The following is a 144,179-nucleotide window of genomic DNA, read 5'->3' on the forward strand; positions in this document are numbered from 1 at the left end:
TAAAGCAGCAAATGCCTTTTGCCACCCAAGCCTTAGCAGAACACCCCTACGTAAGTGCAAGGGGATTTGAAGAGTGCAAGAGGTTCCACCAAATGGATCTACCTCCATGGACTAGCTCATTATTGTTGACTCTAGTGTTGCTGATGAAAGGCCTAATACTCTCCCAAGCCTTCCAGATAGACTTGAAGACATTTGAGACTTGTACTGTGACTGCAAAGTCTCCAGCCACAAGGTCACAAAAAGGTAGGAATTTCCAAGATTTGGTCTTTTTTGGTACAACCCTTAGGATATTATTCCTAATTAGAACCTTCTAGGGTTCATTGCCATCAAATGCCTGGAAGATCTATTTTGCCGCAAGAGCAATCCCTTGGATTCTCAAATCCTTTAGTCATATCCCCCCCAGGCTCTTATCCTTGTAACACCATTCCCATCTCATAAAATGCATCCTTTTATTACATTTACCGTCAGACCAAAGGAAGTTCCTAATGGTTTTTTGAATTTCTAAGATCTGGTAGCTGGGGAACATCCAAACTGAGGAATAGTAAATGTTGTAGGAAGATAGAATTTTTTGACACACCTAGACTCTCCCAGCGAGCGAGAGATACCTATTATCCCATTTCTTAAGCTTTTTGTCTATCTTGCTTTTGACCCAAAGCCACATTTCTTTGAGGGATGGAGAGATGGAAAAAGGAATTCTCAGGTATCTGACTATTTTGTTGCTCCCCCCATTGGACCCTAAACTGTTGTAACCACTCAGGAGGCCGATCCTCCCATCCAAGCATGATAGATTTGCTCTGAGATATTTTAGCCCCTGATATTTCTCCTAGGACTTTGATTTTTCCTTCCAGGGCCTCCATATTCGGTTTGCTGAGTTCTATGAAGAGTGTCGTGTCATCAACAAATTGAGCATTAATCAGTTCTTCACCATTCAGAAGTTTGATCCCCTGTACATTAGCAGAAATGGTAAAGTCTCTTAGAATGTAATACAAAGCATCAGAGGCAATAACGAAGAGAGCAGGGGCTAGGGGGCAACCCTGTCTAATGGATATGCTCAGAGTTATCTTCTGTGACAGGGAACTATTAACTTCCACTTGGGTCAAAGCATCCTTGAGAAGAACCATCACCCATTTGTAGAATTTTGTTGGAAAACCAAATGTTTCTAACATCATCAGAATGAATCCCCATTCCACCCTATCATATGCCTTCTCGAAGTCTAGGAGAAACATGTCCGCATTTTGTCCTGAACTCTTCACCCATTCCATGGCCACCCAGCTGGTAATTAGATTTTCAAGGATATATCTTCCTTTAATAAATCTTGTTTGCATGGAGCAAATAAAATTAGGTAGTAAATTCTCCAGTTTGATCGCAAGAGATTTAGCCACTATTTTGTAAGATACATTAAGAAGTGTTATCGGTCTCCATTTTTTGATAAGAGACTTGTCTCCTTCTTTGGGAAGTAGTTTAATAATCCCACTGTTAATTTGTTCTCCTAAGAAACTAGTATCAAATGCCTCTAAGTAGATTTCATGCAGGTCTTGAGAAACCCAATCCTCATTAGCTTTGTAGAATTCTACAGGCAGACCATCCGGGCCCAAGGTTTTATCATTATTTAGACTTTTGATGACACCTTTCAGCTCTGTCACCATGATGGGACCCCTCAATGCCTACACATCCTCAATGGTAATCTTAGAGGGGATGATCCTTCTGCATTTTTCTCTAGCATCCCGGGAGTTAGTGGAATCTTCAGAGGTGAAGAGACCTTTGTAGAATTGAAAGAACGTCTCCTTGATATCCTCTAGATCCATTACTTCTTTGTTCTCTACCCAAATCGTATCAATTTTCTCTCTACACTATTTTTGTTTCAGCATATTTAAGAAGAACTTAGATCCTTTATCCCCGAATTGCATCCAGTGAGGCCAAGCCCTGATCATGGCCCCTCGGACCTTAGTTTGTTGGTGATTCCTGAGATTATCCCTAGCTAGGGCTACTTTATGAGATAGTTCAACATTGCAGGGATTGTCTTGGATCTCTGCCTCGCATAGGTGAAGGTTGTCGGATAGTGCTCTCTCCTTCCACCTATAATCCTTAGCTTTCTTTTGTCCTATGGTTTGCAGAAGCACCTGCCAACTACTCACATTCTGATTCCATCTGTTGGTACTAGAATTCAACTTTTTATTACTCTTCTTAAACAACCTAACAATCTTTATTGCACTCAACACATCCAGGTCTTTTAAAAGATTGGAGTTTAGGAAGAATTTGTCTTTAGCAGTTCCTTGTCTCTCAGAGGAGTCCCTAAGCCTAATCTGTGAAATGATAGGATGATGGTCTGATAAAGAGGTCGGGTAAATTGTCACTGAATTGCCATTCTTGTCTAGGTCAAAGGACAATTGCTCACTGCCAACATAGAATCTATCCAACCTACAATAGATCCTATGTTTGCCTCTCTGATAGTTGTACCAAGTGTACCAAATTTTAGTGTTTGCCTTCTTATTGCAAAATAGGGGGTCAAAGAGTTTCGTCCACCTTTTCATTCTCTCCCAATGTAATTTCTTCGTTCCTTTCCATTCCATAGGGACACCTCCACTTTTATCTTCCCGAGCTTCAATCATGTTGAAGTCACCCCCAACAATCCATGATATATCTGGTAAGGCGGCAATCCAATCCCACAACTCAGTTATCTCCCTGTAATCATTGGAGGCATAGACTGAACAAATGTCGAATATGGTACCATTGTAGTCTAAGGAGGCCCACATCGCTCTGTTACATCGCAAACATCCTTGGTTCACTATGTGCTCCTTCCATTTGGGGTTGATAAATATCCCAACACCTCCTCTACCTCTATCATGCTTTGAGCAAACCTTGATGGAGTATTTCTATATAAACTCTAGGTTGACTTCCATGGTAAACTTGACAGCCTTGAGTTCTTGAAATATAACAAAGTCCGTGTTCTTATGCTAATTGACAAACTTCTTGACAATCTGCTTCCCGTCTGGAGACTCCAGACCCCTAATGTTCCAAGAGATGCACTTCATCTTTAACAAGATGTATTATTTTTATTTTTTGGATGCCTTAAACTTGTTAAAGCATCTAGGGAGATCTCTCTTCTCCTCATTATTCCTTCTATTATTAGAACCCCTATTTTTAGATCCCAGAGTTCTACCTCTTCTTCTTTTAGGAAGTGCCTCAGGGTTCTCATTATCCGTTGTACATTCTCCTTCTTCCCCTGTGCACTCCTCAATATGATCCTCATCCTCAACCTCAGACACCTTCCTATTGTCACCCTGATTGGGGATTTCCCGGGTCTCAAAACAAGGATTGAAAGCCTTCAAATCTATATGGAGGGTCTAAGTTAGTTGTATCACTAGCTAAGATTTTAGCTTCACCAGCCCTAGGGTCAGCAACAATGACCTTGATCACATAGGTGTCCTCAAGTTCAACAAAATTCTTTGGGGAAAGGACAACAATCGTGTCAGGGGTGGGTTCAGCAAGGGAGGAAGGATCTGGCACAGAGTTCAATACATTTGACGAGTCAACCTCAAAGGAGACATCCATGTCTACTGAGCTTATATGGGGAGCTTCATTCTTCATCCCAGACTAACTCCCTCCCTTACTCAACTCACCATTCACACCATCTCTTTCTACAGGATTCAAGTTCCCAGGCTTGCTCAAACTAGAGGCTAAATTCGAGAATCTCACCTATGGGGGAATCTCTTGCACATCGTCATCCATAGGCGATATCAAATTGTTATCCACAAATATTTATTTAAAGCAAAAATCGAGGTATTGGGTATATTCGACTTGATTTTTTCCAAGGCTAACTGTTGAGCATTTTTCCTCCTTCTTTTCTTAGAGTTTTTCCCCACAACCTGAAACCCATCTTGCGAAATTTCATTCAACTGTTTCAGAGCATCAAAAATTGCAGAGTGAGGCGTGGGGATGCCTCCGAAATTACCCGAGTTGAATTTTTTATCAGGCTCCTGGGGTTTAGAGTTTTCCCCGGTTAAAATATTATTGATTTTTTTACTAATGGCATTAAGACTTTCCATGTTTGAGATATGCTTCGCGTGAACAAGGGGCAGGTTGTTAGATTGACTTCAGGGTTTTTCCGCTCCCTTGAGTTTATTAATAATTGGGCAATTCTTATAAATGTGTCCCTCTTTTCTACAGAGAAAGAACACATTCACTCCGCCGAGGACTTCAATAGGGCATATAACAGTTTCAGATTCTAGGTTAATGTTAACCGTTTTGAGGAAATCACATCCCAGGTGGATAGAAATCAAAACCCTAGCATCCAAATGAGGAATTAGAGAGGTCGAGTTATCCACTCAGATAGCCTTTCCTATCGGTTCAACAATTTGAGGTATAAATCTCCACAACAATGGAGGCACATTTCGAATTAAAACCCATCTAGGGCATGGAAGTGAAAGTATTTCCTCATTAATCACTTCTGGCGACCATTCGAGGGCACGAAATGTGCATTTTCTGACAGTCCAGTATTGTTTTTTAAGCACCTCTCTTTGCATTTTAGGATCTTTAAAAAAGATTACAAACAAACCTTTTTGAATGAGTCTACAAAATGAAACCAGATAACCTAGTTTAATATTCCAAACATTTCTAATCCAATCATCAATAAATTTACGCGCAAGACATTTATCTACATCTAGAGTCACAAAGAAAATTGTTGTATCTTCAAATCTATTCTTTTCCATGTTAATTTCTTTGCACATTAACTCGTTAGGGGAAATGGAGATGGAATCCTGAGCATAGTGAGGGCCTTTGCCTTCTCCACAGGGGCTGCCATTAAAATTATTAACAAACCTCGCACCTTCAGCGACTAGGAGAGAGGAAAGATTAACCACATCTTTGAAGGATTTTGGTTTTAAAGACGCTCCTTTGTTAGATTTTTTGGTGCCTCCAGAAGTGCTCTCCATTAGTTCACATTAACTGCTTGCATGGAGAGGGGAAAGGCGACGGCAGAGGAGGACGTGAGGAGTTAACCTGCACGCGAACCAAATCATCCACTGGGCACTTACCTATGTGGAGGAGGACCAACGTACTCCCCCACGTCAGAGCTTACAAACCTGCAACCCATAGTTCAAACCCTAGGTGCAGTCGGTGTTGCAGAGCGCTTCCAAAAAAACATAATTTTTAAAATTAGAAGCTTCTTTTAAATATATATTTAAAAATATAATTTTTAGAATATGAAATGATTTGCATGCAAAAATATATAAATAAATAGATTTTTTTTTTTTAAATTAGAAGTTTTCTAAAATCTAAATGTAAAAATATATTTTAAAAAAAAAATTTAATAAATAATAATAAGAAGTTGCTTTTTCATTTAAATTTGTTTCTTTTAAATCTAGATTGAAAAATATATTTTTTGTATTTAATAATAATAATTGAAAGGTTCTTTTTAATTTAGATTAAAAACTTTCTATTATTATTATTATTTATTTTGACTAGACAACTTTTTATTATTATCATTTATTATGACTAGAAAACAAATAATTTAAAGACTAAAATCTAAATTAAAAAGCAACTTTCTATTATTATTATTATTATTTTTAATTTTTAATCATTAAAATTACATAGATTAAAAAGATGGGTGAGTGCCACTGTTTTTGTTATGCCTCTCGGCGTAATGAAATGTTTTTGCTTCCCTTAAAATATTTATAATTTTCCATATTGGAATGTATTTAAGACATAGTCATCAAGGCAATAGCTATTTCCTTAGAGTTGTTTAGTATATAATACTCTTAGATTGTTAAATTTAATATGGACAAGAATACAGTTAGGGCTTTTAGTTCAAGAAAATATTATATATTAAAAAAATCCAAACTAGAAACAACAATTGGAAGACCAAGGATCACAACTTAGAAATCCACTTTAAACAACCAATGGAAGACCAAGAGTCACAACTTAGAATTCTAGACAAAGGTGTCCTTCATGGGAGTTGAACTTGGGTCTCCACATCGAGAACTCAATGCTTTAACCAACTAAGCTCAACCCCTTGGACTAGAACATGAGACTTGAATATATATATATATATATATATATATATATATATATATATATATATATATATATATATATATATATATATATATATATATATATATATATATATATATATTATATTCTATCAATAGTAATTTTATTTAATGAACTGATAGGTTGGAGAGAGAGCGCTAACCATTAAATTATTTTTTAATATAGACATTTGAAAGGGATATGCAAATGAAACAATATGAAATTGTTAGAAAACATGAAATTTAGCTAGTATGTATTTGCATTAAATATTGTAGGAAACCTTATTTTAGAATTTGAAATGCATAAAATATCATATAGATGTTTACCATTATGGCATGGAAAGAATAATAGTTATTTTTATGATTTGGCACATGGATTTTATGCTTTGATTCATCTTTGATAAAAAAAAAGTAGTTCTTACTTGGATGTTTGTTAGGGTTTACCTTCGAGGATGGGCGCTAAAAATGGGCGAACAAAGAGATTAGATCTTCTTTTTAGGATCTACCTATCAATATACAATTTGAAGTGCTTTGGACAAAGCTATACATACCATTGAAATAATCGGGTATTTGTTATTTACTATTTATTCTATGACATTTCTTGATAGGACATAACATGTTCATGTATGTTCATGTATGTAGATATATTAAGTTGCACTAGATTCCATCATGCCTATCATTTTCAGGTTAATAGGCTTCTATTCTTTGAGTAGGAAGAATTCCGGGGAAGTGTATAACATACATAGTTATATAATACAATATGTAATATAAATATAAATATAATAAATGATTTAACAATATACATTATATATTATACTTTATGGACAATGTATATTCTAAGTTACTTATGATAAACCTTTTTCCTACTTTCTTAAGGAGACCATAGTAGCAAAATAGTTGATGTGGCAAGATCTTGTCATGACGCACCCACATATAGGTGTTTTCTACAATAAAATCGTTGAAGTAGTGTGCTAGTTCCTTTTTTCGAATGGTTTGTCTTTGCTTACACATTTTACAAACATGCTTGACACAACTATAAGAATCACACCCATTTCAAGTGGCATATCTTAGATAGAGCTTGAAGGAAGGTGGTTAATCAATTACACAATGATAGTATAATATATAGTGAGATGAATTAAATATTGGTGGGTTGTTGTATATAAACCATGATGCATTCTATTTTCAATAGGATTATAACCAACAACCATAATTATAGTCATTGCCAACCTTAAATTCGTTAAAGTGGAATTGTTTGAGAATGAAGTCCAATCATTATAGTATATGCACAAAATGGTTTTTTTTAATAAATCTTTACAAACTTTCATGTGAATACAATTAGTAAGTGTAAAACCAAATTATATAGTTTTTGCAAAAATCACGAGTGCTTGTGCCCAAATTGTATGGAAGTTAAGTAGCGAAACAACTTCCTACACTAACTTGGAGAGGAGGGTAATGCAATTTTTTTACAGAACTTTACAAGTTACATTATAAACTTAATAGAAATAAACATGGATAGAGCACATACCACAACACAATGATTTACATGGGGAAAACCCTTTCGAGAGAAAAGGCCCACACTACAAAAGTCACCCAATAAATTATTTAGAAATCAATAGATTACAATATACTTGCAGAGCAAGCTTCTTGTAGGAGTATCAACCATAGAGATCTAGAGGCATTTGAATCAACATCTATCAAAATCTTACATACAACCTTCATCTCATGCACTTAATATATAGGAGACACAATACATGACAATACATGAAACCATCAAATGGTAACAAAACCATGGGCTAAAACCACTCAAGAGCAGCGTCCATCTTATCTCTAATACAAGATGACCTATGATGTGTCAATACACACACCAACACGTGTAACTCCCTTTTAAAACTCATTTATATGTCCCACACATTTTTAATATTTCCTATTTTAGGAGACCCAACATTTGGAGGCCATAACTTTTGAACTAGGTGCTTGATTGATGAACCGTTTGAAGTGCTAAAAAGCTCGCAATGTGCTCTATCAATCTATAACTTGCTATGTTGATTACAAACACTTTTGAGCTATTTTGGAGCCTCTAAGGCCCTCAAAATTGGCTCCAAAATTTTCGTTTACAACTTTAAAAAACAAAAAAATCAATATCTTCAAATCTAGACATGATCTTGGAACAAAAAATTATTGGCATGCTTATCTTGAAACTTTAAGGAAAATTTTAGACCAATTTTTGCTCAAATGAAAAGTTACTAAAAATTGTAACCTTATGTATATATAAGGTTGAGATACCATTTTATTAACATTCTTCCAATTGTCGAACACCATACAAGAGCAAAGAGAGTGTCTACACAATAATTTAATTGCTAGGGGCCATGAGGCCCATAGATTTGAACATTGTTTGAGTTTAATTGTGCTCACAACCTTAGTTAAAAAATCTACAACATTCATCAAAGTTTATACTTTAGCCAAGTTCACCTTGTCATCCTTTACCATATCTCTAACAAAATGATATTGAAAATCGATGTGTTTGGTTTAGACATGAAATATTTTGTTCTTAGCTAGGTAGATCACACATTGATTGTCACAATGAATTGTCACCTTAGTTTATTCCAATCTTTGAAAATTATCTCTTAAGCTAAATGGCTTCTTTATAAGAACAAGTAGCTACCATATACTCTGCTTCGATAGTGGTTAAAGCAACCACAACTTGTTGCTTACTCATCAAGCTGATTGCACCATTGAATAAAGTGAACACATAAGCATTGGTGGATCTTCTGCTATCAATATCACCTAGCTAGTTTGAATCCATATAACCATGAATGTTAAGGGAAATCTCATCTCCTATCAAATTACCATGATAACACAGAGAATATTTTGAGGTACCCTTCAAATATCTAAAGACCCTTTTAACTGCATCCCAATGAACTCTACTAAGATTAGACAATATTGTATATGATTAATAAGTTAATCTATCACTAAATCCAATTGCAAGACAATAAAAGTGCTAACAAATTCAACAAAGGAATAATCAAACAATCAAAACAATGACAAACTCCATGCCAAATGCATTCACAAGACGTCTATTGCTTTTGTCCTCTTGGTTGCATATGGTAGTAGTGGCTCTTAGAGTTGCACGATACTTGTAGAGTAATGACACAAGAATTCAAAGAATATGGTTTAATATATCGAGAATGAGTGTTGATTTTATATATTTTCTGGATTTGAATGAATGGTTGAGATTGATTTGGTAGCAAAGTCAATCAACAATTGAGAATTGATGAGACAAGTTGGTTGGAGATAATCACTCAACATGACTGGATTTGATTGATTTGATAATATAATTAATTGAATAGTTAAGAGAAGTGATTAATTAGTTAGAAAAAAAGTGTTTTTGAAAAGAGTGGGCTAACTGGTTAGTTAGAAAAAGGGATTGCTGGCTCACTACATGGAACTGAGAGTTAGTGGTAGTTACTCATTTTCAACATGTGATGTAGTCAAATGAGAGGGAAATAAAATAAATTTGAAATGTAAGAGAAATGAAATTAATTTGAAATGTGAGGGAAATGAAATTAATTATATTGGAAAAATTATCTAATTGAGAGGACATTGTTAGTTAATTAAATAATTAGACATAATTATTGAATTATGGAAACATAATAGAAATTGATTTAATTAAACAATGAAAAATATTTAATCAAAGTGAAAAATTGAGATTAATTATATAATAATTAATATAAGGAGGGAAATGATTAAAGATTAATCGATTATGAAATTAGAAGAAATTCGAATTATGAATTATGAAATGAAAGAATAATATTAATTTAGAAGAACAAGGTGTTTATATACAACTAATTTTTTTAAAAAAAGTTAAACATAAATATAATTCTCACACATATTAATAATTCTCACACATATTACACAACTCATCGCATCTAACCACCCTTCATATACTTAATATAAAATATAACCTCCACTTATTAAAATTTGTAGTTTGTATAGAAATGTGTTTACCAAATGAGCTTCGTCCACACACTATTGTTAAAATAAAAGCAACAACATATATACTTATCTCTATCTCTCTATCCCTTTATCATAGTGCCACATATATTTGTATTTCTCCCCCTCCCTCTCCTTCTATACCTATCTATCTCCATCTCTCTCTCCCCCCTCCCTTGCGCCCCCCCCCCCCCACCCCACCCCCGCCCCCCACACACACATCCCTATATATTTATCTATCTCTTCACCTCTTTCTCTATATCTCTTTTTACTTTTATCTCTCCCTCTACCTCTTCCTTTCTATTTGTCAATCTCCTTATCTTTATCTCTCTATTTTTATCTCCCCCTACCTCTCTTTATCTCTCCCACTCCCTCTCGCTATCTCTCTATCTATTTCTCTCCCCCTCTATCTTCATCTCTACTTTTATCTACTCTAAACTAACCACACTCATGGCAAGAACTTGATACTTTGCATCTCTTATTTGTTAATCGATATAGCTACTTAAATGATTTATAATTTTCAATCCATAATCAATGCTAGTAAATTAATTGATTAAAATAATAAAATTTTGACTTCTTAAAGTTATATCATTTTAAAATTTAATTTAATATTTAATATTGTATCAATCTTTAATAAAATAGTTATAAAATCAATTATAAACTCGTGCCAAATTTATTAAATATTTAATATAAATAAATTACAATAGAAATAACCATGACACCTTCGTTTGATACAAGTCCAATTTAAGATTTTTTTTTCATTTTTTAATGAATATAACTTAAACGACTTGCTAGAAATAAATAATCTGTTCTAATAAATAAATTGATTGAAATAAGGAAATTTCCCGAATAGCTTGAAGAACCCGACCGCCTTCCAACGCTCACCTGTTTCGTATGAAGCGTACTTCAAATTTGAAATAATAGTTTTCTCTCTCCAGATAATCTCTTTCTTATTTTTCACATTTGCTTACGTCATTTGCTTTTTATTTGAAGCTTCAGAGGTGTTCATCTCTGCGGGAAACGTTTCAGAAAACAGAGAGAAGGGTTTAAGCATTTTTCTCTAACAATGTCGCTACGTGTGTTGAATCCAAATGCGGAGATCCTGAATAAATCTGCAGCACTGTACATGAACATCAATGCTGCCAAGGGTTTGCAAGATGTTCTTAAGACCAATCTCGGCCCCAAGGGCACCATTAAAATGTATGATTTATTTCCTTACATTTCTGTTTTACCAAATAAAGTTTCTTAAACGACATACGCATACATATGAAACTTTCTTAAGCCTTTTAAATATTTTTTCCAAAACATTTTCAAAACATTTCCTGATTTGCGTGCTTCGATAAGAATAATTTTAATCTATATTTGTATAATTTTAGCTATTATTTTCTTCTGATGACAATCATTCGTTATCTCGTTTGATTCCCATGAACCCACTGAAAGTGCTTTCCAGGATTGGCACTAGATTAGAAGTGCTGGCATGATGACATGTGACATATGTAATTAACTCAAATTTCCGTGAATCTCAATATTTATTCAATCTTATCGCAACACAGATAATGTTTGCTTTTGGCATAAACTAAAACTGCCATGCTTTACTCATTCTACATATTCACAGATGATTGCAATTATAGTCCTATGCACATATACCGTTATTCTCACAGTTCGCAGAGCATTCCAGTATTAACCTTAATTCCCAGTGAATTTTGTTGATATCCATGAATAGGAAACACAAATTGTTATCCTGCTCCACTCTTAGCATTCTTTCACATTGTTCATTAAGAATTCTCAGGTTCTCCACAAACCACAAATTCTGCTAATATCTACGTAAAGGAAATGCAGTATTTTTTATTTTGGCCAATTCCACATCAATGCAATCAAAGTAGTGTTGATTCATGCAACTGGTTAATTTAATTAATTTACTGAAAACTTAATTTGTTTGGCTGTATAAGTTTTGTTCCTTCATTTCCATGTGTTCTTGGTGTAGACACTTATTTTTAACCATCTCTTAACATCTCCTAACATTACAACACCATGTTTCATTCTAGTCATAGCCTAGTCCCATTTCTTAGTCCCCCATCTAGTTAACCTTTTTGTTTTTCCATTACATATAAATTTAATAATGCATCTTCGTCCATTTTCAAAACAAATAATTAAAAAATCCATTTTATTATCCATTATCGATTTCCAACTATGTTATGGCTATGCCCCTTGGGGGTCCTAATCCCATACTGAATTGGTGTAGGCATGGGTCTTGCTATGGGAGTGGCCTTGGTATGTCCAGGGTCTAGGGTCTCGCTCAGGCACCCTAGGTATACCCGAGCTGCTCTTGGTTGAACCAAAGGGTTGCCCAAATAAGACATTAAATAAAAATAATTTTTTTAAAAACTTTTTTATAAACAAAAATGTGCCAAACACCTGATCTTGTCATTGAATGATAAAATTGTGAAAATGGTATTGCCCCCAAACTCCCACAAGGGGCGCTGCCCCTTGACTCCACTTAGTGCATTTCCCCTAGATCCACATGAGGGGTGCTACCCCTCAGGCCCATTGGACCTCCACTAGTTATTGGGATTTCATGTCACATAAGAAACTTGATTACAATGAAAGGGTTTGGGGATGGAGACTAAAACTAACAACTTAGACAATTATCTTTATGACTATTGTAATATCATTGATCAATGATGAATTATCTACTATTAAAGATCAAATGTCATTATTGTTTTTTTTGCTTGTTAAATAATTGCTAAGGGGCAGCATCCTTGTATTATATCAAAAGCTTTTACATATTCTTTGTAGGTACATACATCAGCAGTCCAAAATGTCCTTTTGACAAAAAATCTTCTACTTTCTATTGCCTAACATCTGGCTATAACATCTACCCCTATCTCCTAAATGGCACTTGGCCCAAAAGAGGAGAAAACACAGATTTCTACCAATCACCGTCATAGCAATCGATCATATACATATCAAAATAAAATAAACTAACATAGCTTAATCAGATGCCCTTCTTCCCCTTGTTGCGTGCATCCTCGACAGCCTTGGCCTTGACTGGACAATATGAGCTGCAATCCGTGTGGGCAGCCACCTCAGCCTCCCTTAATAGGTCCAATCTAGACATAATTTCTTTGTTTGAGTCCTCATCCCCAGTCGCTTCATCGTCCTCTCCATCACTTACTAGGCCCCGTGTCACCAAATACTTCTGCAGCCACCCAACAGCTCCTTCGTTCGACAAATTCAATAGTTTCTTCAAGATCAACGCATTTCTTTTCACCTATTCACGCCTTTGCTCAATGGATGAAGCATCCACCAGACTGAGAAGGGGATACTTTGCCACTTCCTTTCCACATCTACGAATTACATAACAGTCTTTCGGCATGGGGATCAAATTCTTTTCATCCGCATTCTCTATTACAGTGTCCAATTCCCCCATATAACAATTCTTCATCAGTTTCTTGCATAAGGCACCCACCTTTTCCGTTGTTTCCCCAAAATCTAGAAGCACTGCAACAAACATACCAATTTACCCTATAACTATGCTCCGCCTTTAAGAACTCATCTCCCAAAATTCTCTGGACTGCTTGTATAACCATCTCATGGTCAGATTTCAGCATCTGCCGTAGCCTCTTTTCTGAAATATTACCCATGAAAGACATCTGTCTTTCCCAGCAAATTAATCTCATAGGTGTACCCATATTGGGGAGGAAAAAGCTTGAAATGAAAGCACTTGAATGGCTTTTCCATTGGTCTATTACCTAAATAGCAATCCTCACAATGTTACATGATTTCATGATCCCATTCCCAAGGTACACCATTTCATAATCACACTTGGTACCACCTAACTCGTTTGCCACCCAGAGTTACAAATTTTGATGCTGCGGGGAAACTGAATTGTTCTTTCACATGAGAAACTCCAAAACCAATATATCGACTAGTCGTGATGGCCAGTGCAGTGGCCAGCATGTCATCGTCCTTCCCCACTTCCGATTCCTTCGCTTGCAACCATAAATGCCGTTGATTTGTTTCCTTACTTTTAAAATGCCCGGTGGGTACATGCATTCCATCAATCCCACGGGGCTTGTGACGAAATGATTAACCATTTGTATCTTCATCACTACCTTGGACAACAAGAGTATTCACCACCCTGCCCACTGTTGACTTGTCATCCACACCGTCCCTTGCTGCCCTTTTTGCCAGCTCATCTGCCATTTGATTGCTCTCACGATATGTGAGTAACCTTGAACTCTTCAAATTTCCTTATTAGGGCCTGAATGGGCCTTAGCCATTTTCCTAACTTCCAGTTTGATACTGCATTTGTCAAATAACATTCATTGTTATTGACGAGCCACCCTTTTAGGTGGATCCATGTAGCATTGATTGCTATACCACACTTCAGCTCCATCAAAGCGGCCCTAAATTCTGCCATATGATTTGTGGTATCGCCTAAAAATTTTGCTTTCTCATAAAGGATTTTGCCCAAGGTCTCTTATCACACACCCTGCTCCACTCAGCCTTGGGTTCTCTCTAGAGGCTTTGCCAAAATTGATCTTAACCTACCCTTCTTCTGGTTCCTTCAACACCACATTCTCTTTGGGATTGCAAGGAAGATCATCCTTCCTACACCCATTAATGGGGGGGACCTTCAATCTAGGGAAAGGCTTAGTCATATCATCATCCCAATTTGTGAAGACATTCTTTTCCAATTTTTGATTGTGAGCTGCATTGTTAACCAGCTCAATTACCAACATTTCTATCTTGGAAGTAACATCTTCCTTCTTCATTTCTTTACCTTGAAAGATTCTCCTATTTCTTTCTTTCTTTCTTGATTTCCCACATTATACTTGATGGCAAGCAACCAAACAAGGCTGTCTTCTTGAATTTTGGCCATATGACAAGCCAATCACGTATATCCACTGGAACAAGCACTGCCAATTTAACTTCTTCATAAAATATTTCCATCAGAACTTAGTGAATAGGCAATTTAAGAGTACATGATTAGCATCCTCTTCGTGTTGAATTTATAGTTCTCAATTAACCACAGGCACTGATTTGCCCTCCTAGCTATAGACAATACACGATTGTCTCCCCCGAGCACTGCTTATTCTTAATATAGCAGATTGTGTGTTATATCTACATCTCATTCAAGAGAGAAATTAATCTTCCTTTATACCTTTTGTGGTGCCCCTTCCAAGGGGCGCCACTCGGTATAATATTATTAATATAATATAATAATTATACAATATAATTATATTATCACATAATAATATAATTATATTATCTCATAATAATAATATTAATCACAATAAATAAATATCACAATATAATATAATTATATTATCACAATACAATAATATATAATAATTATATTATCAATTTAATTACTATATTATCAATATCATTATTATATCACAATTATATTATCACAACCTTTATGTTGTCTATGTCGGCCTGAAGGAATCCGACCATAGCATCAACACTCCCTCTAAGCTGATTAGGTGGATTAGACCACTTACATATTTGTCTTCCTTAGGCTGGAAGTGATGACCGTCGTTGCCAATCTTCAACATTCCCTCTCAGCTAGGGAGGATACTTCCAGCTGCACAAGACATATCACCTCATTGAGATGTCAACCACAATGGCTACTCTCATAGGGTAGATCCAACTTGGACAAGAGAGGCATATATTAAATATGCAAAGTTGAATGACTACTTGCATATTTATGAGCTGGCCCTTTTGAAGGATCCGACCTTAGTTATAACATCATCAACACTCCCTCTTAGCTAGGGAGGAATCCTTCTTGATATTTACAAGTCATATCACCTCATCGTGATGACTAACACAATGACTACACTCATGTGCATGAAAGAAGCTCATCACCTCATCGTGATGTTTGACCATCATGGCTACTCCCATAGATGGTGAAAGAAGAGATATCATCTCATCGTGATATTAACCATTATGGCTTATCCATAGATATCACCTCACGTGATATCCACCATTATGGCTTATATATAGATATCTCCTAACGTAATATCCACCATTATGGCTTATCCATAGATATCGCCTCACGAGATATCAACCATTATTGTGAGATCGTCACCACACAATGATGGTAAGATGCACAAGTGTTCATCATTGTGAGATCGTTACCTCACAATGATATTCACCATGGCTCATCTAGAGGGTAAACACACAAGTACAAGAAAAACCACCACGGACTCTCTCATGTGGTGTTGTCATGGTGTCGCACACATGACATCAACCATGAACCATATCGGAGGGTGGAGATAAGGGCTCACACCTCAAGTCTCTCTCAAAGAGAAATGCATTAACATGAGTTTACACTTTAAACTTCTCTCTCAGAGAGAAGAATGCATTAGTATATAAATAGAGGGCTCACACCTCAAGTCTCTCTCAAAGAGAAATGCATTAACAAGAGTTTACACTTTAAACTTCTCTCTCAAAGAGAAGAATGCATTAGTATATAAATAGATCAATGATGCTGAGACTCAATCTCAGCTAGGGCTTCATTCTCCACCATACCAAGCTTATAAAAAAAATTGACGTGACTCCCTCTGAACCTGATATCAACCTTCTGACCTCCTTGTCCAAGGTTGCTTCTGAAGCTGAAATGTCAGGCTCCCTCTGACTGTTGATTCTTCCTCTTCAAAGAGACGTCTCCAGCCACCAACTCAATTTTATTGCAGCAGCCTGTGATGCTTCCTCACAGGATGTATCGAGCTCATCCACCCTTGAATGCAATCTCTGTCCTGAAATCATTTAGAGAGATTAATAATGGTCCAAGACTATCTCAAAGAGAAATATCAATGCTGGAATCATACATGGTTTGCTATAGCATGAATTAATAACTATATGAAAAATTCATGAACATTATTCAACCATGGAAATTTATCTCTTAATTGGTTAGTCTTCCTCACAATCTACCAACGTTCTTTCCTAAACTCGCTCAGCATTGAAATTTCCATCCATTTGAATTGATCACACTGAAGCATCTAACGATGATCTGATGGCATCATTGGAGGTGGTGGCAGAGATTATCACATCTTGCAAGTCACAACCTAAGCATTTTATCCAACACTCGAATGTTCATGACACCAATGATTCTATAGAGGCATTTTGACAAACACTTTGCACACAAGCTATTCTGCCATTTTGAGTGTGTTTGTCCATTCATGGCAAAAGCTCAGACTGCTGATTCAAATCTCTGAAGTCGTGTAATATTCGACACCCACGATATATGAGGACCAGTCTGGCACAACATAACCGATTTTCTGTATCTACGTTTCGCAGACTCAAGTGCTATACTTCCTTCAACACCATGCTTTAAATATATCTCCTGTGTTTTTAAATTGGACAAACAAAAAACCATTGCTTTTGTAGTTATTCCTTTGTGGTAGTTTTGTTTGAAGGATGTGATGTCCCCTTGTTGCCTAACTTGGTAAGTTGGGACAAATACCTAGATTCCCCTTCTCACTTTATCAAATGATTGTAATTAAACCAAGTGAAAGATATTACACAAATTATCAACTGTTATTTCCTACAACGTATGCAAGATTGATATGGAATTGATAGCAACGTCTGATATACAATTATGAGATATACTAGAAATGAGATCACTTAATCACTAATCGTGATAAAGGAGTGATGCTGGTCTGATGTATGATATGCCTCACAATTGATATATATTGCTTTGGCAATGTTTACTCTGCCTGATATATTAATCTGCTTATGCCAATGTACAGGTATTGCTAACAACGATATGTTTCTGTTCTGGATTCCTTTTTTCTTCTCCCGTACTAGTCTGCCTTCGCCCCCGATATATATATCCAATAATATCCTAATACCCCCCGAGATGTGCTTCGAAACTTGTTCTTATACCTCCTAAATAGGAACGGTGGCAACCTTTGAGGGTTGACTAGTCACCTCCGTTCGATATCAGACTCTCCATAACAACAATTAGACATTATTAATCACCATCCTTATAATTCGTATATGATCATCAATATACTGATCGCATAATCGGTTCATATCGTTCCTTCATAATCATTCCTTAGCGGCGCTGTATGTTTGTTTGGAGGTTATCAATATTTGCGGCAGTAATCTGGAAATTGATTCCTACCCAGGAGTCTCGAAACTTCCATTTGTGTCTGCATACTCAGGACGAACTATTTATACAGCAACGGAAGGTTAATTTGGCTCAAAGTCTAGTATTTGACTCTTGTTACCACGGTGCCCAATATTGTATGTATTTCGACTCTTCACAAGGTAGTTGGTGTCTTCCTTCAGCGCTGTCATATATGGTTCTGAGCGCTATTCTCCGTCAATAGCGATAATATGATGCTTCTTTATTTTAGGAATCCATCTTAGGAAAATAGTCTCATTTCATGGTTTCATCATTAACTTCTTCCTTTTTATGAATTTGCCATCAATCAATCATCGCCTTTGCAAACATGAATCGCTGTCACAGTGATTTCGAAGGTCACCTTTGTAAATGAAGGCAGGCTGGAAGTCGTTGCATATAGTCTTCTGAATTGCAGAGGCCCAAAGTTGTTGCCTCCAATACAACCAAATGGTGAAATTGCCGCCTTAATGAAGATCAATTGGAGGATTAAGTTGCCGTCCAAACATGAACACAGAGATCGCATTATTAAAATCACGCAATTTCAATGATCAGCCGCTGTTGTTGAATACGAACCTTCAGCTACAACAGAAGATGAGTTCGTTGAGGCTTAAGTCAAACACAAAGAAAATCGCCTTCCTTTAATGATCGATTCCCTGTTCTCTTCTGTCAGATGTTGCTACTGTATCAGGGCCTTTTCCCAGGTTTCGTACCTGCTCTGAGACCATGTTGAATTTATGGTGCTCAATTATCCACGGGCACTGATTTGCCCTCCCAGCCATAGACAATACACAATTGTCTCCCCCGAGCACTGCTTATTCTTAATATAGCAGACTGTGTGTTATATCTATATCTCATTCAAGAGAGAAGATTAATCTTCCTTTATACTTTTTGTGGTGCCCCTTCACCAAGGGATGCCACTCTTCCAAGTGGCACCAATTATAATATTATTAATATAATATAATAATCATACAATATAATTATAAGATAATTATATTATCACATAATAATATAATTATATTATCTCATAATAATAATATTATCACAATAAATATAATATCACAATATAATATAATTATATTATCACAATACAATAATAATATAATAATTATATTATCAATTAAATTACTATATTATCAATAATTATCAATATAATTATTATATCACAATTATATTATCACAACCTTTATGTTGTCTATGTTGGCCTTAAGGAATCCGACCATAGCATCAACAGTCCCTCTAAGCCGATTAGGTCGATTAGACCACTTACATATTTGTCTACCTCAGGCTGGAAGTGATGACCGACGTTGCCAATCTTCAACACTTCAGACTCTTTGCATGGCACACACCATCTTGGTCCTTGAATCCCAATCTTTCTCAATCTATCTACCATCAAAATCTTCTTCTGAGCCGCCATCCAAGAAAAAACACTAGCTTTTAGTAAGCGTTGTTTTTCCCAAAATAACTGAACAGGCCAATCTTGTTTTGCTAAAGCTGCTTCCTGAACCTTGTATCCTATTTTAACCTTATAGTTTCCAGACTTTGAGTAGCACCATCGAACAGTGTCCCCCTCCATAGATGGAGTTATGACCTTGTTCAATAATATCTTTAGCTGCGCCCCATTCTGATATTCAGGAGCTTGAATGTCCTGGAGCGATTTCCATCTCCATTCTTGCTATCCATTTACCTCCACTACCTCCCCATAGTTGCTGACTTTTCTTACCCAAGTATTTAGGGTGGCACCCTTGACAGCTTCCAAATCTTGATTGCTGGCTAAAGTCTCAAAGCCTTCCCATGAATTGTTCCAAAAAGAAGCACTCCTTCCATCCCCTATCGCCCAAGTAATGTGCTCAGTAATACTATCTCTGCATTTTAAATATTGATCCACAAGGTGGGTCTCTGACTGAAAATTCTAGTAGTTTGATCTACTTCCTACAGAGTATTTTGATCCACTTTTGTTCTCCTTGAGCATATATGTTCCAAGTGAGCTTTGCCCCCATTGTCATGTTCATCAAGTAAATTGGAACTGCAGACAAAATTGCCTTTAGCATTAGAATTCTACCAGCAGAGGTAAGCCATTTCCCTTTCCACGATTCTATTCCATTCTTGTAGTCGTTGATCAAAGTCTCCCAATAACATTTTTTGTTAACCCCTGCAAACAATTGCATTCCCAAAAATCTTTCTGGGAAGTTTGCCACTTGCAACGTAAGGATCCTGGCAATATCCCTTTGTAGACTTAGTTGGGTTTTGAGAAAAAAGACCTCCAATTTCCTCCAATTGATGCTTTGCGTTGATGCTTTGTAGTAATAGTCCAGAAAGGAGCGTATCTCCCTAGCCTCCCTTCAATAGGTTAGTCCAAAAAGCATAGTGTCTTTTGTGAAGTGCTGATGCGGTACTGGCTCCAGTGTAGGGGCCACCTCCATGCCCATATACTTTCCTTCCATTCTGAGTTTGTTGATGCTCCTTCCCAAAGCTTTTGCCATAATGATACAAAGAAAAGGAGAGAGGGGATCTTCCTGTCGCAGTCCCCTGGATGAAGAAAGGAATCCTTGAGGGGCACCATTGACTAGCACAAAGAATTTGGGGCACCATTGACTAGCACAAAGAATTTGGGATTGGATGTACAAGCCTTCACCCCCTGAATCCAATTCTCCCCGAATCCAAATTTCTTCAAGACTTCTGAGAGGAATGGATGGTCCACCATGTCATACACTTTTAAAATGTCTGATTTTAAAATCATAGTGGTATTCCTGGCTTTCCTGGCAATATATATGGCTTCATGGGTAACTATGATTCCTTCCACAATCAATTGTCTTGACGAGAATCTACTCTGCTCCACATAAATTATCCTCGATAATACCTCTTTCAATCTATTCTTCATGATTTTTGTTACCACCTTATACACTGTATTACATAGAGATATCAATCTATAATCACCCATAGCCTGCACATCTTTTTTCTTGGGGATAAAAGCCAAGAAGGTATGGTTCAGTGCCCCCAACATTGTAGTTTTCTTCCTCGATTCTTCAATCATCCAGTAAATGTCTTGCCCCAATGATGTCCCAATTTTTTTGAAAGAAACCAGCAAGGAAGCCATTCAAACTAGGAGGTTTGTTTGGGTTAAGCTGAAAGGTGGCTGCTTTGACTTCTTATAGAGAAACTTGCTTGAATAATTTCTTTTTCTGTTTTTGAGAAATGATTGCCAGAATACTACTTAGAATCATCTCTCTGCCCTCTCTATTGTTGTCGTTCTCTTGGTTCAACATAGGTTAAAAAAAATTGACTGCTTCCTTATTTACTTCCTCAGCTGTTTGAGCCACTTCCCCGTCCTCTTTTTTGATCTCCAAAATTCTGCTTTTACTTTTGTTTGTGATGGATGTTTTGTGAAAATATTTTGTTTCAAATTCATCCCCACTCACCCCTTTCTCTATAACCAATTCATTTAATTCTGTCAAGCCCCTTCTCAAACCTGTCCTTTTTCTCAAATATATTCTTAAAATGTGTTTATTCCACTCCTTCAACTTGTTCTTTACATCATTCAATTTTTTCTTCATTTGAAACAAATGCGAACAGTTGCCCACTGAAACTTCATTCCACCATCCCTTGATTAACTCCTTCAGGCTTTCGTCTATGAAGCACACATTTTCAAATCTTAAGGGGCACCTTTCAGGGGGGCTCTCTAGGGGAATCAACAGCTGCACTGAATAGTGATCTAAACTTGTAAAGGGAAGAATAATGGCTTCATGCATCATAGAGAGATTCTCCCATTCTCCGGCAATCGAAAGATGGTCAAGTCTTTTGGCAAGCCTACCAGAGTATTTTCCCCTACCAGTACCACTCTTTTCCCTTCCAATTTTAGAATGGCCTTCAATAGTTGAGTCCACACCATTCTCTTAGTTGCTGCGGGAGAAGGGCCATATACAATGAATATGAAGAAAAACTCACTGTCTTGCAGTATTTTCATTTTAATTAGCTGCCAATATTTTTTTTAATCCACTAGTTCTCCTGCCACATTAATAGGGTTTCACAGAATTCCAAGGCACCCTGAAGCACAATTTGCCCCAGCAAACACACCTCTCCATTGCCTCCAATTCCTCATTCTTTTCTCACTCTCCTCTCGACTCCATTTGGTTTTTTGCAACATTATATCTGCTTTCGCTTGGTCAATTTTGCGCTTGACCATGCACCATATGTTAATGCCTCTAACATTCCATGTTAGCGTCTCTTCGCTCCTCGAGAAGGATAATCTCCTTCCTAGATCTTAGTTTCTTTTGGCCTTTTGCGTTTGCTACAATTTCCAGTTTCTTCTTGTTAGATTTTGGACCCCTCTTTCCCTTTGGTTTGGTATTAGGCTTTTTCAATTTGGACTTTGTTTTCACTAGGGTTCTTTCTTCCATGATCTCACCCTCTTCTTCCTCAAACTCTTTCTCTTTTTCTGTCTCCACCTCTTGCCTTGCCTCTTCCTCAACTCCCTCCTGCCAAGTTGAATTTCTTTCTAGCAAATCAGCAAGCTCTCTATCTCTCTCCTCACCTAAGCCCATTTGCTTGAGCCATTCCTAAGTCATCATTGAGGTTCCTTCCACAATGAAGATTTTGATCATTCTCCTCCAAAATTACTTGAAAGGGATTTGCGTTAGCTCAATTTGAGGTTGGCATGCCAAGAGAGCATTTGCTTCCATTGTCTTTGCTTGGTATTCTCTACCTTGATTATTCTCTGGGGTTGCTTGCTCATTGTTGCTCCCTAGGATTGCCACACCCTCCAAATTATGTGTAAGGCTTACCTTTCCTACACCACAATTTGGCCCAGGGGCGAGATCAATACTTTTGGATGAATCCCCAATTTTGTATCCTCTTCTTTTCCTATCCTACATGTTGAGATCCATCATCCCATCCTCGTCCTCTCCATGGTGGGACTGCTGCACTATGCATTTGGACTTTTCATGCCCTTTGAAGCTGCATTTAGAACACACAACTAAGCCATCCTTTCTTTCAATTTTCTGTCTCCAAACACCAAAATCTAAGAGTAATTCAACTTCATTGGGAAGAGGAGGAAAGGGAAAGATTTTAACACAAATCCTTGCATAAGTTCCAAATCTCTTATCCTCTAATCTTTCATCCATTTTGACGAAGGACCCCAATTTGCTTCCTATGTCATTCTGAATCTCCTCTCTCCAATATTTTGTGGGTAAATTGTATAAGCTTACCCATGTTGGTACAACCTCAACTTCATGTTTCCTGGGGTCTGTTGACGTGTATTTTGTACACTGCCTAACACAGAATAAAATACCCAAGGGTACCTTATCCTCTCTTGAATAAAGCCTCTGATTGCTGAAGATATCGCGAAAAAGGATCAATCAGGATGACTCCAAGGTTCTTTGATGTAGGGTCTCTACGTGTGGACAAGCTTGCCGTGGTATGATGTGATTTGCTGGAATCACAAGGGGACTTACATTTGGTGATTGAATTTCCGATCTACTTTGCTAGAACACAAGCTCTCACTAACTTAGATTAAAAAAAGGGAAAAAGGAAGGGGTTGAAGAGAGGATCTAATCCTAATACTAAGAATGTAGGAGCAATGATTTGATTTTTGATGAAACTCCAACTAGGTCTTGTTTTGACATCAATGGAACATCTACACAAGGCTAGTGCGATCTTCTAAGGGAAGCTTTATGATGTTCAAATCATCACCACAGGCATAGACACCATCAAGTTGATGCATATCAATGAAGAAGCGACAAATTGAAATTGAGCTTAGGCTGAATGATTCCAGTTGACTACGCAAGGCAAGTCTGCAATCAACAAACTGCTAGTAGTATGGATGTACGAATTCCACCATTAATCAATCGCATTTCCTCCATTCATCTAATCATCTACCATCTAGGATTGAAGACTCAACAAGAAACCATGCAAATTGCAAGAAACGACACACTTCACCATTACTTCAATGAAAATGGAGTTTGTTTACAATCAATGGCAACAATTTCTTGCCTTGTCCTCCTATTCTACTCTAATTACTATTCTATCAACTATATTCTAACTCTTCCAACTATTTACATGCTATCTCTAACTTATTGCTAATTAGCCTTTACAAATGAAATGTCTGGGCTTATATAGTGCCCACAATACAATTTGATGGCTTAGATCAATTCAAGATCAATGGCCAAGATTTTACAATGAAAACCCTAATTAGGGTTTGTTACAACCATTACATAACATTTAATGCTTGACCAATGACAAAATTGTATTGCTTGGACACATGTCCCTTCTAGAAAAATCGACCAATGGATAGCCGGGGTAGGTACATCGGAGTTTGCGCCACCTTTCATGAGTTAGGTACATTGAATCTGGACATGCTGAGGTGGACCACACTGACTGGAGGAGTGATGATTGGGATGCCACCTCATCTGACACTTGTAGCTTACTAGATATTCAATTTGATGTCGTTGAGAGGCTATCTTTAATTAACTCTTGTTCTAACTCCTTGTGTCCTTCATGTGCAGGATGATGATGTACCTTGCCTTGGAACGCTGGATTGAAAGAAGTCACTCCTGTCCTGGCTTGATCGTCCTGGCGGAGACCGTCCTTGATCCGGCTTGATTTTCCTTGATGAGATCTCCATTTGATGCCTACACAACATTTCAAAATTAGAAACATGATTTTGCAATGAATAGCATAGATTAAATTAATTTTTTAGGAAACCTCATAATAAATCCTTGAGTTATTATTTCCTAAAAAACGATTGAGCTAAGGGAAAACAAATTTTCAAAATTCAAAATTAAGGCAATGGCGAACAAAATTCGAAATTAAAACAAGAGATCTTGCCATACCTTATTTGAGAGCTAACACTAGAATGCAAAATAAAGAATTTGCCTAGGCAAAATTAACGTTAGATGGCCTTGACGCGATCTTCAAGCAAATGTCCTTCCTATCAACTTCGCCACCCTTGGAGTCTTTGATGTGTTCTTCAATGTCCTTGGCAAGTTCGCCTAACTTGAAACTCGAACTCCTTTGATAACGCTTGCACCTTCCCTTTGAAATTCGCTCCTCCTCTTGAATGATACTTTCGCACTTCCTTTGTATACTCCAAATTGCATATGAAAGAGGATGCTTGAATAATGATTTAAAAATGAAATAAACACCTCCTTTTATAAGCATTTTCCTCATGCATTACCTTAGGCCGACTTGGTGAAAACAAAGATAATTAAAAGCCATTTTTAATAAAAAAAAACCAAGGCCGACTTTCATAAAACAATGAAATACCAAGCGCTCCCTTTGATTTTTTATTAAATTAATAATTAATTATTAAATGCCTTCATTTTTAAATTGTCAAATTCGATTTTTACAAAGGCAAAAATAATTAATAAATATCAAACGTAATATTTAAATGCTAATTAATTGAATCTTTTAATTTATCGAATTTTAGCATTTAAAATAGATTCAAAAATATTTGTTTGAGCGCCAAATTTTGAAGATGAAAGAAACGTACCTCATCGCCCTGGTCCCTGACTGAGGGACAGGAGCGATCCATCAACTTTGTCTTGATCCTTGCATTTTTTACGTCCAAAAATCTTCATCTCCACGTTGAATTTGCCATTTTCGCTAGGATTTTCGAACTTGAGTGTCCTGCTTGTGTGAATGAGTGCTCTTTGATGTGACATTGCCCTGGTCCCTTGGAGAGGGACAGGAGCGATCCTAGTGTTTTCTCCTTGATCTTGCATCCTCGAACCCTAATTTCCATCATAAGGCGAACAATAACCTTGTTTCATCCTTCCATGCTTGTTTCACTTAACTTCCACAAGGCGTTTTGATGTTTGGAGGATCATCGCCCTGGTCCCTTGGAGAGGGACAGGAGCGATCCTTGTCTTCTAGCTTGCAACTCTTCATTCTTGATTTTAACTTCTTCGTTCATCACCCTTCAACCTTTCAAAAGACATCTCAAACCCTTTGCAACTTTGTTTTAACATAATTTTCGAAGGATTATAAGTGTTTTGGCAAATATTGCCCTGGTCCCTTCCTAAGGGACAGGAGCGATCTTAGTGTCCTGGCTCAAATTTGCAAACTTTTGATCTTCGTTCTTCGTTCATTGCCTTCCAAAGGACGACCTTGACCTTGCCTATCCTTGCATTGTCTTGATTTTGAAGGAGCATGAGTGTTTTAATGAAAATCGCTTTGGTCCTTGTCCAAAGGACAGGAGCGATATAATCTCTTTAGCTCAAATAATAACCTTTTGACGTTCAAAACCCTTGTATATCATCTTCAAAAGACACCTTAGACCTTGTATGACCTTGCAAAACATCGACTTAACGTGATTTTTGCATGAATTGGCCAATATATTCAATATCGCTCTGGTCCCTTCCTGAGGGACAGGAGCGAACTTCAACATTTTGAGCTTGTCCTTGTTTCGGCCAACTTGCAATTACTTTCATCGTGCAAAATAAAGTCCCTTGATCCTTCTTAGTCGCTTGATGCGTGATAAACTTTCAAAACTTATGCCTTTATGCAAATTTTGCTCTAGTCCCTTCCTGAGGGACAGGAGCGAACTGGGATATTTTAGTGTAAATCTTTCAATATTGGCGACCTTTGATGCTTTGTGCTTGATTGGAACACTTCGAAACGTCCTTCCCACCTTGTTCTCCGTCTTAGAGTATCTTGAATTTGAAGAAGAGGCAATATTATCATTATATCGCCCTGGTCCCTTGGAGAGGGACAGGAGCGAACTTGGTCCTGTAGGCATCATTTCAATTTATCACCTTCAAAACTTATCTTCAACGGATTCGTAATGTACCTTTTCACTCATCCATGCCTTGGAAATCTTTCAAACTTGGCAAAAAAATTTGTCTAAGACAAAAATCGCTCTGGTCCCTGCCTGAGGGACAGGAGCGAACTTGGGCATTTGGGTCCCTTGTTGACGTTTAATAATCTTCAATTTGTCTTCAATGGGTTCAATTGACCTCCTTTCTTACCTTCAAACATAAAACTTGCTTGATCTTTGCCCAGATCGTACCTTATGAAGAATTTTGCTCTGGTCCTTCAGTGAGGGACAGGAGCGAATTTGACCCTCTAGGTAAAAACTTCATCATTTCATTGTTTTTGATCAAGTCTGGATGCTCTATCATGCTCATTTCGTCCTTCACCATGCCTTTGATGTCTCAATTCGTCCAAACACGGTCAGGAATGGCTCAAATAAGTATTTTCGCTCTGGTCCCTTGGTGAGGGACACGAGCGCTTCGCCTTGGTCCTCCTGAGAGGGACAGGAGCGAAATTCGCTCTGGATCCTCAGTGAAGGACGGGAGCGAAATTTGACTTTTCGAACTCTCTATCAGGATGTTTGAGAGTGGTTTCAGACCTCCAGGAGTTATATTGCAAAATCTAGTTTTTGGAGGTTTTTTCAGTTTCCAGACTTAGTCAAATTCAGGATCAGGACATTCCAGACTTAGCCAAATTTCAGGGTCAGGACTTCACTCAAGCCGGACTTGCTACCCTATTGATCTCCCCGACAGCACTCAAAATGCAAAGGCCAACTAACAAAACCCTAAAAGACCTAAAAAGACAAACCCTAAAAAGCAAAAAAAAAACATGGGTCCCCATTTGCAATGGGGCGATGTGTGAAAACGTCACAACAGGGTCAAAGTTGGGCAACCAATCCTTCATGAAGATCCCAGTCCCATCCATCATGTATGGCCCATAGTTCATTGTCTTCCATTTCTCCCAATTTGAAGGGCATTCAACTAAGAAAAATCCATTAGGCAAAGCCGTTAGCTTTATCATAGACCCCTGGTTTATGTGTCACTAGGACTCCAAGTTGTCCAAAGCTGGCCATCCCCCTCCCCATTTAATGAAAAAGCCTACTTCCCTTAACTTGGACATTGCATTTCTGACCATTTTATCATCCAAGAACAAAGATATACATTTTTCTAGGGTTTTAGATTTACCTTTATTTGTAGTACCATTTACGTCTTTGACTGGATCGTGATCCATTTCCTGCTTACCCTTCTCCAAAGGATCTTCCGATCTTTCATTTGTGTGAAAACCTCCCTTTTGAAAGCTCTTCCCACAGAGCCACCTATTGCTCTTTTGCCAGTGTTGACCATTCCAGGGCTTTCGAAAGAAAATTGTGGGTTTAGGATAACGATTTCCCATTCTTTTTTGCCGCCAATGCCAAGATCGAACAGGGGGTATCGCAGTTTCATGTTGGAACCCTTGATTTCTGTATAGATTGTTCTTCCTCAGTCGGTTCTGATTCTCCGATCTCCTACATTCTTGATTTTGGTTTGGAGGATGAAATCCACATTGCCACATCATTTGATCTATATCCTGCTGTGTGATGTCCCATTTTTTTGTTTGCCATTGGGGTGCTCCCGATCGCATTCCATGATTCCTTGGATCAGCCAGCCCTCCAAGATCTGAATTGTGCCATAGTCTTCCATCATCTCTGTGCTGCTTCTGTGCAAATATTGCCTGTAGTTCCTCAATCAGAAACTCCTGATCTATGTCTTCCGCCCATTTTCTTGCGCCCTGAAACCATTCCTTTGCTCCTCCCTTTGATCCTCTTGTCACTCTACTCTGTAGTCCTCCCTTTGCACTTCCCTTCATTCCTCTCATGCCATCTATTTTCTAATTTGTACCTAAAGATCAAATGTCATTATTATTATAAAATATAATATTATATGATATATCAAATGTATTTGCAATTTTGTATATTTTAAATGTTTTTTGCATACGTATATATGTATACATGTATACATATATATACATATATATATGTATACACAAACACACGCACACACAGCTGTACCTAAATGTATAGTACCCAAGAATTTTATTGCCCAGGACTCCGTACCCATACCCATACCCAACTCCATACCAGAACCAGCAACTTAGATTTCCAGTAAATAAATAAAATCCAAATATCCATATTGTATTCCCCTCCATATTATTCCTCCTCTATTTTTTTATCCTGTATATATATACTTATCCAAAATAAATGATATATAAAGATAATCATTCTCACACAATAGTAAATCCCTTGACTATTCTTAGTTAGTGTGGATTCCTCACTTGTCTCATTTGACCCCAGCTGTCTGTTAGATTGAATCTCCACTGTTCATTTTGTTTCAATTTGCATTATCTTTTCGTCTCCATTTACTCTAGCTAAGGTATTTTTCGATATGGAATACGATTTTTAAATGCCATTATTTTCTGTTTTTGATTCTAATCTAGGAATAAACTGTATATGTAAAAATCTTATTCTAATCTTGTATAATTAGTTATTGTTAATTTATCCATTTTTGTAGGCTTGTTGGAGGGTCTGGGGACATTAAGCTTACGAAAGATGGAAACACCCTTTTGAAAGAAATGGTAAGTGTTTACATTTCTTAATCAAGTTGTATTAAATAACAGAAAAAATTAGTTAGTTCTGGTTAATATGGCAGATGCAAACTTTGTTAGCATGATAAAATTCTTGGAAACATATCTTTTGCTATACACGATGTACATTCCTTGTGTAAGGGGTGATCAGAAGAGCACTAACAAACACTCGTGCAAGTGTGAAAAACTGGTGATTGTGAGTTTGTGTCATCTGAGAGATTAGCTTTTATGCATCTTTAATGCTGATTTAAGTTAATACATATTTTATTTTCTAGAGCTTGGAATACTAATAGTGATCACTAGCTGTTAGTTTTTTTATTTTGTATTATTTTTCCAAAAATTCCATGTATTCTCGTGTTTAGTTGCTTGTGAGAAAGTTTGAAATTCTGAGATGGCTTTTGGTTCCTCTTTTGATTGTTCAAAAATTATCTAAACAGAAACATAATTCTCAATGAGATGTCATCAAAACCTGAATCTACAATGGTATTGTCTAACTCCTGTCCGCTGATACTACATATGGTCCAGGAAACTTTGCATGAGAATATAGACTTGCTTAACAATTTTTTTGTATGATTGATAGCTCTAGGGAATTTCATTTATGTGGATTTAGTGAGAAAGCAATTATTATTACTTACCAACTAAAAGATTACAAATGTTTTTAAGAGGCCCCAGATCTGGGTCCAGTTCTAACTGGGTTTGGTGTTCCAGGGATTCACATAGGGGGCTGACAGTTGTTGTGTGGATTTCTCCTGAGTGAACGTGAATGAATCTGCAATTTTTTTTCGGTGACTTTGGTATATATATATATATAGTGACAAACCGTTTGTCTGTGACTATTTACTCATAGCTGTTAGTCTGCTGTTGCTTGGTAGGGCATTTTTGCTTGGCTGAGCATAGTAGAGATCCTTCCATTGTCATTGTCGATCCATGTCCACTATCAAAGTTTCTCAAGAAGACTATCATCAATGTCAAAGGTGATGGTTAAGGAATTGGATAGCTGTGATTTATATGAAGACATCTCCATAATCAGATTAGTGATCAGTTTTGAAGATGAACTCCATATACAAGTTGTGGTTATACAGTGATCAATGCAGCAATCTGTTTACAAAGACAATGAACCACTAAGCAACAAACTGATATATATATATTGTCTCAGTAAATGGCTACAGAACACAGTGACTGAGAATATATACGGTATATTCTGATATATAATACTGTACATACACAGCAAGACATGACTACAGCAACAAATGACGAGACCATAGAAGAAATATAGAGATTAACTTAATTTATGTGTGCAGACCTCCTTGAAACAATTATATGTTACTTTATGCCTCAAAAGATTTACAAATAAATTATTTGTGGGGCCCATTTCCTCATGCTAGAAGCACACTAAAAGACAATATTTATGGGGCCCACCTCTTAATGTTAGAGCCCCACTAAAGATATAATAATCCTACGTAAAGGGATAATAAGGAAGTGATTTAAAGACAGCATTATTGATGAACCAAGACAAGACCGATTCCACACTAATATGCAAAGGTGGCATCTCTTTAACATGCAAGTTGAGGTGTCAGCATCTATAGAAGCTAACCATAGTATCGAATAATGTGGGAGTCTACATGTTGCTGTTGATAAAGAGAATACGTGTCTTAAGTGAGCAACTCTTAGAAGACTTAAAAAAAAAACCAAAAAAACCGATACTTGGTATATATTGAAGGTGCTACGGAAGCTCTTAAGTTTGAAGATGTATCAAGGCAATGATAATAGGCAGCACTGAAGACTACTGCACAGGTAGTGATTGAAATAATGCAGCGATCTGTTAAGAGTAATCTCCAATGTTCAGTATTAAAGTGAATATCTATAATTCAGCAATAGAAGACAGAGTTCTGAAAGTATTCCTAAGCATTCGAGAACCAATGATAAAAAGGAAGCAACCAGTGATTCATTAAATTAGCGACTTCATATAAAAATTGAGGCTATGATATATGAAACAATCCTTTGGCAAAGAATGGCGAATTTCCCTTCAGGTTTTCCCAAGCTGACTTTATGAACAGTCATAACATCAGTGCTGGTGAACATGGGAATTGAATACAGATTTGGAACTCATGATATGGCTGACTTTAATTTATATATAAATGGATAATGAAGAAGTTTAAATTAAAGATTTTAATTTGTTTTGACCGACTCTCATATCTACAGCCATAACAATGAGCAAACATGGTCAACACATGGACAGCATGGAGAGCAATGCTATGACAGTGATCATGCACATAAATATAGATAAGTTTCAGCAGCAATAAGATTTTGGAACAATGAATGTATTATCGAAGGCAGCAATTTGTAACACCATAAGACAGCGATCTTTAGAGATTTTAAATCGATTGATTAATTGATGATATGAATAGCCATACTTACAGTTACAGCGATCTACTATTATTCCAGTAATATTATCATTATTCTAGCAAATCGCTATTATTAATATTGATATTATTAATGGTGATATATTTGTAAATGAATCGAACATGTTAAAAGAAAACGATTCTTTGACAAGATGAATCGGTTTAGTTAAACAACGATTAAGAGCAGCCATATGAAACGGTGCATATATGTCTTACACAACCGACTCACTAAGAGTCATTGACGTGGCCAAGGAATGCATTGACTTTTCAACGGAAGATAAGGAGGGGATTAGTAGTTAAAGATTACTATAAAGAAGTTTCGATAACATTGATAATAATGAAATCAAAGACTTACTTTGTAAAAGCTCGGGTTACTATTACTTTCATTATATAAGAAGGTGTCGATTTGAATAAAGAAAGTTGTAACGGCAGTTTTTACTATATTTACTGATTGGTATCTAAGAATAAGTATTCACGGGGAGGTATAGTGAATGGTTGTGTTCTTTAGTTTGGAGATAAGATATAATATATTGTAATTCAGTTTGAGAATGTGTGCGCGTGAATAACCCTGAGAATATCACTCAGAAAAAGGAGTTCTCAGACGTGTAGTGTGTATGTGAAAGATAATACTAAGAATGCTAAGAATATAAATCAGAGAAGAGAAGGAATGTTCATTGTTTGTGGTGTAAAGAAGGTGTAGACGTGATGGATATAATGAGAAAGAAAAGTGTTTGAGATTACCAAAGGCAGCACTCAGATTAGAACAGCAAAGGGTGCTGAGTGGAAAGCGTATAAAGGCATATCATATACTTCCAGACTTGTGGAGAATGAAAAGGATATTGTCAAAGGCAGATTTCTGAGTGTATGGCAGCAGATATATAAATTTATATATATACAGAGTTGATGATAGTTATAGCAGATTTAAAGGGGTAATTTATAGCAGATGTAAGAAAGAGTCTATAGCAGATTTGTGAAGGAAAACTGAGACAGCTGTAAGTGACTATAATATATCAGACTTGTTGAAATAAATAATTGCAGATTTGTAAAGGAATTTACAACAGATTTGTATCACAGATTTATGAAGAAAGTGTGTGTAAAGATCAATCATTTACACAAGAAGATATATGAATTTGTATATGAAGATTATTTCAGACTTGATGAAGAGAATATGATGCAGATTTAAAAAGGGACAAAGCAGTATCATGAAGTAATAATTTTATAAGGAGGTTGTTATCATATGTGTGGCAGATTTATAGTCACCATATCAGCAGGTTGAAGAAAGAGTTTGTGGAGAAAAATAAAATCCATCATCAGTTGGTACAGCAACATTAGCAGGGTGGAAATCAAATTTATGTGAAGTCGGTTGGTGCTCACTATTTCTGGATTGGGGAGTTGGTGCTTCCAGTGGGTTGGTGCTCACAAAATCAGATTTGGGGAGTTGGTGCTTCCTGTGGGTTGGTGCTCACAAAACAGTTTGGGGAGTTGGTGCTTCCAGTGGGTTGGTGCTCACAAATAGGCTTAGGGGTTGGTGCCTCTAGTAGGCTGGTGCCTACGAAATATTGTAAAAGAAGAAATATATAAAAGCATTGATTTACCGTGGTTTTCTCCCGTAGCGGTTTCCACGTATATATCTTGTGTTCTACTTGTGTTCATACTATTTAGATCACAAAGGAATGTTGGTGTGCAATGAATATGTTAATGAGATAAGTTATATACTTGTGGTTGAAGTTGAAAAAAGTATAAATTGGTAAAAGATCATTGTTATACTGATTCACCCCCCCCCTCTCAGTATAACCGTGTGCTCATCTCTGCACAGTGCAATGTTTTTTCTGTAATCTTTGTGATTTAAAAAATTGAATTAATAAAGGATCTTATTAGTAAATTGTGAAAGGTTTATTTTCTATGGCTATTATTAAATTGATGATAATTCTTTATTTATTAAGGAAAAGCCTTTAATGTTTTACCATTTAAATGTAGATGTGTTGAGGATATATATATATATATATATTTTGTCTTTGTATTTATATGCATGTATAGGTATATGTATATCCACAAATTTTCATCTAAGTACATCCATGGTGCTACCTAATGTTAAGTTGCTGGTTTGGCTTATAGATTTGGCAAAATGAAATTTGGGTTTAGGTTTGTTTTGGGTTTGTCCATATATATATGGGTCGCCAGTTTGGATTTGGATTTGTCTCATAGATCCAGCAAAACGAATTTAGAGGTTAGGTTTGTTTTGGGTTTACCCATATATATATAAAAGTTACCGATTCGGGTATGGGTACGGATACGGAATCGGGTATGGAATTGTGGAATCAGCTAATTTTTTTTTCCTTGGGTACAAGTATGGGTACGTCTGTACACACACACACACACATATACATATACATATATTATATATATGTTCAAACATCAAAATTAAAAAATATAAATTGTATCAGTGTAGAAATATAAGAAGAGTGATACTCATAAATCCATAATTGCCAATAAATAGAATATTTTGATAGCTCATTCATAATTTGCAAAAATGAAAATACTCAAGTCTCAAAATGTCATTACACATTGCAAATTCAAATTATAATTGATTTTAATATTCATTTTCTTCAGCAGAAGCATCAAGATCAATCACAATCAATTGGATTGCCATTACTACTAGCTGTGCCAAGTGTAGAAGCTAGTTCAATTTCATTTTTCAAACATTTGACACAATGCCAAATCATTAAAAACATAAGGAAGGTGATTTCACAAAGCATAATCAAACAACTGCTACTTTTGGATAATGTAAATCAACGGAAATCAATCTCAGTAATGCTGATATAAAGTTTACTAACCTTGTGTTCATAGGTATACAAGTGCAACTGAAATGATATTTAATTGCTTGCTTGCTAGCATATTCTGATAAAAAATGCTGTCACAAAGTTATGAGAGTGAAACTGAGGTTTTAATTAATGAAATTAAGCTTGGGTACGACCCTTGGTACTTCCTAGGTGCTTGGGTTCTTTGTGGGTCCTTCATAGAAGAACCCACAGAGAACCTAGGCACCTAGGAAGAACCCAAGCCGTACCCAAGGTCGTACCCAAACGCGAATCACACCCATACTAGGACTCGGGCTAAAACAAAAGAATCCGGTATCTTATATATATATAATCTAGGTTTGGCTCATAGATTTATTAAAAAAGAATTTTGGGGTTACGTTTATTTTGGGTTTGCTCATATATATATATATATATATTTGCACCAAACCCCAAAATTCTTTTTGCCGGATCTATTAGCCAAACTCTAATCCAAACTGACAACTTACCATTAGGTAATACCATGGATGCACTTAAATGAAATTTTGTTGGTGTAAACATTATGTGGCAACACTATTGTAAACAAATAAATGGCTATTGTATTTATACAAGGTTGTAGGGTTCGACATTGTAGGCGCATGGTACTGGTCTAGTTTGGTCTGAGTTCGTATCTTGGTCTAGTTCGCCTACAGGCTTAGCTAGGGTTCATGCTTGGGTAGGCCGGTTCGGCCTGAGCAAACCTAGGTGCATTCAAGGCGAACCCAGGGCAAACTTGGGCGTTCAACTGGCCAAAAAGTTCATTTTTTTGGATTCCACCACTTGGAGAAGGCAAATAGAATCCTAAAAGGGATATCTAAAACACAAACTAAGTTCATTTTCCCTCATTTGTTTTGCAAACATAAGTTTTTTCATTGCAGGTTGAGCAAAGTTTGGCTTCCAAAATCAAATAGGAGTTGAAGATCGTTTTTTGAAACTTGAACTAGTGTTGTAGCATCATTTCTACACATTTGCAAGCTTCCATTGGCTGAAAGAGGTAGGTTTCCGTACATTTTTTTCAACCTTTTTTGTTTCACAAACTTTCAAACATGAAACATTATTTGTTTAGTTTACCTTTTTTTTTCATTATTTTGTTTTTGTTTTTGAATGTGTTCATATAATTTCTTGCCATAGGAACTACAATGGCATCTACCTCTTCCTTCATAGGCACAAATGAACAAACAAAATAGATATCAGATCCAAATTCTCCCCTATGGAAGTATGTTGACATTATATAACCACTTCTAGGAGGTGAGGGATACCGTTGGAAATGCCAAGGATGCGATAAAGAGCGTGATAGTTCATATTATCTGGTGGTAGGCCATTTGTGTTGGTTACCAGGATGAGGCATAAAAAAATGCCTTGGAAAAAATGGTGTGCCTATACCACAAGAGATGGTGTTGAAATATATTAGGGAGCATGAAGGAGCAAAAGAGAGAGAAGCCCGTAGATTAAATCAAACCGTTCAAAAAAAAAAGGGAATGCAGCCCCCATCTAATCCCAATATTGTAGTAGAAAACAACCCCTTCTTTTCCACAATTGAGCCTGAAAGTGAAGCACCCATTGCTCGCAAAAGATCAAAGGGGCCTTTAGAAATTGCACTTCAAAATGAGATTCGAGACATTGCTGACCAAGATGTAGCAAGATGCATATATGCAAATGGGTTGGCTTTCAATGTTCTTTGCTCCCCTTATTGGAAAAAGATGTTGAAAAGTGTTAATGAAGCTCTAAGAGGGTATAAGGGCCCAGGTTATGAGAAGGTATGTGGAACCTTGTTGGAAAGAGAGGTGAAGGGGGTTGAAGATGCATTGAAACCCATAAGGGATTCATGGGTTGAGACATGTGTATCCATTGTTTTAGATGGATGCAAAGATTCCAAAAATTGTCCCTTGATCAGTGTCATAGCGGTGTCCCCTAAAGGGGCAATGTTTTTGAAAGCTGTGGATTGTGAGGGCTAGGTAAAAGATGGGCAATTTATGGCAAATTTTCTTATCTCTACCATTGAGACAGTGGGACCTCGTTGTAAAGTTATATTCAATTGCAATAAAAGAACTTATTATATATGTGATAATATTGTCTAATATTTTATTGTTTCGTTTGCAGGCTGAAGGAGAGAGATCATTTATGTTTTCTATGTCTTCTCCAAATGATTCATATCGGGCTTTATATGTTTAGAGGACCGGTCAATAGATGTCTTGACCGGTCATGTCATTTAGACATGATCGATCAAGGCACCTATTGATCGGTGCCTCTTCATATTGCACATCCTGATCTATGTTATGTTTGGTAACTAACATTAATACTTAAACACTTGTTCGAAGCGGTGTTTAGTTATGATGCTTTGTTAATGGCCCGAAAATGTTTATGAACTAAACTCGATAACAATAGCATTAGATCGACGCTTAACTATGTTAAGCAAGTCGTCAATCTAATCCATCTTTGTCAATGTCAATATCATAATCATGATCAAAGTTATAATCTGAAAAACATATTCAGTTCGGAAAGCATAAATCAGATAGCATAATCAAAACAGAACAAGGGAGATTAATAGGTTAGGAGAGTCTTATCTTGCAGAAGCTACTAATGCATTAACACTCCCTCTTAGCTTTGGAAGATAGATAAAGTAACCTGCATCACATTTCTTTTTCATAATATCAGTCTCCAAAATATATATCATCAATACATCTGATATGAAGTACCATCAAAACATCACTCTAACCATGTGATATAAAAGATTCATTATTTCATTATGACAAGATATCACCTGAACACGTGATATCAGTATTGCCTAAATACGCAATACTAAGGATAAACATATGAGGATGATTAAATTCTCATCTTATTCAGGTTGTGATATGTGCACAAGCATTTTATACAAATGTTTTATCACAACACCATCATGGCACATCCATGACATACTAGAGATCCAACATGATAACTGGTTAGAGAATCATAAGATCGTCACCTTATGATGTCTGCATACAAGTGTTCATAATCTAAGAGATCGTCACCTCTTAGATATGAACACAGGGGGTGAAACCCAGAGTTTCCCAACATGACAAAAGAAGTTTACACATTAAACATCTTATTTACAAAGCATATTACCTTTCTATCATACCTAAACCTTTTCTGAAGTGATCAACCTTCACTCTGGAAAGTGGTTTGGTCAGAATATCTGCAGTCTGATCTCCTGTGCTAACATATTCCAATTTGATCACTTTTTTGTCTACCATGTCTCGCACATAATGGTATGGGATCTCAATATGCTTGGATCTGTCATGAAATACTGGATTTATAGAAAGCTTTATGCAACTTTGGTTGTCACAATGGATGACAGTGGGTTTCATAGGCTCACCAAATAGTCCCACAAGCAACTTCCTAAGCCATACTGCCTCTTGAGCAGCCATGGAAGCTGCAATGTACTCGGCCTCGGTGGAACTCTGAGCTACAGAAGACTATTTTCTACTGATCCAAGATATCATGGCTGATCCTAAACTGAAGCAACACCCTGAGGTGCTTTTCCTGTCAGTCACACTCCCAGCCCAATCTGAGTCTGTAAATCCGTGTAGCTCTAGATTGACTTTCTCATATTTGAGACCAAGGTTTAGAGTACCTTGTAAGTATCTTATAATGTGTTTCACTGCAATCAAGTGAATTTCCTTAGGCTCACACATAAACTGACTTAAGGCATTGACAGCATAACAGATATCTGGCCTTGTATTCACCAGATACATCAGGGACCCAATCATCTGTCTGTAGAGTGTATGATCAGTGGATTGTGACTCTGCTACTGCTTCCCTAAGTTTATGTAAATTTGTTTCCATGGGAGAGGTCATAGGTCTGCAGTTATGCATTCCGAATCTCTTCAAAATCTCCAAGGTATACTTTCCTTGGTTTAGTATAATATAGTCAGAATTCTGCCATACTTCCAATCCTAGGAAGTAATGAAGGAGTCCTAAGTCCTTCATATCAAATTCTTTGGATAGATCATTCTTGCATTGATCTATAAGATGATCATTTCCTGTGATTAATAAGTCATCAACATATAAAATCAACATTAGCATATCACCTTTGTTTCTTTTGTAGTAGAGATTAGGATTTGGATCATTTTTATAGAAGCCTAGTCCTGAGAGATAGGTGTCAATTCTTTCATACCAGGCCCTGGGGGCCTGTTTAAGCCCATAGAGAGCTTTCATGAGTCTGCACACATGAGACTCTGCATCATAAATTTCAAACCCTTCAGGTTGCTCTAGGTAGACTTCTTCTGAGATCTCACCATTTAGAAATGCTGTCTTAACATCCATTTGGTGTACCTTCCATCCTTTTGCTGCTGCAATGCCTAATACAGCTCTCACTGATGTATACCTGGCAACAGGTGCAAAGGTTTCTTCATAGTCTATTCCCTCCCTTTGTGAGAAGCCTCTGGCTACAAATATGGCCTTGTGTTTCTCAATACTGCCGTCTGCATCGTGTTTGATTTTGAATAACCATTTAGATGAAACCACATATTTCTTGGTTGGCCTAGGAACAATCTCCCAAACATCATTTTTCATAATGGATTGATACTCTTCAGACATGGCATCCTTCCATACTTGATGTTTAAGTGCATTTGATACATTGTTTGGTTCAGTTTTAGAGAGATCATTCATAAGAGCAACATAGCTAGTGAATTTATTAGGTCTTTTGCTTTCCCTAAAGGTTCCTGAAGGAGCAGCAAACTTCTGAGCTTCTACTACAGTCTTGGTGGCCCATAGAGGTCTTTTCTTGAGGTTTTCTCTAGGTGGGATTGGAGTTTCACCTATAGTTTCTTCAAGATTCTCCCTCAGAAGCTTAGGAGTAGGGTCTTCTTCTATGTTAGGAGTGGGGATATAGATTTCAGGCTCTATTGTACTTAAGGCTCTTTTGAAGGCTAAGTCTTCTTCGAAGATTACATCCCTACTAAGTTCAATATTTTTTTGATCATGTACATATATTTCAGAGGCCTTGGATGTTTCACTATATCCTACAAGTATTCCCCTTTTTCCAGAAGGTTCTTGTTTTAGTCTTTCTCTTTAGGTACATGTATATAGACAGGACACCCAAATATCCTAAGGTGGCTGATATTTGGTTTTAGTTTGGTAAATACTTCCTCAAGAGTTTTATCTTCAAGATGTGAGTGAGGACATCTGTTTTGTATATACACAACAGTGTTAGTTGCTTCTGCCCAAAGATTGTTATTTAGATTCTGATCAAGAATCATGGCTTTGGCAGCTTCTACAATTGTCCTATTTTTCCTCTCAACTACCCCATTTTGTTGAGGATTATAAGGTATTGTTAGCTCCCTCTTAATCCTTGAGTTTTTACAAAAATCTCTAAATAATTCTGATGTGTATTCCCCCCCATTATCAGTCCTTAGGGTTTTGATTTTATTACCTGAGTAGTTCTCTGTCAGTGATTTAAACTCTTTAAACCTACTAAGGATCTCTTCTGATTCTTTACACTTTAGAAAGTAGATCCAAGTTTTCCTAGAGTAGTCATCAACAAATATTACATAATACAAACACCCTCCTAGAGAGGGAGTGGACATGGGTCCACATACTTCAGAATGAACTAACTCTAATACTTTGCTTGTTTTTCTAGTACTATTATGGAAGACACCCTTGATATTTTTACCTAGGGCACATCCCTTGCGTGCCTCTGAATGATATTGCTGCAACTTAGGTAAACCTGTGACAAGGTTTCCCATAGACGACAAAGCTCTATAATTCAGGTGGCCTAGTCTTCTATGCCAGACCTCATTTGCATTTGTTGCTTCGTGAATTAGGGCTAGGTTGGGCTCTGTGCACAGCTCATACAAATAGCCTCGTCTTTGACCAATGACTTTAGCTTTCTTGATGGAAGAATTTCTCGGCCAAGCCAACATCTTGTTCTCCATGAAGGTTACTATGTATCCGTTATCTTCTAGGGCTGATATGGAGACTAGATTTCTCTTGATGCTGGGGACATACAGTACTCCTTCGAGTTTCAATGATATGCCTGTCCTCAGTTTGATGGTGCAGGAACCAATTCCTCTAACTGGATGTGAGGAATCATCTCCGATGGTTACCTCCTCTTCATTATCCTCTGTCATGGAGTCTAGCACTTCTCTAAACCGTGTAATGTGTCTGGATGAACCATTGTCGATCACGTAGGAGTTAGACTTATTTGATGCATGGCTTGTAAGTGCTGAGTAGAGGACATAGTTCTGGGAGTCATCTTCTCTTTTAGATTTTCCTTTTCTGGCAAATGTGGCTTGTTTGGCTCTCTCTGGACATTTTGCAACAAAGTGCCCGAACTTATCGCACCTATAGCATAGAATATGTGATAGGTCTCTCTTTGAAGTGTTCTTGCCTTGATGACCCTTCCTCTTCCTAAATTGCTTCTTCTTGGTTGTCTTATTTGTGTTAGTATTTAGGGCTTGAAGGTCTTCATCTATGTTCTTTTGTTTTATTCCCATCTTGTTCAATCTTGATTCTTCTTGGAGACAATCGTCCCTTAATCTTTCAAACTTAGGATACTTGGACCTTGCACTGATGCCTTGGACAAATGTACTCCATCCACTAGGCAACCCATCTAGAGCAATGAGTGTTAACTCTTTGCTTTGGATCTCGTAATCCAGAGTTGCTAGTTCATCTCTCAGAATTGATATCCGCATCAAGTAGGCGTTGATTGTCTCCCCCTTGTTCATGGTGATATGATTTATTTCTCGTTTTAACGCCAGAGTTCGACTTGCATTTGATATCTCAAATGTGCTTTCAAGTGCTTTGACATTTTATAGGCTGTCTGATGTTTTCTTATGATGGGCATTATGTTGTTTCTCACCCCATCAACTATTATTTTGATGGCTTTTTCATTTCCTTCAATCCATGCGGTTTTGTCAGGTTCATTTTCAGGTTGATCATTTTTAGTTTGAACAAATGAATCCACTTTGTTCTCCTTTAAGATCATCTGGATTCTGAACTTCCAGGCTGAAAAATCATCGCCACCTCTGAGTCTGTCTTCGAATCTGATAGCGTTGGCCATTGGAGAAATGTGATGTAGTATATAACCTTGTTCTTAAATTATTCACAAAATTGAATAGCCTCAAGTTCGATCAACGTTGCTCTGATACCATGTAAAGTTATATTCAATTGCAATAAAAGAACTTATTATATTTGTGATAATATTGTCTAATATTTTATTGTTTCGTTTGTAGGCTGAAGGAGAGAGATCATTTATGTTTTCTATGTCTTCTCCAAATGATTCATATCGGGCTTTATATGTTTAGAGGACCGGTCAATAGATGTCTTGACCGGTCATGTCATTTAGACATGACCGATCAAGGCACCTATTGATCGGTGCCTCTTCATATTGCACATCCCGATCTATGTTATGTTTGGTAACTAACATTAATACTTAAACACTTGTTCGAAGCGGTGTTTAGTTATGATGCTTTGTTACTAGCCCGATAGCATTAGATCGATGCTTAACTATGTTAAGCAAGTCGTCGATCTAATCCATCTTTATCAATGTCAATATCATAATCATGATCAATGTTATAATCTGAAAAACATATTCAGTTCGGAAAGCATAAATCACATAGCATAATCAAAACAGAACAAGGGAGATTAATAGGTTAGGAGAGTCTTATCTTGCAGAAGCTACTAATGCGTTAACACTCGTGATGTTGTCCAAGTCATAATAGACAATGCAAAAAATTGTAGAGCTGGTGGTTTGTTGGTTGAGGAATGCTATCACCACATCTTTTGGACACCTTGTGTGGTCCATTCACTCAGTCTTATGCTACAAAAGAGTAAGAATAAAATTGATTGGATCGAACAGGCGTGTGCAGAGGCTGAGGACATCCAAATGTTCATCACAAACCACCACGTGTCAAGGGATTTTTTAGATCTTTTTCAAGTTTGGAGCTATTGAAGGTAAGTGAAATTGTAATTTAAATGTTCATAATTTGATTGTGTGAGCTATAATTTGTATTCTTATTTAAATTGTCTTTGTTTTTAAATTCCCTCATCATACGCTCCATGTCCCTCTGCAGGGCGGTCACTTTCTTTTCCGACTCCTTGTTACCACTCTCATCAGAGGAAGAGTCATTTTCCTCGGAGGAGGGCATCCCCTTTTTCTTGGACATTTTGTATTCACTTTCTATGTCCATAGCCCTATTGTATGCCTCATCGTATGACTAAGGAGGGACTATCTTCATTTTCTTCTTCAAACTGGGTTTTAGGCCTTCTACAAACCACCTCTTCTTGAGTTTGTCAGCCGATTGACTCTCCATTTTCCCAATCAGCTCCTTCAAGTGCCTTCCGTAGGCACAAACGGATTCCTTTTGTCCTTGTTTCGTACTGTATATCTTTGCCACTATTTCATTATTATCCCGGAGTAGGCGGAACTCCTTATTGAAGGCTTTTCGCAACGTGTCCCATGTGGCCATTGCAGTTTTATCAATATCCGAGTACCAGTCGATGGCAACTCTCTGTAATGTCGCTGGAAATTGCGTCATCCATTCGTCCTTGTTCGTGACACCATTGGCCGTCCATATGGTCTCACAGGTTCTGCAGTGCCTCACGGGATCCTCCTTCCCGTTGCCGGTGAATTTGGGCAACTTCTGCCTATTGGCCATTGATGGGGGTCGTGTCCCCAGAGGTGGCTGTTTCTGTTGTGCACCCGCGCCACTCCCTCTCGCGTCGGTGGTGTTTCCTATTTGAGTGAATGGGGGTACGGTGTTTTGTACCCGCATGCTTGGTGTGATGGGTCCCAAGAGGGGGTCCTGTCTGCTGTGTGCCTGTGCCTTCTCCGCACCTACGGTCGTACAGTTGCCCTATCCTCCGTTCTCACCCTCGTCCTCTGTTCGCTCCCTTCGGTGGTCCTTTGTGCGCGACGTATGGGATAAGTTCCTGAACTGATAAAAGGGTCTCTTTGACCAGATTTCTTCATAGCCTAGTTTCCTCCAAAAACTCTTCGTGGCTTCTCACCCTACGGTGTTCTGGCAACGTGCAGAAATCTCCTTCGGCTTCTGCACCCCCCGTGACACATCCTTGGTTCCCTTCGGGCAACCCTTCGGCAGGTCGTCCTTCGGCAAGTTGCCTCAGCCTCCATTTATGTTCTACTTGTTCCAGAATCAAGGCCCTCTATGCGGCCTCCCACTCCTCACTTTGTGCCTTCTTATTTCTGTCCTTATTTAATAAGCTGGGCATTAATTCCTGTGCATCTTCATAAATAGCGACAACACATAAAAATAGAACACTTCTTTATTAATTCATCCCGTCGGATACAATTTGTGTCAATAGTACGACACCATTATTATAATATAGAATGTTCTTTATTCCTCCTGGAGGTTTAGGGTTCAATTTCCCCTTGGCCTCTTGCCATCAGGCTCCACTTCCCAGTGACGACTGTTTTCTTTGTACTGTTGGAGGACCTGTTGGTGTCGCTCCTCACGAGCAATCTCCTCTAGGCAAGTTCGTTGTGCCAGTGATGCCTGTGCAAGCAACCGAGGTAGGTGGTTCATGAACCGATTCGCTGCGGGGCTAACTTCCAGTGCGGTCCACACGGCACTTGTTGGGACATCAGCCTCCGTGGCCTTTCTTCAGACGTAGGTCTCGATGGCCACCTGAAGCAGGATTGAGAATTCCCTCGTTGCAGTGTCTTCTCTGTCGTAGAGCTCCGTTTGCGCGTTGTCGACCTCTGGGTTAATCTCACCAACGGGTAGGCCCATCATGTCCATACGCCATCCGCTCCTTCCTTTCCCGAGTATGTCTAGGCAACGATGCCAGATGTTTGCCACATACGGGTAAACGATTAAATGCAGAAAGTAAATGCACAGAACATAATGAGAATATATTAAAGAACCAGTCCCTCTATTAATTCAACAATCCATGTACATCAAGTGCTTATAACATTACACCCAGATACGACTATGATGATCCTACTTCGAAGGAATGGTATGCAATATGTAATACCCGAAGGGGTGCGACCAACCGTCGCGTCCAACTGCCCTTTGGGAAGACTAACTGACTGCCGTAACCCATAATTACCGACGACAACATAACATAATGATTATTCCCGACAACACAGATTATGTTAAGTAACGAGTGGATGGCAATTGGACAATTACCACAACCACACATGTAGAAATATAATAACAGCTGAGAAAAAGAAGTGAGTGTGTGCCAGGTTTTAAATTATCATTTTATTTGGTTTGTTTTAGGCATCGCCTTACTTAAGGCATGTTAACTGGTTGTAATTCAAAGTTCCATTAACCAGCTTACAGGATCAGGATAGTTTCTCTCTTTTTTGTTTATTTCTACCAGCAAATGAAAGAACGGAACATTAAATTTAAATTATAAATAATCTTAGTATAAGAAATGTGCGTATAATCTACTATTTTTGATATCAACATGGATCTACATAGTTTTAAATTTCATGGTTGATTTATTGTTGTTATATTTTCGCAGGTGCTTTGCAGTCAAAAACCCGAGGAATCAATTGATCTATTTATGGTGGAAATTATGCATATGAGGCATAAGTTCGATGTAGATACCCGTCTGGTATATTTTCAGCATTACATTTGTGTGTTGGATGCATTTATATGTTTGTTTTAGTTTTATTATATTTCTGGTCAACTGTTAGATTACATGGAGGCCTGGGAAAGAAAGTAGTTCAATTTGAAAGCATTTTGTTTGCTATTTTTACTTTGCAGATTTATGTAAGAAATGTTTTTAGAGGGCACAGTAAACAAATATTGAAGAGGCATCAAATTACAAATGAGTCTCTCAGCCTTCTAACCATTGATTGAGTATCATCTAGCCACAAAACGAATCAGTTAGCTGGTGACTGGACATTCCCATGAACCAAATTAATAATTATTTTCAAGATAACAGCAGAATTCAATCCAGTCAAAGATTATCTGTACAACAGTCTAATTTAAATATTAAGTAGTAGGAAATTTGAAATTTTGCAAATCAGTTTAAATTGTATGCACATGTCAGTGGCCACAGTAAAAACATAATAACAGCAATTTAGTAGAATTCTATGCTGCCAGGGGCACAGCTACAAACATCCAACATTTAATTACCTTTACTATCAGCAGTAGTTGGAGCAACTCCATTTTGGAATCTTCTTGTCAATAACTCAGCAGACCCAAAACTTTAAAAAACTCAGAACCCAAAACTTGGCAAATTTATCAAATCTTTTAAAATACATATTCTTTAAAAATATTCTTAAAAAACACACATATATACTGAATCTGTAGAACATATTCAACAGAAATTGTAAATCTCAAATCTCATCTACAACTAAAACTCAAAAAAGGTTATTGCTGCTGTGTGGGTGTTGCTGAAGTAGATGGTATAGCTGCAACATCCTCAGTAGTTGCCTCATCCATATTGATAGAATCAAGCTATGTAAGTGAGCCCCAAGCTGTGTAAGTGAGCAAACTGCTTTTGTTGGTTCACCAACCTTGCCTTCTACCTCCTCATATGCTGCCACTTTCTCTTCCCACTCAGCTGTTTCCCTCTCTAAATCAGTAAACTCATCTTTAGTTAACAATGGACTCAGCAATCCAATTTGATTATGGTTCATGTCATCATGGTCAAGTGCTTCATGTGAACCGTACCCTTGTACTGTCTTTTCATGCAATCGAAGGTTGTGCCACACATAGAAAAGGTCATTCAAGTGCTTTTGAGTTAACATATTGCACTTTTTTGTGTGAATGGCTTCAAAATGTAATGTCCCCTTTTGGGGTATACCTGATTTTTGCTCAGAAATAACAATTTGAACAATACAATTTATTTACAAATTGTATTCTATAACTAAATCACATAATAGGTATTGACTTTAAAGGAAATAATCAATTAACATCAATGAAATGACCATGATGAGTCCTATCGATAAACAACATCACCTAAGTGCATTTGGTTCCATACTATAGTTTCACTTCCAACAATCAACCATCCCAGGGATTGGAGGGGAGTGCATGATAGGGCATTTAAAAACTATCTGCCACAACTAAGTGCAAGAGTGTAGAACATCCAATCAAGACAATTCGACCCCTTGGCCCACAAGTGGTAGAACCTCCGGTCCATCCAACATGGGGTGCGTAATGTACCCTTCCTAATTTGACCTAGAATCACAATTGCAACAAATTAGGGTTAGGGTTACCTCTTACCAAGTAAATATTTCTTTAAATAATGTGATCCTGGATTTGAATCTTGCAATCATAACATAAGCAAGTTATATATATATATATATAAGCATATTAGGGTTTAGAGGAAGAGACATGATGGGTCTGCTTGAAGCCATTTCTACACTAAGCCCAAGAGCGGAGTGAATGCCAGAGCCCTCTTGGCCTTGGTAGGCAATCAATAAGGACGTCCACCGATGTGGCCTACTTAGTGGGTTGCTTCAGCTTGTACCTGCTTTCCCATCAATGTCTCATCTCCCTAAAGACAAGTGCCATCTTCCAGTGTTGGGTGGAGATCGTAAGTGGGTTCCTTGGCTCTTCTATGTAAGTGCCCTTTGGTCCTAGCCATTATGGTCAACTCTAGGACGGCCTACTTACTTAGCCCTCTTAAACCCCTTTTGCTTACACCCTAGGCCCTTCCTACAAGATGGGATTCAGACAATCAAGCATATCTTATATTCTATAGGAACATACACTTAAGCGTTAACTATTATGCATAAGCAACAAGTGATTGTAAGAAGGATAGTGCTGAGGAAGGTAGATTTGATATAGCATCAGTCTGTCGTATTATGCCTGATCTGAAAATGAATTCACTTTGGTTTATATGCTGTTCAACCTCTATGAGTCGATCTTGGACTGAAGTGCTGTTATGCTGAATGCTTCAATCTTCCTTGGCAAATGTCATTATTTACTGACTGTGCTTGTAATCTGATTCTGCTTGAGAGATTCGCTAATGATCCTCTTCCATTAATTGCTTACTCTTTTTATAACTTCATATCTAATTGAGGAGACACATCTCTTTGGAAAGAGATATCCATTCAAATGGGTCATTCTCCTCATTGCTGTCTTATTATTCAAAGCAGATCTGCACTTCTGATTATTCATTACAATGCTTATTTTTGATCTCCCTTGGATGTATTCCTCAAATGAAATTTTCTCCCCATTATATCTTACCATGTGAGGGAGAGTCACACCTCTTCATCATATCTGCCCCTCTGCAAGGGTCACAACCTTTAATAATTATGGCCCTTTGAAAGAGTTACAACCCTTCATCATTTCTGCCCATTCCTTTCTACTTCTATTGATGCCTCCTTGTTTCACATGCTCCCTTCTTTCTTCTTCCTCTCCCCATCCTCCTTTGAAATAAGGTTCTCTTCTCCCTTTTATATCTCATGTTTGAGGGAGTTACAACTTTTCATTTCATGCCTTTCGACCATTCATTAAACTTAATTAAATTTTAATTTTATTCTTTAATATTTTAATTTTAATCTTTTTTTTTTCTTTTTTCTTTTAATTTTTTTATTGTTATTTATAATTAAATCTCTGTCATGTACCCGCCATGAAAGAAGGTGTCAATGATCAGAAAATCGTCTTATTCATAGGACTTCACGATTTTCTGTAGGCATTAATATGTTAAACTAGTAATTATATTCATAAGAAAAAATGAGAAGGCAACAATGACTCCTAAATCTGCACTGATGCATAAGTATACAGTGATTCATATACAAGTTAACTTGGCAGCGAATAAGTTAAGGATATGTTAAGGAAAGAATTAATCAGCAAGAGTCTATTATAGAAGACTTGTGTTTATTATAACGGGGGAGCAATTATCATTAGTCACAGAAGATCATAAGTTAAAGCAGAAAACACCGTAATGGCAGTAACCGTTGAATAGTCATGAATCAAGAGGCATCAGGCTCCAGGAAGGGGAGTGGATCAATCAAGAGACATGACATTTCAAAGGGGTGGATCCCAAAGGAAAGGTGACTCCCCCGTTGCTCCTTAAGTATATAAAAGGCAGTCCATTATTGGGAAAATAGGCATCGAAGAAGAGAGATCCTGATTATAAGCAGCTGATCAGTTTGTTATAAGGCAAATATCAAAACTGTGTATTAACAAGTATTTGGTATGCAATAGGGGCAATATCATTATGCATCTATAATCTTTAATGTATATTGTTTACCAAGTTATTTATAAACTTTGTAAATTTAGTATATTTCTTTAAGTTTGTCTATTCTTTATTCATATAAGCAATCAATATGGGAGTGGAGGGAAATATGTTAGGGGAGAGGTATTAGACAGGTTCCCTCGAATTAAGTAGCCTACCCCAATGGATGGAATTGTCTTAGTTGGATGTTCCTACCATTTGTGGGCCAAGGGCGAGTTGTCTTAGTTGGATGTTCTATGCTCTTGGGCTTAATTGGGCTAAACAATCTTCCTCAATGACCTGGGTTCCCTCGAACTAAGTAGGCCACCTCAAGTGATGGAATTGTCATAGTGGGATATTCCTGCCACTTGTGGGCTAAGGGCCGGGCTATTAAAGTGGGATGTGCTGCGCTCTTAGGCTTAGTTGGGCTGAACAATCACTAGGCTTCCTTTGTGGTTTTCCCTTTCCAAACCCTAATATAGTTGGTTATGGGGAATGGAACTATTGATGATTGATTTCTAAAGTTCAACAAGCTATTGCATGGTTTATCTAAATAGGTTAAGATGATTATTCATAATATGCATTCATATTGGTTGTTGGATCCCTAACTCTAATAGAAATAAATGGTCTTATGAATTATATTTCAAATACTGTCTAGCATGGTTGTAGGAACTAAACAAGGATTTATTTTGAGAATGACACTCTATTGTTAATGATATAATTCTAACTATATTACATTCCTTATTTTAATTGAATTTGTGATTTTAGAGCAAAATCTAGGATCATTCCAGGAGGGGACATTATAGTGTGCTTACATTATGGGAACCAGCTTGCTGCCTCTCCCTAACATGTTTCCTTACCAACCTCATGTATGATTGCTCATTGGTTAGTTTATTATCTCTAAGAATTTAGATGGATTTGATAAGGCAAATTAATAAATAAATCCAATACTCATAAGAGATATAATAGATAATAGATATGACTACACTTTCATACCAAAATACTTGCTCAAATTAAAGGCCGCTTTCCTTGTATGCAGTTATGTATATATCTGAAATCTGATCTCATTTGATGCCTTCCTTAAAGTGTGGATCTGCCTTATATATCGCCCAAGAGGGGATGAAGTCATATCCTTTGCCATTATGACCACCATTTCTAAAGTGGTGTCTCTTCTAATATGTCCGCTTCCTCTTCATTAACGAATTGGTGCTGTTTATGTTGAAGACAACCATCTTATGCATTGATTTATTTAAGACAACTATCCTTAACAAATTGCTGTTTCTAACGTGGATGCTTCTTGTTCAAAACTAGGCAAAGAATATCCCGTCGATCTTCAATAACGGAGAAAATTGTGAAGTGTTATTAATAAGAAAATTTTATGAGCATTGGCGTATATCTGAACTCATTTATTATTTTTACTTTCCTTTTAAGGACAGGGGGTGAGAGTGTTTTATGGCGGGGGCATCATAGTTCGCGCTTCCGAGATTGCTTGTCCTCAAGCAATTTTAAATTTGGGTGATCAAAGATCTTGACTTCTTTCCAAGTGGCATCTTTTGTAGATAGACCCTTCCATTTAACCAAATACTCAGGATTAGTCTTATTACTTAATCTCTTTTCTCATATATCAAGAATGGCTTCGGGCTCCTAAATTAACTTGCCTTCATCATTGAGTAGAGGTAATTCTAAACATGGAGTAACATGCTGTCCCAACACCTTTTTGAGTCAAGACACATGAAAGACATTATGAATCTTGCTATTTGCTAATACTTGTAACTCGTAGAAAATATCTCCTATCCTTCTTAAAATCTTGTATGGTCCATAGAATCTAGGTTTAAGCTTTTCAGCTCCTCTTACCTTGATTGATGATTGCTTATAGGGTTGGAACCTTAGAAAAACCAAGTCCCCAACTTCTAATGTCCTTTCAGTCCTTCTTCGATCAACATATAGCTTCTGTTAGTTTTGTGCTTGGTGTATATTAGATTTGTGTATTTATAATATCTGTATTTGTTGCACAAAGTCTTTGTCTGTTGCCTCATACCCATACAAGGCCTTGAAGAGATGCATCCCTATTGACATGTGATGGGTGGTGTTATAACAATATTCTCTGAGGTGTAACCACTTTATCCATGCATTTTGCTGCCCCATAACATAGTTTTTTAGGTATCATTCCAACTATTTGTTGACAATCTCCTTTTGCCCATCAGTTTGGGGATGGTAACTTGTACTTGGTGTGAATTCTGTTCCTGCTAATAAAAAAAGTTCTTGCCAAATCAAGCTAAGGAATCGGCTGTCTCTGTTGTTGATGATGTTTCTAGGTAGGTCATCTAATCTGAAAATTTACTTGAAGAAAATATTGGCTACATGAGGGGATCTGTAGTTTGTGGATATTGCAATGAAATGTGCATACTTGGTTAGGCAGTCCACCACAACGTATTTACAATCTTTGCCTTGTACTTTGGGAAGTCTTGTCATGAAATCCATGGAAATACTTTCCCATTTTTTATTTGGTATGGGTAGGGGTTGGAGGAGCCCCGCCGGATGAGCCTGTTTTGCCTTGTCCTTTTGGCATGTCATGCATTCTTGAGACCTTTCCAAGAATATTTCTCTCTTACTTGCTTTTAGGTTTTATAATATCCATGGCTTTCGGCTAAGGGGTTGTCATGGCATTCCCTAATGAACTTCTCCTTTATCTTGTAGCTTGGTACAAGATATATCTTATCTTTGTATAGATTGAGTTGTTCCACTACTTTATATTCTTCATTTTGTAGATTTACTTCTAGGATGTCATATTCTCGTGGATCTTTGGCATATTTAGCAATAATCAAGTTCTTCCAATCTGTGGAAATGTTTGTTATGGAGCATAAGTAGGGTATGTGGGATAGTGAATCATATACAATATTATTCTTTCCTTTCTTGTATTCTATGTCAAAATTATAAGCTTGTAACTTTCTGACCCATTTTTTTTGATGGTCTTTGAAATCCTTCTGATTTAGGAAAAACCCTAGGCTATTGTGGTTGGTTTTTACTATGAACTTTCCATAGACTAAATATAGTCTAAATTTGGCTAGTGCATGCATAATGGTTAGCATGTCTTAATCATAAACGGAGTAATGTTTTTTAGATTCTGTGAGTTTGCAACTTTCAAATGGAATCGGGTGTTTGTTTTGCATGAGTACTGCACCTATGCGTCATTCGGAGGCATTGCATTTGAACTCGAAGGGTAATGTAAAGTAAGGAACGACTAGAATGAGACAAGAACTCATTATCTCCTTAAGTCTTTCAAAAGGTTGCTGGGCTACTTCATTCCATACAAAGGCTCCCTTTTTAGTTAAATCAATAAGTGGAGCAACAATTTTTAAAAATCTTTTGACAAACTGTTGGTATTAGTTGCATAAGTCCAAGAATCCCCTTAGATGTGTTAGGGTTCTTGGTTTTGCCCATTCCCTTATAGGTTTTATCTTTTCCCCTTGGTTATTGGTGCATTGATTTTATGTCCTAGATATAGGATTTCGTCTAACCCAAATTCACATTTGGAAACCTGTCATATAGTGATTCTTGTTCAAGAATTTTTAGGACTTCATCAATATGTTTAAGGTGTCCTTCCCATGTTTTACTATAAATCAAAATGTCATAAAAGAACACTAATAGGAACTTCCTTAGTTGTTTCCTAAACAAGTGATTCATGCATGATTGGAATGTTGTGGGATGTTGGTTAAACCAAAGGGTAGGACCAAGAATTGAAAATGTCCATATTGACATCTAAAGGTGGTTTTGGGGATATCTTCTTCCCTCATTCTAATTTGGTGGTAAATAGAAGTCTAGATCATAAGTCAATCTTAGAAAAGTATTTTGCTCCATGAAGTTCATCAAATCAGTTCGTCAACTCTAGGGATAGGATAACAGTTTTTAATAGTCTTTTTGTTCAAAGCTCTATAATATATGCACATCCTCATAGTACCATCCTTATTTTTATCTAATACCACGGAGGAGGCAAAACCTAGAACTAGGTTGAATGTGGCCCATTTTGAGAAGCTCTTTAATGGTTTCTTCTATTTCTTCTTTAAATTTTTGGAGGTGTCTATAGGGTGTAGTGATTATGGGTTTAGCCCCTTCTTCAAGTTCTACGGTGTGCTCAAAACCTCTTTTGGGAGGAAGTCCCGACAGGATGTTGCCAAATACGTTTCTGTGTTTCTTTAAGATGGGTTGGATGTCAATGTGCATGGCTTTGCCTTGGGAGGAAGATTTGTCAAGGATAATCCATAGAGCGGTCCATTCCACTTGTACATGCCTAAAGAGCCTTGAATATTCTTATCGACAAATGATATGATGTGCTATGGGAATGTGCTGCAATTGGTACTTTCTTTTAATAAAAATCCAACAATTGATATGTACAATTTTTTTGTTGGGGGTTGGTGTGATGTGAGTTGTTGTTCTTCTGATATGGTTATTCTTGTAACAAAGTCCTTAGGTTTTTCTTCCCATTCTTTGTATTTCCAGGCTTGTTCCTTCAACTAGCATCATAATGAGATACAAACTATGATTTGGTTTTCATTCTTATTCTTCCGCTTCCAATTTTCAATCAATATTTCGATAAATTTTCTGATGTTGACATGCCCTATGGAGGGCACATAATTTTCTTAATTTGGAGTCTTTCAATGATGGCTAAATTCTTGGACAGGAATATTTGGGCTATATGTTTATAGATTTAACTTTAATTGCTTTTTGGCTGTTGTATTAAATTCCTATTGAACTTCCTTGATCCATATTGGTTTTGTTGTTTTATTAGCACTTGATGTTGGGGATTCATCCTTAAAAAGAGCTTACCACATTTTAATATCACTGATGTAAGTATTTCATTTCTTAAAGATGCTGAAACAAAATGCTTCAAGCTTTTTGGTGCACTTCCTTTTTCCTTTAGTTCTGTTTTTAAATTTTTTATATGACCAGCTCTGATTTGTTGCTATTTTATATTAACTATTACCTCTGTTTTGGTTTGTTTGGGGAATGGTCAGCATGTCTTTGTATTTGGTGCACATTTCCTTTTCATTGCTTTTCACATTTATGATTTTCCAGTCATCGTTTGTCAATCTTGCTTTGATACCACACAATTTTTTCACCCAGGGCATTGAATTTAATCATAAAAATTTAGAAGTAGGCTGGTTTGGCCTTGCTACAAAGTCAGGAATTTGATTATGGGTTCATAATGTCCTTAATGTTGGTGGAATGCTTTCTTATCATGATCTTGTTGCTGAATTGGTATTTGGAATATTGATTGTGTGGCATTGGGAAATTGATTGTGATTGTAATTTTGTTCAGTACCTTGCAGTTGATTTATAGCCTGGAATGCTATCTTAGGAAACACACAAGTTTCATTGTTTGCCTTTATCTCCTTTTATCCCTTGTGTAGCCCTTAAATTAATTTACTCTTTTGATTGGATCTGCACTGATATGATTTCATATATGTGATCCCTTTGCTTGGTTCTTTTTCTGTGATATGCTTAATTTCTTTCTGTGACAGAGGTCAACGTGGTAGATGTTTGCATATGGCAGTCTTCCAAAATACCTTTACAGATGTTAGCTGAAACTGGTTGACCTACAACAATAATAAGTTAAGATAGTTTGTATGTTGCATTTGGCCCTAGAAAGACTATTTTTAGAAAATTTATTAGCAGCATTGTTGCACCGCAATGGATATGGCAAATTATCAAGCTGCTCAATATGGATATTATTGCATAAAACATTAATTAAGAAAACACACATACACCATATGTATTTTTTTTCTAGAATAAAAATATTTTTTCATGTGATTTTTGAATTTTATAATCCTAAACCAGAAATGGCTCCGAGCTCTGATATGGACTCATATTCAGATACGTTCCAACATAGTATGCACAGTCCTTTTTGGCCAATTGATATATGATAGGCAGATTGGCAGTAACGAGTTTAGATGATAGGACCAAAGTAATTAAAGTAGCTCTTTTGACAACTCTGAATAGCAGTAGCAAATTTAGATAATAGAAGCAGATTTATGGTTCAGTATTCCACGACTGCTAGATAACATGTCTATCTTGAAGATGACTTTCTATATGGTCCATAAGACAATTATGAATTATGGCATACCACAATCTTTTCACAGAAACTCTTTTAGACTGGTTATGAGATTTTTCTTTTGATGGGGTAGACTAGGGCTTGCGTTCCTTATGGAAGAAATTTTGTTTGAACAGATGGTGGGTCTGCCCTCTTAGGTGTAGATCATAGAAACATTTGGTTTTAAGAACTCAATCCTACTTGTTTAACTTTAACATCCAGGTAAGACAAAAACTACGATGCCAATAAACTGTATAAACTGACAGCTTAAAGTGCATTAAAGTGGAGCAAGTTGAGCATCTCTGAAGTGAAAACAGATGACTGAATGAGTAAATAGCAAACAAATAGAGACAAAAAGGTCCAGGCTGTTGAAAATAACAAAATTTGTACTTCTCTATCTCAAAGATCAATTATTTCCGGGTTATATTGTTGTGCTTGTACTTATTTTTTCTCATAAATGGTATTATTATTTGTTCATTGTTGTAGTAATTTTTAGCACTTCATGAACTTGTAGAGTAGTGAAGGATATTTTTCTTCATTGCATTTGATTCTAATAAGTCGCCTTTCTGTTCATGATGATTTGGTTTGAAATGCTGAAAATAAATGGACTATCATTTACTAGGTTGAAGGGTTGGTCCTTGATCATGGAGCTCGTCATCCAGACATGAAGAAGCGCGTTGAGAATTGTTATATACTAACTTGCAATGTATCTTTGGAATATGAAAAGAGGTAGGTGAATTTAATACTTTGCAGATGAGATACTACATGTTTTTCCAATAAATATTTTTTAAAATATATAGTAATCGAACTCAATCGGATGGTGAGCTTGCTTTTGGGAAACTTTATTTATTGATAAAGATTGCTTGAACACTGGATAAACAGAATTGTTATATATTATTTTTTTATTATGTTTTAATGTCATTATGATCCGTAATGTATTGTAATATCAGAATTCATCTGAGGAAGGGGGTATTATTTTTGGTTATATTTTAATCTCATTAATCTCATGATCATCCATAATGGATCGTAAAAATAAAAAGTCAGAATTCATCCAGGAAATCACTTTCAGGATAAAAAAAGACAGCCTGGGATTTTCCAGGGTTGTTTTCAAGTGGCAGGATGAATCTGTGCCCACTAAAATGACTCAGGTCAGTGTGCACCTGAGGAAATGATCCCTGACTACGAACAATAGGATATGAAGTAAAATGCAACTTTATGGCATTCAAGAGGATTCTTACAGAAAGAAAGAAAAATGAAAGAAATTATATTAATGCCTATGGATGATGTAAACTTGGTCAATGTGACTGCAGTTTACAGCAGTTAACAAGAGAAAGTTCTAGGAAAAGATAACCCTAGAATGAAAATACTAAAAGTGCATAAAACAGAATAAAGTGCTGTGCCACGAACATATAGCTAAGTTACTGGTTAGGGTTCGGCTTTTGTTTGGGGGTTTGGTTAAATTTTTTTTCGGTGTAGGGTTCATTCATACAGAAACATATAAAAATCAGAAATATATGCATATTTGCAGCAGTAAATTAAGTTTAAAATACACCACCATATTAAAAATTTAAAAGTCAAATAACATAGCAAAATGCACTGCCATATTAATAGTCAAATATTAGTTGAACTTGAATGTCATGATATATATTAAGTTAAAAATAATAGTGTCAATTGTCAACAATCAGTCATCATTGATCAAATATGACATGGGTCATAAAAAATATCATCATCACCATCCATGTTAGATAATGAATGTAGGGGCAAATTAGAAGAACCAAAAATAGTGCCACTGACACTGGCATTGGCACTACCACTAACACCCTCATGCTCACTAGTTAGCTTATAGTCATTCTCAACATGAAGTGCAGCAAAGTGGGTAGTGGAAGCAGCCAAGTCAATATGCTCTGGCTTGATAACTCACTTCCTTGTGTCCTCTTCTTTGTAGCTACTCTGCTTGTGTGTAAGGAGCTGCAAGTTTGAATTCACAAACACCAAGTCCTCTGCCTTTTTTGAGCGTAGTCTATTGCACTTTATTGAGTGGATGGAGGAATATGTGCTCCAATTCCTCTTAGATGCAGATAAATTAGCAACTTATTAAGACAAAATTAGAGAGTTACAAAATTTTAAAATTTAAATTATAAAATTGAAATATAAATAAAAGTTAAAAGATCTTTTTTAAAATAAAACTTGCAATAAAATTTTGATCGCAAGAGGTTGTAGGTGTGTGTATGATCTATACTCATAGATCCATAATGAAGAGGTGTGACCTCTTCCTCACATTGAGATATATAAAGGAATCAAAAGTATCCAGTGACATGACCATCGATCAGATCAGATCAGAACTGTTATTAAGTTACAGGAATTGGCAGCCTCCTAGTAGGTGACATTACACTAGCAATACTGATAGATCATAATATTAATGCCACACAGAAACATACACATCATAGAGGATATTCATGATTCCACTAAGCAAGGGGACTATATGCATCGATCATATATGAAGGCAATCCCACGAATCCTATATGGGCTTTAAGGAGTCTTCTACAAAGTTCACCTCATTATCCAATAAGGTGATACACGCCACCTCAAAAGGACCTCCTCAAAAGGCAGGTCTTGTGGCCTTTTGGAGCCTCACTAATTGATTTCGCAATTTTGCCAATATGCTTAGTAAACAACATTGAATGCCAATCCATTCACATAGTTGCTATGTATTGAGGGGCAGTCTCTCTATACTCGTTCTAAAATACCATTTCCAGCAGTCCCTTTGATCTCTTGTGTAGAGGCTACAACTTGTTCTTTAGGTATGGACAAAAATGAATGGCTCTTTGTAAGTTGAAAATGAGAAGGTGGTCAAGTGGGCTTCATTCCTGGAGACCTTTTAACAAAAGATGATTTGATTTATGGCCTGTTACTTGGTCTGCTTCTTCTTGTTCTTCAAGAATCAATGCGTGCCATGACTTGTGCATCAAAAATGCCATTACCATATGCACCTAGACAAAATTTGATGCCTTGTTGAGAGATCTTGCACAAATGGCTTTTCACTTGATTGAGCTCAAATATCTAACTTTACAATGACCATAAGTACAAACATAACCTTCACCACTTGGCAGCTACTTCATCATGTAATGTTCCCTTCCTAACTAGTCGATTGGGTGAACCATTAGCCTATTCAGTCGAGTTCTTGTAGGCTAATGGGTAAGAAAATAGGGAACTCTGGAGGCAATCTACTTAGTTTTGGGCGCGATTCTATATTTTATGTGGTCCACAATTTCATTTTTAAATAACATAAGGTCTTAAGTTAAATTAAAATATTTAACTTATGTTATTTAATATTTTAAAGTTAAGTAAAATTAAAATATTTAACTTATGTTATTTAAGATTCTAAATTTAAGTTTTCGAGGGTCCCAATGAACATTGAGTTGTTTTTAAAAGGGAGACTCCTAGAAGTTGGCGTCCAACCTAGGGAGGTATAAGGAGTTTTAGTAAATTAAAAATAAAATGTTTTCTTCATTATTGGGTGTAGGGACCCAGGGTTTGAAGGGTGGGGCCCTTTTTGAAGGGAATTGGAGCCTTTGATCATTCATTTTGGTTTGCATGATTGGAGTTTGATCGCAGCCTCTTTGGAGGCTTTCTTCTTGTTTGGTGAGGACTCAATCTCTCACTGATGACATCTTCTACGTTGTTGAAAGATACAGTTTGGTATGTAAGGTGTTTTTTGTTGGTGTTGGAAATAAGCCACACCTGGACCGATGATGGACTGGTCCAAGAGGGGCCAGTAGCTCAGTGGTAGAGCACTCCAGCAGCGTATGGAAGGTCGTAGGTTTGAGTCCTAGCTGGTACATGGTATTAGAGCCAGGTCCAGGCTAGGAGCCCCAAGCACACGAGAGGTGTGGCTTAAGGGGGGGTGTTGGTGTTGGAAATAAGCCACACCTGGACCGACAATGGACTGGTCCAAGAGGGGCCAGTACCTCAGTGGTAGAGCACTCCAGCAATGTATGGAAGGTCCTAGGTTCAAGTCCTAGCTGGTCCATGTCTCAACATTTTTCATATAGGAAACACGTGGGCTTATCAAAATATTTGAATCTTTCAATTCTAGGGCTTGTTATAAATTTGTTGAAGTGGTTTGGGTAGATTTAGGAGGGTTTGATCAGGCCTATTTGTGGCAGTAAGGGGCAGTAGACATTCCTCCATCGTTTCCTTAACATATGGCACTCAAAGTTAGAGGTGTGGCACCCAGATCTGGGAATTTGCAGAGTTGATATCATTACAGCAGTGGGTTCAGGCCATCAACTTTTTTTTGGGTATGTTTGATTTGCATTGGTGAAAAAACCAGTGTTCCACGGGTGTTGGGGACAGGGGGATGGGGGGACGCGTTTCCGGGACGGGGGGACCAAGGGCCTAAATTTGGGGACGGCGAGGGGACGGCGGCGGGGGGGGGTGGCGGGGTGGTGGTGCTCATATATATACATATAGTACTTGAAAAACTAGTTTTGAAAAGATGTATAACAGTATAACAATATAAGAATTAGATTTCAAATGAAACTATAGGAAATACCAAGATTACTTAGATTAGTAATACTAATTGCTAAATGCTAAATAAAATTTGACAAATGAAATTGTCAAATTGGAGATTTCTCATTTCTATCATATGAATATCGAAAAAGGAAAACGAAAATACGAATATCTGATGCCATTGCAAAGTCTATAATAATAAAGATGATTACATAATTCATCATTACAATGAGTAGCCAAATACAAATACGTGTAGCAATAGCATTACAAAAGAGACTAGAGTCAAAGACAAAATGACAAAACTCAAAATATAGCTAATGGAGGCCTCTAATCATCTGCGAACTCCTCCTCACTGGAACTGCTGGACTCTTGAAGATCAAGGTCCCTCAAGCTCACACCAACTAGCCCTGTATCTGAAGTGGTAGGATCATCCTCATCAATCTGTGAAGGCTCCTCTGGCTCTACATCCCATTGTGCCGCTGGACTCTCCTTGTACACGAGTGTCTTGCAGTCTATGAGACGCAAAGCACTGTGTACACCCACAAGCTTCTCTGCTCTCTTAGAGGTAAGTTTGTTCCTCTTAAGAGAGTGGATGAAGCTATATGTAGACCAGTTCCTCTCTGCAGCTGAAGAACTGGAAACCTGGGATAGCAGACGGATGGCTAGAGTGGTGGTCAAAGATTTCGGGCCATGACAAGTCCACCACAAAAGTGGGTCCTCCTGTGCCATAGTGTCTATATCCATCTTTGCTGCATCTGAATAACCTCTAAGAGTGGCAAATCTTCCCCACTTAGTGCGCATTGTGCCGGCATCTTTGGAATCAAACATCTTCTCTATGCACCTAAAGAAACCCGCCTTCACCTCATCATCCTCAATCGGTGTCATTCTACTCGGTCTAGCCTTGTACCACTTAGGATTCAAGGCAAAGGCAGCCATATGCAAAGGAGTGTTCAACTTGTCCCATCTACTCTGAATGATAGGCCGGATTTGCTCATTGTAGAATGCTAGAGAGGGGTCCTTCACTCGCACAACAGCCCTCATCTGGTCAAGCATAGAGTCAATGCACTCATACACCTCTCCAAGGTTAGGTGCATCCCCATCCCCATATTTGATCACTTGGAATATTGGAGAAATGATGGAGACAATGTATTTCGCATCAGTCCAAAACACATCACTCTTCACTATCTCCTTCACCCTTCTCCCCTGCTCTCTCTTGGCCTCAACCCACCTATTCCACTCATTAGTCATAACCATGAGTTGCAATGCCTCTTGCAACTCAATCATTCTCTCCAAGAGAATGAAATAGGATGCATATCTAGTCTCAACTGGTTTCAAGAACTCCTTCTTCGCGAAGGTCCTGAAGAGTGCATGTGAAGTGTGGTGGTTGCAGATAAACATCTGCACATCTCTCGCATCGGTGACCACTCCTCTAATCCAGTCAATCTTCCCCATGTCCTTGAGTGCATTGTTCATGGCATGCACACAACATGGGGTCCACCAAATGTGTCTATAGGCTGCCTCAATGAGTCTCCTTGCTGCTCTACACACATAGGCTGCATCTGTCACTACTTGGACCACATTTTGTGGCCCAACCTCCTCAATAGCCTCCCCAAGGACCTGAAACTGGAAATCAGCATCTTTATGATGCCCTGTACAATCAACTGCTCTAAGGAAGTATGGGCCCTCTGCACATGTGACCATGACGTTGATGAGTGGATGATGGCTAATGTTCGTCCACCCATCCATAACTATGCTGCACCCCGATGCCACCCAACATGCCTTCATCTTCTCCATCAAAATATTGATCTTGGAGTAGCATTTATCCAAGATCGAGGTCCTCATTTTCGTCTCCCCTGGTGGCACATAAGATGGTCCTCCCTTGGCCACCATAGCCATCATCTCCCTATAATAAGGAGACCATGTAACATGAAATGGAATGCCATTGGCAAAGAAGAACTTGCCAATGGATTCATCTATCTCATCTCTCAGCTGCACATTAAACATATCAGCAATGGGGTTGCTCTGTGGTGTATGCAACCTACGTTTCCCAGCCCTGGCAACAGTAGAAGTGGAAGTAGATGGAGATCCAAACATCATTCCTCCCACCTGCGAAGCATGAGAAGTATGTGGCACTGGCACATTTTGGTTGTTGTGAAGTGATGCCCTAGCAAACAAAGTAGTAGGCATTGAAATATTTGTGTCATCTGGAACCCCCCAAAGCCTGTTAAACTCAATTCTGTACTGTATATTTTTGGGTTCCTCCAAAAACTTACAATGTTTCACGCCTTTTCCTCTCCAAAACAGAAAGTGTGCATTCACCCTGCTAATGCTACCGAACCATTCTCTGTCACAAATATTGCACTTCCACTTCCTTGTTCCCCCACTTGAATGTGATGCAGTGCCTTGTACCGATATTCGTGAAGCAAACTGTTTTAGAGGAGACTTAGGATCAAAATGACCCCTAGCATATGGTGCCAACAACTTTGAAGGGCAACCTGTACTAGCTGGTGCACTTGCCATAGAACTAGATTGGGCTCCAGGATCAGCCCCATGGTCACCCCCCTCATTTCAGGTTCATTTTTTGAATCATTCTCACTATGAGAATGGATTTCCATGTCATCTTCACTCATGCCTTGGGAACTCATTGTGAAATTGACACTGCATTTCACAAAATAAAAATAAAAATAAAATCAGCCTTGTTTAACAATATATTTTTAAATTTTTTTCCTATTCATCTCAAAATGAGATTTGATGTTGAATCTTGAGGGCAAAATGATGAATCATTTTACCCTCAAGATTCAACATCAAATCTCATTTTGAGTCTTGAGATGAATAGGGAAAAAAAAAACCAAAAATGACATAGAACAATGAAAATCAGAAAGTAAAACAAAAAAAAAACAAGAAGTTGAAAAACCCTACCTTGTGCTTGAAAAATCTCTCCAAAATGTAGAAGAATCTTCTTCTTCCTCTTCTTCTTGCTTCTTCTAGCTCCTATCACACTTGCAATCACTTTTCTCACCCCTTCAATCAATCTTCTTCAAGTATTTCCTCCTCTTTGTTGTCGGGAATAATCATTATGTTATGTTGTTATTTTCCGCTTCCGTACGGAATGATGTACTCGCCACCTCGTTGTCCCGTCGTTCGGTCGTCATCTCACGTTCAATATTGGCCTTTGCCTCCCGTAATCGCTCCTTCTCCATACGGGGGTCGGGATAAGTGGCTTTTTTCGTCTGGGCGCGGGTGATCGCCAGTACTTCTTTCTCACCAGTCTTCTCAGCCTTCTCAATGTTGAGGAAATTAACCCCTGCCTGCGGGCAATTTGCGTCCTCATGGTCGCCTGGCCCACACCAACGGCAGAGGTGCTGAGGGGTGGCTTCCTTCGTGCAATCACGGGCAAATTGCCCCCACTGATTACAAGCCCTACATTGGATAATTGGCCGGCCCTTGGCATCATACTGGATACGGCTTCTGTTATTGTTATTGTTGCCTCTTCCTCGCCTGTTGTTTCGGTAGCCGCCAGACGAGGCGTTGTTGCTTGCAGGCTGGGACGTGCCGGCTGACGCAGATGGTTCTGTAAAGAGAACCTGTTGGTTACGGGTCCTCATATTGTACGGACACTCCTTGGTAAGGTGTCCGGCAATCTAGCAAATATCGCAAAATGCTTTTTTCGGACAAGACCCCTTGGTGTGTCCGTCGGTACGGCAGTCCGTGCACCATAACTCCCCTTCGTCGCCCTTGCTTGTGCTTCCTTTGGTTGTCTTTATCTCTCTCATCATTCGCTCCATATCTTTCTGGAGAGCCCGTACCTTCCGATTAGAGTCGTCATCACTGCTATCACTTTTGTCAGAAGAGGAATCATCCTCCGACGAGGATTTATTTTTCTTCTTCTTGGACGTCTTCTGTTCACTTTCTAAATCCATTGCCCTGTTATAGGCGTCGGAATATGAAGAAGGAGGTACTATCTTCATTTTTCGTCTAAGGGATTTCTTTAGACCTTCCACAAACCACCGTTTTTTCAGTCCGTCTGCCGGCTGGTTCTCCATCTTTCCTAGCAGCTCTTTGAGCCGCCAGCTGTAGGTTCGAACAGTCTCGTCCTTTCTCTGTTTCCTGCCGTAGATTTCGGCTACGATCTCATTATCGTCTCTTAGGAGACGAAACTCTGCTTGAAATTCCTTCTTCAAGTCTGCCCATGTGCTAATTTTAGCCTTATCCGTATCCGAAAACCAGTCGATGGCTACGCCCCTCAGGGTTGCGGGAAACTGTGTTACCCACTCGTCCTCATCGGTAACACCATTCGCTCCCCAAATTGTTTCACAAGTGCGACAGTGGCGGACAGGGTCTTCTTTCCCATCCCCATGGAACTTTGGAAGTTTTTGTTTTTGTGCCATACCTTGCCTTTTTACTACTGGTGGCTGTTGTCCTACTCCGGATGGGTCAGATCCTATAAGGGGTGCTTGACCGCCGTGCCCCGGTGTCCCTCCGACACTCCTGGCAGCCCCGGTGTCTTCTCCCTCTTCTGCCTCCTCCCCACTCCTTGGAGTTTTCCTAGCCTCTGGTGTGTGTGGCAAGTCCCTCAAATCCCTCAACTGAGTTTTGGTACACTCTATCCTACGGCGGGTTTCCGCAAGTAACTCCTCCCGACTCCGTGGGTGGCCGCTGGCCTCACCGTCCCCTTCGGAGCGTTCCTCCTCTCTTCGCTTATACCTCTGTCGCCTTTCCGCTTGCTGTTCAAGGATCAAGGCACGTTGGGCTACTGCACGTTCATCTATATATTGTTGCTTATTTTTGTCTTTATTCAGTGTATTGGGCATTAATTCCCAGACCGCTTTCTATATACTTAATGACATAAAAAGTAGAACACTTTTATTCATTCATAATGTGGAAGACAAGTTTATGGCAACAATATGACATAATTATTACAATAAGTGTTCTTTATTCCATCCCGTATGGCTCATGGTTCAAATGCCCCTGACCTGGTGCCATCTCGTTCTGCTTCCCGTTCCTCGTACTGTTGCAAAATTTCTTGGCGTCGCTCCTCCCGGGCAATTTCCTCCACGCGAGCTTGTTGTGCCAACGATGCTTGTGCTAGCAATCGGGGGAGATGGTTCATCAACCGATTTACCTCCGGACTCACTTCCAACGCTGTCCACACGGCACTTAGTGGGACTTCCGCCTTCGCCGCCTCTCATCGCACGTAGGTCTGAATGGCTACTTGGAGTAGAATTGAAAATTCTCTCGTCGCGGTGTCTTCTCCTACGTAGAGTTCCGTTTGGGCATCGTCGACCTCCGGGTTCACCTCACCAACGGGTAGGCCCATTGTGTCTGTGCGCCATCCGTGTCTCCTGTTCCCGAATTCAGTTTTCCAAAATGAGAGTGAAATCCAAAATAAACATGCTTTTGTGTTGTTTTGGGGGGTAGGGTGGGGCCCACGTCCAATTAGGGTTACCCCTTAACCCCCCCAAAAAGGCACATGTTTTAAAAAAACTTAAAAAAGTGTCTTTTTTCGCGTGGGAACGTGGGAGACGCCCAGGCGTCTCCCACGGAGACGCCCAGACGTCTCCACGTCTCCTTGGGAGATGTGGAGACGTCTCCACGTCCCGGCGGCGTTTGGGTGGCGGTGGCGGGATGGCGAGGGACGTCGCGTCCCCGTCCCCCCGTCCCCTAGACGTCTCTAACGGGGGGACGCACCCAAAAAGGGGGGGGACGCGTCCCCGTGGAACACTGGAAAAAACTTTTTTTTTTGATAGGTAAAAAAGTTATTTTATTATTAATGTTATAAGCATCAAATGTCCAACAGAAGTCCATCGAAAATATAAAACAACACTGACCCAAATGATCATTACTACTTGGAATGGAAAATGAAACACATAGCAGTACCACCCCTGATCCACAAGAACAAAACCAAGAAACACGATTACAAACACTAACTCGCCCACCTAGACTCAAACAATTTGTTACAATAGAGAAGCACAAGTTGCGATACCCGACAAAATTGACAAGCTGCAACTACCCACCTAGACCACTACACATAAAACTTGCAAAGGAAAAATTATACCACCCACATTGAGGAAGTATTATCCACCACCCTTTTACCACAGTTGGAAGAAGTGTCCACCACCTCTGACATCTTTGACCTCTTGGCACTCGTTGAACCTGGAGGACGCCCCCGCTTCCGCTTCGACTCTTCTTGCTGCCCTTCCACACTCCGCGAAGCTGCCTCCAATTCTTCACGGTGAGCGCAAATTTTCCATCGTGCACAGAAAATTCTTAATTTCTCCCAGCCCAATATGGGCCACAACACGACTAACTTCCTTATCCTGGTCAGCACACCAAGTGAAGAAGGGGTGTAGAGGGCAAGTAACTTCACCAACATGCAACCAATCTCCATAAAGCCTTTTCCTAGTCTTGCAATCGCCATGAATGATGCCAGTCCCCAACACCACTCCTCCCTAACGCACCGCATGACAATCCAAAAAACCTCTTCCTTAGAGAACAACTTGAGACACTAAGCCATGAATAGAGAAGTGATGTCTGCGTTTAATCTGTATTTGTACACCACATTTAGGAAGGATTCCCCTAGAATTAGAGACACCATGTGATGAATTTTTAAGTTTCAATTACAATTTGGAGTCAATTTACATTGACCCATATTTCATAAATAGTGTTTCATAGGAACCCATATTCTATGATCAAGAGTGCATCTTAGCACTCATTGCTTTTAGGTGACACTCATGAGCAAAGCAAATGGACTTCATGGGAGATCAACCATCCCAACATTGCTCCAACTTAGGTGTGAATAACCATGGATGCCTCACAAGATCAAGCTCATTTGGCTTGTTACTTAATTTTCAAAACGTTTAACATGTGTTGTACCATTCAATATAGAGTTTTATTGTTGGTGTGTGTTTATACAAGTGTTTTTGTGGTATATCAATCACAGGGGTTCAATAGTTTGTTAATACCATCTTAAAGAGCCACTGGTTTGTTATCAATCATGGGGTTTTCACTTGTTCACACCATCTCAATAAAGCATTGATGTTCAAGTTTTGCATCATATTTGGGAACGTGGGAGCCCACAAACAATCCTTGCATTGCTTGTATTGGCTAGGATTTGAAAGGATCATCATATGCAAGTGAGCGAATTGTGCAAGCAATATTACAATGAATTATAGGAAGATGCCAAGGCCAAAGTCCAAAGATCTTGTGTTACCAAAACAAGCAAGACTTTCTACAATGGCTTATTAACACGGAGTTTCTTGATCCTCAACCCACATGAGAAGAATACTTGCACATCAATATTCTTCAACTACTTTGATGGCATATTGAAATTAGCAAATTGAATTATGAAAGAATCATAGATAAATACATTGAGAAAGTTGGTGTCATAGAAGAAACTGACTAAATTGACCAAACTATCAAAAAAAATTATGAGCAAGTCATATAATGTGATGTAATAATAATAAATCAACAACTGGATCTCTCACTTTGGAAAAGTAAAAACATTTAGGACACAAAAGATTTGTAAGAGGAGGTCACATTTGTTGATCAACTTATAATAAATGTTTTGACACATCATAAGGCACTTTGAATTGAAATATTGAAGCCAAAATGGAATGCTTGTGTTGATGAGTGGAGTATGATGTTCTTATGACAAGTGTAAGGAATATGCTATTTTTTAGCCTGTGAATTTGTCATGGGATTTGGGCTTTGGTTTTCTAACTAGATATTTGAATGCCATATTTTCAGTGGCTTTAGGTCATGGTTTTGTAATTACTATTTGATGATTCCATGTATTACTATAATTTATATAGTGCTTAAGATGGAGGTGTTAGGTGCAAGTTTAGTAGATATTGCTATATTGCTATGTTGCTAGGATTGCTCTAGATCTTTGGTTGGTGATGGTCTTGTAAGGTTTGCTTTGTAAGTGCATTGTAACCATGTTAAAATGATTTTCTCATGTACATTTGCGTTGTTGGATGTTTGGGTGATTGCTGCAAATATGTGCTTTAATGATATCCTGAGAGATGTGTTGTTATTGCTGTCAACATATTTTCTCTGTCTAGTGCAGTGTTGCAGTGAAGTTCAGTTTGTTGGTTTATGCTGTATATTGATGATCAATGTTTGTAGATTAAAGGGTTTATAGATAATTATCTCTGATTGATTTAGTGCAAGATTCAAAGGTCCGCATGAAGATTTGAGTGAGTTATGAGTATCTATGTTGTGGCCAGTTTTTCTGTTGTCCAGTATTTGCCAGTGTTCAGTATTTTGATCTGCATTGGTTCACATTGTAATATCTTGATCTGCGGATCTGGGATTATGGTTGGGACGTTGATGTGTGTCCTCAATTCAAGTTGTTTGTGATTTGAAGCTCCGCAAAGTGATTTTTCCAGGTTGACAGTTAGTTCAGTTAACGTTCTTGAAGTTCAGTATGATGATAACAATGATTCTAGTAGTTTGAGTTGGTGCGGATGTTGCTGTGGTAATTCTTGATGCTCGTGGATGTTTCTAGATTGTGTGCTATTCGTTTTGGTGGTCCGCATTGATCGGTGAGTGCGTTATTGATGATTTTTCTTTGATCCGGTGGTTTTCTTCATGTTCTTGGTCAACTTGATGCTTGTAGCGTGTTGCGGATGTTTGATGCTTAATTCTTGGAGGTGTTTCATATTTGAGGTGGTGATTTAGGTCCATGCTATATCTTATTAGCCGACATTGTTTTGGTCTGCATGTGATATTGTGGCATGTATGGTTATATTTTTGTAATTAGGTGATATGTGTTGAGCCGACCTTGATGATATTGTTCGAAGGTTGATGTCATGTATAAATAAATGTAATAATCATTGTGAGGGATATGTGTGGAATGTGTGAACAATGTATTAATCATTCGGAAGCAGAGCAGAAGTGTGAGAGATGTCATGTGCTTAATTAGAATTGTAACCAGGCATTGAGGATGCTATTTCTTAGTTCATGATTTTCCGAAGTGATCTGAATTTGTTTGTAAGGCAGTGAACCCTCCCAGGGTTGTTGCCCTTTGTTGTTTGTGAGCAGTAAGCTCTAGGCAGTGTGCCTGAATGCATGTGCATTCTCCATTGTAATATTTCATATACTTCTAATAGAGTATCAACATATTGTGGGTAGGTTCCCACCGTGGTTTTTCCCTTGATCGGGTTTTCCACGTCAAAAATCTTGGTGTTATGTGTGTTCATGTTGTGTTGCTGATTTATGCTTTCACGGTTAATTATCAGATCTGAGATTATTGTAAGTTGTAGCAAGTTTTGATGACAACTGATTGACCCCAACCCCCCCCTCAGTTGTTGCTCTATTTTGATCAGTGGTATAATTTTGTTTATGTATAAATGGGCTTCTCTTTTTTGTAATTATAAAGATTCTCGATTTGCATATTACTTTCCTCAAAGTTAGCTTAAGAAGCACTTTCAGAAATTGTATATTATTTTCCTTTAAGTAAGTTTAACAAGTGCTTTTTCATACTTCATTTCATTTGGTATTATAGCATGATCACCTTGTGTGTTAGGTGTAAATTAGAGAACCTTTTGTACTAATTTGTCTTTGAGAGGGAGCTTGCATAGAAGGGTTTTATCTTATTGTAGAAAGAGATGGCAAGCACATCCAAAATATATTTGGAGTTCTTAGGTACAAACATTGAGTTTTCTTAGCTCAAGATGGAGGTTATGCTAGTGAATAAAAATCTATAGGCTATAGTATTTTGATCGAAACTTTCTACTATGCCATAAGAAGATTGGGACAAAATGGACAGAAAGGCCTAGTCTTATAAGATTTTGTTTGGCTGATTTCGTATTATTGAATGTACATGAAGAGACTATTGGAACACTTCTTTGGGAGAGATCCGAAGATTTGTGTGAAGCTAAATCTTTGTTTAACAAAGACTTTATGAGCAAGAAGCTATACACCCTAATGATGGAGGATGTTGGCTCTATAGTTAAACACTTGAATGCATTTAACACGGTAGTTACATAGTTGTACTTGGTCAAAATAAAAATTGAGGTGGATAATTGCATGACTTTGCTGCACTCTTTGCCAAATTGATGGGTTATGGCTATTGGGAGCACTACAACCAAGTTGAAAATGGGTGAGATAGCAAAATCATTGCTTTTCAAAGTTATACGTGGAAAGGCTTTCAAATCCAAGGAGGCTTTAGTTGTTCGTGGTAGATAGAAAGAAAAGGGTAAGAAGGAAGGCTAGAAGAAAGACAAGTCTATATCTAAATCTCGTGGGAAATCCAAGTCTCTTGGTAAGTTGAAGGCAACATGTTGGAATTGTTGCAAGATGGCCATTTAAAAAGACTTAGTCAGGATAGAGAGAAAAAGAAAAAAGAGAGATTCTAATGATGAGTCAAAGAAGTTCTCCTAGGATGATGATGATGCCTTTGTTGTGGCCTTGGCTATAGATGCATCAAAAGTTGTGTGGTTGAGTGCTCCAATGCATCTTTTCATATGACTTCACATAGGGATTGGTTTACAAAAAACGAAGAATACAATGTTGGGAATGTGTACATTGGAGATGATTCTCATCTAAAGATTGTTGGTTGTGGAAGATGTTGACTTGGTGGTTAGCACCTCCTCAGGGACTTGTGACATGGCTTAACCGCCTCCCTTGGGTCGGGTTAAATCTGGCGTTTGTATCGAGTGTTGATAGTTCGAGCTTTTGGTGGAACGACAAACAATTCCAACAATTGGTATTAGAGGCGGTGCCTTCTGTTAAAGCTTAAAAGCTTGAGGGTTGACCCTATTAACACACTAAGATGAATGCACTCGAAGGTCTTGCAATGAATAGAGCTCCTTTGTTTGATGGTTCTAACTATGCTTGTTGGTGTGTCGAAATGCGTGCATACTTGATGTTTGGAATTGTGTGGTGACAGGCTATACAGTTCCTCAAAATCCTCCATCCACTGCTGATGAAAAGAGAGGTTTTGAAAACAATGCTAAGGCTATGAATGCAATACTATGTGGATTGTCAGAATTTGAATTTGTTAAAGTCATGCATTGTGATATTGTTCAAGCCATGTGGGATAAACTTAAGAATGCGTATGAAGGAGATGAAAAGGTGAAGAAAGCCAAGCTTCAGACTCACAAGATGCAATTTGAAAGTTTGAAAATGAAAGAAGAAAATGTTGCAGCCTATTTTCTAAGAGTAGATGAAGTAGGGAATTCTCTTAAAGGTCTTAGTGAGAAGGTAGATGATAGTTTGGTTATTTGAAAAATCTTAAGGTCTTTACCTTTAAGATCTGATGAAAAGATCTCAGCCATAGAGGAGATGGTTGACCTTGATAAATTGTTCGTTGACAAGCTCCATGGTATATTCACTGCATATGAGATGAGGACAAACACAAAATCTTCAAAAAGGGAGACCGCTTTCAAAGCTTCAAAGAAAGGCAAACAAAAGCAGCAAGCTTCAAGTGACAGTTCAAATGTTGATTCAGACTTAGAAGAAGCCTTGTTCATGAAAAGGTTGAAGAAGGATTTGAGCAAGCAAAAGAAGATGTCTCTTAAATGTTTTAACTGTGGAAAGGCTAGACATTTTGCAGCCAAATGTCCATATGAGAATAATGAAGATAGCAGTTATGAAAAGAAGCCTACGTTTAAAAAAAGTACAGAGGAAAAGATAAGAAGACATGGAAATCCAAAAAGAGTCTATATTCAAAAGAGGAAAGTGATTCATCTGAAGGAAGTGACGAAAAATCTTAGAGTGATGAGATTTTGTTTATGGCTCTTGAAGAAACTCACTTTGAAAATCAAGAAGATGAAGATGTTTTTGATGAAGCAGATGGAGATGTGGATCTTGAACAAGAATTGTCAAGTGCTCTCAGTGAGATTAAAAGTCTTAAGGAGAAAAATCTAAATTTGAAGCTGCTGCTCAAAGAAGAAAGTGAAGAAAAAACCAGGAAATCACATGCTCTTGATGATGCTAAGAAGCTCATAGATGATTTGAAAATCTAGATTGAAGAAGCTAAGAAGGTTCAAGAAGATCTGAAAAATCAGATTAAGTTGAAGGAAGAAAACTATGATAGATTGGAAGCTGAAATTGTCTCTACCAGGAAGTTAGGTAAATTATCAAAACTATTGAACCAAGAAAAGATAAATCAGAAAACTTCACTTACATTGGATGATCTACTAGCTTCTCAAAAACAGTCTTCAGATAAAGGTGTAGTTGGCCTTGAAGAAGGTCAAAGCTCTAAGTCTTCGAAAGAAGAATAACAAACTCTTAATGGTGATTGCTCAAAGATCTCTTCAACAAAAATTAGAAATAATTGTTTCAAGCAGCCTTCCTGTACTAGACAAGCACTCTTAACCAGGTTTAATCATTCCTTCTTTCATGGTTACTATTTTGCTTGTAATTATTTTGGATAGAAGGCAATAAATTGTAGAATGTCTTTTAGAAATGATTTCAGATATGTGAATCAGAACTTCTTTGCCCCTTTGAGGAGTTATAATTTTGTTTGTTACAAAAGTAATAACATTGGGCATAGTGCAAGGTTTTGTAAGAATGGCAGGGCAGAATTCTCAAAGAAAGATGTTAAGAACGATGCTAAGGAAACCAAAGTGTGGAGGAAGAAAGTGAAAGAGGCTGATATGAAGTCTATGATTGTGCAAACAACTCTTCTTGCACAAAATGAGAGATATTTGGTATGCGGATAGTGGCTGCTCCAGACACACGACTGGAGATGAGAGTGAGTTCTTGACTCTCAAGAAATCCAATGGTGGCAAGGTAAGGTTTGGTGGAAATTCGTCTGCAAGGGTAGCTGAAAAAGGTACTCTTATGTTGAATGATGGAAAGACTAAAGTTGAGAATGTGTTGTTTGTAGAAGGTTTAAAACACAGTTTGCTCAATGTTAGTCAGTTGTGTGAAGGGACAGCTTAACTTTCAGTTCTGATTTTTGCAAAATTAGTAAAGATGGTGTTCATATCGCTGATGCAAGTAGGGCAGCGAACAATTTATATATTCTTGATGATGTAAAGAGTGAAACTTGTTATTTGAGTCTACTTGATGAGTCTTGGTTGTGGCACAGAAGATTTGGACATAGAAATTTTGATAATCTTATTTAGATCAGCAAGAAGGGAGTTGTTAGAGACTTGCCTAAACTCACTAAACCATTTGACACTATGTGCAAGGATTGTTAATTGGGCAAACAAACTCGTAGGAGTTTCAAATCAAAGGAGTACTTAATCACGATGCCTTTAGAGCTGATACACATTGATTTGTGTTGTCCTACAAGAACATCAAGTATGCAAGGTGAGTGATACTTTATGCTTTTTATTGATGACTACTCACATATGACTTAGGTGGCTTTTTGAAGGAAAAATCAGAAGCATTGAAGAAGTTCAAAGTTTTTAAAGTTTTGGTTGAAAATGAGAAGGGTTTGAAAATTAAGTGCCTATGATTAGGCAATGGAGGTGAATTTACCTTGAATGATTTTGTGAGCTTTTGTGAAAAGTTTGGTATCAAAAGACAATATTCAGCTACTAGGACTTCTCAACAAAATGGGGTGGCTGAAAGGAAGAACATATCAGTTCAAGAGATGGCAAGAAGTATGATGGATGAATCTAAAGTAAGTGATTGTTTTTGGAAAGAAATAGTCCATACAGCTATCTACATTCAAAATAGAGGTCTGATTAGAGTTAAGCACAACAAGTCACCATATGAATTGTGGAATGGTAAATCAACATCTGTTAAGCATGTTAAAATCTTTGGAAGCCCTTGTTATATTAAGAGAGATGAGGATAACTTAGGCAAATTTGATCCTAGAGCTGATGAGGGTATTTTTCTAGGATATTCTTCAAAAAGTAAAGCCTCTAAATGTTTTAACAAGAGATTGCATAAGATAGTTGAGAGCATTGATGTGAAAATTCATGAGATTGCTAACTCTTCTAAGAAATTTTAAAGTTGTGATCATCATTTACAAAATGGTGAGGCTGAAAGTTCTAATCATTCAACTTGTACTGGTCTGCAACTTGGGATAGCAAGTAACAATGCTGGAAATACCCCTGAAAACAATCAAAATGAAGGAGTTGGTACATATTTAGAGGATGGAACAACAGATAATCAATTTAATACAACAGATACATCAATTTATCTTACACCTTCACATGATGGAAATAGATCTACAATTAAAACATCTCTTAAGACTTCATCAGGATTTGTTGAAAAGAACCATCCTATCAATCAAATATTGCAAGAAGAATTGACTAAGTTGCTGATAGGAGACAAGTAAGCACTCACACTGTTGATGTAGACACATATACAACTCAAGTAGACAACCAAGAAGCTCAAGTAGACAAGCAAGGAGCTCAACCAAGTAACCAACTAGCTCAATTAGACACACAGGCAACTCAAGCACACCAAGCAAGAAGGCAAGGAGCTCAATCCACACAAGCTAGCAAGTAGATAACTCAAATAAACCTTGAATAAAACTTGACATCAATGACAAAAATTCCAACAATTAAGAGTTGCCTTGCAAACGTTTATTCATATCAACATAAACTGTTCACAAATAAACCATCAAATCCACAACACAAATCTGTAAACTAGAAATTCCCGCACATCAAAACTGGAATTTTCAACACAACCCAAAATCCTCTTAACCAACTGAAAGTGGAAATTTCTTCACAACTCTTCAGTCCACAAGCAATCCCTAAATGGAATTATTGACATGAATTGGATGGCTTTTGTAATGTCCACCCCTGTTTGTTTGCTTCAGTTTGTTTCATGATAATAATCACATATATAACAAATATATTTGCATAAAGGCATAGAATAGCAACAATAAACTACAAATTAGACTTCAATTTAACAGTTTTCTGAAAATCAGATTAAACATTCAAATTGCAAAAGAGTATCAACTCCAAAACTGACTTCAAGATATCACGGTTGCAGATGTTCGCCCTGGTAGGTGCGACCCAAACTAATTGCAACAAAGCATGATTTTGAGGAAAAAATCGTAAAACCCTGAAATAGGAACCCTCGAAAAGAGAATTTACGATTTTGAGGAGAAAATCGAAAAACCAAGAAATTTGAGGTTACAAATCATCGTTTTTGTGGAAAAAAACGGTAAAACCCAGATAATTAAAATCTTACGCGAATATCACGGATTATAGATGAGATAATTTTTAAGGGAAAATTATAAACCTTGCGAACAATTTTTGAGGAAAAAATCGTGAAAACCCTCCCATGATTTTTTGTGGAAAAAATCAGAAAACCGATAGACAATTTTTCAGGAAAAAATCGTGAAAACCCTGGGACCTATAAGACGAGGTCTGGTCTAAATCAATGTGATCAAGGCAACAATATTCAGATATCGTGAACATGCACTGTTTCCAGGTGTTGTGGCAGCTGTTGAACTTTTGACTGTGTTCCAACATGATGTTGGTCATAGATGCCATCACAAAAATGGAGGTTGAACGAGGTCAACCTAGTGAAAGCATGAGACAGAAGAATCTGATTCAAAAATCAGAATAGAAGCAGCTGCACAAAAAATCTGAAACCTTGGAGGAGAATTTTGGCACGAATTCTAAGGCACGAATTTCGAGGTTTGGAAGAAACCCAAAAATAAAAATTTTCTGCAAACTTAAAACCTGAAATTTTTCCTGAAAATAATCAGAATTTTTTTTTTTTTTGCAGAAAATAAAAAAATACATCTCTGATTGTTTTGTAAAAAAAATAGAAAAATATTGACGATTTTTTTTTCAAAATAAAAAACGCAAAAAAAATGGGGTAGAAACCCTAGGTCAGATGTACAGCATAAACAACGCCCACAAAATTAGCAGAAATCGCTGACTTTTTAAATTCCAAGGCAAATTCATTGGCACAAAAATCGAAGCACGGAAAACGAGGCAACCAGAAAAATCTGAGATCAGCCCAAAAAAGCTCTCGAAAAACTCACCAAGAATCTGCAAGCAAAATAAAATTATGACTTGAACTGAAGGGTCAAAACCCTAGTCGAAAATTGCAAAAACCCTAGGAAAATTTTCAATCTGCAAAAAAAAAAACTCTAGGTTGCAGGCCCAAAAATCTCCAGAACTCTAAAAAAAACATGAATTGTTGCCCAACACAAAAATTCGCCCACAAACCAGAAACGCTCAAAAAGCCTTCTAAAAAGCAAAATCGTTTTTTTTATAAAAAAACAATAAAAAAATCTGGAAAATATTCCAGAAAGAAGGGCATGAATTTTTATTAAAAAATTCGCCAAACTTTAAAGAATCCCATTGACCCGCTCTGATACCATGAAAAATAAATTGAATGAATGATTCAATAATCGGATAATCTATTCAACAATATACAAGCGTTTATAAAGAGATTATGAGGACGACGTTCTAAATTAAGAACAAGTCGTTTAAAGTGAACTAAAAAGCTAAACGCTAAATAAAGCTTAAAAGCTAATTAACTAAAAAGAAAAAGCTAAATGCTAAATAAAGCTTAAAAGCTAATTAACTAAAAAGAAAAAGCTAAATGCTAAATAAAGCTTAAACGCTAATTAACTAAAAAGCTAAATGACCATTAAACAAGGAAGTAAATATAGGTGACTAAAATATAATTAAATATTCTAATAGCCATTGCATGCATTGTAATTGTGCATCTTGTCACTAGTGAGTGGAATAAACTTGATTATTGTAAGCATTTAAGTCACTGTATGCTCTCACCTTACCCACATTGGGATCTTGGTAATAAAAAATGATGAGGTTTATGCATTTCTTTGTATAATCATAAAAATTCAAGAAAGATATAGTTCGGGACATTAAAGTGATATTACAGCAGTGATCTTACCAGCTTATAGGGAAGATAACATTTTGAAGCAAAATTCTGCACATGGACACCAATAATAGAAAAATAAGATATGAAAGAGGAAAACTCTCGTAGTGGAAAAAACTCAGCCTCCAAAAGCATCTATTCTTAGTGTATTATTCAGCCATGAAACATTACAATACACTTATAGAGTCTCCATGAACACCTCTGAAACATCAAGCCTCTCCAATGCATCCTCCATCTGTCCAAGCATGAATTCACACGTCGCATGCCATGCTTCACTTATGCACTCCTTAGAAGAAGACTCAATACATTGACAACGAAGCAAAATACTGAACAAGTCAATTTTAAAGCACTAAACATGTGCTTGCTTTTATAGACTCAAGCTCACACAAATACAACCAAGTGCTAAGGTAAAACCGTGTGCCTCAAAACCATAAGTCCCAAAACCATTGACTCTGCATTTACTTTATGGTACTAAGTTTTCCAAACATTTAATATTTTTCCATGTGCAACCCACATAAAATACCTAACGCGATGCTACATGCAACTTTACATGTGGCCCCAAATAAATATTTAATGTGGCTAAACACATCACCTAGGATGCACTAAAAGTAAATATTTATTTTACATAATTAATTAAAACAATGTTATGCTAGGTGTACAACACGTAATCCTAACATTCTCCCACTTGTTGTAAGCATTGCATAGGGGTCAATCAATGAAGTACATCATCATAGCCATATATAAAACCACACGAATCTCCACAACGTCTCATGCTTCGTCAAGACACTTGCAACATAATTGAAGATGTTCACCAACTCACAATAAATCTTGTTATTCTCCAACATGTCACCTATGGAAGAAGAGGAACAAGTCGAAGTCTTTGTTATCGGGTATGAGCTTGGTAGCTTAAGTGCGGGGTCGGGTTCGATTTGGGTTTGGGTCCGGTCCTAGTGTGGCCCTAGGTTCGATTAAGATTCGACGGATTGTTTGTGAATATTTAAAAAATTCTTAAATTAATCATGCCTCACCTTTGCCTTCGTGCCTCCGTCGACTATCTTGCCTTCGCTTGCAAAAGCTTCGGCTTTCAAATATAATGTATTTTTGAAGTCTTGTATAATAATGTTGGACAATATACGATAGCAAAATATTTTATTACTTTATATTATTAAAATTTAATATTAATATACAACAGCAATAAAATATTTTATGTGCTACCAAAACTATAAAATTGCAAAATATATGAAAGTATATTAATATTTTAATGTTGGAATTTTTTTGAAGGCTTTTGACTATAATTTATTTTATTTTGCTGTTGTACATATTTACTCAATGTCAAAATTTAATATTTAAAAACATTTAAATTAAACTTATATTATAATATATTTATTATTTATATTCCTATATATTACTATTATTTTAAATTAAAATTTTAAACACGTTTAATTATTTATTTTGTTTAGTGTTAGCTTTATTAAATATTCAAACACATTAGGTTTATTATTATTATTTCATTACTCATTATAAATTTATTACTTAAAATAATTATAATATATATAGAAAAAAATTGCCGTACCCGTGTACTTGAATCCGTATCCGTACTCAAATCAGCAACCTAGGTCAAAGTGAAAATGCATCAATCCAAAGAACAAAAGCATCAAATTCAAGTGGTAACAATGGTTTCAAGCTGCTATCATAATGAAGAAAATTGAACGACTGAAAATAGCAACCATAGCAAATGCTAATCCATCCAATCATCCATACCTCTAAGGTATACAAAGCATTAGTAAACCCATGCCAACAACATATGTAACCCAAAAACTGCAATCACAAGCTCCATGTGCCAAACCTATCAATGAAGAACGTACACATCGAAGAACTTACACTGCATGCCAACTCTAGCAATAGCATCACATAGAAGGTGTAACCAATATCATGTAGCTCCAAATTCCAATGAATATCCACAAAAATATGCAAATCCTGCAAACAAGTCTGGTGCAGCATATTTCTCTCTACTAGTCACCATAGCTCTCCCAAAAATTGCAATCACAAGCTCCATGTGCCAAACCTATCAATGAAGAACGTATACATCCAAGAACTCACACTGCATGCCAACTCTACCAATAGCATCACATAGAAGGTGTAACCAATATCATGTAGTTCCAATGAATATCCACAAAAATATGCAAATCCTGCAAACAAATCTGGTGCAGTACATTTGTCACAACTAGTCACCATAGCTCTCCCAAGTTCTTCACACTTATCAAAGGAAAGAGATAAAGGAACCTCCATGTTGTCACCAAAATAGTGAACACATGGTCACAAACATAGTGATTGCCATAGCTTCAATCTAACCTCAAAACCAACTTCATTTGACTACAAACATCCAAGAAGAAGAACAAGAACTTGCAAATCAAAGCATGTAGCATGCCCTTCTACACACCTCTAAATGCTAAATTATGCCAAGTATGATCTCTTTCACAACATCCCAAAGAAAAGCCTCAACAAAGCCCAACCGTTCAATCCCATAGATCACAAATACCATATGTATCATTTAACCAACATGGATGTAAGCCTCTCAAACCAAGGAAGATCAAACTCAAAATCATTCCCCAACCAAAGAATAAACACACTAACATCTTGTAAACTCCACATCAGTGAATGCCATCATAAATCAACTCACATGCGTAATGAGATAAACATTCCAACACTCCTCAAATGAACCCTACAAAACTAAATAACAAGCTCAAGATCCATATCCATTAGAAAACAAAGCATAAATCATAATGCATTTGAAAACAAGAATGGGCAATGCAAATGACTAACTGTAGAGTAGACCAGGAGTGGGGAATGAGAATGCTCCTCAAGATAACCAAGTTGTCATGACTCACTCCAAGAACAATCTCCTCAATTAAAGGGTATCCATCTCAACACATGTCTCTATTTATAAGAGAATTCAAACCTCACCTAAGTCTCCAAGTATTCATGAGCACTTGCAATCGATCAATCCACACTAGGCTCCAAATGCAACATAATCATGAAGCTTTGAAGCGAATGACCAATGTACTCAATACCAAGAGAACTAACAAGACCACTGTCAAAGCTCCAACTTTGAGAATCAAGAAGAGACCATGACATCATAAATTAATATCTCCTCAAAAGAAGATCATATGCTCTAGATGAACATATCATGTTACTAAAGCACCTGCATCATGCCAAATTTCTAATATGCACAAACAAGAGTATATCATAATAAGGAAAACATCCTATCAAACAAGGATCACATCTCAAATGATAAATCATAAAGTGACACCTTAACAGAAGGCTGCAAGAGTCCTCCATGGCAAACCAAGATGTCAACATCTCCAATCACATACAGATAACCATCCATCGTCAAATGATCAAACCACATCATTGCTAAAGCTCCCATTAAATCATGTAACCAAGCTCTCTAGGGATTGTTATAACCATCTCTTTACTGAAGATCCTCCATGGCCCGAATGCAATCAAAGAATTCAACACCATGAGCTCCTAGAGGGTGGAGTACAACCATGATCTTCAAACCAAGAAGATACAACCGCCATCAAAACATCATGAACTAATCCAGTGCCATCAAAACATCACTGTCAAAAGCTCCCACTTAAGTGTGTAACCAAGCTACCATAACATAGTGATAAACCATATGCTACAAGTCTCATAATTGACTATCTAGACACTCTAAACAACTTCCATCCTCTTATCTCAATGCACACATATCAATGCACAACTGATCACAAACAAGGCCAACTAACTGAATTTGTATCAGCATTGAAAAGACCCATGGATATAAATAGTTCACATCCAAGTCATTCCACTGCAACCCAGTGAGTGGCCAACCTACACAACTATATAACTTGAAGATCATAACCAAGAAGATAACCTGTAGATCTCAAGACTTAAACACCACATCAATTGTAGATCTGCTTTGCCAAGAGAATTCACATTCAAGTACTATAGTCTAGGAACCAAACAATCATCCATGAATAAGAACAACCTCTTAAAACTAAATTATACCACCACCAAACAATCACAAACTTAATCATGTCGTGTCAATTCATTAATGTACCTGCAGGACACTGTAATCAACACCAATAGCCTACTTACAACCAACTCTCACCAACATGAGACTCCAATTCTCCACAATTGTCAATACCTGTCCTTAAATCAAAAGACAATCTCTGTACTTGTTACCATGAAAGCCCAAAATTTGAAAATATCTGTAAACTTGTATTAGGGAGCACCAAATTGACAAGTAGCTGTACCACTATGAAAATTTCATTAAATCATGCACTCTCTCAGGTTTTGGCCTCTTCTCTGATTTGGATGCACCCAAAAACACACCCCAAATCTCAGGCACCAACAGGTGATCAAACAAGTACCCAACTCTCTCTATTCATCCAAGTGAGAAATCATTAGTACCACTGTGTAGCATGCTGCACATGTTCCCCAAGCCTTATTCGAAATCAAAAGTCCAATTCCATATGCAAAAGTCATGAGTAGAATCATGTCCCAGAGAAACTTTTGACTTTCAAACACCCAAAACTGTCCAAAACAGCAGAATCTGTCAACCAAACTTGCGCCTTTGCATAGTGCTCAGAAAGAGCTTTCTAATGACTATTGGAAGTTGAAAAATGGAAAACTTGGGTGGAAGTTGCACCATTTTGAAAAAAAGCTCCCCAATTTGGCCTATGGGGTGGCAAAGTGATGGCCCCCAGGTGGTGCCATCAGTGGCGCGCAAGTGGCATAGTGGTGGTAGAGGGTGTGCAAAAATTTGTGGTGGACCCGATTCCAAGTTTAAATTGAATTAATTTTTAATAATAAATGTTTTTTAAATATAAATTGATGGTTTAAATGGCAGGCCTCGCATGGGATCAAGGTTTTGGTGGCAGTGGTCAACATATTTCATATGCATTGTCACATCGGTAGTCAGGCGTACAAAGGGTACGCTGGGGGTAGGTTTGTGGAACCCCCACCCGCCAAATAAAGAGAAAAACTTGTCATATAAACATCCTTTTTAAAAATAATTTCTTGCAAGTTATAAAATGTTTAAAGGCCCATCAAAACATTCTATTTTTTTGATTTTTAAATTTTTTTCTTTGCAGCCACCTTTGGCTAGCCATACGACAAGGGTTGGAGGCAAAAAAAATGCATTTTTTTAGTAACTAAAATAGGTTGAATTCTATGTCAATCTTTGTTTATTGGATCCAATGGCTAGGTCTGTTTGGACTAGGGGGTCACTCGTGAAACCTTCTCCCCAAAATCTTTATGTTGAACACCATAAGGAAACCCTTTTTCCAAGCTCAGATTCAAACCCCAGATTTGCAAAACAAAATCACAAATGTACAATCCCAAAACCTTGGATCTGCAAAACAACTTGCAAATTTGTGTCCATGCCTTGAAACGCCTCAAATTTCTCTTACATTGTCATGGCTTCAACTTTGCATCAGATCTACTCATCCAAGGATTATAGAAAAATAGGTATCTCTGAAGCCCCCACAATCACAAACATGGCTCTAATACCATATGTTAGGAAATTCAATTATGATGATCAATTTATTTTTTACATAACCCCATGAGAGAAAAAAATGCATACAATTATCCATAATAATTATATGCAGAGATCAAAGACATATCACAAGTTAACACAAGATATACCTTGGGAAAACCCTCACAGAGGGAAAAACCTAGCCCCCAAAAGCATCCATACCCCAATACAATTATAGTCAAACCAAACCCCAACAAGCCAATCTCAAACCATTAAAAATGTGCTTTCCAGCAAGTGTTGTGCCTTATTACCTATTAATTATAGTGCTCTTTAGCTTATTCCTTTTATACAGTTGTATCTGCAGTGTGTCAAGTTATGCAATAATTTTTTGGGATCCAGTGATGTCTACATTGACCCATTTCCTAACAAGTTCACATGCCTGAACAACATTTGTGCTTTTTTGTTCCTCATGTTTTATTTCATGTAGTATACTCACATCTCAGCAGTGGTTGTGTGTGCTTCAAAGATGTAAAATTTCTTAATCAGCAATAAATCTTTTGGTCGAAATTTTAAAAAAAATCAGGAATCGGCAAAATTATTGAACATTTGAAAATATATAATTTCTTAAAATATTCTAAAAAAATACATGTATACACTAAATTTATAGAACACAATAGCATATTACTGGTTTCCATCATATATAAATCATAGTTTTAGTCAAATACATACCATATAGCAAAGTGATATACGAAAAAACTAAATACTGTAGAACTAAATTTATAATTAAATTCATATATAAATCATAGTTTGAGTCAATTTTTAATTATAAATACTGTAAAACTAAATACATTTATAATTGTGAAGTTGTGACTGAAGTATTTATAATACATATTACATAATACTGTAAAACTAAATATCAATAAATGTATTTATAAATAAGTTTTACAGTATTTAGTTTTACATACTGTCATAATACAGTATTTAGTTTTACATAATACAGTATTTATCAAATGTATGCCAAGTTTTACATACTGTCATAATACAGTATTTAGTTTTTACAAGTTTTACAGTATTATTATAAATAAATAAGTTGTGACAGTATTTAGTTTTACAAATTTATAAATAAATAAGTTGTGACTGAAAATAAGAATGCATCTTACCAGGTTCGAATAAATGTAAAAATAAATAAAATTATTAAAATTTAACAGGTTTGAATGCATCTTACCTGTTAGGCGTCGGGCGTTTTGAAGGTGTCTAGAGTTTTGATGCAGGTCGAAGTCGAGGTCAAAGGCGTCGTGGGCAGCAGTCGGCATTGGCAGACGAAGCCAAACAAAACAATAAAATGCATTCTTTTTCCCGTCCACACTTTTATTGCCTTCCGCAAAAAAATTAGGGTTACATGTCACTTTTTCAAGCCACAATTTTTCATTGCAAACTCACGAGTAAACCGGATTTTTTTTTGATTTAAACTGATAAAAACTTGTGATTTTTAAGCAAAAATCACCTGCAATTTTTCTAAGATTAAATCGGCTGCCTGTTCGCATTGCGATATATTACGATTTTGGCAATTTTTTGCCGATTTTTGCATCTTTGGTGTGCTTAATAAAACTATCTTTTTAGTTTGATTATAATGCGTAGATGTCAAGGAAAACTTATGGTGTCTAAATTTTCAATACATCGGGACAATCCAGTATTTATGGGTGAGAAAGTTGCTTGATATAAAACCAGTTAAATGTCATGAGTGCTCATTAATGCATATACTGTAGCTATGAGCTGTGAGAGGTTAATGCTAGCCTACCCGTAATACATATAATTTCTTCACAATCTTGTAAATGCCATGAAAGCTCACTGATGTTAGAAAACTGAAATAAGATGATAAAAAGTTTTGGTATATATTTTGTAGAGAATGCTTGCAATTGAATGTAGGTTCATTGTTTATCATGTCACTCTATAATAGGAATGCTCTCTATTGTTTCACAGTGAAGTAAATGCAGGTTTCTTTTACTCGAATGCTGAGCAGAGGGAGAAAATGGTATTAGCAGAGAGAAGACATGTAGATGACAAAGTTCAAAAGATAATTGACTTAAAGAAGAAGGTGAATGCTACAATTGTACACTGATTACAGTTAATACAATGAGGGCATAATCATGAGTTGGCGTCATTTTATTAAAATCCTTGGTGCTTTGCAGGTTTGTGATGGACATGACAAGAATCTTGTTGTAATCTTGTAATCAACCAAAAAGGAATAGACCCCACTTCACTTGATATGCTAGCAAAAGAAGGGGTATGTGTTAATGTTTGTTCGAAATTTTATTCTCATCTAAATCTTTCAATACTTTTCTAGCATTTTATGGAACCATTAGTCAATTAGTTAGCACCATATTTGGGTCCTTGTAGTACAAATTTGGGACAAATGAAATTTTTCTGAATATTACAAATGTTTTGTTGGGATTGATCTGCTCAAAGAAGATATCGTGTGTTTTTAGTGACTGCTTTGTAATTGGATACTACTATAGATTTGATTTTCTTTATAATATTTGTAATTCTCTTCTGGAATTTTACGGGACCAATTTCTTATCTAATAAACATTGTGTGTAGCACATGTAATATATTAAGATAGATAGAAATTGAAGTAAAATTCTCATTAAAACAGAAAGTGACAAGCTACAATTTCAAGGCAGGTAGATATATTTGAACAGTGGTTGCTTAATAATTAATACTAAGAGTAAGGAAAATTGTGTTGCAGAGGTTTTTCATAGCTTCTACTCTGGAATACGTAGAACTTGATACAAATAAACATTTCCTCAAAAAATGAGTTTATTCCTGAAGAAAAACTGAAGTACGATTAGATTTTATTCAGTGGCTTATCTTAGGTAGGTAATAGATCATCCTTCTCAGGTGTAGTCAGTAACTTCTATTGTAAGTGTTGCCTGATACTGCAGGTAGAAGAGTGTGGCAATCAGTTTGGATTTGCATGATGGAGTGCTAGGTTAAGTAAATTGAAATTAACAATGTTTTCACAAGCACTGAGTGAAAAGTTGCAATGAATAGATCATGCAAAATATAGAACTGGAATTCAGGAATGTTATTCTGTACTATTTTGGTAAGTGGAAAAATCCCTACATAGGTGGATAGATATATGCTTTGAAGGGGATGTGATGAATTGGTGTTTGATTAGGGTTATAACATCCAGCTGGATACAAGGTGGTTGTATTTGTTGAGACATGGACCAGCGAGCATTCGAACCTAGGACCTTCCATATGCTTCTGGAGTGCTCTACCACTGAGCTACTGGCCCCTCTTGGACCAATCCATCGTCGATCCGGGTGTGGCTTATTTCCAACACCAACATCCCCCCTTAAGCCACACCTCTCGTGTGCTTGGGGCTCCTAGCCTGGACCTAGCTCTGATACCATGTTGAGACATGGACCAGCTAGGACTCGAACCTAGGACCTTCCATACGCTGCTGGAGTGCTCTACCACTGAGCTACTGGTCCCTCTTGGACCAATCCATCGTCGGTCCGGGTGTGGCTTATTTCCAACACCAACAGTATTTACTTTGATTAATAAGAGTTTAGACTGAAAGCCTGATGCAGTTTTCTACATAAACCTTTTTTAAAAACCTGAGTCTATTACTGAATAAAATCTGAAATAAGGTTAGATTTTATTTGGTGGTTTATCTTTGCCCATATTCCTAACAGCTAAGTCACAGTGTTCACTGATTCTCATCCATGAAATTCAAGATCTGGCGAATGTGAACACAAAGTCCAAAAATCGTTTATATTTGCCTTCAAATCTGCCCATATGAGTGCATACATTTCTTTTTGGGTTGGATTCATTTTGGCTCTGTCTATACAAAACTATATAAAAATCAGAAATATATACATATTTGCAGCAGTAATTAAGCTCAAAATACCATACATAGCATCATATATTGCATAATAAAAAAACCATTATACAAAATGAAAATATTACAATGTCAACTAGTCAAACTCGAATGTCATGATACACATTATAATAATAAAAATAACAATTTCAAGCATAAAAAATCAGCCATTGTTGATTAGGCATCATCATATGGGTGTTCAAAAATATCATCACCATCCATATTAGATGATTTCATGATGCAGGTATTGGTAAATTAGAACCACAGTGCCATTGGCATTGGCATGAGCGCTAGCACTAGCACTTGCAAATACATAGTCAGATAGACAATATTATCGAAACATAATAATAGGCATTATATACTAAATACATCATCCCCCCCAAATTAAAATGTTATCTTCTAGACAACAAGGAAAACAAGTAAGCATCAAGTGACATTAAGGAAGATTGTTCAATTTGATGACTACATTGTGGTTGCCTTCCTGTAGACAAACTTGAAGCATAGTTTGCAAAATTAGACTTGGAGAGCACTCCACGAATCAGATAAGTTCTATGGGGGTCTAAGGGTAATGCCCCCAATAGGGTTGAGGGGCAATGCCAGGGGTCTAGGGGTAGTGCCTCTAGCGGGGTCAAGGGGTGGTTCCCCTCATGGAGGTTAGGGAGCAACACCCCCAGTGTGGTTGAGGAGCAACACCCCTCATGAGGGTTTGGGGGCAACCTCCCCAATGGGGTCGAGGGGTGGCCCAAATTAAGACCTTCAAAACCATGCAAACCTTCATGGTGCACATCATTTTATACTCATTCACAATAAGAGAAATGAATTTGTTTTTGTCTTTAAAATGCATTGCAATCTATGTTTTAGGGTTGGGGGGAATTTACTCAATTTTTTCTTTTGTAAATGAGCCAAATTGCCTCAGAGTCACTAGGTTTCACTTTTGACAGACCCACAAGGTTTGAACATGACCCTACCCAATTCCATAGGGGGCCAAATCCGGACTTTAAACCCATGCTAGACTAGGCCATGACCCAGGCTCTGTAGGGGCTGTATTGGTAACTGTTGTGACCATTTCACACATCACCCCCTCAAAAATGGGGACCCCCTCTTTTTTGCTTTCAATAGCTTAAGTCAATTGATTGAATAGCTAGTAGTCTTAGTCGGACTCCAAATTGAAGGTTCCCCTTGCCTTAGGGTATCTCAAATCTTGATGTTGATTCAAGGGTCTCTTAGGGTTAAAAGGATACAAAGATGAGAGCTGAAAAGGTCTAGGTCCGAAAGAGAAAAAGAGTCATAGAGATCGCTCCCAGGGGAGATAGAGAAAGCAATCAAATAGCATAGGTCAAATTGGGATTTGAAACGAAAAATAGGCTAAGGCATGAATTTGCTAAAATTGATCTTGATGAACGATTGCTTAGCAATTTCAAGTTTGTACAAATGAGAGCTTTGAAATCTAGATTTGATTGAGGTACAAATGAAACATAAGATTAACAGGGTACGGATGAGGGTGAAAATTCTGCCCTTCAAGTCATGGATTTCACAAAATGAAAGTGGTACGAATTAAACGACATACGAACTTAGTCCAAATGAAGGTGAAAATTCCACCCTCCAAAATGAAAAGTTCGAGACTTGAAAGTGGTAGGAATGAAACTTGAAATAAATTCAGTCCAAATGAAGTATAAAATGCCACCCTTCAAGTTTGAAAAGTCTAGGACTTGAAAGTGGTACGAATGAAACACAAAACGAATTTGGTGCAAATGGATAACAAAATGCCGTCTCACTCAAGTTTGAAATTAATGAAGAAAAGGGGTATGAACAAAGTGTGAAATGGAAATGTTGCAAATTAAATATAAAAAACACCTAAATGAAAATGAAGCTCCAATCACCGAATTGAGGAGGAAGTTTTCATCAACACCAAATGAAGCTTGAAAAGCCGCCCAATTCATGAGGTGCAAACGAAGTCAAAAAAGCTGCCCAGTTCATGAGATGCAAACGAAGCTTGAAAAGCCGCCCAAGTCATGAGGTGCAAACGAAGTAAAAAAAGCCGCCCAATTCATGAGGTGCAAATGAAGAAAGAAAAGCCGCCCAACTCATCAAGTACAAATGAAGCTTAAAATACTACCAAGGACATCAAGTCCAAATGAGCAACAAAAGGCCGCCTCAACTATGGGGTGCAAACGAAGTCCAAAAGGCTGCTTGATCTAGTAAGTCCAATTGAAAATAAATTTGCCGCTCAAGTAAAGGAGTACAAACCAAGCTTGAAAAGCCGCCAAATTGTCTAGGTGCAAGTGAATTTAAAATGACCGCCTATGATGATAAGTGCAAATAAACAAGTATTTCGCCACCAATGAAATATGAAAATTTGATTCGGCATAAGTCCAAATGGAGCCTAAAAAACTGAAAATGATGTGCAATTCAAAAGAGAATCAATAGGAAGGAGGAGTTGGCCTTGAAAGATGAGTGCCCAGCAAAGGATGAATTGAAACATTTTTTTTAAGATGCAAAGTCGGCCTGGTGGCGACTCTTAGTTTCTAGCGCCTATAGAGGATGGCATTTATAATTTATTCTTTCACGCATCAAAATATCCTCCAAACAAAATTCGATCTGCACTTCAAGACATCAGCAAGTTTATCTTCAGCACATTCAAAGCGATAATCTGGAAGGGTAATTTTCATCTTCAGGCCAGCTATTTGGAGAAAGGATATCAACGACTTAGGCAAATAATTTTTGATCATTTCACTGATCAAAATAAAACCTTAAAGAGAGGCGATTTGGATTAGAAGCATTCTAAGTCCAATCTGGAAAATTTCCAGTCCAAATTATGTGCAATATTGGCAAGAGTGTGCATCGTCAGACCTGCAGCAATATAGAAGAGTAAAATAAAACCAAATCAGGCCCTTGACATTTGGCAAACCTTCATTCATAAGACCACATTTCAATGCAAAACTACTTTTACAAACACTAAGGTTTAACAATTTTCTATAAAGGTTTAAAAATCTGAGTTTATTTTCTCATTTCCAGGTCTGATTTTTGTCATCTCGAAGAGCTGTAGCTTGTAATTTTCTTGAGGAAAGGTTTTTGTTTGTCTTAGCTGAGGTATGAGAAGTCATTGATCAAGCTGAAAATTGTTAGCATTCTTATCTATCATGTCTCATTCTTTAGAACTACAAAATCCACATCTACTTTGTGACAAAATCATTTTGTTTGTAGGCTAATGTCTGACATGAGGAAATCGAAGGCAAGTACTAATGAAGAATGAATTCAAAGACATGCTCTTTGATACTAAGCTCACTAAGCTCACATCCAAATGGCGGAAGATTAGCGACACCAACTTTGGACACACAGATATGGATGACTTCCGAGATCGAGTATTTGGGGGAAGCATGCACAATACCTCCAAGATGGCGAAGAAGTTCACAGGGAATGGCATATCTCATATAGTTTGCTTCCCACCAGCAGTCCAATGTAGGGAGCTGATCCTCGAATGTCCTAAGCATTACCGCCCGGAGCAGAGGCAAATCGTAGCACCAGATGGAAGGAAGATAGCACATCTCATAGAACTATCAGTAGCTGAAGTGTTCAATGTTCCTCCATATGACAAGATGATCTACAAAAGCAAAGATGATGCCTTAGCTTTGTATCGAAGTAAACTAGAAGCTTGTGACGACATCCTCAACAAGAATTCTTGAGCCTAGAAAAAATCATAAGAGAGTACCGAAGACACTCCTCAAATCAGATTTCAAGGAAGGATTGGCAGAATTGCTCATGATGCTAAATAGAGTCATGGGTTCACCTCAAGCTGCATCATATGAACCATGGATGTGGTACTACATTGAGGAAGTAATCAAAGGAGCTAACATCATCAATTGGGCAAAATTAGTAAGTGATAATTTATATGAGCAATTGATGAATGTGGAGAAAACTAAGACATTTTGCACGAGCTCATACTTGATATACAATTTAGCTAGATATGGTAAATATAAGGGATTGAATTGTAGAGCACCAGTAGGACCAGTTGAGGGTCAAATGTTGTTGTATGATGCATATCCTCAATTGCATTTGAAAAACAACATTGCTCACTATAGGAGAGTGGATGATGCCTTCACCATGCACATTGTAAGAACATTGCAAGGAGGCAACCACATTAGGTTATCTGAGGAGTCTAAGAAGTTGGTGAAGAAATATGGTTTTTGGTACATTCAGTTTCCAAAATTCACCTACTTGAGAATACAAGGTTGCTCTTCTTATGCTTACCATCTTCCCAGATATCCCACAAACAAGATAGTGCTATTCGAAGTATCTAGGCAGTTGGTAGAGTATGATGATCTTGAGAGAAGGAAGAAGAAACCCAAGACTACCTTCCCAGTCAAAATAGGCAAATTCCTTGAAACATGCCCCACTATCTCAACAACACAAGGATCAGAGGAAGAACTACAACACTACAATCTCAGGAATCACACTTCAAGGAGCAACTTCGATCCCTACCACAACATTGGAACAATAAACAAGGAGAGATTTCATCATTTCAGGCATATTGAAGACCATTGGGCAAATGCAGTTGACGATTTTCAGATAAGAGAGAAAGCATATTCAAGACTCTCAAGTTGATTAGGCTCACAAAGGTGTTGCAGTTCCAGACCAAGTAGAAGGTGATGAAGATATGATATTGCCGCACTATAAAAAGGAAAAGGACAAGCCCCTCTATGCAATAGATTGGTATGCTCCCGAAGTCACTCAACCAGAAATAATAAACCAATTAGTGTTGGACAACACTAAGAAGTGGATACTACATCAAGCAAACAAGTTGAGAGCAAAAGGTATCACTCCAACATATGATCGAATGGATAATGAGGAATCATCATCCTATCAATATGAGAACTCAAAAGAGTCTGAAGATGAAAGCACTGGGAATGAAGTAAGCACACAAAGAGAGAGTAGTCAACAAGATATTCCTGAAAGCTTACAAGCCCCAACAAAGAAGAGAAAGGGACTGGATGATAACTCAACTCAATAGAAGAATCAAAGGACAACTAGTACTCCATCCACTACTAGTAATCCTTCTAACAGGGAGGTAGACATCTTTGTGGACATGAATGCAGCCTCAAAAGGGAAGACCGTCTCACAAGAAGACGAAGGAGCCTTTCAGAATGCACAAGATAGAAATTTTAATGAATCCAACAATACCAATCAACCACACAATGAAGAAGTTAATTCACCACCTCATGATGAAGAACCTATTTATGATCAATAAACCAATCCAATTGGAGAAACACAAGGCATGAATGTTGATGTTCAAAATCAAGAACATTATGAAGACGCATTGACAGCTCTCAAAGGTAATCAGCAGCAATCCGGATTGGAAGAGGTGGATGATTAAGTGCCTGAATGGTTGAAAGAAAGAATGAAAAAGAAAATAGTGACAGTAGTAGATGAGGTAAGAGATTTGGACACTTTGCTGGCAAGAGTAGAACAGAATAAAGAAAAAAAGTCTAGAAATATTCTAGGATTGTGAATGATGCATCCGGCTCTTGAAAAGTACAAGTGGTTATTCCCAAGTTTGATAAACCAAGAGATCAAATTACGACAGAAGATTATGATATAAGAGAGATAGACATTGGTCCTGTCACTCGTACTCAAGTGGTTGAAGAATTTAGAGGATCGACCTCTAACATGGAAGAACAATTGGAGATTGAGGTGAGGAAAAGGAAGCAACTGAAGGAGGAAAACAAGCAATTGATAGACTACATTCATTGTATGTCATCCCAACAAGAAGAAGACACACCATGGCCACCATGAATACTCTCCAAAGAAGTAGTTGAAGGAATGAAAGAGACAAGAATGATAGCCCAAGTCACTAAAACATGGATTGAGAACGCTTTTCAACAAACTAGTACCTTCACTCATGAATTCATGCAAAAATACGACAGATTCACCACATTCTTGTGCAGGATCCAAAACATCATGGAGATATGGGAAGAATTTCAGTTTATGCGAGATAAGACCATACCACAATCGCAAGCATTGGAGGAAATTCCCAAATAGGTGCTAATTGATGGTGGAGTGATGGAAGCAAAAGTAGTCTATGACTTCAACAGGTGGTATTGTATTTTGATGGCAAGGAAGGAAACTCTTGATAAAACAAGAGATGATTGTATCAAGATGGAAGAGACACTTAAAGGAATTCAAGAACAATTCATCATGTCAACCAGGCAAGTGTTTATCCAGGACATGCTCGATGAGGATGGTTTCAATGTTGATGAGTTGCATAACAAGATAAAATCTATCTTCTTTACAACCACAGGTTTCTCAGATAATGTTTTGAATGAAGTTTGTTCATTCATGGTCTTCATGGGGATATTCTGAAAGCAAGAAACAAAATGGCAAAAGGCCTTCGCCACTTGTGCTGACACATTGGAGATTCATTGCATTCGCCATCAAAGAGAAGGATCAAGGAAATGAGCTTCTAGAAGAAAGTTTGTTGTGAGCTCCATGTGATGCTTATTTCCTCGTTGGAGGAAATTTCCTCAAAGTGCGTGCTAGAAACATGCCTGATCTCTATTGGTTGATTATGGAATTAGTTAGTTGGCTACAACTAACCCTAATTAGGGTTTTAATCTCAGCCATTCATTTCAGAACAATCTCAGCCCTCTATTTCATTTTGGAGCTCTATATAAGCTACCATCTTTTCATTTTGTAATATATGAGATAGACTTGAACAATTGTTGATATTTTGCTGCTGGATTAATAAAGACATTGAAGTGTGGTGTTTTCTATTCTTTCTTTCGAGCATTTGCATGGTTATTCATCTTCTCAATCTAAGCTTTAGAATTTTATTTAAGTTGAATATTAGATTGTTGTGTATGATTCATGGTGAAACTCCTAATCCATACCACTAGCAATTTGTTGATTGCAAATTTGCCTTGTGTGGTCAATTGGAATTCTTGAATGTGCCTAAGTTCAATTGTTTTTCAATCATTGTTATGCATTCTATTAATGGTGTCTATGCTTGGTAATAATTCAAAAATTCATTTGAATCTCCTTAGAAGATTGCATTAGCCTTTGTGGAAGTTGTTCTTGTATGTTGAAGCAAAGACTAGTAGAGTTTCACTAGAAATTCATCCTTCATCCTTGCATTCTTAGGCGTAGTATAGTATTTCTCGACCCTTTAACTTTTGCATTTTCTTTGTCAAGCATTAAGTAGTAATAGTGAAAGAGCTATATTGCATATCATTTGGATGGCATCACTTGAAATTTAGACATTTGTCCCCTGAGAAGTACGTAAGGCCCCTTGGATTAACAACAATCATAATGACCAATTGAGCTTATCCACTAGTCGTGACCCAACAATAGAAACCTCGGAGTCCTTTAATTGATCACATAGTTTAGCATTTGGGAAGATTTTGCTCAAGAGAGGATAAGATACTTTGGTATTTTATTCTGTGTTTGATTGTGCCTAAAAACCACATCAACAATAACATAATTTAGTGGTTATTTTAATTTATCTCAAGTAAATATATATTGGAGGTGGTGGCATGGATTGGGTCTATAAATAATATTTATGTATTTTACCTCAAGCTTCTTACGTTCAAAGTTGCATAAAATTTATATTTAAAAGAATTGAGTGAGAGAATATATTAGAGATAATTTCTATAGCCCATAAACCTTGTTATGTATGCTATTTGGGGGCTCAATATTAAATGTTCCATAAATTGAAGATATTAAGACAATACAGCCATGGAAGGACGTGATCACTAATATGGAGTTTTAGATAATTAGTTTACAAATCTTTTAACCATTAATATTGTAGTAACCCTTAGCTAAATATTTATGTAAAACCACTCAAATCTGAAATATTATGTGGAGTATCAACTGTAATGATTAAATTTGAAAGACCCACAACACACATTTGTATAAACTAGCTGGAAGAGTATTTCATTCAAATAGTTCATTCAATGATTATAAAGATTAAAGCTTCAATCATTCTTTGATAACAAAGATTGCCATGATCACACATATATTCAGAAAATATTTAGAGTGCTGAAATGCTCAAATGTTGAAATTCAGTAAGCATGAAGTGCAGATGCAACTAGCATGTGAGGTTACACTCCGGAATCCAAAGTGGTTTCATCCTTTGAACTCCAGGAGACCAATGGAGTTTTGTTGATGTCCAGAACCTAAGAGTTTTTTTCTTAGATCCAACAAGTCAAAACAAGTGTTTGATTATGATTTTGGGTTTGTTGATATGATGTCAAAAGATGATAAAATTGCTTTTGTAATATAGAGGTTGGAGGCCTAGTATAGGCCTACTAATGTTGAGATTCGTTTGAAAGTTGTTTTGTCATTTTACATTCAAATTTGGACCCATCAATGGTGTCCTTGGCCGGCTTTGGTTATAGGTGAATTCCTTTGTTTAATTGTTGGGGTTTCATGAATGAGTATGCTGGAAGGTAGGGATCTGAGAGAATGCATACCAAAAGGATGCAATGGTTGGCAATACCGAGTGTACAGGGAAGTGAAAGTTCGTGGATCTGCAAACAGCAGGGGAGTGGAAGGTTGGTGATCAGGGTTTTGGGATATTTGATACCGGCAGGGAAGTGGGGAATGACAGAAAAGGTATGACAGTATGAGAATGTCTGAAATTCTGCCCAAGGCTGGAAAGTCACACAGACATGAAACTTATGTACTAACATGAAACTTGTTAAACTTAGATTTGATTCATGAAAATTATGTACTAACATGAAACTTAAGTGGAACTTTGTTTTTTTGTTTTTTTACTATGATCAGTGCTAATATAATATGCGTAAAATACTAAAAGATAGTTGACTTTTATGGATGTGCACTAAACAAGCCTATCATGAATATATTTGATGTGATATAGATTTTTTAAACTTAGTTGATATGCTTTTATATGGTTGACTTCTTCAATGCATGCTGGAGCACTGACCCCTGATGACGTTTTACCTCCTGCACGGGTTGCCAGTTTAGTCTTCTTTTGCCCCCACTGCTTTTAGGGGTCCTTCATTTGAATTGTTGGAAGATTTTTTTATTCTAAAGAAAGCTTTTGCTCTAATCCAGTCACCCACCTACCTGGGGAACCTGACGGCTGATTCGCTGGGGTTTGGCTAGACCCCTGGAAGATAAATGGTGCTGAACCCCAGGCTATAGATTGTGTTGGGTGGGAATTGTAGTTCTCTCCCTACCCATCCCCACACACGTTGGATCAATTCTGTAAACATATATTGGTCTGGCGGGTACAGATCTATAAAACCAGGGGCACAGCTCGTTGCTTAGCCCAGATCCACAATGGCGTCATTCAGAGATTATTGCTGATAGAATATTCTACCCTTAAATTTATGTTCAGACTGTTTTGCCTTTTCAATTGCTATTGATCTCGCCATCTCAGTATGACATGAAATCTGTGTGCCTAGTTCAGCTGAATTTCCTTTTGTTCATTGTTCTTATATAACACCACTACTACAAAGTTTGAATTGTTTAACAAAATTGTCCTTTCTGTTCGTACTAACTCTGATGTTTGCTTATATACATTATAAAGGGCTCTTAATTCAGAAATTGTTTAGCATATGTTTCAGAGGAAAATATGTTAACCCAGTATTCTCCTCAGTTGTGAGTAATGCTCTTTTTTCTTATGGCATTTTGTAGATTGTAGCTCTGAGGAGAGCAAAGAGACGGAATATGGAGAGACTGGTGCTTGCTTGTGGTGGTGAAGCTGTTAATTCTGTTGATGACTTGACTCCCGATGTGCTTGGTTGGGTAGGACTTGTATATGAACATGTGCTTGGGGAAGAAAAATACACATTTGTGGAGAATGTTAAAAACCCTCACTCATGTACAATTCTTATTAAAGGTAGGTTCAAAAATATGTAAATCATCTTTCTTTGATTTGCAGATTATACCATTTATTAAAATGAGGGCTGTATTTTGAATATTGCAGGCTTTAATGATGATTCTATCTTTATTAGTTATCATCATTTTTTTGTTCTTCTGGTATTTTGCCCATTGCAGGGCCAAATGATCATACTATTGCTCAAATTAAGGATGCAGTCCGTGATGGATTGAGGGCTGTCAAAAATACAATTGAAGATCAAGCTGTCGTTTTGGTAACTCAGTCATCTTTGATTTAGTATGATCTTCTTTTGGTTTCATAGCTAGTTAGGTATGGTTCATAAGGCAGAACGACTTGCTTAAGGTTTTGCCACTTTGCAAATCAAGCTAATGGAAACATATGATGGAAAAAGTCCATTGTCAAGCTCATTTTTTAAGTCAATACCAGTTGTACTTTTCTTTTTTCGTACATGCCATATTACTCTAACAGATGTTCTCAGGTGTTTTTCTTTTATTGTCATTATTTTGAGTTTGTATAAAATTTAATATAAATTTAAGTGTGAAATTTAAGAAGACTTTCTTTGCAACTATCCATGTTTTGATTCTACTATTCTACTAAATGTTTAGGGTCAGATATAGAAATGTTTTATTTTCAGTGTCGATTGCATTACATTGCTTGAACATACTGTACTCTTTGTTGATGGATATTAGGGTGCGGGAGCATTTGAAGTTGCAGCAAGTCAGCATCTCAAAAACACTGTAAAGAAAACTGTTAAGGGGGTAAGCCACGGGCTCTTAATTATGGTTACATATAATATCATGTCATATTTTCTAGGTTTTATGTTAAAAATATATTATTATGTTCAAATTTCATATTGTTATAATGTACTCCAGTAATATCACCAAGCAGAGGTTTCAGAGAGAAATGAATGAGTATCTAAAGTCTTATATATCGAGAAATGAATGAGTATTTAAATTCTGATATATGGAAAGAAAGAAAGAAAGAAAGAAAGAATTAATTTTAACGTCCACGAGGCCAAGAATAGCCTATGGGACAGCCTGTCCAATCTGAACCAATTTCTGAAGAACAGATCTCTGCCTATGCAAGTCGATGATGAGTGTGCCCAGCTTCTCTGTATGTTCCTTGCTGAATAAATTATACCATGTACTATCAGCTAAGATATTGACAAACTTATCCCTGTTGTCTTTAAGTACTTCACACTCCAAAATAAAATGTCTTTCAGTTTCCACCCTCCCCGTGTTGTAAAACAGGCAAACTCTTTCTTCCCAAGTCCCTTTTGGCCTTTTCCACCGCCCGGTCTCACATCGAAGTTGGTGAGAGTTGGTTCTAAGTTGAGCAATGAGGATTTTAGCTCTCCAAGATATATTAGCCCCTATATAGATTTTTTGAAGATGATCATAAGTGAGGTTGAACTCATTGATATAGTATTGTTTCTTTCTTCCTAACCCAATTCCCTAGATTTTTTTTGTAGAACTTATCCATAACGGAGACCTTTATCTCCTTGTTGTTTGTGGGACACGCACTCAAATAAATGTTCCATTTTTCCAACCATTTGATGTTTTGTTGCATTCATGTCTTCTTCCTTTTGCACAATAAATCATTGACAACAACCTCAGGCCATCTACCTCCTCCCAATTGCTCGGTTTTTTTTAAATAACTAATGAGACGCACCATAGCAGTTGCTTCAATAGGGGCAGCTCCCACTTCACTTAACATGATATCATATGGAACTGTACTTTTAATTTTGAACTTGCTTGTAATTAAACGTTTTTGAATTCTCTCTATTTGCTTCCATTGGGAGACAGAGGTACTGCTGTCCCAAATTTCACATCCATAAAGAACAACCGGCAACACCAAAAGCCCAAAAAGAGTTTGGATGGTACTCCAGTCCCAAAGCTCTGCCTCCTTGCACTTATTTTGAAGAGCATAAAATGCCTTCCAACCTCCTAAAGTTCTTTTCCTCTTGCAGCCTTCCCAATTAAGATTTTTGTTAAAATCAATCCCAAGGTATTGTAATCTATAACTTCTTCAAGAATGCTGCCTTCCAAGTAAAATTTATGCTGCTTTTGTTTCCTTCTATTTGAAAAAAGCATGACTTTCGTTTGGCTGATGTTAACTTGCATTCCCACTGTATTGCAAAAGCGCTCAAGGGCAAATAAATGCTCTTGCAAACCAAGGGCAGATTTAGCAATCAAAATGAGGTCATCCGCATAAAGGAGAAGCCTTATCACAAATTCACCTAGTTGAATGCCTCCGCCATTCTGCATGTTTAACCATTCTTCAAGCTTGTCAATGTATAAGCCAAACAAAGTAGGAGATAGAGGGCACCCTTGTTTGACCCCAATATCACTTTTAAAACTGTTTGAGATGCCATCTGAAGTTCTGATTTTCACTTTAACCTCTTCATAAAGCTTATGAACAACTACTCTAAGATGAGCCGGAATACCAAGTTCTTCCATTCTATGCCAAAGCTTATTTCTAGGGATTGTGTCAAAAGCCTTCTTGAAATCTACAAAGCAACAAAAAACTTCTTCCTTTTTCTCCGATGTTTTTTCAATGATATGTATCAAAGTAATACCATGGTCAACTGTAGAATGTTTAGGTCTGAAACCCGCTTGACCCCTTGCACCTTTATGATTTTCTTCCGCCCATTTGCTGATTTTATTTTCTATCACGCTTCCAAAAAGTTTAGCAAACAAAGGATTGATCATTATTGTCCTATAATTGGAGGGGTTATTAACATTGCCGCTTTTGAAAAGAGGTACAGCAAGACTTGTTGTCCAATCTTTAGGAAACCGATGGAGGATGATGTTATTGAATATTTTTGTAATATGAGGAGCAAGAACATTCATGCCCCACTTGAAATATTCTACTTGAAGCTCATCTAAAACTTCAGCTTTACCAACACCCAACTTCTTAATACCCAATCCAATCTCTTGCACAATGAAAAGATTTGTGGGAATGTTGACCAAGGGCGGGGAGGCCATTGCCAAATCATGCTCATAAAGCTGCCTTGCATAATCAAACCACTGTGTAGCCGTGATATTATTTTCAGTCCGCTTCTTTCTTGGTTGAAGCTCTTTCCAAAAACGAGGGGGATTATTTTTGCCAAGGAAAATTAGCTCCTCTCCTTGTGAACATAAAATCAGCTTTCTTTTTCTTTAAAATCTTCTTGCAATCTTTGATGTGTGTCTCTTTTTTATTTGACTCTCATAAACTCCTAGCTATTTTGCATTCCTCATCAAACCATGCATTCGTCGGGAAACAGTTTGTCTCAGAGTTTTTGTTTTTTGTTCTTTTGCACTTTGAGAGAGCCACATGTATCAGATTAGTTAACATATGACTGTTGGATAAATAAACTTTTACAAGTTCCTTTTGTGAGAAACTAGAAGCAAGACCCACTGTGTAAAACACCAATTGGAAGGCATGGTTAGTGAAACTGCAGACATGGTAATGACAAGAAAAATTAATAGGAGTACTTTTTCATTTTGCCTGTTGATTTGTTGAACGTGAAATTCTCAAGGATGAATCGCACATTTTTAAAACTCAATTTTTCTGGTTTGCTTTTCAAAGGCTCATTAAGTGAGATCTCTATTGACTTTTATTTAAAAATGTTTGAAATGTTGAACAACTAAAATTATATTGATAACAGAATATTAGGAGGGTGGTGGGAAAGGCAGCACTGCTGGGAAAAACTTGTGACCTTTTCTTTCTTATGAGTTCTAAAATATTACAGATAGGAAACAGAAACGAGGAGCTTCCCAGGCCATAAATAAGTGTGCCAATTTGTCCCAAGATGTGATATCATTTGCATAAGAATTGGTCAGAAAAGAAAAAGAGTACATAAATTTTTCAAATACGTTTTCAAATGAAGGATCTTAGTTAGAATTAAGCAACTTGTATTTTCCCTTTGTAAACTAAATCTCTGCATTAATTTAACTGTTATATCTTTTTTATTAGTAAAAAGAAGATTATTGTTTTGGGATGAAGGAAGCACCATTTAATAAGTTTGCACAATGATATTTCTAGACCCATTAATGACATCATTCTTTTTTCTTTTCAGCGTGTACAGCTCGGAGTTGAAACCTTTTCTGATGCTCTTTTAGTTGTGCCAAAAACTCTAGCAGAAAATTCTGGACTAGATACTCAGGATGTATTGATCGGGCTCCAGGTGAGATTGCTTGTGGATACTGCATAAACATCAATTTCTGGACTTATTTCTATTTATTATACTTCTGCCTTTAGATATATCTGACTGTGTTGAGTTTATGTCCAGGCTGAACATGAACGAGGCAACATTGTTGGTCTAAATCATCATACAGGAGAACCAATGGATCCATATATGGAGGGTATTTTTGATAATTACTCTGTCAAGCGTCAATTTATCAATTCAGGGTGCGGTTTTAATATTATTTTATTTTACACCAAATTATCCTACTACTTTGATTTCATGTGTGCTACAGTTCCAATTGGAATAACTTCTTGTCTGTTTTGAACTCAATTCTATCTTTTATATTACACGAGAGTGCTATCTAAACCAAAATAGGTTGTGCAGAGAGCTCAAGAGAGTCTTCTGAAATGTATTGCACACAATCTTAAGTGAAATATGATCAACATTTGTGCTTCTGTTTAATTTGAATGTATTGTTGACATGAATGTCTTGTACAGCCCTATGATTGCATCACAGTTACTTCTGGTGGACGAGGTGATCCGTGCTGGACGTAATATGCGGAAAAGCTGAAGTTTTCAAGTTGGCTTCAATCTTCTGGTATTATTCATAATTGCCTGGAAGATGGGTGGTAGCAATCTTGTAGAGGTGATGATGGGATTTATAGTTATTTCTGAGTGGAACATACCTATGGCCTAGCAGGAAATTAAATTTGTACAACCCTATGATTGCATCATAGTTAGTTCTGCTGAACGAGGTGATTCGTGCTGGATGTAATATGTGAAAAATATGAAGTTTTATGTTGGGTTCAATCTTCTGGCATTATTCACAATTCCCTGGAAGATGGGTGGTAGCAATTTTGTAGAGGGGATGATGGTATTTATAGTTATTTTCGAGTGGAACATACCTATGCCCTAGCAAGAAACTAAATTTGTTTCAAGTACCAAAGCATCAATATAAAAGTGCATGGGGTTCTTAGTGTTCAAATCTAATTTTCTTAACGGATATCCAGTTCAGTGATTTTATTGTGTATTCATGTGCCAAAGTTCTTGACCATGGACTTTCAGATTCTTTCAAGCTTGTAAATCTGAGTCTGTGCCTACTGTTGCTATTACATCTTGGCATTTTAATCTAGTGCACCAGGTAGCCCTTTTATTGTTCCTTTGTATATTTAAATATTATTGATCAGCCAACAAGGTTCTTGCCTTCCATTACATCCATAATTCCGTCAAGATTCCCTCTTTTAAGAATTTGATTTTCTTATTATATAATTTATGAGAGCTTTATGGTTTTGACAGAAATTCTTAGAACTGTATTTTTACACCTTAAATGAGCTGTTTACTGTTTATGGCTTTCCATTACTGGCTTGTTAAATTTTCATTTTTGTTTTGGAAGGGATTAATCCATTTTCAGGCATAATATTGCAATGGTCTAGCAATAGAGATCTCTTGTTAGAATCCAGAGGTGATCCTACAACTCAAGATAATGGATTGTTTCATTATAAGGCATAATACGGCAATGGTATGGTAGCATTCAGGCATGTTTGAATACATAGGGGGAGTCTGGGTTCTGTTGGTGTTTGTTTTATCATTCACCAAACTCAGAATAAAATCTCCAAAGACACTCTATCCTCTCTTGAAAAATCACTGCTTATGCTAAGATTGCGAGAAGATCATATGGCAATTCCAAGGTTTCTTTTGTCAAGTCTTGACGTGTGGATAAGCTCAATGGGCGTTGTGATATGCTGGTAATACACAAAGGCACTTACGCTTGGATTGTTCAATTCACAATGAAGGTTTAGACAATGAAGCTCTATCATTTGGGACCTGGATCATGGAAAAACTGAAAAGGAGATAAGGGTTTAGAAGTTTTAATCTATTCCTAGGAATTCAAGAGATGATATTGACTAGGTGAACTCAATAACCACACTTTGCTTCGCCTCGGTTAGGACAACTACACAAAGCAGATGCAATCTTCAAGGGATGTGCTTATGATCAGAAGTTAAGAATGCACAAAGGAAAGCTCATACTAACTTTACACAATGAACAAAAACCATCCGTTCATCAAAAGTATGAGCGGAGATTCACCACATAAATACTTATCAGATCTTGCATTCGTCCAACAACATGAAATAAAATCTAACTAAGGTGTTGAAGAAATTGAAAAGCTTGCTAATCACTCAAATAATAGAGATTACAAAGCCTTAGGAAAAAGCACACAAGTAATGTATTATCTGAAAATGACCTTCTTGCAACAATATTTCAAAAACCTCACTCTTCAAATGAGAGGAGGCAACCTTATATAGGCACACAAAAGTTTTGAATGGCCAAGATCGAACAGTGATCAAGGGCCCAGATTGAAAGATCAAAACCCTAATTAGGGTTTCCTAAAATAACTACCCCTAGATCAATGAGAAAATTACATTTGGGGACACTTGTCCTTCTTGCTAAATATGAACCAATAATAAAAATAGAAGGTTGTTGCATTGTGAAGTGTGCCCTCTAGAAGCTTCTGTGGATAAGTCAGGTTCATTGAACTTGGACATGTTGACTTTGAACAATCTGATTGGCTGGAAGATGATGAGGCGCCACCTCAGCGTGTTGGATGTCTTCCCTGAATTCTCCAATTTGTGTGAAGAAATTGTCTAAGTATGGAAATTTGTTCCTTCTTGTCACCATCTGATTTTGATTGGGAGCTTGTCTTTGACTCTTTAGGAGATGAAATCCTTCAAGAAGTTGCCTTGATTGCTTCAATAGGTCTGGGATTGTAGATGAAATCCCCCCAAAAGTCGGAAATTTATTTAATTTTTCCATATCTTCACCAAGTTTGAGGACTTTTCTTTCTTGATGCTTTGAGATTCTTTCAAGTGCCTTGAATTTGGAGAAGAACTCCTTTATGCTTTCGTCATAATGGAGGAATTTGAAATTTTTTCTATGAAATAGTTTTCCCATACTTAGCCAAATTTTTGCCATCTTTATGCTCGGACAAACCTTGCTCATGGTCCTGTCTTTAATTCTGAATTTGGCTCGAAACTCCATTTGTGTTTTCTGCGATGATCCTGCCTTCAGCTGCCATTTATGACCTGCAAAACCAAAAGAAAATTAAGTTAAGGTTCTATCTTTGAGTGTACATTTTGAAGGTTTGATGGCAAAGTGTGTTCTGATTTTCCAGTTCCTTAGTTTTTTGATAGGTTGTAAGCACTTAGAAATTTGGAAATACTTAGAGAACTTGATCTGATCTGAGAATTTGGAATTGAAATTGGCTCGCAAGAAACTTGGAAATGAAAAACTCAATCTCCAAAAATCTGTGAATTAAAGGTGAAATTAGATTCGAATTCTAGAAAATATGTGAAAATCAGACTAAGTCCTGAAAATCTCCTCCAAAATTTGAAAGCCAGATTGAAAACTCAATAAATCTACCTTGAATACCCTCGTCACCTTCAGAATTTAGGCAAGAAATGAGTAGAATGAATGCTTGGTGTGAAAATATTCACTTCTCCCTCTTGTAAATGCCTTAGAAAAATCCTTGATCTGTTCTTGAAGCTCTGAAGATGCCTTAGAGAACCTTCGAAATCCTCTTGAAATCTGTATAAAACTCTCAAAACTTGTTAAGAACTCTTGAGACCTGCCAAGAAAAAACTCTTAAAATTCTCCTCAAGTTCAAACTTTCATCATGAATGAAATGAATGAATGGATGACCATTTGTATAAACCTTCAAGTAGTTCGAATTTTTGCAATTGGAAACACAGCTTGGTCATTCCAATCTTGAACTAGTTTTGTTTCCAAATTTATTTCAGTCTTTGAATGCAATAAGAAAGTTGCTATTTCTATTTTCAGTTGAGTTTAATCTCCTTAGGAAAGTTTTGATTTCATTTGAGTCTGAGTTTAGTTCTTTGAGAAAGTTTCTATTTTCAGTTTGAGTTCTAAAATCGAACTCTTTCCTCATTTCTCCTCCCAAATTTGAAACTTTCTAAAAACTTTCTTTCCCTTAGTTCGAACTTAGGCAGATTTTCTTGACAGCAAGGCGGATTTCGTCAATCTTTTCCATATAGCTGGCGGACTTGGTAAAAAGTTTTCCATCTTGCTTCCCATTTAAGGCGGACTTTACCTTTTTCTTTCCTCATTATTTTTGAACTTGGGCGGACTTGAAAAACTTCTTTCCTTGGTACAAGTCAGACTTGGTGGTTTCCTTTCCTCATGCTAATCGGAGTTAGTGAATAATCTTCCTTTGCTGGGAGGACTTCATAGAATTCTTTCCTTAAGTAGGAGGGCGGACTTCAAGTGATTCACTCCACATGGGGCGAACTTCCTTAACTTCATCCACCTTCTCCATGGGCGGGGTTCAAGAGACTCAAGCACCTTATACTCAATCAAGGGTGGACTTTGCTCTTCATATGACCAAGTGAAGGCGGACTTTGCCAAACCCTTGACCCTATGAACCTCATTGCTGGGTGGACTTGGTGAGAGATGATCTTCATGGAAGCCAGATTCAAAATCTCCATAACTTATGCATTTCACCTCGGATCCTCTTGAAATTTGAAATTCATACTTCATTTATCCACCGAATTCCTGTGGATCTCTAAAATCTAGGAACTTAGCTTTTTAGGACAAAATTTGAATTTTGGGTGGAATTCTTGATCATTCTCAATGTAACTCAGAGCCAACAATGCAAACCCTAGATCCCTTTCCAAAAATAGAAAAAGAAAGCATCCCTAAAAAAATAGGAAAAAATTTCGAAAAATAGCCATTTCGAGGATTGTCATGTCCCCACTCTAGCTTAGTCTAGCAGAGACATGTGAGTCAGCTTATTATGGGGTCTTGTAGGCTGACAGGGTTGGACAGAGACCCGGTATGGTTATTCAGTGTTGGAGACTTGGTATTCTAGCAGTTATTGATCAGTTGGGAGACATTCCTTGTTTTTAGGAGGCAGTTCCTACTTTTTAGGAGGTTTGATCATGCCCAAGGTTGGGTCTCCATGAGATGCCTCTTTGGGTTCAGTTTCAGAGAGATTGGGCTTGTTTCCTAAATTTTAGGAGCATCCCTAGATTTTAGGGATGAGACTACCAGTGAATCCTTGATTTCCGACTTCAGTCACAGACAGGTGACAGGATGATTTTAGGGTTTGTAATGTCAGTTGGGCATTTTATGGCTATTTGGGTTATATTTTTAATATTTCCTAAGTTAGCGTTTAATAATTAAATAAGGCTAAGTTGTTAGCCATTTTGGAGTAATAAGGGGATTTTTGGCCTTATCTGGATGCGCACCCTATTGTGTGATAGCTCGTTGGAAAGATCTTGAAATTCTTTAAATCTTTCTCTTTGGTCTCAGGGCAATTCAGTGAGCGGATTTCTGTCTATGAGGAAAAAGGTCATTTTCTAGTAACATGACCACTTTAAAATAAGAAATTATAACATTTCCACTAGACCATGCCACTTGGAGACAATTAGGGTTCGATTTGCAATTGAGAGGGGTTATAAGGGGATAGGAGCTTCATTCTATCATCATCTTTTGCATATTTGACAACTTGTATGAATTTGCTCTGGAGAGCGATTTCTAGACTGGGACGCAAACCCCAGGATTAGGATTGGCTGGGACGTAGCCCTCAGCAATCTTTGGCACCGGACTTATAAGGCATTGTGCGTGGTGATTAAGGACAGAGGCATCAATTCTCAGTAGGGTTTCAGCGTAGCCTACCATCTTTCCAGTGGAGACGTGGTTCATTGCAGCTGGAGGAATGCCATTTGCAGCAAATACACCACGTGGTGTATAGGGTATTGCTTGTATTCACTTCCAGTGTATGTGGGGTTGGAGAACATTCTTCATCTTCCAGTTTGACTTCGAATTTGTATGAGAGCTTGGGAAATACATTGGATTCATTGTTTGGCTTTGTAATTCAGACAAATCTGCCTGGTACGATTTGCAATAATTCTGACTTTTGCTGTATACCTCATTTATTTCAGTATTGCTTCATATTTGCTGTTATCTATTCCTTCCTATGCTATAAAACAATCAAAACACAAAAACAAACAACCCTTTCTGCACTTCTGTCTAGTTCTGTAAGAAAAACTTAAATAAACAGGAAAACAAAATTAAAAATAAAAAAAAATTACAGCAGGTTAACAGCAAAGATCTATCAGGGATCTTTCAGTGGTATCAGAGCCATGTATTCTACCAGCCTGTGGGGTTAATCAGACTTTATTTCTATGCATTCGGGTAGAGCGGATATAAATAGGTATTACACACGCAGAAGAGCTCAGTACGAGCGTGAGTTTGGGATAGAACAGAATTCAGTCATGGCTGAGGAACGGGTGGGCGACAGAAGAAATCAGGATGAGGAAGAGAGAGAGATGATGAGGACTCTTATCACTACTCAGCCCAGGATCGTCCAGGCATTAGATAGGTTACAAGATACCTTGGATCGTTTGGATATGGATGGACACAGAGGTAGGCGTGGTAGGTCACCTTCAGTGGCTGGTAGTCACCGCAGCCATCAGTCCCAATCTTCAGTTGGGAGTTCCCATCATTCCAGCAGGAGGCACCGCCATCGTACACCTACTACGAATAGGCCATTGCTTCCTCAGTTCATACCAGGTGAACAACCAGCACAAGTGGAACCACCGGAGGTTGGGTTCCAGGAGTCAGTTTTAGCAGCCACAGCTGAGTGGAGAGCTCTACCCCCTGAGGTTAGGGACGTTTTCCCTCTTCCCCAGTATTGTGCACAGCGTAGAGATACAACCAGGTTCAGGGGAGATTGTGGTAATAGACCACACCAGCAGCAGCAGAATTATGATTTGAATAGAGCTACTGGGAAGATTACATTGGCCCCATATAATGGCACAGGAGACACTAGCGCACGAGCGTGGGTCCACAAGCTGGACATATATCTTTCATTGAGGCCCATGCCTGAGCGTGAGGCTATTCAGTTTGCTGTATTGCATTTAGAGGGGATTGCCTATGATTGGTGGCACCATGGATTGGTCACCCAGGATCACACCTTAGTTCACTCCTATACTGAGTTCACTGAGCGTCTCATTGCACGGTTTGACCGTAAGGATACAGAACTTTATTACAGGGAGTTGGCTCACCTTAGACAAACCGGTCATGCAGAAGCCTATATTAATGAGTTCCAACGTATTGCAGTGATGGTACCGGATATGCCCCAGAGACGTAGTGTGATGTTGTTCACTGAGGGCTTGCAGGATAGGCTAAAGGGACTAGTGCGTGCTTTCCAACCAGCAACTCTTAAGGAGGCTATTGAGGTGACATTGAGACTAGATACTGTTCCCACTTCTTATCAGGCAGATAAGAAACCATTTAGAGATTCACGGCCTGCACAGAAGGCCAATACGTCCCAGAACAAAGAAGGGACTTCAGCGAAAACCCCTTGGATGAATCAGGAAACGAGGAATGAATTGAGGAGGAAAAAGTTATGTTTTTCCTGCAAGGAACCTTGGGAACCAGGACACCGTTGCATGGGTAAAGGAAAGGTTCATTTGATTGAGGTGACTTCTGAGTTAGGAGATGAGGAGGTTCTTGATACTGATATTGAGGAGGATACAGAGGATGTTGAGCAGGTTCAGACACAGTTGGAGCTAGACATCCCTGAGCCGTTGGCGTCAGCCAAAGTAGCTATGGCTACTCTCTCCAGTTATCCTAAGTTTCATGCCTTCCGGTTGAAAGGTACACTTAAGGGTAAGCGGGTCACCAGCTTGGTAGACACAGGTGCTACACATAACTTTATTGATCAGAAATTAGTTGAGAGGCGTGGCTTGCAGTATGAGGAGTTTGGTGGTTTTGGAGTGAAGGTGGCAAATGGTGCAGTTTTGGGTTGCACCAAACGGATTCCACAGCTTAGTATTCAGATGGGGAATTATACTTTGACTGATGATTTTTATGTGCTTCCTATAGAGGATTATGATGTGGTTTTGGGCATGCAGTGGTTACAGGGTATTGGGCGTTACATTATTGATCACCAACGTATGCAGTTGGAGTTTCTGTCTGGAGGGAAGAAAGTGATTTTGAGGGCAGCTTCAGATGGTGGACCTAGGGAAGTGACTTCTCGCAGGATGGAGACTATCCTCAGGCATAATGATGTACTCTGGGCTACGCATTGTTTGGTTAAGTCCAAAACACCCACACCCCAGGATGGCTGTGTGTTTCATGTGGACATTCAGTCAGTGATGGATCGCCATGGTAGAGTATTTGGTGATATACCTCCTGGAGTGCCACCAGATAGAGGTTTTGAGCATGGTATAGAGTTGGAGGAGGGAGCAAAGCCAGTGATTACTACCCCATATCGTCATCCTAGAGCTTATAAGGATGAAATTGAGAAGACAATTCATGAACTATTAGATATGGGTTTCATTCGACCGAGTTCTAGCCCGTTTGCTTCTTCCGTAGTGTTGGTTAAGAAGAAGGATGGGACTCTACGGATGTGTATTGATTATAGAGCCTTGAACAAGAAGACAATAAAAAACAGATATCCTATTCCGCGCATAGATGAGTTGTTGGATGAGTTACATGGGGCTGTCTATTTCTCTAAGATTGATCTTCGTTCAGGCTACCATCAGATTCGTGTACGCGCTGAGGATGTACACAAGACTGCTTTCCGTTGTCACTATGGGCATTATGAGTTCCTGGTAATGCCTTTTGGCCTTACCAATGCACCAGCTACTTTCCAGTCCTGTATGAACCATATCTTCAACAAGCAGTTGAGGAAGTCGGTTCTAGTGTTCTTTGATGATATATTGATTTACAGTTGTACTTGGGAGGATCATCTCAGACATCTTGAGGAGGTACTTGGCATAATGGAGGATCAGTCTCTATTTGCTAAGCTTTCCAAATGTGAGTTTGGATTGAGGGAGGTGTTATATTTGGGACATGTGATCAGTGCTGATGGAGTGAAGGTGCATGAGGAGAAGATTCAGGCAATTCAGAATTGGCCCGTCCCTCAGAACATTACGGAGTTACGTGGATTCCTTGGATTGTGTGCTTATTATAGGAGATTTGTGAAGGGTTTCTCTCAGTTGGCAGCACCTTTGACAGATCTTACAAAAAAGGGGGCCTTCAGATGGACAGAACAAGCGTAGGGGGTCTTTGATAGACTCAAGGAGGTGATGAGCACTTGTCCTGTCTTGGCACTACCTGATTTCTCGCAGCCCTTTGTTCTAGAGTGTGATGCCTCAGGATTTGGTATAGGAGCCGTGTTGATGCAGAACAAACATCCCATTGCCTATGAGAGCAGAAAGTTGCAAAATAATGAGAGGTTGTACTCTACCTACGACAAGGAAATGTTGGCTATCATGCATGCGTTAGCCAAATTCAGACAGTATCTTGTTGGCAGCAAATTTGTGGTAAGAACTGATCACAACAGTCTGAAATACTTCCTAAATCAAACAGAGCTTAATGATAGACAACAAAAATGGATTAGCAAAATTCAGGCTTATGACTTCGATATCGAATTCATAAAGGGGAAGAATAATACTGTGGCTGATGCACTCTCTAGGAAACCTTCATTGGCTGCCCTTTGCTCATTGAGCGAGATTTCAGCAGATTGGAAGGCTCAACTCTTAGTTGAGTATTCCAAGGATCAGCATGCTTGTGAGATCATGGATGGTTTGATAGTGGATGACAGATATAGTGTGGTAGATGATATTATCTACTACAAGGGTAGGGTTTATCTTGTTCCGAGTTCTCAGTTGAAGGAACAAATTTTGCATGCTCTCCATGATACTCCTACAGCAGGACATCCAGGATATGGTAAGACTTACAGGGCGGTTCGTGAGAGATTCTCTTGGAAGGGTCTCAAAGATGATGTTTTACGCCATGTCCGTGAGTGTATGACTTGTTAGCAGAACAAGTCGGAGCATACCTACCCAGCGGGGTTGTTGCAACCCTTACCTATACCGGAACAGAAGTGGACAGGGATCTCAATGGATTTCATTACAGGTCTTCCTCGGGTTCAGGGGAAAGATTGTATTTATGTTGTTGTGGATAGGCTAACAAAGTATGCCCACTTCTTTCCCATTGCACTGGATTTCACAGCATCACAGGTGGCTGAGTTATTTTTCAGGGAGGTATTTAGACTCCATGGTCTTCCCAAGACCATTGTGAGTGACAGGGACAGCAGGTTCATGAGTTCCTTTTGGCAGGAACTTTTCAGGCTTACAGGCACTGAGTTGACACCTAGTACTAGTTACCACCCTCAAACTGATGGACAGACCGAGATAGTCAACAAGTGGGTTGAGGGATATTTGCGTAACTATGTGTCAGGGCAACAAAAAGCATGGGTACGCTGGTTGTATTTGGGCGAGTATTGTTATAATACCACTCACCATATGTCCATTGGCATGACGCCTTTCAGAGCTCTCTATGGATATGAGGCATTATCTTTCACTGATTTGGCAATTAGTGATAGTAGAGTTCCTTTGGCTCAGGATTGGTTACAGGAGAACCAGGATGTCATGAGATCTCTCAGGGAGAATTTACAGCAGGCCCAAAATCAGCAAAAGATGTACGCAGACAGGCACAGGATTGAGAGAGCGTTTGAGGTGGATGATATGGTCTTTCTGCGCTTACAACCATATCGGCAGAGCACCCTAAAAAGGGGGGGAGCTGAGAAGCTCAAACCACGTTTTTATGGTCCATACAGGGTACTCAGGCGAGTGGGAGAGGTTGCATATGAGGTTGAGTTACCACCTGGCAGCAGGATTCATAATGTATTTCATGTATCTTGCCTGAAAAAGGCCCTTGGACAGCATATTACAGTTTCACCCGAGTTACCTCCTATGGATGAGGAGGGTAAATTGATTTTGGTTCCTGATGAGATTCTTGAGGTGAGGGAACGACGGTTGAGAAGCCGGGTGATTCGAGAGTATTTGGTTCGATGGAGAGATCTTCCCATAGAGGATGCCACTTGGGAAGGTGAGAGCATTTTACAGCATCCAGCATTACAGTTGCTTGTGGGCAAGCATCTCCGAGAGGGGAGGATTGTCATGTCCCCACTCTAGCTCAGTCTAGCAGAGACATGTGAGTCAGCTTATTATGGGGTCTTGTAGGCTGACAGGGTTGGACAGAGACCCGGTATGGTTATTCAGTGTTGGAGACTTGGTATTCTAGCAGTTATTGATCAGTTGGGAGACATTCCTTGTTTTTAGGAGGCAGTTCCTACTTTCTAGGAGGTTTGATCATGCCCAAGGTTGGGTCTCCATGAGATGCCTCTTTGGGTTCAGTTTCAGAGAGATTGGGCTTGTTTCCTAAATTTTAGGAGCATCCCTAGATTTTAGGGATGAGACTACCAGTGAATCCTTGATTTCCGACTTCAGTCACAGACAGGTGACAGGATGATTTTAGGGTTTGTAATGTCAGTTGGGCATTTTATGGCTATTTGGGTTATATTTTTAATATTTCCTAAGTTAGCGTTTAATAATTAAATAAGGCTAAGTTGTTAGCCATTTTGGAGTAATAAGGGGATTTTTGGCCTCATCTGGATGCGCACCCTATTGTGTGATAGCTCGTTGGAAAGATCTTGAAATTCTTTAAATCTTTCTCTTTGGTCTCAGGGCAATTCAGTGAGCGGATTTCTGTCTATGAGGAAAAAGGTCATTTTCTAGTAACATGACCACTTTAAAATAAGAAATTATAACATTTCCACTAGACCATGCCACTTGGAGACAATTAGGGTTCGATTTGCAATTGAGAGGGGTTATAAGGGGATAGGAGCTTCATTCTATCATCATCTTTTGCATATTTGACAACTTGTATGAATTTGCTCTGGAGAGCAATTTCTAGACTGGGACGCAAACCCCAGGATTAGGATTGGCTGGGACGTAGCCCTCAGCAATCTTTGGCACCGGACTTATAAGGCATTGTGCGTGGTGATTAAGGACAGAGGCATCAATTCTCAGTAGGGTTTCAGCGTAGCCTACCATCTTTCCAGTGGAGACGTGGTTCATTGCAGCTGGAGGAATGCCATTTGCAGCAAATACACCACGTGGTGTATAGGGTATTGCTTGTATTCACTTCCAGTGTATGTGGGGTTGGAGAACATTCTTCATCTTCCAGTTTGACTTCGAATTTGTATGAGAGCTTGGGAAATACATTGGATTCATTGTTTGGCTTTGTAATTCAGACAAATCTGCTGGTACGATTTGCAATAATTTTGACTTTTGCTGTATACCTCATTTATTTCAGTATTGCTTCATATTTGCTGTTATCTATTCCTTCCTATGCTATAAAACAATCAAAACACAAAAACAAACAACCCTTTCTGCACTTCTGTCTAGTTCTGTAAGAAAAACTTAAATAAACAGGAAAACAAAATTAAAAATAAAAAAAAATTACAGCAGGTTAACAGCAAAGATCTATCAGGGATCTTTCAAGGATCATGCTTAAAGTGCCCAAAACGAAACTTCCTAAAAATAGGAAAAAGCAAAAAAGCAAAACTTTCCAAGAATAGAAAGTTGTCCAAATTCACTCAAATCAATTGCAATCTTCGTTCTTCGGACTTTCTAGGCACATTGATGATGTCTAGACTTTGTTCTGACCATGGTTTGCACATACTGACTTATGACTTCCAAAACTCGGACCTTTCAAAACTGACAAAATGGTGTCAGGAAGGTTGTGAGACTCTAACAAAACCCTGAAAAGAAAAAACAAGGGGGTCCCCATTTGCAATGGGGCGATGCGTGATAAAGGTCACAACAGGTTGTACACAGTCCAAACCAATTCAAGCTAAATTGAAAAACAATCCTCTTTGTGCATTGCTTGTGTATTGAGGATCTCAAATACCAAATTGAATACTAACTTGGTGGTGACCTGAAAAACTATTTTTACTTTTGACCTTTTAGAAAACATTACCTCAACTCATTTTGTCAATGGCATTGAAGAGGATGGATTCTGATCCCTTTTTAGAAAGCATCGTGTGCAAGTACAAACAATTATATATTTACCACAAAACAATACAAGGTGAATGGAAAAAACAATCGTGTGTGTGGTGGGGCTCGATGAGTCTGCTTTGGAGTCAACTATGTCCAATGATCTTGCTCTTGCGGTTGTTCCTAGTCCTGCTGCTCCTTTGGCTCCCATTGGTGAGCCACATCCATCTTCTGTTCCGATTGCACAACATCCTTTGGCTTCAGTTCATCCCCACTCTTCTCCTGGGGTTCTTGTTTGATGTTTGGTTACTCTAGCTCAACATGTTTGTGATGGCCCTCTGTGGAATATTCTGAAACCTTCTTTTCCTAGGTCTGAGGACTTGGAAGACAAATTTTCCTGGATGATTGTAAAAACGAGGACGAAAGATCTTCTCAAATCTGTGTTTCAATCTCATACAAGAGTGAAGGGCGTGCTATTGATTAGGGTTGGGTCTGGAATTGTTTAGGCTGGACCTTTGGCTTCTTTTGTTTGTGCTTTGGCTGCAGTTGCGACTTACTCCCTTCAGAGAGTTCATTGTTTTTGTCACTGCTTGTGGGCTTGCATTGTAATAGGGTTGGGGCAGAATTTATTGAGATGAGATGGATACTAATCCTAAGTTATTCTCAAGTACTTTTATCTTCATAACAATGAGGTCCCCACCTCCTTGCATGACAGAATAGTCCAATAAATTGCATGATCTATTTGAAAATCCCAAGACAACCTACAAAGGAGATATGAGTTCGTGTCAGCATGCTAGAATGATTAGTCAACGTTCTCTGCCCAGCTCTTATCTAATCTGTAAGGAAGTTAACAAGCGAAAAATCCAATGATGAAAAGTGGATCGGCTCGTTGCTCACTTGTTGTTTTTCAGAAGTTCATGAACCTTTACTTTTAAAGAAATGCATCACCTCACTTCAATTTGTCAATTGTTTTCCAAACGCTACCTATAAAGAAGGTACTAGTTTGTGTCAGCATTCTAGAATGAGTACCCAACATTTTCTCCCCAGTGCTAATCTAATCTAACCTTAATGGAAGTATGTAATAAAAAACCCATATAAGGAAAAGTTCATCTGCTCGCTGCTCACTGGCTGTTTTTATAAAATTCATCAGCCTTCAGTTTATAGAAATGATCATCTTACCTTCAACTTGTCTATGGCGTCAAAAACGAGATTTAGCCTTTTCTAGAGAGCCATTTTCTGTAAGTACAAACAAATTACTTTCGTAGCATGGCTTCCTTGTGATGGGTTTGAGTATATTTATTTATACTTGAGAATGTCGCCTTTCTATAACAGACAGCAAGAATTTTTGAGGCAAATTTTATGTACCATTCAAATCCGACGTTATAATATTGGCATGAGGCTTATGATGCGGCGCCCATGTTTTAAGTCTTCTTTTAAGCTGAGGAGACATAAGATCATAACATTCTTGCAGGATTTCTCAATGGCTTTAATAGCTCTCATTGACCAGTGTTACTCGTTTTGTTTCAGCTAACACTAGGTTGACCTGAAAATGACATAGGAACCTCCTTGGACTGCCCCAGACTAGCTGTGATTTCTCGTTGCCTACGTAGCTGCCTGTCTTCTGCCGTGTCAACAATTAGGCAATTTCAAAAAGGACAATGACACGTTTATTGTGGGTCGAATTAAAATAATTACACAATTGGAAATATTTGAACTTAATTGTTCCTTTATGATTATTTTTAGGTTTCTATTCTTATACGATCTAGAATCGTGTTGTCTGCCGTTTAATAGATGGAATTCGACATCCAGTATAATCAAAATTTATATTATAGCCTCTAGCATGATCCAGGCACAAATGAGCCTGTATTTGTTGCAATTTTAAGATATCAATTGCATCTTCAGTGCAGATTTCATATTGAAATGATTGGCTCATAGTTAGCCTTAATGGCCTGACATATCAGTCTCTAGAAGTTTCAAGGTCAAATAACAGAGAAAACTTCTTCAAATGATCGTGAGAAGTCTTTTGGTTAATGTATTAATAAATCATGCTGAGGAAAAGAAAAAGTTGTATTAAATTGCGAGACTTGTTTTAGAAGAGCAGGGCAAGGAAATAAAAGATTGAAAAAAGGGAGAAAGAAAGAAAATAAAATATTCAATTTCAAATAGTAAACAAATTAAGGAATAATTATAATAAATAAAAATATTAAAATATATAATTGATTATTATTAATGTATATTTTAAATGTAAATGTATATAAATCTTTTCTTTCATTTTTATTGTTTACAAAGAAATTGGTTACAATTTTCTATTATACAAATATATAAAACACAGATTGATGATAAACATTTATATATTTTATAATTTTTCATATGTTTTGATATTTCTTGATAAAATATTTTGAGATTGAATATTTTCTTATTATTTCTGAGTAAAGAAATAAAATACCTTTTTAGAAAGGTACCTAAACTTAATAGAATGATTAAAGATATAATGATAAAAATAGATATATCAATGGAATCCTTCAAACAATGAACAAACCCAAGGGTTAAAAAAGAAAAGACAACACATGCCATAGCTCTCAAAACGGACAAAGGATACTGAAAAAAGTATTGAAGAAGTTAAGATAAACAGACTCAAGGCAGCTTGAGGTCAAAATGCATTAGAGAGGGGTTCTTATCTTGTTTTCTTCATTTTTCATATTTTTTTTTATTCTTTTCTTTTTCATGTAAAATTAATAGTTCAATTTTTTTTGTTTTCCTTTGTATTAATGGGAGATTATAAGAAGTGGTTTGAAACGTTATGAAAAAAACTCTTGCATATTTTATTGACTATAAAAATATGATTTTTATTATAATTTTAAGTTGTCTTGAAAACTTGCAAAAGTCAAATATTCATTATTGAGCATTTCTATTATTAAAATATTATAGAATTTGTCAATTGTTATGTATCTACTTTTTAATTTTTTTTTTATAGATCGACTAGGTTTTATAGTTGATGTTTTGTGAATCTTTATATTTACAGTAGTCTTCATATCCTCTTGTATTCATTTGACAAGCAAAATAATACTAAAATCAGACGACTTAAGATGGAAACCAACATGAATCATTGGGCAATCCATTTGTCCCTCTTTTGTAGGGATAAAGATTTAAAGAAGCTACAATTAGTTGTATTAAAAAAAAAAACCATGCCCCTCACACATGAATAACAAAATAACAAAATAACCATGTCTCTCACTTCATTTATGGAATGATTCTTTTTTAGAGGAAGTGGGAGATGCCTTTGGTGACTTTTTGATGGTGGATGCTGAATCCTTTGATATCTTCCACTCTACATTTGCTCGCATACTTATTGATCTAGATATCTCAAATGTGCCGCTTGCTGAAATTTTACTTAATTCTTCAAAGGGTTCTTGGGTTCAATCTTTGGACTATGAAGGGATTCCCTTTCGCTATAGAAGATGTTTTAAATCTGTTCATACTGTTGAGCATTGTGGGTTTGAGAAAAAAAGGCAACTAAGGCTACATGGTGGAAAGGTGCATCGGTACAACATTATGCAGTGTCAAAGATTCCAGATCAATCTAGGAGTGTTTCTGAGGTCGCTGCTTTGGATCCACAGGATTTTGAGGCATTCTCCTCCGGTTGTCTCTCTTGGTGGGGTTGTTGAAACTGTGCATGTGTCTCTTGATGTTTCTCGTGTGAAGGAGACTCAAGAGGTTTCTTCTTGTGATATTGATTTGGCTAGCACTCTTGTTTTTACCAAGTCAGGCTTGACTGGTGATGCTGGGGTTTTTCCGTCTGCTAGTTCTGATGAGGCTGTGTCTGCTGGGTTGAGGCAGACTGGTGATGCTGGGGTTTTGCCTTTGTTGTCTGTTGGTTGTTGGTTGTGCTAAGACAACGGTTGTTGATTCTCACTCTCAGGATTTTGGTGCGTTGGAATGACATGTTAAGGTAGCGCAAGTGGAAGAGGGATGAAATTCTGTTAAAGGAAAAAAAGCTAAGTCCTTTAAACCTTCTTTTGATATGACTCTTCGATCCCATAAGAGCAATTCTAAATGTAAATCTTGATGGTTCTTGGGTTGGGGAGGGTTTTTGGTTGGCTGCAGGTTGTTCCTTTTGCAACTTTGTTGTTTTTGGTTATGGGTGCCCTTTTTACCCATGGTTGTTTGGTGCTTTCCTATTCCTTTTTTTCCGGACAACTTTCTGGTTGAGGATTTTAGATACTATCATCTTATGTTTGTAAAGGGTTTTGAGTCCCTTCAAAACTTGTTTTTCCCCTAATCAAAAACAAAATAACATAATAGCAATATTGATGCAAGGTATTTATTCCAACACATTCTCAAAACAACATTTTAAAGCTTCCACAAAGGTATTACCCCTCATTCACACACAATTGCAAAGTCAACAAATTTCTTTAGGCAAAAACAATTCAAAATCAACTACTTCTTTAGTTATTCTTCACACATACAACTTCAAATCAACAAACATAACTACAAGGTCATCAAAAACCTCTGATTAAAGCAACATCGGTTGCATGATAACATTAGAATCAACAAACTACAACACTCATTTAGAAGTATAAGTTCGGATTGAAACCACAATTACACAATTATCTAACGACATTGTAATTTACAATGGCTTTGGAATATATATATATATATATATATATATATATATTTGAAATGAGTCTCTCACTTGTTGTGATTGTGCCTGCATGCCTTGCTCATATTGCAAATGTGTAGATTGGGGGTTTCTACTATTGCCATCTCTTCTACTAGTGTTGGAGGATGGGGAATCTTGGTTGTGGCCGTGGATGTCTCTGCTGATCCTCTTGCTATGATCTCGAAGGCTTCTGGCAAAGGGGTTGTGCTTAGGTTGTGAGTTGTCCCTTTTTTTATTCAGTTCACACCTCCTTTGGTTATTGTCTCTGGTGATGCCGATGTTGTTGGTGTTGGAGGTGATGTCCCTTTAGCTTATGTCTGTATCAATCTAAGTTTTGCCTTGGTTGTTGGGCTTGTTACTCATCCTCCGAGGCATTTTCATCCCGTCTTGTGCCAAGCCCCCCTGTGATAGTTTGTGGTCAAGATGTGGCGGAGAATGAAGACTTTTATATTCATAGGGTTTTGTTTGTAGATTCTTATGTTATCTCCACAGTTATGTTGTGAGGTCTTGGGCAGTGTCTTGGAATAGGTAAGATTGAACTTTTTCCCTGTACTAAAGGTTTCTTCATTGCTTCTTTTGCTTCTGAAGAGGATAGGAACTTGATTTTGGGGAAGTTGTAGGCTTGGGGAGAGAATCCTCTTCTCTTAAGCCTTGGTCTAAAACCTTCAACCCCCTTAGTGAACCGATTTTGGGAAGATACTTGCTATGAAGCTATTGGAAATTCTATTGGTCATTTGTTGAAGGTTGATGCTTCCACTTTTGTCATGGGGCACTACTTTTGCTCGTTTTGTGGTGGACATTGATCTCTCTTTACCTCTCCATGGAGATGTGGTTTTGATGGTTGGGGACAGGGCTTGGATTCAATAAGTGGATTATGAGGGCATCCCTTTTTATTGTTGTCGTCATTTTTCTACTGGTCATTTGGTCACATATTGTTCTAGGTGGTGTCAAAAGGGTCGAAAGGGCTTTGCTTCTTGGTGGCAACATGTTACTGATAGTCATTTGAATGCTGAGGATTCTATCTCATTAGAATTGGTCTTTTCTTAGGAATCCGATGGGCTTGCTCTTGGGATGGCTTTGTCCATCCCTATGAACACTATAACAATTTCTGATAGTTCTCTTCTCGTGTCTCCATTGGTTACTCTGATTATGTCTTCTTTGGTGGATGTGGGCTATCTGTTGCCTCACCCTCCTATTGTTCCCCCTTTGTTTGTTGATTGTCCTCCTAGGGGGTTGCACTCTTCCTCTCCTATAGGGCTCTTGGATGATAACATTGTGTGGATTGTTGTTTATGGATGCAAGAAAGCTCACGTGTCCTCTTCTCCCCCTCTTTCTCATTTCATGAAAGAGTAGTTCTTTTTTTGGGGTTGGGATCCTTGTTAAGTTGATTTGATGCACTGGTCAAAATCATCATTTTCAAAAAAGCATTTGGTCCTTTTTGGGTTATGGTCATCTCACTTCTTGTGAGATCCCTCTTGTTTGCTAGTTGGTTGTTATGTAAGGGTTTAAGCCCTATCTCGATATTACCAAATCATAACATTGTAATCTATAGCCACGATTCTTCAGTTTCTAAGATCTTCACGTAGAATATGATTTTCTTCACCATGAACCTTCAAAAGCTTGCAAACACGTTACAAATCTACAAACAATATTGCTCCATATGTCTCTTACTAATTTCTCATCTTTTGTGCTTTTCTACTCTTTGCTTGTTTTGAATGAGCTCCAATTTTATTTTTTTTATGATAAAAACATGCAAAATGAGATGTAAATCCCATTTGATTGTCCACTTTAGATGCTCAAGAATATTCCCTCAAAATCCCATGCCTAGGTTTGTAAAATTATAAAACATTAAATTGCAATTACACCCATAAGTCCTATTTTCATCTAGTTTGTCTTCGAAGATTCTTCATAACTCCAATGCTCTTTTGTGGTCAAAATATAATTCAAATATTGTTTGGGATCATTATTCCATTGCATGCATGGAAGAAACTTGTAACTCCCAACTAATGGTTTCATAATAGTCAAAATGTATTGTTTGTATAGTGAATTCTTTTATATCTCCTAAAAAATTAGACATGCATGATTCCCACATTAATAAAAGATGTTCCTTCAATTCCAATGCTTTGACTTGAAGAAAAAGATATATAGATTTTTAAATAATTTACTCAAGTTGCTATTTCAACTATAAATCTTGACTCCAATTGTAATTGTAAAATTTATTTCACTAAAATTAAATAATAACAACATAAACAGTAAAAATATTTTTAGGTGATACATGATTGCCCTACACGCTTAGATGTTCCTACATGAGACACCAAAGGTAAATGAAATGGTCCATGAGTTGGAGACTTATGAACATTTAAAAATTCTATGCTTGTTTTTTATCCATATATCTTTCCTATCAACTTGATTTCTTTTCACCCCACACAAAAATTTTCTATCCGCTCCTCCATCTTTACTCCTTCCCTCTTTTTTGCAGGATTGAACCCATCATAATTGAACCGCCTCCACCAAAATTCTTACCATTCTCTTGTCACCATTTCACTTGTACTCAACTCATCAAACATTATTAAAATGAAGCAAATTCACAATCAATTACTTTTCCTTTCCATAGAATTATCTTACACACAAATAAACTCCATTCATATTGTGGTAAATATTCATTTTTCTCTTTTTCCACTTTACCACTAAATTTGCATACACATCATCTTAATCAAAATGAAAAATACAACTTTTTAGCTAATCATTTTCTGTTGAAACATCTTCTTTATCTCTATCATTCTTAGTTGCAATTTCTTCTTTACCACTCTTTGGTGCAACTTCCTTCACCACTTCTTCCATTCCTTTAACAAGTCATGTTGTTGCAATCTAATTCTTTTCTTCATCCTCTTGCACAATAATTTTCATGTCATCTTTTCTTGTACACACAAATTCATCTATAAATAAATAATTATTAAAAAATTAGGACTCAAACCCAACCATTTTATTCTCTTCTTTATGTCAGTCTATTGCTATTCTTGTCTTCCTAATATCCTCTAGCAAACTCTTATATTATTTTTCACAACCACAAATACCCTTTTGTGTCTTAAAAGATTGAAATTCTTAAATCCTTTTCCAAGAAAATGTTCATTATCTTCTTATTTTTAGTCTTCATTTATACATACAACTCACAATTTGCAATTTTTGCAAGTTGGAACAAAACACTCACACTCTTGGGATTAGCCTGCATCAAAATGCACAATATAGCCTTCTAGTAAGTGAAACCAAAACAATAAAAATCGTATCAATAAAGGGGATGACCCTTTGGTGAAATGGTGGGGCTTCTTGCCTTTAGTGCCTACAACCTAGGTTCAAACCCCCATGGGTTCGTCTCTACCGTGTTAAAAATGGAGTACCCTTACCTTGGGGAGAACCTTCAAGAAATAGTGGGGCTTCTTTCCTGTAGTGCTTACATCCTTCGTTCAAACCATTATTTACCTCATTTTTTGGGGGGGGGATGACCCTTCGGTGAAATGGTGGGGCTTCTTACCTGTAGTGCCTACAACCTAGGTTCAAACCCCCACAGGTTTGTCTCTACTGTGTTAAAAATGGAGTACCCTTACCTTGGGGAGAGCCTTGGAGAAATAGTGGGGCTTATTGCTTGTAGTGCTTACATCCTTGGTTCAAACCATAATTTACCTCAAATTTGGGATGACCCTTTATTAAAATGGTGGGGCTTCTTGCCTGTAGTGCCTACAACCTAGGTTCAAACCCCCACAGGTTTGTCTCTACCGTGTTAAAAATGGAGTACCCTTACCTTGGGGAGAGCCTTGGAGAAATAGTGGGCCTTCTTGCCTGTAGTGCTTACATCCTCGGTTCAAACCATAATTTACCTCAAATTTTAAGCCCGTACGGGTAGGTGAGTTGGCTTGGGCGGTGGGTTTGCTCCCCATCGGTCTTGGGTTCGACTCCCTCTCAGATTTAAGAGGGAGGATTGGTTGCAGGCTCTGGATTCTCTCCCTAGGGGACTAGTCTCGCCTCAGTTCACCCCTTCTTGGCCCCAACTTGGCAATAAAAGTAAGCCCAAGGTAAGGCAGGTTGGGTCGTTGGACTGGGTTGCGGGGATACCCCTGGCGTACTGAAAACTAAAAAAATCGTATCAATAAATAAAATATGTATAAAATGTACATAGTGACCTTGCTTAAATAGGTAAGAATGAAAAGATGAGAAGGTAAGAGACAATTACTAACTACCTCTTAAAGGATGCAAAACTTGCGAGGTCATTTGACAAGTGTGTATGTAATATGTGTCTAACAAAGTCATAAGACATGTCTAAACCACATGAGGTGAGCCAAAACTTTGTAAGTCCCTAAGTAGATACTTAAGCAATGTGAATAGGTCAATCTACAAAGTGAAATTAACTAACTAGTTATGTGATGACCTTATTTACACTAGTATCTCCCCTTAAGTACAACTTAGGGAGTAATGTATACAAAGATAAGAGTCATCTTTTAAGTCATGTAGATACCCATACAAATTTCACATGAATAGAGAAAGAGAAAATCCAATGGAAATAAAACTACTCTCAAAAAGAAAAATGATAGAAAGTGAATCTACAATGAAGAAAATAAGTAGTAGAAGGAATGATTCATGATAAGCCCCTAAGGACAAATTCAACACAATGTACAATGGATATTTCCCCCATAGAAGAGAAAATAAAGACTATGCAACCCATCCATAAGATGGTGATGAATCTTGCAATACTGAATATCGATGTATAGATCAAGAGCCAAAAAGGTGAAGTCTTACTGAATCTTTATATGCTCTTTGTGAAGTGTCTTTGACCTTTGGGAAAAAAGTGCCAAAAAGAAGATTGATTATTAATAGCGTCTTCTATGTCTGTAATGGGGGGCTCTAGAAGACGCTAAATGGGAAGAAAAAGATGAAAAAATGTGTAAGTGCTCAAGGCATGACACACAAAAGTGCTCAAAGGCACAAGTGAATCCGCCCACCTTTGATACAATTTTAGAAACCCCCCCCCCCCGCCCCCGCAAACTGAAAATGTATTAAAAAGGTGTGCAAGTGTCTTGGACACAACTCACAAAAGTGCTAAAAGAATACAATAGTCGTGAGCTCACTTGACAAGTGTGAGCATGTGTTATGTTTGTATGCAATAGGCACCTTGGAGCAGTCATCGGTGAGGAGGGACCTCAAAGATATCAATCTGGACTGGTCAATAAGAGTAAACACAACGGAAACACAAAGAAATGATGGAGGCAATGCAAAACATATTACATCCAACCGGTAGCAACCGGATTACAACATACCGACTCATAGGCTTGGTAGAACATACAAAATAGGTCACAACCGGGACCTTGAATCGTAAGATCTATCTTCTACGCACAGTCTAGCTACTTGATTCTCTGATTGATTACATTCTAATGCGCAATTACAATTATATATATCGATCAAAGGATCCAGTCGGCCCAAAAGGGATCAAAACCTGAAGAATAAGACCTAACAAGCAAAATACACAAGGTCAACCTCCACTAAGAGATTCCTCCGGAAAATCCAAAGGATGAAACGTAGATCGCAGGAAAAGGTCGGCCACATGCCAAGGAACATAGAAATCAACTACCAAGGCTCCAAAAGCTTTAGAAAGGGTTCTAGAAGATCACCAAAATAGGTCCAGGCAACCGGTAATAAGAATTGCCAATTGGTAAGAGGAAACTGCAAAGGAAACCGATAGTGATATCTTGTCGAAAAATGATCCAAATGCGATGTGGTCTGAAAACAAGAAAAATGATCAAGTCTTCAAGTAGAATCCAACTCCACAGGATCTGGTGAGCCAAAATCGGGACACACAGAAAGAAAAGTTGAAACTGCAAACATAAAGCAAAACATAAAGAAAATATTTTTGGTTGATGCAAGATTGCTATGAACCGAGGATACTCCTGCATCACATCTCACAAAGTGAGGACACATCTTTGAACCACATGAGATGAGACAAAACACTAGAAGTCCTTAAGTTTATAATTAAGCAATGTCAAGAGGTCAACCTAGAAAGTGAATTTATTTAACTAGTTATATAATGATCCTATTTACACCAACACCCACTGTTAAATGCAACTTAGGTTATTATGTATGCAAAGATGATGAATCTTGGCTACTAGGCCACGTTAGATACTCAAGTACACTTTTTCATACATGGAGCATGAGGAAATCTTCTAGGAAGGAGATGTGCAAACTTGGATAAAGAATTGGTATGCAAGAAGCCAAGAAAGTAGAGCAATCTTTATGCAAACATCAAACCGACACCTTCAAATAAAACTAGCTCTGAGATCATGTTGGCATTAGCTAGAATAATAATACATAATATAACCTTGTACTAAGTGAAATCAAAATAACACAATAGAAATGTTTGTCAAAAAATGAAGTGTGTAAAATGTACAACTAGCTCCGATAACATGTTGGGATTGACTTGAATTAGAATACACAATATAACCTTCAAATAAGTATAACCAAAATAGAACAATAGAAATGTCTATCAAAAAATAAATCGTGTAAAATGTACATAGTGGTCTTGCTTAAATAAGCAAGGATGAGAAGGTGAGAAAGTAGGAGACAATGAATAACTACCTCTACAAGGATGTAACACTTATGAGCTCACTTAACAAGTGTGTGAGCAAGTGTCAAGTGTGTATGGAATAGGTGCGTCACAAAGTGAATACATGTCTTAACCACATGATGTGAGACAAAACTAAAAAAATATTTAACTAGAGACTTAAGCAATGCAAATAGGTCAACCTAGAAAATGAAATTAACTAACTAAATATGTAACAAAACTATTTACACCAAGACAAACAACACTATCTATCATCTACTCGAAAAATATCTTAGAAGATGCACCTCTAAAAAACCCCTCTACCTATTTTTTCCCACAACAGAAAACAGTTTTGCACATTCTATCGAATCTTAATCTCTAATGGAGGGTAAACCATTGTATGCATATCCACAGTCTTAGGTCCTCGTGTAAAATGCTTGATGTTTGACAATTTTTTTAAATAATTACAAACTCTTACTATAATATGAAACGATGTATGGTGGTACCCTAAAAACACATAATCATAATACCAATCTAATTTTTTAATGAAGGGTGATGCTATTCATTCACAAAAAAATAGAAAAATCATTAAACTTCTTGAAGAAAAACATTTCAAAAGCAACATTTTTAGTTATTATCCAAACATACAACTTGAAATCAACAAAAACAACTTCAAGGGATAACCAACACCTCTTATAAAAGGAAAATGGGATGTATTGCAACTTTAAAACCAACAAAATACAACACTTATACAAACACACAAGTTTGGATCAAGACAATAATTACATAATTATGTAGCAACATTGCAATCTAAAACCTTGATTCTTCAATTTTAGATACCTTCTTCATGTAGAATCTAATTTTATTCACCACAAATCGTCATAAACCTAAATAATCATCACAAAATTATTAATAATGCTATTCCATATAGTATTTTTTCTAATTGCAAATCTTTTGTGCTTTATACATCTTGCTTGTCCCAAATGATCTCTAATTATAATTTTTCTGATATATATATTTTCAAACATGAAAATTAAGATGTAACTTCCATTTGGACATCCAATTTGTATTCTCTAGAATATTCCATCAAAATCCTATACCCAAGTTTGTATAAGTATAAAATAATAAATTGCAATTACACCCATAACTCTTGTTTGGCATCTAGATGCTCTTGAAATATTTTTCATAACTCCAATGCTTTTATGTTGTCAACATATGATTAAAATATGCATTATGACCATTACTCCATTACAAGTATGGAAGGAACCTATAACTCTCGACTGGTGGTGTCATAATAGTCAAAATGCATGGTTTATGTAGTGAAAGCTCTTACATAACTCTTGAAAAATGATGATATGCAAGATTCCCACGTTAATGAAATAAGCTCTTTCAGTTTCCAATTCTTTCACTTGAATTTGAAAATAAAAAATAAATTTACATAATTTATTCAAGTGATTATTGTTGTGGATGCAAAACAATGGTCATAACACACAACTAAGTACTTAGACTAGAGCCACAAGTTTCCATCGAGCAACTATCTAAATTTCGCTCTCCTGACTCATTAATTTATCAATCTGAGGAGGTGTAACATGAAATGGGGCTGCAAAGTATATGCATTAAGAATATATAGGAACAAGTCTATCCTATTTTTAGACAATTGAAAGTTATTAAACAATTATTTTCATAAAAGGAAATTGCTTGAAATCACGACTTTAAAGATAACATTAATTTCTGCTAACAAAATGCCAATTCTTCAACTTGTACACAAATAACTATTCTGCCATGCCATGGCTGCAGGAATAGTCACAAATTTATAGATTGTGGTTGCAGGAACATACAACGAGCAAGTGAATGAAACAAAACTAAACAACTTAAAGAACAAAGTGCATAAAAGACAACCATACAAAATTCTCACCAAGTGGGCCCCCTTGGATGAGTCTCCTGGAATAAGAACTATAACATAAATTAACTGATTAAGCCCACAACCATATTAGAAACACCATATTAACTTGGAAAGTATATACTCTTCTTTATTCACGAATCAACTTCAACAACATAACGTTACTTTAATACAAAATCAGGAACTAACTAAGTATACAAGAATGCGCCAAGGATTTATAACGTTCATTCTTAACAACAATCTAGAACATACGCTCCACTTCCTACTATCTAGGTGGAAGATTTATTTAAAACTCATAAAATCTAGGAAAGCTAAGATAATCAGGACTCTTGTCCTTCTTTGAACATTTGTATATTTTCCCTATATCCTCTCTAACATCCATCATGATAACTAATAGTCTTTACTAACATATCAGAATTAGTCTGTAGACTCCTTATTGAGTAGGGACAGTAGCGAACAAATCTTCAACAAATTTTTGAACTCTTCCCACCTTGTTGTCCATCCTTTGTCCACGTTACCGTGTTGCTATGAATGAGACCCCGTTTCTTCATAAAGATCATTCCACACAGCTACCACACAAAGGTTAGAGAAAACATTCTATCCACACATCATGATCATTTATTTTGAACATATTCACTAGTCACCTGAAGATGGAAAACTATCTATAAAAGAACCATAAAACTATGACTCATCACACCCCCCAACTGAAGGTTTTGTTGGTCCACCAACAGATGTTCCCTCAGCAGACGTGTTTTAATTTTCAATCCAAGTCAACATCCTAAAGTCAGTAGCATAAGTCTCTCCTCATGTCTTAGCAATAGGGCTCCAGTAGAACCCTTGGTTCTCTCTGAGATTTTCCCATCTTTCTTGTTCTTGTTCCACATCATAATACTGCAATTCCTCTTAGTGAGGAATAAGCCACCATAACATAGGCAGTTGGAAGATCAAAGGAATCCACTGTTCCTACTGTGACCGCCCCAAATGTATAAAGGTGGTTGCTCGCCTGAGTGCTGCATGATAGTTTCTCAAAGAATGTGCTTCTACTTTTTTAGGTCCTTAGGTAACCCATTCCATCTCCGAGCCAAATGTCCATACACTGTTCTTACATATGTTTTTGCCATTTGTTCAAATTCAGTGTGAACTTATTCTCTTAATGATAAAATCCTCCTATTAGCCCTGGATCAGAAGTTAGTTAGTTCCATCTATAGTAAATTTCATCTGTGTCCCCTACTTTAGCCCTTAGTGGTAATGGGACAACTTGTTCCATATCCATATATTCTCTAGCCTATTCACCCCTCATATTTTTATTCTCAATATAGGACATAAATGCCCTAAGATGTACATCTCTGATAGAAAGAAGTGGGTTCTACCGAGGTGTGTATGGAATAGCATAGTTGTGAAGATATAATTCAAAAAGTAAATTCTTTTGCTTAGGAGGAGAGGTTTTATAGGCATTGAAAAATTCATCGGGATTCATTAATGATGAATTCAATCCTAACAACTCCCTACCTATCTTCTAGGAAAGATGTAATTCCTTCAAATAAAGAGAATATACTCTTGGAGGAGGCTTACATTCTATTACCTAAGGTAAAAAAGTAGCTAAATTATCTATCCTATCCTCTAGCTTGTTTATTGCTACATCTTTTTCTTGCAGTTTTCTTTCTAATGCCTCCTTTTCCCTTTTCCATTCTTCCTCCTTATTTTCTAATAATTGCAATAATCTAAAAGCAATCTATCCCCAAGAAAAAGAAGGTGGAACATGCACACTTACCTTACCTTTTGTTTGATGTTCTTCCTGATTGACTTTCTCAGCAGCTTCAACTAGATTTGCTAACCCAGTTGAAACAGTTCTTTCATTATCAGGCTTATCCTGACTGGTTTGTTGAGGTCTAGAAATGTTATCGCCAATGTTTAAATAAACATTTAAATTGATCTCTTTAAAATGTCCCAACACTTCTTCTTCCTATCTTCTGCTTCTTCCTCTTCTTCTTCCGTTTCTTCTTGTCCATCCTCTATTTCATTCTGTTCTTCCTCCTCATTAGTCTGAGCCATGTTTTGAATTTCATGCTTTGTTTCATTCAATTTTTCTCCTCCCAATTCTTGATTGCCTCTTGTGTTAGTATCCACTTCTTCTTCTAAGATCCCTTCTGAATGAGACATTCCATATTCCTTCTCTTCTTCTTTACTAGAAGAAGGGGATTGAGACAATATCTTAGGAGAGTTTTCTTGAGGAGATTTTTCCTCATCAGATTTTGCGCTCAGAATTTCAATTCTTTCTCTTGCAACTAATTTCCCTTTAAACTTGTTTTTCAACCTATGACTAGTTCTTTTAGGCTTCTTTCCTATAGAAGGTCTTTCCATTTCTTTCTTTTTTTTAACTAGATGATCCATCTTTTGTTGCAAGGTTTCCCATTTCCCGAGTTTTTGCAAAGGTCATAGGTCTCTTTGCTTCCCGCTTTTTGAAAATTTTCCTTCTTTCTTATTCTTTTGAACCCTAGTTCCCAGAACTAATTTTTCATTCTTCTTACTCTTGGATGAGGGTTTCTATTTTTAGGAACTTTTTGAGTGAATTTTTGAGTGGCATCTTCATCCTCACTAGAAGAATTTTCAATGTGTTTCTTACTAGGTCTTGAGCATGAATCCCCTGCTGTTTTTCCAAAGCTCGAAATTTGTCTTAATGGATGAGCTCCACTAATTGCCAAAAAATCTACCCACTGCATCTAGGGTTGCTTTCTACTAGGGCTTGCTTAACCAGTAGTTGAATTAAGCAATGGTGAGACACAAATTGAAGGTTACCTTTTTGTACCCGAGCTTCCATCTGCTTAAGTAGATTGTAAAGGAAATTTGGAACATTCATCTGCCTACCATGTTTTAAATGACAATTTTTTTTGAAATTAACAGAATGCAATTGAGATAGTCTCCCCTCACAAGTAATGTACTTAATAATATAGGTTAACCTATGAGCCTAGAGAGGTGGAAGAGACAACCTATTAGTTCCTTTCTTAGTGACATTCAAAGGAGGGTCACCATGCTCTGTAAATTGTGCTCTGGAAGACTTGGCATTATTAGTTTCTTGGAATGGTTCACCGTTCCTAGGAAAACCAGAAACTTGAGCAATATGCTCCTCTATAATAGGAATGCTCAACCCTTTCACCATAGCCATATCATCCTTAAAAGATTGTGCAAATTTGAGGGCTACATCATCCTCATAAGTATGCAATTTTAGGAAATAATCCAACCACCCACATCCTTTATACAAAGGTTCACAATCCTCATCTTGTTATTTTAGAGTGTGGTCTGTAGGCTCTCTTTTAATAGGGGAACCTCCCATTACTGCAGCTATTAATTTTTTCAAGAAAATCTCTTTCTGTTAAACCTGAAATATGAAGCTTTATGCTTTCAGACAACAAAAGAAAACATTGTGTACTAGGCAGGCTTCCAAATAGAACAAGGTTTTACACATACTTGACTTAAAAGGAAAGAGTTTAAAAATTTGCCAAATTAGGAATAAAGTAGATTTTAACAATGGCATGAATAAATTTTTTGAAATGGTTTCTCTCGCTTTGCTCAATGGCTCCTCTGCTGCAGGTTTTGCTCTTCCCAATGGATCCTCCCTTGCTACTGCTGCTCTCGCTTTGCTCAACGGCTCCTCTGCTCTTCCTAACGGATCCTCCCTTGCGGTTGCTGCTCTACGCTCCTCTACAGAGCTGGTGCCTTGGTCTACTATTGGTTGGGCCATTGGTGGTTCTCACAATGATGGTGAGTTTCCCCCACTCGTGGTTGCTACTTCTGGTGCTGGTGGTGTGGTTGCTCTATCTGCTACATTGGGTGATTTTGCTGCTGTAGAAGGTCCTTCTACTACCAAGATCCTTGTTGGTGATTTTGTTCCTCCCAAACCTGGTGTCTCTGATCCAGTTCTGGATTTGGATACCTTTGCGGCTGCTGTGGCTACTATTGACGACCTTCCTGTGGGTGATAACGCTATGGCCAGACCCTTTGCTGGGAAGCATAGCTTTGTCTGTGTGGTTAAATCTGCTGCCCAACCTTCTAGGGGGATTCGTCCTCTTCCTTGTGCCAAGACCTCCCCTGTTGTGGTCTATGGCCATGAGGTTATGGAGAATGTTGACTTCTATCAACGCAGTGCTCTGGTGTGCAAATTTACTGGGTTTTGGCCTTCCCTCCCAAACCTCCATCGCTGGGTGAGTGATTCTTGGAAGCTCCATATTTCTTTTGGCATTGAGCTTTTCCCTTGTGCTAAGGGGTTTTTTGTTGCTTCCTTTACCTCTACTCATGATCGGGATTTGATTTTGGGTAAGCTATGGTCTTGGGAGGATCACTCTCTCTCCCTTAAGCCTTGGACTCCTTCCTTCAGCCCCCTTATGGAATCTCTCTTTGTTTGTCTAGTTTGGGTCCGCCTCCCCAATCTCCCCCTCCATTTCTGGGAACCTTCTTGTTTTGAGGCCATCAGTAACTCCATTAGTAACTTCTTGAAGGTTGATGATGCCACGTTCTCCATGGGTCATTCTACCTTTTCTCGCCTATTAATTGTTGACATATTGCTGGCCCTCGCTAGGGATGTGGTTCTTATGGTTGGGGATAGGCCTTGGACTCAACCGCTGGATTATGAGGGCCTCCCGTTTTGCTGTCGAAGGTGTTTCTCAATGGGCCACTTTGCTTCTGAATTTTCTCTCTCACCGCAAAGGTGTTGCTACTTGGTGGAAGGATGCTAGGGAAGATCACTTGACGATTAATGCTTCAGATTACGTTTCGGTTGATTCATCTCAAGATGAGGTGCCCTTTACTACTGATGAAGCCCTGGTTGATGTTATTGTTGTTGCGGCCCCTTCTGCCCCCTTGGTTCCTTCTCCTGTTGCTCTTGCTTCTCACCTTCACTCTTCTCCTGGCGATTCTTCTCTTGCTACTGTTCCGTTGCAACAACCTGTTGCCGCTCTGCTACAACAGTTTGGCAGTGACCCTGAAGGGTCTTCCCTGCTTGTTTCTTCTTGGAAAGTTCCTAATGATAGTGTGGCCTGGACGGTTGTTTGTCGTAGGCGGAAAGGAAAATCTAACCATCTTTCCCAAGCCCTCCCTTGTCAAGATTCGGGGTTTTCTCCCCCCTCTTGATTTGGGTTGGGTTGTTGATGGTTTGACAGGTTGGTTTGGTCTGTCTAACTTTGTCATTTTAGGGTTTGCACCCCTGCTTGGTCTTTTAATTTTTACGGCCTCTGGCTTTGTATTGGGTTAGTGCCCTTGTTAACGCTACTTTTTTAATAAAAAAGAATGGTAGGTAAGACTAACTCATTCCTTTAACTAGAGTTAACAAGCTTATTTGAATTTGTAGAGGTCTAATAATAGTTGTAGTCACACAAATCTGTCCAGCTTAATTAAATAAATATTCGCTATTTATTTGATTAAAAAATCCACTAGCCATCAGTTAATTAAATTAATATTTAATTAATTCATCTCCAAACATTCTCCTATTAATTAAATAAATTATTCAATTTATTTTAAGTAATTCATTAAATCAAATTCACAATCAATTAAATAAATAAAATCTATTTATTTAATTAAAATCCGCTTTTCCTCTTTTAAATAAATTAAATAAAAACATTTATTTAAATCATTATCCCCCCCACTTGCATTTTCTTACAAATGCAACTTGCACACATTTATTGAAATAAATGAATTTTTATTTTAATAAAGTCCTATTTTCCCTCACCCACCAAATCCAATTGCATTCCTAAATCCACTTCTAGATTCTTCTAACCCCTTCCTAATTAGCCTAATCCATCCCCTAATTATTGTCACAATCCTAAGCAAAATGAAGTCACTTCTCAAAGACTTCAAAAGTCTTTGAAAAACATTTAATACTTTGTGTGTTCAAAAAATTAACCCCCAAAGTCTTCCAAGACCACTAATGGCTCTTACATGACCATTTATGACTCTTACATAACCATTTATGGTTATTTCAAACTTGTCTCCCCAAACATTTATTGTTTTGACCATATTTATCCTTTTTACATTTGCACAAGAGTTTATCCATTGGATAAAAGCTTTATTCTTTGAATAAAGAGTTTATTCATTCAACTAACCTTGACTTTAACTCCCAAGGCCATATCAAGCATTTAATGCTTATTCCCTCCCCTCTCCACCTATTTCACATTGACACTTGTCATCCTGGGATTAGGTTGAAAGCCCTCACATGGATTTGAAATCATTCAATCCTGACCCTTGTTGAGATTGCTCAATCTCAACCATCCATTGCTCCAGTTTTCCTATAAATAGAGCCCATTTCTTCATAATCAAGATCCTGAAAACTTGTATGCATTTAACCTATAGGCATTTTAGAGAGCATTTAGCATAGAAAACTAAAATCTTGTTATTTTAGTTAAAATCAATCATTTCAATAACATCTAGTATTTTAGATTTTCATTTTACATTTGGAGCACAATACTAAAATCTCAATCTTCCATAAGCATCCATAGTGCAAAAAGCTGCTGAGAGCTACACTATTTTGGAACTTGGAGAGGAGAGGAACAAGGGAGAAGGAGCTAAGAGCATGCTAAGAGGCATTTGGAGATGCCTTATTATCTTTGTTTCATTTGTTAGATATATTAGCATGATTTTAGTATCTCTTTTGATATGCCTGTTTAGATTAGTTTTTGATTGACTAACACTAACGATTTTCTTGTGTCTTGTGTTGTTTGTCATTTGCTAACCTTGTCCATTTAGCAGAGGATCATTTGGTGAACCCGACGTGAATCCAAACACCAAAAAGATCATTTTTTTAAACCAATAACATGTTTGAATGTTGAAAATATCACAAAGGTTGCACTTTGGCACTATTGAACTCGTTCTAGCACTATCGATACTTATTGTTTTAGCGCTATTGTTCTTAAAATAGCGCTATTGTATCAAGTTCAGCACTTTTGACACTGTTTTGGCACGTTTGACATTGTTTTGGCACTATTCACCCTGTTTAAGCGCTTTTGCCTTCTCTGTCTTTCCCTTTCTTTTAGCGTGTTTGTGTTAAATAGCGCCTCTATTCAAACACAGACTAGCGCTATTATAACAGAACGTTGTAAAAAACACCTTGTAACCGAAAAAGTGAAAGTTTTTAAGCTTGTGGAAGCCCCCCCCCAAACATGGATTTTACTAACCAGTTGTTGTTTGTGCAGGTTTAAAACTCACCATTAAAAATCACAAACTTTCTTTTTGGTGTTTTAAAACTTGAACAAATTTTTTTTTCCTTGCTTTCTAGTTAGGATAACTTGTCTTTGGCGCATTAAAACTGAACAAAACAAGCATTTGTTTTCTTGCAAGTTAGGAAACACACTTCATTTGGGGATTAAAATCAACACTTCTATTTTTCTGGCATCAAAAGAATTTACAATCCACACTTCTATTTTTGGTGCACATAAAATACACAATCAACTTGTTTAAAATTTTTGCAAAAGCGATTTTTCTTTATACGTGCTTCAAATTCAGTTGACCAGGATTTCTAATTTCTAGATTACAACACATTTTGCCATTGAAGTTAAAAAGAACACCATGACTGTTGGAGCAACATCTCCAAATAGTTAGATGACATTGCAATGACAGATTAAAAAGAACAAGTGTTTTTCATGCTTGGCACACTTGTGCAAAAAGTCGGTCGAGTGGTCCTACTTCTAACACACACTATCCTCTCCCTTGGCTTTCGTGGTCCTAGGTGCAAGAGAAAAGTGTTAGTAACACTCAAAATTTTTATCTTTTTAAGAGAGGCCTGCCAAGAGACACATCACTCTTGGGAACGACCTCGCGCAGTAAATCTTTCGAGCCGCTATAGAAATCAGGTGAGAGGGAAAACTGTAGCCTTGGGTATAGCTGTTCCTATAGTGTAACTGGCTAAAAGGACAAATGGGCCCCACCACTAGTTACAAGGCTCTTAAGTGAGTCACTGCAAAATGAACTTATGTCCAAAAACATCGAACATGACTAAACACCTTTAAGTAGTAGCCCACCCGTTCTATTGATTGAGGATATTTGCGATATAATTTAGTGCAAGAGCATAGATGGTTTTGCTCCCAAGATACTCACCATACATATTTCCTTGAGTAGAAACATAGCTTTTTGAAAAGTCACTTGTGGCTTGATAAAAGTGGTGACTCCCCCATCATAGGGATCATCTATTTGTTATGCTCATGCAAGACTTAGTATATCACATCCTTACCTGCCAAGGCGGGATTCATAAGGTATGTAGTACCAAAGTCGAAGAAATATCAAGATGTGGGCTAAATTTATCACAACTAGCCATTTGACCTTAGGGATAAAAAGTGTTTGAAGTGTGTTCGTTTTAGTCAAGACCAAGTACAAATTGAGCCGACTTAAGGCTTTTGGAAATACACCTTAAAATATATCTAAAGGAAGGGTCATATACAAGTCCAAGGATTGGGTTGATCTAGACCCATACTCATTTGTGCCTTTTAGGCAACATTCTTATGTTTGTGTGCTTGCTTTTTTTTCTTGTCAAAGAAACATCCAAAGAAAATTACTTCCAAAAACAAAGTATTCATCCAACCAAACACATCAAAAACAAAGTACAAACAATAAAATTTTCAAAACTTTATGACCATTCTTCACATCTTGAGAAAGAAGAAGCGTCATCAGAATATCAACTTGAATTGAAGACCATTAAGCTCAAAGGCTTTGATCAAAAGGAGGAAATTCTTCTATATAAATAGACAAATCTTTGTCTCCCATAGATTTTTCTTGCGTCACATGTGCCTCTACCTTCAAGGCAAAACAAATGAATTTGATTCAGAATCATTGAACCGCAGAGCTTTTATGCAATATAGAGTTCTAAGTTATCACAAAAACCAAGGAGGTAAGATTAATCCCAACTTTTTCCCAAACGTCTGTATCACATACAAAACAACTTGAGAAATACCACCAACACCCGAAAGAGAAGAGGTAGAGTTTGTCCCATTTGTGACACAAAGTTTTTTTTGAAGTTTAAAACATTTTCATCCATCATCTTATTCATACATCATCACTTCATCATCAATCCGTTCCAACTCTCAAAACATTAAGAGGTTCTTGTCCCAAGTTCTCTTTTAGATATTGCTTGAATCAAACACATCACATCACTTTTTAGATTGTTTCTACATCTAGGATAAGCTCATCCTAAGAGACACATCTACGCAGGTTAAAACTAGTTCATGAGTGAATCCTCTCATTACTAGGTAGTTCAATCTGTAACACATCTCAGATTTCTCTACACCTTATCACATCAAATCTTATCAAAACAAGCAAGCAATTCAAAGAAGGAATTTTGGTTACATCTACCTTAAAGTGCTAGAGATCTACATGCAACACAAATTGCCAACCATCAATCTTTCATTTCATCAACAACACATCATCATCTTCACTCAACTTCAACAAAAGCTTGTAAACAAAATGGCCCAAACCCGATCACAGTCAAGGCAACACGAAATAGAAATGGAAGAAGAAGAAGAGGAAAATCTCAATGAATTTCAAGAAGCACTTGGAGGAAATTCGAATGATGAAAACCCAAGTACTCCTACTCTTGCAACAATAGAAAGGGCTCAGCATAACCCTCTTTTTAATAGACTGTTTGACGAAATACTCAGGAGCAATGCAAATGCTCACTTTTTAAAGCTCACTCAAGAAGGAGCAAAACTCCCCTCTGACTTTGATCTTGCCCAATTAAGACAAGCATCAGAAAGACAAAGTCGCCATGAAGAGGAAAGAGGTAGAGATCCCATCAGATATAACATTCCTCGAGGTAACCCACCACCTCCTCCTCCAAATGAAATGGAGATGTTGTGGCAACAAGTCGAGAATCTCGCCCAACAACTTCATAGTGGTGTCAAAACTAACCAATTCTCACTCAATGACATCTGTCCCTATCCTTTTGATAGAAATCTTTACATGCCACCATTTCCACGAGGATTCGAAACACCCAAAATTGAAAAATATAGAGGAAAGGGAGATCCTCGTGATCATGTTAGAGAATTTCACTCTGCTTGTCTCGAAGTAGCATATGAAGACACATACCTAATGCGCCTTTTTCCCCAAAGCTTGGGAGGAACAACCACCTCATGGTTTCCCCGACTATCAGGTGGCATTAGAACATTTGAGGAACTCATCCAGAAGTTCCTAGCTCATTACTCTCATAACATTGAACGCGACATCACCATGGCTAATCTATGCAACACTAAACAAAAACCAGGTGAACTATTCTTAGTATTCCTGCAACGATGGCGTCAAATGTCTAGTAGACGTTCTCTTCAGTTACCTGAACGAGAACTAGTGGAAATATTCATTTCCAACTTAAACGAAGAAATGGAATTTCACCTGGATGTCAAAGACACAGACTCTTTTAATGATATGATCACCAAGGGTTTGAAATGTGAAAGGGCACTCATTAAGAAAGGACTATCAAAATCTATAATGAACCAAAGGATGGTCCTCGCCCACGCTTCAATAGTGATAAACCGAGCTTCTGGAACAAAAACAAGAATATCGTCAACGATGGGGTTGTGGATGCCAGGACTATACAAACTGCACAACCTGTGGTTCGGTTTGTAGGACAGAATCCTCCACCTCAGAATAACACAAATGTTCCTTCCAATCAAGGTCGCATCATATCTCACGATGAACCAAGACCTCGTCAAAAAAAACAAAAACGCACATACACTCCCTTAGGGGAACCCATTGAAACAGTATTGCAACAACTCATTTCTCAAAATGTGGTCACTCTCCCTAAAACATCAAACTATGAACCTCAGGTCAAACCTGCATGGTGGAGAGATATTGAACACTGTGATTTCCACCAAGGAAGAGGACACAAGACAAGTAATTGTCACCGATTAAAAGATCTTATTCAGGATCTTATTGACCGAGGAGAAATTGAAATTGAAGGACATGACCCAAAAACAACAAATAATGATCATCTGATGTTCAAAAATCCACTTCCATCACAAGATCAAAGGGGTCCTTCCACTTCCAGGTGAGGCACTGATACCACTGATTATACATAGGCTGCATATAATTACACTGTAAATCATCTGTATGATGCCAGTGAACAAGTTGCAACTATAACCTTCAAAAATCCCAACTCAAATTGCAATGTTGTTACACGTCGTGGCAAAGTTACCATAAAGGCAGCTCCATAAGGCACCACCTCCATACCAAAGCTATACAATCTTGTGGAACAATTAGACAAAACGCCTGTGCTTATAGCCATTTTAGAGCTATTACGCCTATCGCCATCTCATAAAACTATCTTGGATCAAGCACTCCAAGAGGCGTCAGTCCCTGCAAATCTGAATACAGACCAATTTCAAGCCATGGTTGGAAGTCTAAAGTCATCACCTTGTCTCACTTTTTCCGAAAGTGACAACTCTTCCTTCCAGCAACCTCATAACGCTTCACTACATATTGAAGGCTTTATCAATCAGCATAGGATCAAGCGAGTCTTGATAGATAATGGAGCAGGCTTGAATATTTGTACACTACGGTTGGTCACAGCATTGGGATATGCCACAGAGTCAGTGGATCCTCGCAAGAAGATCACAATCAAAGCCTATGACGATGCAGAGCATTCATCCAAAGGAGCTGTGGTACTACCAATCCGAGTGGGCCCTGTGGTAAAACACATCATTTGTCAGGTTTTGGACCTTCCTCTGCCATATAATCTATTGTTAGGAAGACCTTGGATACATGCCATGCAAGCCATTCCATCTACCTACCATCAATGTATCAAGTTCCCACATAACGGTGTAGAGATCACCATCCTGGGCGATGCAAATCCCTTTGCGTATTGCCATAATATCAACCATCAACTAGAGATTACCATTCCTAATAATAGAGAAGCCATTTCCTCCACATCATATAGAAGTCCCGCCTCTCTTGCCAGTTTGAACACCACTATACCAAAGCAAGAAAAGCTTAAAATGAAAATAGCAGAGGAAGGTCCTGGGGAATAAAACTTGAGTCAACTATTTTGTGTGGGACAAATGCCCACTTCTCCTAGAACACATGGTAAACCACAACAGTTACTTCAGCAACCACTAATCATGCCAGCATGTGCTTTGATGCCTTTCATCCTTGGAAAGAGTCAAGAAGAAGAAACCCAAGATGAGGACTTAGCGAAATGGATCTATAAAGATCCCATCACCACTGATCTACCACAAGTTAAACTTCCTATGGATTAGTATGGCAAAGGTCTCCTCATTATGCAAAGAATGGGGTATGATGGTCAGAGTGCTTTGGGATATTGCAAACAAGGACAACATGAACCTCTGCTGCCAGAATTAAAACCCAAAGGTAATTCAGGCCTAGGCTTTGAAAAAGAGATATTTCCTAAACTCAAATTCAAAGGAAAACCCAACAAACCATTATGTCAACCTACTACAAAAAGGACACCTTTCATTATCAAAGCAACATCGAGCACCATCACAACTGCCCCACCGAGGCTCAAAATCTCAACACAACCATCACCAATGCCACTCATCACACCAAACGAACCTGTAATCCCATCAACAACACCATTAGTAGCAGCAACTGTATCAGAACCCGCAGCAGCATCTATGGCACTAGCAGTTCTAACAGAAGCCACTGAGTCAATACTACCAATACTCCCTATACCAGATTCTTTAATCCCCACCGACCTTCTTGCAGTGCCGATCACTACAAAGGTACATCAACCAATCACACCTGCAGTGTTTAACTCAAAAGACACCCCAGTATGGTATAGTAATCGGATGTTGGAAAGTGACTTAGAGACCGACTCACATGAGTGGGAATTTGATTTTGTACAGCTTAACACTTTAGATGAGGAAGATGCACCACTACCTCCGCTACACAAAGACATCCCTGTTTATGGAGAAGCACAGATAAAGACCACTTGGGTTCCTGAACTGGAAACATCTTCCATAGACCCTGCGTCTCATCCTACGCCTGATTCTGACAGGGTGAGTACCATCAATGACCTTCATCATAACATCTTCACCCTCTCCGATACATCTAACACACTTAACCTAATTGATAAAGTAATGCCCATTATCCACCCTGAACTCATCGAATGGAACCAACCAAATCCCCCATGTCTTGACTTCTTCCAAAATGATGAGGCCATCATTGAATTTTTGGAATTAAGGGATAACCTACCAAGCGGGGATCACAAAGCTGGATTCGCCATTGAACTTAATAGTGTAACATACTTTGGGGCGGATGCCAAACCCTTCAGCTGCAAAAATATAACGATAAAACATGGATCGTCCAGTGAAAACCACACTGTGGCACTGTTTGATCCGACAAAAGTAAAAAGAAAGAGCGTATCCAACAGTGAAAACCTCTCTGAGGTGCCTGAGGATGAAGGGTTTGACATTCTCCCTGCTAGTACACAACAGGAACGATCAACGATTCTCATCGAGGAAAACAAAGAATGCAATGTGGGGACTCCTGAAAATCCTTATCTCATACATTTGGCATCTCTTCTCGCTCCAGAGAAACATCCTAAATTTATAAAGTTCTTCCAGAAGCATTAGATCAACTTTGCATGGTCATATGCAGACATGCCTGGGCTTGATCCTGATTTAGTCATGCATCACCTCACCATAGCAGAAGGAGCCAAACCTGTCAAGCAAAAGCTTCGTAAGATGCATCCTCAAATTGCAGTACTAGTTAAAATAGAACTCAAGAAACTCCTAGATGTTGGTTTCATTAGACCAATTGATTATGCAGAATGGATCTCCAATATTGTGCCTGTCGGCAAACCAAAAGGGGGCATTTGCATTTGTACTAACTTCAGAGATCTAAATAAAGCCTGTCCTAAGGATGACTTCCCCCTACCAAATATCGACATCATAGTGGATCTGACAGCAGGACATGCCATGCTTTCACTCATAGATGGCTTTTCAGGATACAATGAGATAAAGATCGCACTGGAAGATCAACATAAGACAACCTTCACCTGTCCATGGGGCACATATTGCTGGAATGTAATGCCTTTTGGTCTAAAGAATGCAGGAGCGACCTATCAACGAGCAATGACCACCATCTTCCATGACATGATGCATACTATGATGGAAGATTATGTTGATGACTTACTAGCAAAATCACTCACCAAAGAAGGGCATCTCCACATCTTAGATAAAATCTTTGATAGACTGGAACAATACCATGTTCGACTCAACCCAAAGAAATGTGTCTTTGGAGTAACCTCCGGGAAGCTTCTAGGATACATTGTCTCAAGCAAAGGTATTGAGGTTGACCCTGCAAAGGTAAAAGCAATCATGGACATGCCACCACTAAAGAATATCAGTCAGCTAAGGACATTACAAGGGCGACTTCAATCCATTCGAAGATTCATTGCACAATTGGCTGATAAGTGTCACCCATTCACACACCTACTACACAAGAACATCTTCTTTCAGTGGGCTTAAAGACTATCTCATGAATCCACCATTGCTGATGCAACCAGATCCAAGTAGACCATTGTTACTCTATATCTCAGCAACAAGTATAGCATTGGGTGTACTACTGGCACAACATAATGTAGAAGGAAAAGAGTGTGCTGTTTACTACATCTCTCACACACTGGTGGGCTATGAACTCAATTATACACCTATTGAGCGAGCTTGCCTAGCAGTAATCTTAGCAGCCACTAAACTGAGGCACTATCTGTTAACACACAAAGTACAACTCATTGCAAAGATTGATCCACTCAAGTATTTACTCAGCAAAGAAGCATTGACAGGTCGCTTGGCCAAATGGGTAATGATTCTAAGTGAATTTGACATCGAGTATGTAGACCGTAAAGCTATCAAAGGTCAAGTTATTGTAGATTAGTTGGCCAATGCACCTCTCATAGGCGATCATCCTCTCATTTCCAATTTTCCAGATGAAGAGATATTCATGATCACAACAACACAACCATGGAAACTATACTTTGATGGTTCATACACTAGGCATGGCTCAGGGGCAGGCATTCTGTTTATCACACCTCAAGGTGACAGCATCCCGAAGTCTTACAGGGTCACATTTCCATGCACTAATAACATAGCGGAGTATGAGGCCTTGATCACGGGACTCAGGTTAGCCGTACAATGGAAATTACAGGAACTACAAGTATATGGCGACTCCCAACTAGTCATTCGACAAGCAACAGATGAATATCAGACCAAGGATGATAAACTCATGCCATATAAGCAAATGGTGGACAATCTAAAGACATCATTTACTACTATCACTTTTGAGCAGATACCAAGAGATCAGAATCGAGCTACTGACGCTATGGCTACCATCGCATCTCTCCTAGATCTTCCACAAAATTCAACACGCTACAAGTTCTTGGTAGAACAACTTTGGATTCCCGCTTATGATATCCCTGAATCCAAAATGATATGTTGCCTTGTCGGTTCTGAATCCCCATGGTACGGTGAGTTCTACACTTATCTCCGCGATCACACCCTTCCTCCCAACCAATCAAATAACCAACGTAAAACCTTCATTCGCCAAACTGCTCGATATACCATTATTGCTGAAACCTTATACCGCCGCGGTCTTGATGGTACTCTCCTTCGATGTCTGGAAAAAGGTGAGATAACAAAAGCTTTGGAAGAAGTCCATGAAGGAATTTGCGGGACTCACTCAAGTGGTCCGTCACTAGCCAAGAAACTCCTGCACAATGGATACTATTGGCCATCTATGGAAAAAGATTCCTACTACTTTGTCAGAAAATGCAAGAAATGTCAAGTTCATGGTGACCTGATACATGCACCAGCCCAGGAACTGCAACCAATCACAACACCATGGCCTTTTTGTCAATGGGGCCTTGACCTTGTGGGTAAGATTCATCCATCTTCATCCAATGGCCATAAATTCATTATTACCGCCACCGAATATTTCGCAAAGTGGATCGAAGCTGTTCCACTTACCCAAGTCATTGGTAAGCAGATCGCCTCATTCATCCTCAACTACATCATTTGTCGGTATGGTGTGCCCATGTCCATCATCACAGATAATGGTCTTCCTTTCAAAAATCAGGATGTCCATGAACTTTGTGAGAAATTTCATATCCAACACCGCTTTTCCACCCCCTATTACCCACAAGGCAATGGTCAGGCTGAAGCATCCAATAAAAACCTATTGAGGATCTTAAAGAAGACAATCAATGATGCCGACCGTGATTGGCATGTTCAACTAAATCCAGTGCTATGGGCATATCTAAATAGCATTCAAACCCCTACAGGTGCCACTCCCTTCTCATTGGTCTATGGCGCCGAAGCTATCTTACCTATTGAGGTGGAGATACCATCATTACGGGTTTCCTTGCACAATCTCATCGATGACGAAGCCTACAGAGTATCCCGTCTTCAGGAGTCACTTGATGAGAAGCGACAAGCTACATACAATCACCTCAAAGCCTATCAGTAGCACATGAGTAGAAGCTACAATCACTGAGTTAGATCTTGTACACTTGAGGTAGGTGATCTTGTTCTCTGAGAGAATCCTCGCAACCAACCAAACAAAGAACATCAGGGCAAGTTTGAATCAAACTGGCTGGGCCCATATGTTGTCACTGCTGTATTCAGGTCTAGGGCATATCAGTTGGCTACATTAGAAGGAAAACCACTCGCAGATCCAATCAACAACATGCACCTCATATGGTTTTATACCTAAGCTGTACAGAGCATCAGGCTCCCCTACATACCAGAAAATACCAAAAAAATTCAGAAAAATGTCCTGAAGAAATACAAAAACATTCAAAAAAGTAAAGAAAAATCATGCATCCAAATGGTGAACAACCACTTCGGTGGCACCTTGGGTAAGTGCGATGGTGAAAACCTGGCAAACAGGCGCCACTCGTAAAGACAATGGCTCTCATATCTTTCAGGCTCATTGCGATCACATTCATACATACACACATCCATCCATCCATCCAAACCATGGCTTGTTATTTGATCTGCAATAAAGAGATAGTACTTCATGCGTCTTGCATCCCACTCTATCATAGTCATGTCTACACTTGGGCGCAATACCCTTAAAATCTAGATGATGGAAGTGGATTCTACATTACTGGTGATTCATTGGCAAAAACATTCAAAAGTGTCTCACAAAATCCAAAAACATTCAAAAATGTCTCACAAAATCCAAAAACATTCAAAACTATTCCACAAAATCCAAAAAACAACGAAAAAACCATCAAAAATCACACAAAAACATGGCAACACCTTGTACATACTCATCCGCACAGATACAAAGAAACATTGACATAATACTCACACGATGACCATTTACCAATCAAACCACACAATCAACATCAACAAAATCGGAAATTGTCTTTAACAAGGATGCATCCTTCCTTACCAAAACAAAGACAAAAGTGACGTTTTCTTTGACAAGAAAATTATGTTAAGCTATCAAATACTTGGTTGATTTGTGAGTACAATCATTTGTTTATCTGTATCAGGATCTTTCAGCATTATTTTGTATCATTTGCGCATTATTTCTGATGAAGTCTGGGGCGTGTACTAATGGTGTCTACATGGGAAGTTCACCAAGCTACGTGATCTTATGCCAAATGCAGTCATAGATCATTACGGCTTGCTGACTACAGTGTATACCTCGACCATATGAGCATGAACCATTACCAAGGATCCTTATTCTTTATTCTTTATGTATATATTGTTTGTTTGCAGGAACAATGCTCTTCCTTTGGTTCCTTCCCCCTCATCCAGTTTGGATAAAGGTTTTTATCTCTTAGTATGGTATGCACTTGTCTCAGGATATGATCAGCCTAAGATCAAGGAGGACGATCCAAGTCACGCATGAACGGAGATAATCCTTGTCTGTTTCACAAGCAATACTTTGGTCGACTTGACCCTTATATCAAGTCGTTTGTATTAACTTGCTATATAAAATCCATGTAAGGAATACTCAGGTCATCTTGAATCATTATGTCAAGATGCTTGTATTCTCTTCCAACATTTTAAAGCTCAATGATGAAAATAGAGCACTATGGATCGTCATTTCATCTCATCTGTTTATATCTTGCATTCCGTTGCATATCACTCATCCATTCATTCATTCATATGTAGGCTTTATATGCAAAAGTAACCATTAAAGCTGGTCTTGGATACAATCACGACCAAGTACTCTGATACATCATCAATGCATCATGCAAAGTCTCAAAAACCTTGCATTCCTCATGGTCATATCATCATCGCATTTAGTTGCATCTTGCATTAAGTACATTCATGTCATTTTTAAACTTCACATTGCATATAGTTCATTTTTGACATTAGTTTTCATTAATCATTTGCATCATTGCATCAATCATAAATAATTAGATTCATTCATAGGATAAAATTGTCTTTGATCATTTTAAATCATTTGCTAGACATTCATTTAGTGTCAATTATCCATCCTTATTTCATCATTCTTTATCATTTATAGT

The 144,179-nt window shown here is 37.7% G+C and overlaps 1 pseudogene; it reads left to right on the forward strand.

Annotated features, from left to right (window-relative positions):
* Window positions 1-10,889: 10,889 nt before the first annotated feature.
* LOC131049391 (T-complex protein 1 subunit zeta 1-like) lies at window positions 10,890-100,713 on the forward strand (annotated as a pseudogene).
* Window positions 100,714-144,179: the final 43,466 nt, after the last annotated feature.

The sequence above is a fragment of the Cryptomeria japonica genome, chromosome 3 (assembly GCF_030272615.1).
Source record: "Cryptomeria japonica chromosome 3, Sugi_1.0, whole genome shotgun sequence".
NCBI lineage: Eukaryota > Viridiplantae > Streptophyta > Pinopsida > Cupressales > Cupressaceae > Cryptomeria > Cryptomeria japonica.